Raw genomic sequence first — 114,100 nt, forward strand, 5'->3', positions numbered from 1 at the left:
CTTTGCATTTTGGATCTCGGAGTATCGAATTCCCTACTGATTTTCATAATGGAATGTCCTATGTATCTAACACCAACTATCCGACTACCATTTCGCATTCAGAGTTTGTTAATTCCTGTTGTGCGGTCATAATCACATTGGACACCTTTTGACAGAAGCTACTACTTAAGAAAAAAGTTGCTGCTTCCCCAGTTATAGTAAGTTACTCCTGTTTATCAGAAGTAATTGCAAGAAATATCAGTCATTTGTGCCATTACCTTCATCGACTTTATGTCTTTTTTGGTGTCTTCTCTCATTTCAGTGTATACCAACAAATTAACATGAGCGGAAATCATTCACATTGAAGAAATTCTTGATTTCATTACCATAACAAAAGAACAATTGTCAGTGAATAATTCTCAAGCGTACATGAAACTAACTTACTAGATTACAAAAATTACTGCAAAAAAATAGCAATTAATTGCAAAACTTGCTCTTTGATAATTTTACTTGCCTAGATGTTCTTTTTATCGTGTAGTCACAGCTACATACACTTAACAATCATATCCCATAAGTCATATTTATGATCATAATCATGGGCCTGGAAAGATTTAATAATCTTAAGCTGAACTTTTTAATAATTTTTAGAGACTATATATTTTTTACAGCAGTTTCACAATTTATTACACATATATGATACAAATATCAGTTGATCAAACAACCATCACAGTTATATTTATTACAACAAATGTGTTAAATGTTTAATTACAAACATTCTAAATTACACATTTGAAACATAAATAAGTCACCTGACTTAGTTTTCTCCTAATAAGGAAACACAGAGATGCACAGAACGTCCAACACACATGTAAATATTATAGACACAACATATCAAGTTTCCTCAAGAACAGCCATGTCATCAAAGAGACTGTCATATTCAGCGACAATTTGAATATCATCATCACTATCCACTTTTTGATCATTTTGTTTTTCTTCTTCTTCTTCTTTAATGTCTGGGAGTATCATCTGAGACCTCACCAGGACACAATTAAGTTTCATTTTTTGGTACCCCTGCAACGAAAGTAATGTAAGTATTATGCCAGATTCATTTAAAATACTAAACATGTCTCATCATATGTTTCATTCACTGCAACTGTACTTCAATCACATGAAGAATCTTATGGTTTAATGGTTAATTTACTGTCCATATAAAAGGGAGCTAGAACGTAAAATTTTTTTTTTCACATTTTCGGATTTTTACCTCATTATAAAATATGCAATTTTATGAATTAATAGAGGGAAACATTCCACGTGGGAAAAATATATCTAAAAACAAAGATGATGTGACTTACGAAAGCGCTGGCACGTCGATAGACACACAAACATACACACAAAATTCAAGCTTTCGCAACAAACTGTTGCCTCATCTGGAAAGAGGGAAGGAGAGGGAAAGACGAAAGGATGTGGGTTTTAGGGAGAGGGTAAGGTGTCATTCCAATCCCGGGAGCAGAAAGACTTACCTTAGGGGGAAAAAAGGACGGGTATACACTCGCACACACACACATATCCATCCACACATATACAGACACAAGCAGACATATTTAAGACAAAGAGTTTGGGCGGAGATGTCAGTCAAGGCGGAAGTGCAGAGGCAAAGATGTTGTTGAATGACAGGTGAGGTATGAGTGGCGGCAACTTGAAATTAGCGGAGATTGAGGCCTGGTGGATAACGAGAAGAGAGGTTATATTGAAGAGCAAGTTCCCATCTCCGGAGTTCGGATAGGTTGGTGTTAGTGGGAAGTATCCAGATAACCCGGACGGTGTAACACTGTGCCAAGATGTGCTGGCCGTGCACCAAGGCATGTTTAGCCACAGGGTGATCCTCATTACCAACAAACACTGTCTGCCTGTGTCCATTCATGCGAATGGACAGTTTGTTGCTGGTCATTCCCACATAGAATGCGTCACAGTGTAGGCAGGTCAGTTGGTAAATCACGTGGGTGCTTTCACACGTGGCTCTGCCTTTGATCATGTGCACCTTCCAGGTTACAGGACTGGAGTAGGTGGTGGTGGGAGGGTGCATGGGACAGGTTTTACACCGGGGGCGGTTACAAGGGTAGGAGCCAGAGGGTAGGGAAGGTGGTTTGGGGATTTCATAGGGATGAACTAAGAGGTTACGAAGGTTAGGTGGACGGCAGAAAGACACTCTTGGTGGAGTGGGGAGGATTTCATGAAGGATGGATCTCATTTCAGGGCAGGATTTGAGGAAGTCGTATCCCTGCTGGAGAGCCACATTCAGAGTCTGATCCAGTCCCGGAAAGTATCCTGTCACAAGTAGGGCACTTTTGTGTTTCTTCTGTGGGAGGTTCTGGGTTTGAGAGGATGAGGAAGTGGCTCTGATTATTTGCTTCTGTACCAGATCGGGAGGGTAGTTGCAGGATGCGAAAGCTGTTGTCAGGTTGTTGGTGTAATGGTTCAGGGATTCCGGACTGGAGCAGATTCGTTTGCCACGAAGACCTAGGCTGTAGGGAAGGGACCGTTTGATGTGGAATGGGTGGCAGCTGTCATAATGGAGGTACTGTTGCTTGTTGGTGGGTCTGATGTGGACGGACGTGTGAAGCTGGCCATTGGACAGGTGGAGGTCAACATCAAGGAAAGTGGCATGGGATTTGGAGTAGGACCAGGTGAATCTGATGGAACCAAAGGAGTTGAGGTTGGAGAGGAAAATCTGGAGTTCTTCTTCACTGTGAGTCCAGATCATGAAGATGTCATCAATAAATCTGTACCAAACTTTGGGTTGGCAGGCTTGGGTAACCAAGAAGGCTTCCTCTAAGCGACCCATGTGTGTGTGTGTGTGTGTGTGTGTGTGTGTGTGTGTGTATATATATATATATATATATATATATATATATATATATATATATATATACTGTCAAAAACAGTATCTTATTATTTCGTAGTATAAACATGCGTTGTATGTCAAAGTGCTAATGTTTTGCCAAGGAAAAGTGACAAAAAGATTGGTAAATCTCTCAAAAAGTAAAGTATGATGCCAATACGAAGTGTTTTCAAGAAACATGGGTTTCATGGTAATAGATTTTCGAATAAAGGGAAACACTGTGTTCAACATGTGGCATGTGAAGTTACAGGCAATGAAATACAGGCAAACTTGTCAGTATCTGGAGAAACATCCACTAGTGCTTCAAAGATTAAAATAAAACATTCTGATACACAGTTTTCTCAAAATGAAAGTGATGTAAATGTTAGGTTAGGTTATGTTCCGATAGATTTACACATCCTAACAAGAGTGTTAGCCAGATGTGTGTGTTGTAAAATATGGAGGGCCAGTAGTCTACATAAATACAGTGAGGTATCAAATGGACTAGCCAGGAAACTTATCATTAATTGTGCCAGTTGTAAATATACTTATTCATTTTGGAATTCTGTTAAGTATAAAGATAATTATTCTGAAGTAAATGTTAGGTGGTTTTATGGATTGAGAGCTATCAGTAAAGGACACACTGCAGCAGAAACAATGTTTGCTGTGATGAATATGTCACGCCCACCTTGCAGGATTTATTGGTGCTGCTGTGGAATCTGTCGCATGTGAGTCAATGAAGGGTGCTGCAAACCAAGCTGTTGAAATAAATGATGATGTGACTGACATACCAGTAGCTTTTGATGGCAGTGGCAGAAGTGCGGCTACAGTTCTAAGAATTCTGTTGCTACAGTGACCAGTGTGGATACTGGAAAGGTAATAGATTTCCAGATTTTAACCAAACATTGCTATAATTGTAAATCAGGGAATGAAGAAGGGCATATCTGTGACAGAAATTATGAAGGAACAAGTGGTGGTATGGAGGCCTCTGCAGCTACTGAAATTTTTACTCGATCTGTGAAGGAAGGGGGAAGTGTGTTACACTAAGTTCTTACATGATGGAGACTCAAAAGCATATAACAGTGTAGTAGTTGCTCAGCCTTATTGTGAGAAGATTATCACAAAACTGGAATGTGTTGGTCATGTCCAGAACAAGATGGGCACCAGGTTGAGGAAGATGAAACAAAGTTTGAGAAACAAGAAACTTTCTGATGGTAAACCCATAAGAGGCAGGCTGACAGACAAAATGATTGATGAACTACAGCAGTATTATGGGATGGCCATTAGAAATAATACTGAAGATTTGTTGAAAATGAAGCAGGCAGTATGGGCTACCTTCTTCCACAGACTGTCACCTGATGAAAAACCAGTAACCACCTTTGCCCTCCTGGACCTGATTAATGGTGCAATTACCGCAATGCCAAGCACTCAAACAGTTCATACAGCCATAAACATTCCATCCCAGCAGCAGTCATGGATATCATAAAACCTATTTACAGAGACCTGAGCAATCCTGAATTAATGAAGAAGTGTCTGCATGGTCAGACTCAAAATCCCAGTGAGTTGTTCAATAATCTTATACGGACTTTCTTATCAAAAAATTTTTGTTGTTGGAATGAAGACACTAAAGTGGGGGGTCAGTGATGCTGTTATTGCTTTTAATGACAGCAACACTGGTAGGGTGAAAGTGCTACAGCATACAGGAATTAATCCTGGAGCAAACTGCATCAGAGAACTTGAACGGATGGACAAAGTTCGCATTGATAAAGCAGAAAATGCAGCACAGTTGGCCACTAAGGAGCCCAGAAAGAAGAAAAGAATAAAAAAACTTGAAAAAAGATCAAGAGGATGACATAGAGTATTGTGCAGGGTGCTTCTGAGTGACTAAAAATAAAAAATTAAGCATATACTGAGTTACAGTCTTTTGAAACTTTAGAAGTCATTCCTGAAAATTTACATTTTCTGTTGCATTTTTCCCTAACTCTCAGAAACCACTTCGAGTAAAGTATTCAAATTTTCAGGGAGTAATAACATACATATCCTGAGTCTACTGAACTCAAAGAAGAACATGTTATGTATAATTAAAATTATTTAGGATAACGTACTGTAATATTGTGCTCTGCCCGTGACGTAATAACATACTGTTTTCCTTTCCTATTGAAATATCAAGAGTTAAAGATGTAATTTAACCACTGAGTCAATGAACTGCGCTGCAAGTCAGCGAATATGTACACCTAGGATAATGAGAGTGGCATAGCATTACCATCTGTATTTTGTTCTATATAAGTATGCGTGCTTGTCGTTTCTCTCTCTTCTTTAGTCGCGCACTTTTCCAACAGCATCTTACTCTATCAGACTCTTATTTTCTTCAAATGAATTGAAATTGTATTCCTGTTAGGAATTTGTTTAATTGTGCTATTATTACCGCCAATTGCGATTACTGATATGACTTTACTATGAATACTTTTTTCTTTCGCTACAGAGTCAGGCTAAGATTATTGTTATTTCAACGTATTTGGCCGGAGTACGACAAATATTCTTTGTTACGTTCAAAACTGTGAGATGTCAGATGTCAGTATAAAAAACTTCTTTCATTAAATAATAATTATTTAATTTGGCATTTCTGCTTTCATTTCATAGTAACGATCATCAATCCACAACTTATAAATGTTACAGATTTTGCTTTACTACATTTTTTCTTAAGTTGCCAACACAATACCCATGAAATTAAATTAAACTACGGTATTCTGAATTTTCTCGCGAGGCGAGAAGACAGTTAGTAATTTCCCTGAGATTATACAAACCCAAATTAAACGTTTTTCAGTACGCCACGAGTCTACTGACCTTCACTTCAGACAATAAAAATTGTAAAAAAGAGTAGAATTAACTAAGGAGTGAAGTGATTTTTTTTTATGTAGTTCTAATATAATGCGCATTTTCTGACAAAAAAATAATTTTCATTATGGAGACTAAGAAAGTGGTGTGTGTGTGCATGTGAAATATTTAGGTTCCTTTTACTTTTCATTTTGTAGATTTCCTTTTAATTAATTATTTATTTAATTATTATCAATTGTTATTATTATAGAACAAAACAAAGAACACAAAATTTTAAGTGTGTAATTAAAAAATTGTATTTCCAAAATCAGTGGCTGAAATGCAATTATTGTAGTTGGGTAGACTCAGAACATCTAGATTAATGTCCTGTAAAAGTTTCATGTCAATGGCTACAGTGGTTCCTCAAATACAGGGAAGCCAAGTCACTAAATTTAACACGGGATAGGTCATTCCAACTCTCCTTACTAATTTATTTTTGAAAAGAGGGGCACATGGGCATGGTCAGATAAACGTAACTGTTCTAATTTTTTTTTTCTGCCGTTGAGAAAGAGCTCTTGATTTCAAACACTAGACTGACACAGAGTATTTAAGATATTTCATACTCCTTTACAAATTCTTGTATACAATCACAGGCAACATAATTTCATGATAGCAATAATTACAAAGACTTGAATTTTCCACTTAATTTATAGTTCCAAAGTTATACTACACAATCAGTTATCAAGTATGCTATAATAATCTATAATTACAGCTTGAGGCTGTGGCCAATTGGCATCACAGCGGGGAAGTGGGGCCTTGGGCACGGGACATGGGGATCCAAGTAATCCAAGCATTCTATGGTCTAATGATAAATTCACAAAAATTATTACCTGAAAAGAAAGTATATATACCTGAAAACGCAGTATAAAATTTCTTTTTCATGAAACCTGATCAGAGGTGGTGAACATGGCCCAAACAAATCCTCAAATTGGCAAAAAATAGTTTTTCTTAAATAAGTAAAAACTATGACTTTGAGTGAAAAAAATGTTAAACAAGAAAGTTGTAGGCTTTAAAAAATTCTATCGATTGCTTTTTTGTAACTAACAGTTGTTTTCTTGTGTTTCAATATACATAAAAAGAAGTTAAAAATCTGGCTCACTATAACTTGTTAATATCCGTGTTCTCATACTACCTATTTGCTGTTAAGTAGCACGCGCGTGAGTGAGTGAGTGAAAAAGAGAGAGAGAGAGAGAGAGAGAGAGAGAGATGCATGTGCTCCTGATGATTGGCTAGATCTGCTCAGGGGATGGCCATACAATAACAGTTTCGGCTTATTTTCTTTGCAAAGAGTTGTGCTTTATCAATTGCAATTATTAAAAAATGACTTTGAAAACCTTGCACTTTTGTTGGGAATGTTATTATTAACTATACAAAATAACTTAAAAAAAAGAAATTGCTAACAACTAGATATAAAAAAGTCTAGTGAATGGCATTAACATTTTACAGCAATGCCCTTGATGGAGGTTAATGTTGAATACCTACATTTTCAAGAAAAAATACTAGGATATGTTTCACTGATTTTTAGCATTAATTGAGTAATAAAGTAAAGCATGTAAGTGTGGAATGTGTCAGCTGCAGCGGGCAGTGGTGTGGGGGCAACTAGCACATGCTTACTTAATCTTTCATGTCTTGGCTTCTGGACAATTTAGAAAAATTCTTTAGTACTTACTCTTTGGTAGCTTGAACAAGATAAACACGAATGTTACAGAAGCAAAAAATCTAAAGAAATATTTAATTTTTATTTAATTTACATTTTGTCTATTTTTATCATCATTTTAACGATTATGTATCTATATTTTTCATGTAATAAATTAAATGTTTTGCTTAATTAATGATACTTATGATATACTTGTTGCTGGTTTCTTTAGCACTTACTTCATTACTTCAGTATTTAATTACTTTTAGTAAAAAAATTAAATAAATGCAACATATCAGGATTAGTTTAAAATATTTTATTTATTTACACATATATTGCTTGTTACGTCTCCATATTGCTTGGACTAAAGTTTCTGAGGGGCCAATTAGAGGCCTCTCAGTTTCATCTCATGAGCAGGTTTCAGGCACTGCCTGTGTTTGATAAAGATCCCAAGCCTAATGCAATTTCTTACCCTATTTCAGTGGAAGCCTATCAGCCTACATGATCTATGTAGTCCCAGAAGGTGAGATTAGGGAGTTCTAACATTAGGTGCTTAAAAGGGCCTCTTAGGGATAGGCTGTCAAGGAGGAAAAAATCCAGAGTGCACTCTGAGTGCATACAGGGAGGAGACATCCCAGATGTAGAATAGGTGCTTCTGGATGCCTTGAAGCACACAGAGTGCAGCCAGCTGCAGGTGGTGGCTCTACATCTACATGATTACTCCACAATTCACACTTAAGTGCCTGGCAGAGGGTTCATCGAACCATTTTCATACTACTTCTCTACCATTCCACTCTTGAATGGCGTGTGGGAAAAAGGAACACCTACATCTTTCCGTTCGAGCTCTGATTTCTCTTATTTTATTATGATGACCATTTCTTCCTACATAGATGGGTGTCAACAAAATATTTACGCATTCGGATGAGAAAGTTGGTGATTGAAAACTCGTAAATAGATCTCGCCGCAAAGAAAACCGCCTTTGTTTCAGTGACTGCTACCCCAACTCGCATATCGTATCAGTGACACTCTCACGCCTATTGCGCGATAACACGAAATGAGCTGCCCTTCTCTGCACTTTTTTGATGTCCTCCGTTAATCCTCCCTGGTAAGGATCCCATACCGCACAGCAATATTCCAGCAGAGGACGGACAAATGTAATGTAGGCTGTCTCTTTAGTGGGTCTGTCGCATCTTCTAAGTGTTCTGCCAACAAAGCGCAGTCTTTGTTTCGCCTTTCCCACAATATCATCTATGTAGCCTTTCAAATTTAAGTTGCTTGTAATTGTAATTCCTAGGTATTTAGTCGAATTGACAGCCCTTAGATTTGTGCGATTTTTCGTATACCCAAAATTTATCGGATTTCTTTTAGTACCCATGTGGATGACCTCGCACTTTTCTTTGTTTAGTGCTAATTGCCACTTTTCACACCATACAGAAATTCTCTCTAGATCATTTTGTAATGTCGGTACCAATGATATGTGTTGGTTCTGAATGGAAGTGATTCTCTCTGGTTTTGGGCTGCTATTTGAAGGGTATAGAAGGTCAGTCTTGTTGGCGAGATGAAGGCAGAGCTCAACATCTGTAGTATTGTCGAAAGGATTAACTGCAGACCTTTGGTACTGAGCTGAGTGGAGGGTCTAAATGAGAGGCTCAAATGGTGCTGCAACTGTGTGGGCTGCAGATTCCTCGACTTGCGCCATACAGTGGTGGGTTTTCTGATTCCACTTAATACATCAGGGATCCACTAAACACATGGAGTGCCTACACGGGTAGCAGAGGCTATGTGGAAGGGACTGGGTGGCTTTCTTTTTAGGTCAGAGGGTCTTGGAAAACTATAGGAAGGGCAGTAGTCTAAAAGTATGAAGGGCAAACACATGGAGAGGGTAGACCTAACAACAACTGGTATTGCAGTTTAAACTGTCGTAGCAGTGTTGGGAAATAACACAGCTCCAAGCACTGGAGCTCAGATCATTATAGGTACTGAAAGCTGGCCAAAATGTTAACATAGGATCTAAGTTGTTAAAAAAGGACAGATTAAATACATACAGTTGACGATGGAGTGTTTATTGCTGTCACAAGTATTTTACCTTCTAGTGATTTTGAAGTAGACAATTCTGTGAGTCAGTATGGGTTCTGACAACCAGAATAACTGAGTATTAGTGACCAAAAGATAGTTGTACTGGGAGGGGCAAATCAAAGTGGCCCAGATGAGTGGATACCACTTTGGCAGCATTAATAGAGGAGGAAAAGACCTACAGTTACTTCCAACAGGATGGAGCAACTGCCCACACAGCCGGCCAAACCTGGAAACACATTTACACAATCTTCTCAGTTGTTAATTGAGGTCAGTCTGGTCACAGCCCTAGCTGGTCACCCAGGTCACCTGATCTGTCAGCATCCAATTACTTTGTGGGGGAGCCTTCAAGTGTAAGATGTGTCGCAACAATCCTTGTAGCCTCCAAGAACTGCCGCAGAACTTTTTGGATGAAATTGCAGCAATTCCAGCAACTTTGATTTGCTTTCAATAACTTGCTGACCAGGACCCAAAAGGGCTAACAGATGAATGGTGGTCAATTTCAACATATACTACAGTCAGGTTAATACTGTATTTCCTTCCTTCTGCTGTGCTTCTTTGTACCCTGGAACTCTGTTCTCCAGACCACTTTTATTTGCCCTAACCTATAGCATGACTGAACAATGTAACACCCAAATCCACCAAAAATAAATGCATAATATATCTATTAAAAAAAATAATAAAAATAAAAATTCGCTTAAGAGATAACTTCCATTCCTTCCAATCTGACAATGTAAGCATACTTCTACATCTACACAGATATTCCACAAGGCATTGTATGGTACATGGTGGAGGGTACCCTGTTCCATACTAGTTATTTCCTTTCCTGTTCCACTCACAAAAAGAGTGAGGCAAAAATGACAGTCTATATGCCTCTGTCTAAGTCCTAATTTCTCATATCTTATCTTTGTGGTCCTTATGAGCAATGTATGTTGGGGGCAGTAGAATCGTGTGGCAGTCAGCTCCAAATGCTGGTTCTCAAAATTTTCTCAATGGTGTTTCTCGAAAAGAGCTTCACCTTCCCACCAGGGATTCCCATTTGACTTCACAAAGCATCTCCATAATACTTATGTGCTGTTTGAGCCCACCAGTAACAAATTTAGCAGCCTGCCTCTGAATGGCGATTGAGAGATATATACCAAATAAATTAATAAGAGATGGCACTCATCCCGCATGATACATAATGCACCACAGCATTATGCTTACTACCTGAGCCCCCCATATTATTCTGTTACTCGCTCCTGTGAACGGGAACACGTTACGCAGATTTTGGTGTCACTCGCGTCCATCTAGAAAAGTTTTTACTGAGTTTAACAAAGGCGATGTTGGCCTGATATATTTGATGATGCCCTTTGGCTACACTGACTAAAGGATCCTTCTAAGAAATACCAAATGAAGATAACCTAAACATGCCTGAATAAGGCGAAACGTGTATTCAACGATGCCCTTTGGCTACACTGACTAAAGGGTCCTTCAAAGAAATACCAAATGAAGATGTATTTGTTCACTGTTTTCTATGTAGATAACCTGAAGATGCCTAAATTAGGCAAAACGCATAGTTGAAAAATAAATAACTAAAATTGCATACAAGACTGTATGCAACCAGTATTAAATATACTAGCATTCTGCAGTTGAAGTATCATCCAGATTCAATGACTTCTTTTTTACTTCTATTAGAAGGAACAAAGTAAACAATGGTTGCAGTTTTTTAATTAAACAGAGAAATTTGTAAATATTTAGGCACTGCTAATTCTACACTGTTGATAATGTTTAAACATAGGGAAAAAATTGTAGCAACATTTGAGTGAACCCTATATTTGAGCCAGAGAGAAAATGAATGAGAATGAGAGAGATCAATGCAAAGACTGCTTTGCTCATTTGATTCAAATAAGCTAACTCTCAGAATGTCCCCTTTATGTTGGAAGGAACTAATGAACTTTAACACGAATGTGTAATGAATTTTCTGAAAATACAGACGAGCTGGAGCATTTCATGAAAAGAAATGACAGAGTTAAAAACAATTTATTGACTCTGGCTATGAGTTATGTACATTCTACATTGCTTTCAATATTTGAACAATACAACGAGAAATATGTCTTCAACTCTGATCAGCCTGGCGTACTTTACCAAGGTGTACCCAGCAAGACTATAATTTGAGGAACAATCTTTCCCAGGGAAAAAACAACAAGGAAATAATTACAGTATCGGTACAATTAAGTTTGCAAACATAATGTTAAAAATAATGTAAGAACAATACAAGCTGAATATATGGTAGACAAAAAACAGTGGATGGTAGCAGCTATGATCACTGATTGATTAAAAATCACAATCCTCTCCAATACTTTGTGCAAAATCTGTCTTAAGTGAAAGTGAATGAAACCAAATGTACAATACAATAACTTGTAGTAATGGATTTCATCAGTTCTTAAAAATCACAGATGTGTAACAGCAAATAAAAGCTCCTCAAAAAAATTGAAATTGGTATCTGGGTACAAAGTAATCGAGCTATTTTCCTTCACGCTATGATCATAAGTTGTTTGTTCGAAACATGCGTTTTTGAGATATGATTCTTTGTGCTCACCCAGAAAAAAGCAAAAATTGAAGAATGTGTTGAGTTAAACCAAAAATATCACAGCAGCTACATGGTTAAACCATAAGCATACATGTGCTCTGCTTAATGATAAATTTTGGCACTATTTCTGTTATTGTTCAACACATTTTTTACGAGCCGCACTTCATATGCTCAGCACTGTTAAAGTGTTATTTTAGACTTGCTGAGAGAGAAACACAGATGTGAGAAAATGAGTTTACTTCCGCAATTGACGTTACAAGCTTATTACAAGTTGGTTCGGTGAATTTCTGGACACAGTGTAAAACGCAAATTTGAAAGAAAACTCAGGTGCTACAGTTTTGCTTCATGCCCTCTATCAATGCCGCACAGTGTGTGTGGTCCAAAGTATATACGTGCTTAGTGTATGTAGTTGTTGCAACTGTATCGTGTCAGATTTGAACACGGAAATCTCTAAAATGTGCTGTCGCAAAACTCTTGTTCTATTTCCATGTGACATCTCTGACATAGTACATCATCTGCACAAACAGTATATTTTCATCACTTCACAAAATGCTTTCACCTCTACCTGCACTCTGGTTGTTGAAGGGTCACTCCCCTCTCCACACATCCAGTAGGTGAACTCATTTTAGTGTGTTAGTGTGGTGTGATGGCTGCACTGGCTATTGGGTGACTTAACAAGTCGCCAGCCAATAAGAGTTCACTAGCCAGAAATGGGCAATGTTTCCTTGAATATGACGAGCACATTCTTTGAGACTCAGTGTTCAAACTTAAAAGGTTGTTGATTGACACTGGTGCTGAATACAGAACATTGGAAATATGTGCAAGAAGATGAGACTGAGATATACATGCACAAGGAAACGTAGTGGCTGGTCCCCTTCATCACATATTGGCTCGGTCTGGAACACTTGGCTTTGACTGTCTTGTTTTTCCATAACTGCTGCAACCTAGCGTTGTTGTATCATAATCGCGCAATGAAGCTAAATATGCAAATTGTGTTGGTAACACTGATCGTGGATTACGCCAGCATTTCCTCTCTCACATCTCCCCTCTCCACAACGGCATAAAATACCCCCTTAACTCTGCTGTCATCCGTGTTGCAATCCATTTGTCTTTTGTGCCACTTATAACTCATTCAGTCACATTAAATGTCAGTAGGACAGAAACGGTATGAAGTCAAGCAAGATGCCGAGTAAGAACTTAGTATTGAGATAAACCTTACTAGGAAGAATCATGGAATTTTTAGCATTATTTTTATGTGTTTTTCACAGAGGCTGAGAATTTATGGTGTAGAGCTGCGGAAAATGAAAAATCGGAGAACATAAAATTGAAGTTGCACTGCAAAACAGTTGTCTTGTTCACGTGCAAATCATATGAACAAGACAACTGTTTTACAACCATGAGTCAAGGCAGTAAATAAAATCTGAAATTGCAAGACTGAAAGCAATTACTCCAAAATTATTTACTCAAATTTAAAGAAAAAGAATATTTCACCAGCAGTTTATTAGATGCACTGCATATGTGACAGGCTGCCTGGAATGCGGTGATACCAAAGAAGATTGACACTGGCTTTCGTTATGGGGGTTCAAAGTATCAGATTCACTGGCATTTCGATGATCAGCAGACACTGACACTGAGCTGACTTTCATTGAAATGTCTGGGAAAGTTTTTACATCATTAAACCCTCCTACAGCCTCACAAGATGAATTTGTTGCAGTCCATAATGACGTGTGCACAGTGCTAATTATGACTGATGGAGGCTTTTGGAGTCCATACAGAGGTCAAAACCTAAAAAGCACATTGCAGTTCGTGTCCACACTACACCAAAATTATGAAACGTAATTAAAAGTACATGCAGATATTTAGATGTGCGTTTGAATGGGGAAATGAATATACAACAATTTGTTGTAAAGTTTAATGCAGAAAAAAGCTCAGCAAAGATCCCTCCCCCCACAAAAAAAACTGTATATGAGCTTTTAGTGTATTGTAAGTCACTACAATAGTAAATTTTAGCAAGAACTCAAATTGTTGTAATGCATTAAAATTTGATGAAACAAAAAATTCAATATTTCTTTTTTCGTGCATCATTTAACATGAAAAAATATTTAGGTCTCTTCTGTTTTGTGTTTAATATTTATCGCTAAAGCATAAAATACTGACAAACTGCTTGTTGCCTATACTTGTGGGTACAGGTGTCTGCCAAAAGTGACAAAAATAAAATAGAAATCTAAAAAAACGAAAAGGGTATTTCAAACAAGAGTATTACAGTTCACAAAATTAATGGAAAACGCTAAAAGGCAGATCATGATTTATTTCCCTGTACTTCTATTTCATTTCGACTGATGTTATGATTTTTCTCACTAATGACTACTTTTCTTCCTTGCACCAATTCCTTCAAGTAATTATCACCTCAAGTTAAATCAGCTATTAAGGGACACGAGAGAGGCAGAAATAAATGATGATAACTGACATTTTGATGAAAACAGACATACAATCTTATATTTAATTTTAATAAGGTCGTCATTTTTCAGACCTCAAATAGTAGACAGGAGTACACAACTTTATTTTCCTGGTCACTTCAGATTGGTGATGTACATAATAAGAGCTACCAACAGAACACGGCTGGCAACTCTCATTCCAGTAGGCAGTGAAGTCAGTGGACGAAGTCAATTGTTAACCTGCTTTGCGGCTGCAAATATAACAATTCATGTTCTATGGTATTCCAAGATATTTTACAGTAGGGAATTATTGTTGACATGCTAACTGCAGAAGTCAGAATGCAAAATGAAATGTAAACCCAAGCAATTTGTAAATGTGTTTGATTGTAAGATTCTAGGTATAGCATAGTCATAGAGTACATTAGTTTCGTAACTATGGTAAGGAAATTAGTGACATCTTCCTCATGATACTTCCCATACTTCCTGAAGTGGTATTCTGGCACCCACACAACCTAAACAATATCCTGGTCCATCCCTATATAATTCCCACTCCTGAGCCCTTGGCAAAGCGGTCGTATCCCTGTGGAAAACCCGGCTGCAAAACCTACATGATTAACCCACTCAGCATGTCTTACACTAGTCCTGTCACAGGCTTATCCTATTCCATCAGTGGGAGGGCCGTGTGAAAACAGCCATGTCATACATCAGCTCTACTGCAATTTCTGTACAAAATTTAATATGACAACCAACCAGATGTCCACCAAAATGAAAGGCACAGAGTTGACTAGCCAGAGATAGAACTTGCTGCTGCGCATAGCATGCTCAAGTTCAATGGCTGCTGCGCAAACTGTACCATCCATATCATTCCCCACAAAACCAGCTTTTCTGAACTATGCAGATGAGAGTTATCCTTGGAAGACATCCTTCATTCCCTTAATCTTCCTGGCCTCAATCTCCACTAACCCACTGCACTCTCAAAATTCACTCCTACACATCAATGCCATCATGCACTGCACAAACTTTGTTATTGTTTTGAAAGACCTTTGATGTGCAGCAACATGTACGTTGCATATGTTCGTATTATCAAGGTATAAATTCGGATTCCACCAAACACCGCATGTTACTTTCTGAAGCATTGAAATAAAGATTGCAATGCGCTTTTGTAAGCCAGTCATAGCTCCTGTCATGTGATCTCGCCAGCTGATGACAGCACACGACACGTGATGTAGTCAGCCAACAGCAACATCACTCTTAAGTAGTGCGAACACACAAATAAGAAAAGTTAATGGTTTAAATTAATATACATAGCGTTCACATATAATATTGGTCTCTAAGATTAATAAGCTGCAAGAGAAGCTAAGCTTGCACATATAATGTTGATCTTCTTTGCGCGTGTTACACTTTAAGACACATCACACAAATGTGCTGGTAAAATTTTTTTAATAATGACCTAAGTGTCTAATCTTTTGGGCTCGAAATTCTTCTAAACGGTCCTTCTCAAAGAGTTTATTTTTAAATGAGAGTCAAATGCTTTGTGGCTTAAGAAATTCATCGTACATTCTCGCACACAGTTCATCTTGAGTAAAAGGAAATTTGCTTCGAATGTAATGCTTTTCAAATCACCATTCGCAATATTTTCCCGCAACCTGTTAGAAATAGGTTCATTTCAGCAACTGAAAGAGAGCGCCAGGAAAAAGGCATCAGTGTGCTCGCGCAGCTACGATCACGTAGGAAGCCCTTAAGTTCGTATGTGTAAAACACTAGAAGATCTTATATTATGTCATAAAAGAAACAAGACATCAGAAGATGTCTTCAAGAGTATCGGAATTTCGTGCACCACACTAAAATGCATAATTCGGCTTAAAGTGCACATTCGTATGTCCAGATTCGGATGTAAATTTTCTTGGAGCACCAGTACCGTATTGCCTCATGTTCGGTTCTTTATTATGGCATAATGCCATAAGAGTACTTGAAATGCAGCGAACAGTCAAAACTAGGCATAGTGTGAAATTAAACACTTTATTTCAGATAAATTGACTGCCTCAGTGGAAAAGATTAATAAAAGCCATATCTCTTTAGCGAGCCTTCAAAAGTAACTTCATTGGTCTGCAAGGTAATTAATGCTTGACTGTCAGAAAGGTGGAAATAAAACATGAAACTAATAACATATTTTAGCCTTCCGTTAATTATTCGAACGTATTTTCATGCATTTGATAGCTCCTGGTCACAAAAATCAGTTTTGTTTTCATTTAAAGTGAGAGCAATAAATCAAGAGGAAACAATAAAATCACTGACCATATACACAGGTCATGTTGAGACAACAAACCCCTCCCCACCACAACTCAGACTGCTCTATGCATCAGGCCCGGATTAACTATATTTCAGAACCGGGGCAATATTAGATAGTGGTGCCCAGCCACACTTCTGTAACCAGAAGTGGGAGAGGGTACTACTCATACGCGACTCAACTACGCATGCGCGAGAGCCCACCCACAACTGCTCAAACGAATCTAATTTAAACAGTTGTCATGTCACGCTCATCGGAGGCAATTTGTTGTTACGAAGCATTGCATAGTCTTCATAAAGCCTTGGACATACTTTTCTGTTGGCAGACGCTTATATGAGCACTGTGTTTTGTTGTTGTGTGTGGTGCTTTTCCTTCGCAACTTAAGTTTTATTTTTATTTTTGCTCTCTTGTTCGTGTTTTGTTGCTGCAGTATTATTCTGCAGTAGCGGGATACAGTAATATCCTTTGTTAGAGTATTGGTTCTTACCAGTCAAAATCAGAAAAATTTAACTGAAAACTAAAACAATAAGAAATTCCTGTAAACAATTCCCGGGTTTTTCCTGGTTTTCTCCCAGATGAAAAAATTCCCGGGTTTTTCCCTGATCTCCCGGTTGTCCTGGATCTTATACACCCTGACAGAGCATAATTTAATCATCAATAACATTTGGTTTAAGAACTGTAAAAGAATATTGTAGATATATAACAGAGATGGGGAGCTGGAAGGTTTCAGACTGATTATATAATGGTAACACTAAGACTTTGAAACTACATTTCAAACTGTAAGACATTTCCAGGCATAGATGTGGGCTCTGACCATAAATCATTGCCTATGAAATGCAAACTAATACCAAAGAAATGGCAAAAAGGTAGAAAATTAGGGAGATGGGACCAAGATAAATGGAAAGACCTGATATTGTTGACAGTTTCAAAATGAGCTATAGGCAACAATTGACTCATGCAGGGGAAAGGAACACAACACAGGAAGAGTTGGGTAACCCTGAGAGATGAAACAGTGAAGGCAAAAAGATAAGGCTTTGTAGAAATTCTTGGATAACACAGGAGATACTAAATTAAATGCAGTTAAAGAAGCAGGCAAAAGGAAATAGATGTCTAAACAATGAGGCTGACAAAAATCGTAAAATGGCTAAGCAGCAACAGCTAGAGGCCAAATGCAAGCCTGCAGAAGCATGCATAACTACAAGAAAGATAGTCGCTGCTTGTAACAAAATTAAAGAGTCCTTTGGAGAAAAGAGAATTGATGCATGAATATCAAGATCTCAGACAGCAAGCCATTACTAACAATGTAGGAAAGATGAAAGATGGAATGATTATATAGAAGGGCTTTGTAAGCGGAACCTCATATAGAAAGAGAAGAGGCAACAGGTGAAGATGAGGCAGGAAATATGATACTACGAGAAGTGTGGTGTCACCGCCAGACACCACACTCGCTAGGTGGTAGTTTTAAATCGGCCGCGGTCCATTAGTACATGTCGGACCCGCGTGTCACCACTGTGTGATCGCAGACCGAGCGCCACCACAAGGCAGGTCTCGAGATACGGACTAGCACTCGCCCCAGTTGTACGGACGACTTTGCTAGCGACTACATGGACGAAGCATTGTTCATTAGCCGAGCCAATAGTTAGAATAGCCTTCAGCTAAGTCAATGGCTACGACCTAGCAAGGCGCCACTAGTAGTTTATTGCATGTATCTAAAGAGTCTCATTTGTATCGCCACAATCTCCAGATGTACCAAAAGGATGGATTAACGTTAAGTATTCCAGAAGCTACGTACTTTTCTTTATAGCATTCATTACGTATCCTGTTTCAGACCTCACGCCATTCTGCTTTAGCGTAGTGCGTGCCTTTCGGCTTCCTCTCATTGTGTCTAGGCTGTCTTGTCTAGACACAACATAAAGTATTTTGACAGAGCACTGAAAGAGAGAGGTTAAAATAAGGTCCCAGGAGTTAGTGACATTTTCTCAGAATTATCGAGAGCATTTAGAGAGCCAGACATGACAAAATTATTCCACCTGCTGCACAAATATATGAGATGGGCGAAATACTGCCAGATTTAAGGAAGAATATAATAATTTCAGTTCCAAAGAAGGATACACTGGCAGCTATGAATACTACAGAAGCATCAGTTTAATAAGTCATCGTTGCAAAATATTGACAAAACTGTTTACAGAAGAATGGAAAAACTAGTAGAAGCTGAGCTCAGGGAAGATCAGTGTGGGTTCCAAAGAAATGTAAGAGAACGAGGCAATACTGACCCTATGACTTACCTTAGAAGATAGGTTAAAGAAAGGTGCAGCAAATGTTCACAGTATTTGTAGCTTTTGACAGTGTTGACTGGACAACTCTCTTTGAAATCCTGTAGGTTGCAGGGATAAAATAGATAAAATACAGGGATCAAAATGTTATTTACAGTTCGCACAGAAATCAGACTGCAATTATGAGTAGAGGGGTATGAAAGGGAGGCAACAGCTGAGAACAGAGTGAGAAAGGCTTGTAGCCTATTGACGACGTTATTCAGTATGTCAATTAAGCATGATGTGAAGGAAACCACGGAGAACATTGGAAAAGCAAATGAAGATCAAGGGGAAGAAATAAAAGCTTTAAGTGCATTTCCAGCAGTGTGTTACCATGAAGGACCAGCAACTGAATTTATTTATTACTGATTCCATTTTCTGTCACAGTTGTGTATAAACTTTAATGGTGACATTTTCATACCATTACCTTCATCTACCTTTTGAGAAGCATAGATTGCTAATCTCCTTATACAGGAGAAATTGAGTCACAGACAGCCACAACAAAATGACTGCTATACATTTGAGCTCGCAATCAAAAAGCCTTCTTCTAAAGTAGAAAACACACACACACATTCAGACAAACACAACACCCAAACACATAACCACTCTCTCAGGCTGCTGACACCAGACTGTGCACAACAACTGCGGCTGATGGGAAAAACAATTTTGGATGGTGGGTGTAAGGAGTAGGCTGGGGAGGGGAGGGGATGGGGAAGGCGAGCAGGTTAGGGGTGGGGGAGGTGTAGGGCCGTTTGTGGGAGTGTGTAGAGATATGGTGAAACAAGGTAGTTCTGCTAGGTGCAATTGGGTGATTTGAGGGTTGGAAGGGGGGAGAGGGGAGAAGGGGTTGGTAAAGGACAGAAGTAGAGTAGGAAAAAGAAACTAGTATGTATGTCGGTGGAACAGAAAGTTGCGTGGTGCTGGAGTGGGAGCACGGCAGGGGGTAGGTGGGTGAAGGACAGGGACTAGCAAAGGCTGAGGCCATTCACCGCCAGGGTTTCGACTATCTCTCATCATTCCAGCTCTGCTCCAAAACTCTTGCCTCCTGGCTCGTATCCCGCAAACTCTAGATGCAAGACCTGTCCCATACATCCTCCCACCAACATCTACTCGAGTCTGTTCACAGGCATCAACACCCCATCAAAGGCAGGGCTACCTGGGAAAGCAGTCATGTGACCTACAAACTAAGTTGCAACCATTGTGCTGCTTTCTATGTGGGCACGACAAACAAGAAGTTGCTGTCCACACAAACGAACATCAACAAATAATGGCCAAGCAACAGCTGGATCAACCAGCTGCTGAACATGCTACCCAACACAGCATGCTTCACAGCCTGCGTCATCTGGATCCTTTCCACCAACACCAGCTTTTCTGAACTGCACAGGTGGGAACTCTCCATGCAATATATCCTAAATTCCCACGTTCACTAAGCCGTCCCCTTTCCCGATCTTAACATTTGCTGGTCCCTGTCGTCCATCCACTTATCCTCTCCTCTGATCCCACACCAGCACTACACAGCGTTTTATTGCACCAAAGCAGTCCCCAGTCTTTTTTCCTCCTCTGCACCTAACGGCCCTCTGCTGACCCTAACATGTCCCTGCAGGCTCCCACAAGCAATACTACTTCTTCCCTCATCCCTATCCTGCTGTCCCTCCCCCTACCCACTCCCACCACCTACATATTGCTTTCCCCATCAGGCAAAGTGGCACAGTTGCTGTATGCTATCGGCCTCTGCAGTGATGATGTGTGTGCGAGTTGTGCTTGGAAGGCCTTTTGGCCAGGAATTCATGTGTATAGCAACCTTTTGTTGTAGCTGTCTGCGATTCAATGTCTCCTGTATATGGAGAGCAGTGGTATATCCTTTTCATAATACTGATGTTATTCCATCCTGGACTTTCCATTGTTTGAAAACAGTATGTTAAAATACATTAATAGTTTCCAAGGACTCCGTATCCACAGATCACAATAGCATATACATCGGTTATGACACACCTGTGTCTCCATGACATGCCCATGTGGGCATGATGCAAACGCAGTTCGCATTCTGTTCTGGCAAAAAGCACTGAAGGCTGCTGATAACACAAGAATGACAGCAGACACTTAAGTTTGCAGTCCTATTAGTATTCTTTGCTTGTCGTATTTGTTACAGTACCACAATGCAGCAATGAATACTTGTGACACAATATATAATGTGCACAGTATTTGTGAAAATACCAAATACCAAAAAGAGACCAATCTAGGGTTACATAAAAGTGAAATATCATCACATAAGGCTTTGTATGTCAATTATTACCTTGTAAAATGCCAACATTTTTCCTATTTTGGACAGTGAGTGCAATTTTATATTTTTTAATTTTTTCTCTGTGCAACCGGCTTGTACTTCACATTCCACTTTCTTCTGAGTTTGAATGTATTGTTCCATAAAAGTGAAATATCATCACATAAGGCTTTGTATGTCAATTATTACCTTGTAAAATGCTAACATTTTTCCTATTTTGGACAGTGAGTGCAATTTTATATTTTTTAATTTTTTCTCTGTGCTACCAGCTTGTACTTCACATTCCACTTTCTTCTGAGTTTGAATGTATTGTTCCATCTTCGTTTGAAAAACTGAAGGCAGGTACACACATTCTGACGACAACAGCAGATGACAGAAAAGTGGTTGACCAACTGCAGTTTGGTAGAGGCACAACACAGCGAGAAAAAAATGAAAAATTATCCTTTCACTACATAATTCTGTAATGAGTACTGCAGTGCTGCAAACAAACACATTGCATATGTTGACAGCAATTACAAGCAGTACAAAACATTCCAAGTTCTGTCATTTTGTACAGAGGGGAGGGAGGGGGGGGGGGCAGTGGGATCAGGAAAAAGAGGGGATCAACAAAAAGAGAATAAAATACCATTGTCATCGACTTAATTTCCTGGTCACAAATACAACACAGACTAAGTAATAATCAAAGACGACATGATTTTTTGTTAAACTTCAGTTAATATAATACATGCAGCCTCCCTGAGAAATGTTAAGTATGGAGCTAGCCTAGTACTTGTGAAAAAGAATGGAACATCTATTTTCATCACTCTACTGTTGTATTTAAATGTTTCACTAGTAGCCTCTAGTTGTTTGGAATGAGATGACGTGTCATAAAAAGAATTCTCCAGTCACATGAATGACAGTAAAACTACTACTACTACAATTCGATTTTGTTAATTTCACTGTTGAAAAATCACTTTCACACAAATATATGGTCCTGAACAAACTGATGACTCGAGCAGATATTAAAAACCATTGCAGAAACTGTTCTGCTAAGATGTTCTTGTAAAACATTTCAATATTTCATGCAGTGCGAAACCTCTCCATGACTACAACACTATAATGAAAGTCAATGAGCTTCAACTAAGTTTCAGGAGGTGCACTTTGAATGTCCGCTGCAAAAGGAGTTGCTACGACAGCAAAATCAAATTCACATTGATTTGAACTACTTAATGTACTATCAAAGTTTTGTAACTAAGCCTGTGACACCGTAACAAATTCAACATGTCCGCTCAGTGTCTCCTTTTCAAAATTTATTTCATTTATACATTGTGCAACATTAGAAAAGTGCACAAATGACCTTTCTGAAAGTTGCTTTATCCACAATAGCAATTTTCTTTTAAAACTCTCACCTGATGCCACAAACATCAGTAATTAGTTTATTAAATACCCTGCAAAGTCGTAATTAAGGCATTCAGGCGCTTTGTAAGGTCATTTAGAAATGCAAGATCTAATACACACTAGGAAAATTGCCCCATTTTAATCCTCGTACCACTGAAAAAAAAATGAATGAAATAAGTATTAGTGTTAGTGGAGTTGAGAAACAACTGAAATCGTTGAAACTGAACAAAGCTCCAGGCTCTGATGGAATCCCTGTCAGATACTATACTGAATTTGCAGCTGAGTTGCCCCTTTTCTCAATATAACCTATACTAGATTCCTTGAACAAAAAACCCTGTCCAGTTCTTGGAAAAAGGCACAGGTCACACCCGTCTACAAGAAGGGCAGTAGAAGTGATCCACAAATCAACCATCCAATACTGTTGTCACTGAATCTTAGAACATATTCTGAGCTCAAACAGAATTAGGTATCTTGAACAGAATGACCTCATCAATGCCACCCAGCATGGTTTTCAAAAACATAAATCATTTGAAACCCAACTCACACTTTTCTCACATGACACTCTGAAAGCTTTGGATCAAGGGCAGCCAAGTAAATGCAGTGTTTCTTGATTTCCAAACAGCATTTGACTCGGTACCGCACCTATGTTTATTGTCAAAAGTACGACAATATGGGGTATCAAGTGAAATTTGTGGCTGGATTGAGGACTTTTTGGTAGGGCGGACACAGCATGTTATCTTCAATGGAGAGTCATTGTCAGATGTGGTAGTAACTTCAGGTGTGCCCAAGGGATGGGTGTTGGTACCTTTGCTGTTTATGTTGTACATTAATGACCTGGCAGACAATATTAATAGTAAAACCAGGCTTTTTGCAGATGACACAGTTACCTACAATGAAGTACTATCTGAGAGAAGCTGCATAAATATTCAGTCAGGTCTTGATAAGATTTCAACATGGTGCACAGATTGGTGACTTGCTCTAATTGTTCGGGAATATAAAACTGTGCACTTCAGAAAACGAAAAAATGTAGTATCCAATGTCTATAATGTCAATAAGTCACCGCTGAAATTGGCCAATTCGTACAAGTACCTGGCTGTAATGCTTTGTAGGGATATGAAATGGAATGATCACATACATTCAGTTGTGGGTAAAGGAGGTGGTAGACTTCGGTTTATTGGTAGAAAACTGCGGAGCTGCAATCAGTCTACTAAAGAGATTGCTTACAAATAACTCATAAGACCAGTTCTGGAATATTGCTGAGGTGTGTGTGACCTGTACTAGATTGGACTAACAGGGATATTGAAGGTGTACAGAGAAGATCAGAACGAATGGTCACATGTTTACTTAATCCATGGGAGAGTGTCACAGAGATAATGAAGGAACTGAAATTGCAGGCTCTTGAAGACAGACATAAACTATCCCCAGAAAGTCTATTAGCAAACTTTCACGAATTGGGTTTAAATGATTACTCTTTGGATATACTACAACCCCTCCCCTCCCCCCCCCCCCCCCATGTATTGTATTGCTCACACAGGGATCGTGAGGATAAGATCAGAATAATTACTGCACACCTAGAGGCTTCCCACAATCCAAACATGAATGGAACAGGAAGAAACCCTAATAAGTGGTACATACCCTCTGCCTTGCACCTCATGGTGGTTTGCAGAGTATAGATGTAGGAGTCACCAAACTCTTTCACTGGCATTCCTTTCATGTCTAGGAATGATGGTATCTCTTAACCCAAGTTGAAATACCTTCTATGATGACACCTCAACACAACCAGTGTACTTCACAAAAACATGCTACATTGTCATAATCACACCCCGGATCTGCCAGGAAGGATTTAAACTGTCAATGTCCCAAATCATGTGACCTCAGGTTATTATCTGTTTTCACATCATCATCCACAATGCCACTTATTTTGCCACATTTTGCCAGCACATTAACACAATGTGGGACATAGTGTATCACTGATATTTCCTGCTGGATGCCAGTTTCTTTTATCTTACTTGTTATCAAAGCAGCAATACCAGACTTTCGACCAATAGTTGCTGGAACTCCATCTCTTGCAGCCAGCAAAAGTTTTTCCCAAAAAGTTAATATTTGTCATGATGTTTCATAAGCAAGAAAATAAGTTATCGATTGTAGCTGTATCATGCATTGGCAAGAAGTTCCTTCATCAACTTGAATTCAGTGTCAACACCTCTCACAAACACAGCAAGCTGAGCAACATCTGGTACATACATGCATGCAACCAAAGCCATAAGCATAAAAAAAATCCATATCTTTCAGTTGCATTTTCAACTTGTTTGCCCTTTCTTTGATGCAGCTGTGAACTACCCTCTGTGAAAGAGGGACCGTTTTGAAAACTGCATGAGATCCTAGACACAAGATTGTTGTGGCAGCAACAAAATACTATTAACAAATTCCCCAGGGCTGAAAGGATGCACCGATTTGGCTATTTTAAGAGCTATGTGATAGCTCACTCACGCTGCACCATCACTGTGGGTGACACATTTCTCTTCCAGTACATAGAATAGAGGGCAAAGCCACATAATGCTTTATAAATAATAGTAACATTTTCAAGATATCACATAAATCTATATGAACTTTCTTTCTTCTTTCTCTTCTGTTTTAGCTCAAGAAGTCTGGCCTTTCTTTCTTCACTAACCAAAGTGATCACAAATTTCTCACAAAGTAGTTGAAAATATCACTTCACAATATCCTTCACGCCGATAAAACAGCATTACAAAACAAACAATGTGGCCCAGTTTGTGTTTTAATATAAAGTAATCTTTTCCCCACTGTGCACTGAAGTGTAGGGATTTAACCGATTTTTGTTTTCACGATCTTAATTCCTCCTCAGCTATTTTCCTTCACACTAACTTTGTCCTACAAAAAATGCCTAAGATACTTCGATACTGAAAACACTAATGACACAAAGTAAACAGGTCCGTCTTGTGTGTGTGTCAATAACGAATAAGCAACGTTAGCAGAGAGGTGGAGGGGCAACTGCTGGCTGACAGTGCCTGTGGGCACTCATGGATGTCTGTGCCCGAATTAGCGCATCTGTCCACCCCTGATATATGTAGTTTAACTTACTGTACTTTTAATTTTTACTAGCTTCCCCCCCCCCCCCCCCCAACACACACAGCTTTTCATCCATGTATGTGTTTGACACATGTATTGGACACACCTCCTCCTCCCCCCATTTGTACTCATCTCTTTCTCCCCCCCCTGTCCACCTCACCCTGCCACCTTTATCTGTCTATCCCATAGTCCCCACTCTCCCTTTGGCCATTTCCTACACTCCCCTCTCTCTGACCATATCTTCTCCCCCTCCCTCTGACCATGACTTCCTCCCCCTCTCTTCCCATTTCTGCTTCCTGCTCTCTCTTTTCCACCTGCCCAGAATTCCTCCACACTTACCACCTGCCTCATGCATCTCTCCTCCCTCCCCTCTCTCTGTCCACTTCCTCCTCCTGTTCGCTCTGTCCATCCCCTCCTCCATCCATCTCAACTTGTCTGCGGCCAACCTCATTGACACATGAAGCTCTTGCAATACAATTCAATAAAGCAGGTTCATACTACTCCCACAACATGCCTGTCATGCAGAGGAGGCTACACATCAGTGGCTTGAAAATCATTTATGCACCCCTCACATACAGGCCTCCATGTAAAGCTCATCGATAAAGCAGGTCAATGCTACTCCAAAACAACACATCTATCATGTAGGGCAGCCTACATGTTAGGATCCAGAAAACTGTTGCTTGCCACTGACATGTAGGCTGTCTGGCAGAGCAGGTTGATTTGGGAGGCCGATACTGCTCCCATACAACATACCTTTGTAGGGCAGCCTGCACTCCTCGGGCTGGAGAACCATGCTTTTGCCTGTATCTCTGCTCCTCTTAGACCTAGTCTGTTATAAACACCACAGGACTGACTGATACTTTTCAGGTCTGCTACACACACACACACACACACACACACACACACACACACACACACACACACACACACACACAGATATTTCAGATTAATATTGCAAGTCTTGATGTGGTCAATGGCTTGAAAATGAACACAATTATTCGAAACCAGGCATCATTAAAGATTATATGCAACTATAACAGAAAACTAAATACATATATAAACTTTAAGGTTTGTTGATGACACTGTAATTCTGTCATAGACAGAAAAGGGTTTGGAAGAGCAATGAACGGAATAGATAGTGGCTCTGAGCACTATGGGACTTAACTTCTAAGGTCATCAGTCCCCTAGAACTTAGAACTACTTAAACCTAACTAACCTAAGGACATCACACACATCCATGCCCGAGGCAGGATTTGAACATGCGACCATAGCGGTTGTGCGGTTCTAGACTGTAGCGCCTAGAACCGCTTGGTCACACCGGCCGGCAATAGATAGTGTCTTGAAAAGACAACAACAAAAGTAAATAAGAGTAATGGAATGTAATTAAATTAAATCAGCCACTGCTGAGGGAATTGGATTAGGAGATGAAACGTGAAAAGTAGCAGATGACCTTTTTTATTTGGGCAGCAGTATAACATGATGGCCGAAGTAGGGAAGATATAAAATGCAGACTGGCAATAGCAAGAAAAGCATTAATGAAAAGAGGAGACAACCTTGTAGGAATGCAGGTAGGAATAAACAAAGTTGTTGTTGCCCCGACTATATACCTCTTTGTTTCAAACTGTTGTAAAACAAAGCCAAGTATCTCTAAAAGTACTCAATAACTTCAAACACATTTCTTACCTTGTGCTTTATTTCTGCATTATTTTTAAAACTGTGATTAACCAGAGTCTTGAAATAAAAGGTACAAAATAAGCCTTCAAGCTTGCTTTTTTGCTGTAACTATTGATTTGTAAGACATATCACTTGCAAACTTTCCAGTAACATTTAAAACTAATTATCAAAGGCTGCTTTCTAGACATGCAAATGTCTAGGTGACTGGGATTCTTAAACCACAAGTTACAAACTGGTGGAAACAAATTATTGCCACAAATTCTTCAAGAAACTTGAAGGACTACAATTGTTGTTCAGCGCCCTGTATAATATTAGAATTTCCTGTCATAGATTTGTTTTCTGACAATATCACTTTGTTAAAACATAAGATAGAAAAGGAAGGAATCATAACACTAAAATGAATGGTAACATCTGGAAATAAATACCTGATAAAGAGGCTTAGCTTCGTCCAGGTGATGTATACGCAAGTATCTGTCTAAACTCACACTGACTACATACGGTTCAGTAGCACTGCAAGCAATGGATCTTATGCCCCCAACTGGCCCTTTATAAGACTTTGCAATATGACTTTTGCCACGGAAGTCAATCAGTTTCATCTGTCCCCTCCCGCTGCCAACAACCACACACCTGTAAGACATTTAAAAGCTCAGATATTGACAAAACTGTCTTTGTAAAACTAGTGAAGGAAGAAATATTAATAACAATTCAGATGTTAACAAAATAGTTGACATGAATTACTAAGGTATCTCAATGAATATATGAAGTTTTAATCACATTATTAATATAGAGATAATCACTTGCTAAATAATATGTTTGGCATGTCTCTACCTAAAGAGATATTTCCTTTCATCTTAAGGATATAGTGCAGAGTCTAAGAACTGGAACCATGAACTACAAACAACAACTAGTAAGTACAGACTTCATGTCCCCTTGTCCTCACAATAGGAGGGTCCCTCGCATAACAGGGTCTGAGTAACCTACCCCTCCATTGTAATCATCCCCAAATTCTTCCTATTTTCACTCTGAGGAGGATTCGTTTTCACATTTCAATGTGCTGTTTATTGGCAGTACTTAAATTTCGCCTCTTGAAGGGAAGTATTGGCCAGCCATTCTGTCTCCACCTAATTTTACAAATTAACAAGAAGGAAGCTCATTACAGACAATTATAATAATTGTTGATTCGCTTGCACATGAACCTATTTCTATTGCTTAACCAGAAAATGCTTTTTCTACTACACATTTCAAACTTGTTCTTTTATGTTTTAGGACATTTTCAGTCATTTCACATTAAAATTTCCAACTGTCTCACCCTATACCTTCCACCCCCCCCCCCTTTCCGTCTGACATTATAAACTCAGTAACAATGAAATGACAAGAGAGTAGAAGTTGTTGTTGTCATCTTCAGTACAATGACTAGTTTGATGCAGTTTGTAATAGATCTTTCAAGGGAAAAGAAAAATTCTATATGGAATAAATACACCTAGTAGCAGCAAATAATTAATTTATAATGTCTCAGATAATTTTATTTCTAAAACAAAGGACAAAAACTTACAATTCTCCTTCTTCTTCTTTTTCTCTGTCCATTACAATTTGGAGAGGAACCTCCTAGCATAATCTACCAGATGCTGTACAATTACTTAGCTGATAAAGTAAGTCATGAAAAATATTGGTGTTTTATTTAAAACGACAATATAACAAACCTAATTCCTTGTGTCATAAACAATTTGTATTTGAGTAGTAATATTTTGCAGCAATCAGCACGAAGATAACTGATGAACCATAATGGCCATTAACTATCATTTCATTATTAGTCTTGCATCATAACACACTATTTGCTCGAAAGTATCCGGACACCCCTAAAAACATATGTTTCGCATATTAGGTGCATTTTGCTACCACCTACTGTCAGGTACTCCATATCAGCAACCTCATTAGTCATTAGACATCTTGAGATAGCAGAATGGGACACTCTACAGAACTCACGGACTTCGAATGTGGTCAGGTGATTGGGTGTAACTTGAGTCATACATCTGTGTGCGAGATTTCCACACTCCTAAACATCCCTAAGTTCACTGTTTCTGATGTGATAGTGAAATGGAAGCGCAAAGGGACACGTACAGCACAAAAGCGTACAGGCCGACCTCGTCTGTTGACTGACAGAGACTGCTGACAGTTGAAGAGGGTCGTAAAGTGAAATAGGCAGACATCTATCCAGACCATGACACAGGAATTCCAAACTGCATCAGGATCCACTGCAAGTACTATGACAGTTAGGCGGGAGGTGAGAAAACTTGGATTTCATGGTTGAGCGGCTGCTCATAACCCACACATCACGCCGGTAAATGCCAAATGACACCTCGATTGGTATAAGGAGCGTAAACATTTGACGATTGAACAGTGGAAAAGCATTGTGTGGAGTGACGAATCACGGTACGCAATGTGGTGATCCAATGGCAGTGTGTGGCAAATGCCCAGTGAATGTCATCTGCCAGTGTGTGTAGTGTCAACAGTAAAATTCGGAAGCGGTGGTTTATGGTGTGGTCGTATTTTTCATGGAGGGGGCTTGCACCCCTTGTTATTTTGCATGGCACTATCAAAGCACAGGCCTACATTGATATTTTAAGCAACTTCTTGCTTCCTACCATTGAAAAGCAATTCGGGAATGGCGATTGCATCTTTCAACATGATCAAACATCTGTTCACAATACATGGCCTGTGGCAGAGTGGTTACATGACAATAACATCCCTGTAACTGACTGGCCTGCACAGAGTCCTGACCTGAATCCTATAGAACACCTTTGGGATGAATTGGAATGCCAACTTCATGCCAGGTCTCACCGATTGACATCGATACTTCTCCTCAGTGCACCACTCCATGAAGAATGGACTGCCAATCCCCAAGAAACCTTCCAGTACCTGACTGAACATATGCCTGTGAGAGTGGAAGTTGTCATCAAGGCTAAGGGTGGGCCAACACCATATTGAATTCCAGCATTACCAATGGAGAGTGCCATGAACTTGTAAGTCATTTTCAGCCAGGTGTCCGGATACTTTTGATCATATAGTGTATGTCCTTTCAGACCAGCAACTTGTATCTTTTAAATATCGAAGGCTGATGTTCCCTTGTCTGGCGACCATAGAAATTCTATTTGAGATATGTCATTTTATGAATAAGCCAACATTTAAGCTCTCCATGCTAGTCTATCCCGGACAAGTCTCTTCACGTCTGCATAACTATGGCAACCTACATCCACTTGAACTTCTTCACTGTAGTCACGCCTTGGTCTCCTCCTAAAATTTTTACCACTCACTCTTTCACAACCATTATCAAATTAACCATCCCACGATGCCTCAAGATCAGCCCTATCAACTGATTGTGGATTGTACTCAAGTTCAACAGTGCTTTTACTTTTCTATTATTAGATTCAGTGCCTATTCACCAATTATTTGATCTACTAATTTAAAATTGAGCATTCTTCTACAGCAAAAGTTCCTCTTTTCTTCTTGTCTGTAGTGTTTACCCTCCAAGTTTCACTTCGTAACACTTAAGATTTACATTAGATACTAATAAATTTCTATTTTTCAGAAAAGCTTTCCTTGTTACTGCAAACCTGATTTTACTTCCTCTTTATTTCTACCATCATTAATAATTTTACTCCTCAAACAGCAAAAATCCTCTACTTCTTTAATGTCTCATTTCCTAATCTAATCCCTTCATCATCATCTGATTTAATTAGAATACATTCCATTATTATTGTTTTGTTATTTTTTTTTTTTTTTTTTTTTAATCTTCATCTTGCAGCCTCTTTTCAAGACACTATTCACTCTGCTCAAGTGATTTTGCAAGTCCTTTGCTGTCCCTATCAGAATTACAATATCATCAGCAAAACTTTAATATTTTTCTCTATTCTCCCTAAACTATAATCTTTCCAGATTTCTTCTTGGTTTCTTTAGTCGCTTCTCAATGTACAGACTGAATAACATGGGGGATAAGCATCATCCCTCCCTCACTCCCTTCTCGACCACTGCCTCCCTTTCTTGTTCTTCAACCCTTATTGTTGCAGCCTGGTTTCTGTACAATTTCTATCACTGCCTCCAGATAGCCATAATGTAGGTACAACCACATCAAAGGTGTTACTGTATAGAGGTGAGACAAAGATGTGGATCCTGAAGAGGGGCAGCAACCTCGTCTGTATGACTGACACTGACCTGGCCTTGTAACATTACCCAACATGTCTATCCTAGATTGGTACTGCGAATGGCTGAAAGCAAGGGGAAACTACAACTGTCATATTTCCCAAGGATATGCGGCTCTACTGTATGGCTTAATGATGATGGCATCCTCAATGGTAAAATATTCCAGAGATATGATAGTAAACTTGGATAGCTGAGTGGGGACTACTCAAGAGGATGTTGACACTTGGTGAAATAAAACTGGTATTCTATGGGTCGGAATGTGGAATGTTAGATCCTTTAATTGGACACGTACATTAAAGAACCTAAAATGAAAATGGATAATTTGAGGTTAGATATAGCAGGAGTTAATAAAGTGGAGTGGCAGAAAGAACAGGATTTCTTATCAGGTCAGTGCAATCATGTCAGTCTGGTCCCTCCTCTCTATTCCCTGTCTTAGTTGCACCTACAATACGGCCGTATAACTACCCCATTGCAACAAGGTGCATGGTTCATAAGCAAACAGTGCAATGTAGAAGAAGTAATAGAAAATAAATGAAATAGCATGCAATGAAAGAGTATATGGTATCGTGAAACCATAACAAAGGTGTAAAAAAAAGATGGTACGATACAGAATATCGTAATGTTTGGTATCAACACTGGAACCAAAGAAACTGGCACACCTGCCTAGTATTGTGTAAGGCCCTTGCGAGCACAAAGAAGTGCTGCAACACAATGTGGCATGAACTCAACTAATGTCTGAAGTAGTGCTGGAGGGAATTGAAACCACAAATCCTGCAGGGCTGCCCATAAATTCATAAGAGTAGGGGGGGGGGGGGGGGGGGGTGGAGATCTCTGGGAAGTTTGGTGGCCAGCGGAAGGGTTTAAATTCAGAAGAGTATACCTGGAGCCACTCTGTAGCAATTCTGGATGTGTGGGGAGTCACATTGTCCTGTTGGAATTGCCCAAGTCCGTCCAAATGCACAGTGGACATGAATGGATGCAGGTATCCAACAGGATGTTTACATACATATCACCTGTCAGAGTCATATATAGACGTATCAGGGGTCCCATATCACTACAACGGCACATGCACCAAACCATTACAGAGTCTCAACCAGCTTGAACAGTTCCCTGCTGACATGCAGGGTCCATGGACTGGGTCCATGGATTCATAAGGTTGTCTCCACACCCGCACACGTACATCCGCTTGATACAATTTGAAATGAGACTCATCCAACCAGGCAATACGTTTATAGTCATTGACAGTCCAACGTTGGTGTTTACAGTTTCAGGTGAAGCATAAAGCTATGAGTCGTGCCGTCGTCAAGGGTACAAGAGTGGGCCTTCGGCTCCGAAAGCCCATATTGATGATGTTACATAGAACAGTTCGCACGCTGACACTTGCTGGTGGCCCAGCATTGAAATCTGCAGAAATTTGTCAGTCAGAGTTGGTCCTGTTCTTGCAGGATCTTTTTCTGGCCGCAGCAATGTTGGAGAGCTGACATTTACCAGATTCCTGATATTCATGGTACACTCCTTCATCACTACCTCAAAAATGCTGTGTCCCATCACTCATATGTCGGCTATAACTCCACGTTCAAACTCACTTAAATCATGATAACCTGCCATGCAGGAACAGTAACGGATCTAACAGCTGCACCAGACAGTTGTTGTCTTATACAGGCACTGCCGATCGCAGCACCATATTCTGCCTGTTTGATTACGCATGCCCATACCAGTTTCTTTGGCACGTCAATGTATACCTTGACAAGAGACATGGAAATTGTGGGATTGTATACTGCTGCCATACAATATACCTTCTTTTACTTTTTATGTTTGTGAAATGGCATTTTATTATTCGTGTTCTGTGACATGAATCTCATGCAGAAGATTCTGAATACAACAAAAAAATCTATAAATGTTTCATTAGTAGAGCAGTTCTGTAATCAGGGCTGATGCAAGCTGTACAACAATACCAATGTTTAAGTTGTATGTGGACTCATTAACATGAATTATGTTGCATCCTGATGGGTGTGTCCTACAGAGATGATATTTCATTGCCTGAAAGCATACGGTGTTCCACAGTGTACAAATGTGGATGAAGATTATGTAAAACAGAGTGTAAATTGATTGTTTAACATCAATGTGCTATGTCACACAAATGAGATATGGATCAAATGACTGTAGTATCTAAAATCTAAGAAAAATTCAGGTGTATAAGAAGTTACTGGCATGTTAAATAAAACGCTCAGACGGAGAATTACCACAACCAATAAGGTATTGCAGGGAAAATATGAGGTCTGTTTAAAACATTCCACAATATTCGTAAATTCACGCCAATGGTGTGTTGGAGCAAAATGCAGTTGATACCCCCGCACAGGCCTGTGTTCAATGTGTAACTGTCAGAAGTCTCATTGTTGTATGTCTGTTAGGTATTGTTCAGTGGTGCATTGAGTAGAACGTTGTGTCACATAGTTTGCGAACATCGAGTTTCAGAGTTAGAGAAGCAATGCGTCTGCCCTAAATTTAGTGTAAAACTCAAGGAAACCTTTACAGAAACACATCAAATGATGTAGGAAGCTTATGATGATGAGTGCTTAAGCCTACTCAGTTTCATGAATGGTTCACACGGTTTAAAACGGCTGGACGGAATTTAAAGATGACATTCGTTCAGGAGGCCCTTAGACATCTACCAATGACACTCGTGTCAGGAATGTCAACAAAATTTCCACGCCAATCGAAGACTGACTGTCCAAGAGATTGCAGAAGAATGTAACATTTCAATTGGATCATGTCATGAAACTTAATACAGCTTCTTGGAACACATCGTGTTGCTGCCAAGTTCACTCAACGGCTCATGAGTCAAGAAAAGAAAGACTTCTGCCTCGGAATCTGTGACAAGCTTTTGGATCATGCAAATGAGAGTGCGATGTTCCTTAAGAGAATCATAACTGGTGATGAGACGTGGGTCTACACTTATGATGCTGAAACCAAAGTTCACTCTTCACATCGGGTTAGGGAAGGTTGTCCAAGGCCAAGAAAAGCACATCAGGTCAGGTCAAATGCCGAAGCCGTCCTGGTGGTTTTCTTTGATTTTGAAGGATTAGTTCATCAATGATGCCACAGGGACAAACTGTTAATCTGTGGTACTATCAGGACACATTGTTATGTCTATGAGAAGGAAACAGCCTGAAATATGGCGAGACAGTTCATGGTTCTTGCATCGCAATAATACACCTGCACATTCATCATTGTTGGTGCGTGAATACTGCGCAAGAAATGAAATCATTGTGCTGCTTCATCCTCTTTACTCTCCAGACCTGGCCCCTGTAGACCATTTTTTATTTCCAGAGTTGAAAACCATGTTGAAAGGATGAAGATTTGCAACAACAGATGAGATAAAAGAAAATTTGTAAATGGTACTTTGCACAATCCAGCAAGAGGTGTACGAAGACTGCTTCCAAAAGTGGAAACGATGTTGGGAGCAGTGTATCAATTTTGACAGAGTATTTCAAAGGAGATATGTACAATAATTAAAAGGTTAAAAGGTAAGTGTAGAACAATTTTGTGGACAAAGTTTCAGAATTTTCTGAACAGACCTGGTACATACAATGCCATCTACTCTTACCTAGAGTATGCTCTTCCAGCTGTAGGAGCATGAGCTTATCAACATTAGACATGTATTCTTCGCTGAGATCCCAACAGTTGAATTATGAACTCAAAAGTGACAACACAACTGGTTCATTTACTACCATGTGATGGTCAGACTAAAGACAACACATGTAATTCAGAAACAAAAGAGGTACTGATCATCAGCTATGCACTAAACAACGTGTTGAGCACTTTAACTTGCAGCAACTGAACTGCTGTATATGAATAAAAAGGGGGTGGGACTAAGTAAGATAGATGGAGGATGGGAGGGAGGGGCTGAGAGGGTAGCAGGGACAGGGGCTGGAAAAGAGAGGAAAACAGTATGGGGAGAAAGACAGAAAGAAAGTAACAATGAAAAATACACTTTCTACTGATGCTGTGTCCTAACTAGTGTTTGTATGTATGTCTTCATCTAAAAAATTAAGTCTGAAAGCTAAGGTATCACACATCATCTCTTAATAGTGCTTTTCCACCACTCGACACCTCTTCCATGTGGCTGTCTTCATTCATAATATACTTTGTATACAATTTTGAATTTACTGTTATTCAAGTATCATGTCTCCTATCATTAAACTTAAAACACAATCACTGCAACAATAAGTAATGCTCTGTATATATTATTTAACTAGCTGGGGTACCCGGCTTCACTCGGGGAGTTGATATGAAATTGTGTGGTAATTGGAATAACGGGATAAACTTTAAAGTATAAGAGATATAGAGATTTTATTGAAAGCATATTCAAACTATTTACAATACTTGTTTATAAACAAAATTTTTTGTTTTGTTATCCGGGTTACGTATGTACAAATTTTTCAAATTTCCTACTAGAGAACAAGCTACGTTAGTTGACCGTGAGAGAAGTGAGAGATTATCCTTGTTCCATTACACAGTTTTGATGAGTTGATATTTCTGAGCAGTTTTATTGGAGGTTCAGTTCTAAGTCGAAGGCAGTATAATGGCATTCCTGGTACTTGCAAAGAGTTTAGAAATTCTGTAGGGAAGTTCACACTTTCTTCAACGTTTACCATCATGTCAATCAATCTGCATGTTCTCTCTTCACCGGGAATTTTCTTTTGAATATTTTTAGTTGCCAAAATTGCCCTTTCAAATAGTCAGTCCAGATTGGCATAGTTGTGAACAATGTTTGGATAAACTTGGTCGATGAGTTTGTTTTCAGGAGTGGCTATGTAGCAGAAATCACTGTTGAGTTTAATCAGGCCGGCCATCTGGTCAGTAAGATATGTGCCTTCATCTATTTGTAAAATTTGTTGAGCAAAATGTGCAGTTGTTTCGTCTGTTAATAGTTCAGCTCTCATATTTTTCATTAGTTGCAGTACTTGTACATGTGGCCAGAGATGTGTTTTAAGCACGAATTGGTGATAAGTGGAAATGTTTGTCGAAAATCTCCTGAGAGTATGAGTAGAGCTCCTCCCATAAATTCAGAATTTCCTCACAAGTCTTATAAAAATCTGTCCATGACTTCGACAGATTTTTTGTGCGCCATTGTGCATTTGTCCCAGGAGATAATTTTAGCTTGCTATAAAAGTTCACTCAATCCAGATGCTCGAGATGTTACATACCGGGAATTGTTCTTCAGCTATATTCCATGGCAGTTGTAGGGTGGAATGGACAGTTTGTCCTCCTTCCGTAAGTGTGGCTGCAATGCTGGATGATGCCAGTGCAACTGCGATATGCTGTTTACCGTGTATTTCCATCAGCAATAGATTTAAGATTTATTAAAACTTTTTTCCCATTACCGCCTGGTGCAACCAAGGAAATAATCCCGTCAGTGTTGTTGTCGATTCAGTCCATGATAATGTTGCAAATTTCATTTTTATTGTCTGAAGTAGTTCATTGATGTTGTAGCTTTTTTCTTTTGTAATTTTGAAGTGTAGCACACTTATTCACCTTTTTGTGGTGCTTGCATCCCAAAAGTTGTACTACATTCTGGTTGCTTAGTTATAAAACATTTATCTTCTAGGCAAATGAGTGTTTCATTGAAGATGCCGCCACTGAGTTCCATGGCCAGTTCAGCATGAGCTTGTTGGATTTGGTACAGTATGGCATCACTCATATTCTCTTTGAAGGAGTCCCACAGATGTTTTGGTTTTGATGGGTTACACGTAGTTCGAATTATGGTGAATAAGTTTCTCATTTGTTCTGCTGAGGCTATGAGTGAGGCTTCCTGTAGTGTTAATACCCAGTGGTGGTTGTTTTCCAGTAGTCCTAAGTGTTGGCATGCTTCTCTGTATGTCTGGCTTAGGTAACCATCGACAGTCTTGAGATCTGTGAAACTTGTTGGTTCCTGTATTTCATGTGGCAATGTCTGGAGGTAAAAAATTTTGCGTTGTTCAGATGTACAGTGTATACTTGGCTTATGTGTGCTGGCTATCAATATTACTGGATGACCTTCTACTGAAATTCCTTGTTTTTGTTGTTGAAAGATTCTTCTTGTTGTGTTCCATGTATAATAGTAGGGATGTTGACATTACTATAATGTTTTCGCGAATGGATCCATTTGGCACATTGGTAAAAAGCTTTTAATGTTGTGTTTTGGGGTTGTTCAATTGTAATTTTTCTGACAATGTCTTTTATGAAGTAAATTCTCCGTCCATTGTCCAAATTTACTGCTCGATGTTGCACAGCTGGTTCACATTCATATATGAGAAAACCGAAAATCGGCCAAGCTGCTTCATTACTGGTGATGTATCTTCCTATATGGTATGGTAAGAGGATCTCATCATTTCTATTTTGTTCTTCACTGTCTTTGGCCATTTGAAACACTGCTATGTCACTGCCTTTGTTCATATACAGAAATATTTGATGGATTTCACTGAACTGCAGATTCTATGTTTATCTGTGTTTGGTATGTTTTGGAAAGTGTTGTGTTATATGGTACTACCCAACGATAGCTATTTCCAGTTCATCACTGCCTTGTATTCATATTTTTGCTGTGAAGCCACTGTTTTCAGGTAATTATCTTCTGTATTTGGCATAGCCATTAACTCTGATTTTTGTCTCATCCAGGAGTAGTGTGGCATATTTTTTTGTACATTCGACATCACTCATACATTGTGAGATGGGGTTTTAATGGCCTGCATGGTCCATGAATCATGTTATTTACTACTATGTCATATAGTTCTGGATCTTCTCGTGAATTGGGAAATTCAGCTTGGATTATTTTGTAGATATCTGTGGGATGAATTCTGTGATGCAGCCATACAAGATGAGTGAGCCAGTCCTCGTTTGTGCCATTTGACTGTTTACATCCAGCATCTAACAGCTCCAAAGCTGTAGTATTTCATGGTGACATCAATAAATCTTATTTGTTTTTGTCGGAAAACTTGGGATATTATGCCATGTCAATGCATAGGGGCTTGTCTGTATCTTACACGTACTTTGATTTCTGCCCACAAAGAGTTGCATGTAAATGTTATGAAGAAGTCATGTCGTCCATATTTTCTTATGTATGTCATGGCATATTGAATGTATTTGTGCATGTCTTGGACTTCCTATGTATGATGAGAGTAAGATTACCATTGTTCCAATGTCATCAATCTTTCCGTCACTTACGATTGCACCTCGATGGTAGATGTATTCTTCCATGTGTAGTTTCTTGTGATCCAGTCTTGTCTAAAGTATCCATTCAACTTCTATTTTTGCATACATATCTTCCAGGAATTATTGGAATAAATGGCAAGTGTTGAGAATGTGATTGTATGTTTCATTGCCTCTGATCATTAAGCAGTAAGCATAGAACTCCTTGGAAGTGACTTTTTTGTTTGTTTCTACACCTGTTACAGGTTGGATTTATTTCATATTACAATGACATCCATCCTCTCCATGCAGAAATACTAATGGATATTGGAGGGCACCATACAAACCGCATGTCTCTGCAATGCGTTGTAGTCCTCTTTTTCATTGTACAATTATGTCATGGCTTGTGTTTTCATTGTCCACAATTATGGTGGTGACTTCGTCTATCTGAGGAGCATTAAATTAATGTTCATGTTCTCCGAGTGGTCTTTTGTTGGCTCAACTTATAACTTTATAGTCATCAGAAATCATTCGGGCTAGTGCTGTTTTGAAAATGTGAATCAGTTTATTGTATCTGTGTAAGATCCTCTGTAGATTTTGGTTTACTACTCTTATCAGTCCACTCATATTTGTGCATCGTTGATCAACTACCGTTTCTTCATTTCTGATGAAATATGCTTGCAGAAATTTATGGTCTTCGTTGGATAGGATAGTGGTAGTAATGATATCATGTTGTGATAGATTTGTTCTTGGACAGAAAAAATCATATTTATTAAGGTTGATCGAAGTGACACCAAAAGAACTCATTTGGAAGCAGATGTTGTAAGCTATTATATTCTGAAGCTAGTGTTTTGATTCTGCAGTTTCCCTGGTCATGTAATGTAAAACTTCCTGTGAAGGTGCTTCTAGTGGTGGTAATTGAATTTTTCCTTTCTTGCAACAGAGTCCTTGTGTTTCTCTACTGATTTTTTTTCGCATTTCAAAACTGGCAGATGTCATCCGTTTTTCCGATTACGATGTGTTTGTGTTTGTTACATTCTTTTGTCAGGCTGTAGTGGAATGCTTCATTTGTTAGGTTGTACTGTTTGCTTGTCCTCGTCTCTTGTAGGGTGATATTTTCATGACTGGCTTGAGTTCGCTATTGTTTATTGTAAGATTGTGTCACAATTCTTGGTTTTTCAAACCATTCATTTTGTCATTCTTTAGTTTCTCCGCTTCTCATGGTGGTCATTGTCACTTGTTGGGAATGTAAATGAGCATCCGTTTCATTTTTTTGCTAAATGTGCTTCACACTCTTCATCTGTCTCATTTTTCTCTGTTCTTTTAGTTACTGCCACTTTGCTTCAGAACTAGCAAGATCTCCTCCTCTTTTACATTTGTGTATTGTCTAAAATATAAATCAAATCAACTTTTTATTAATAAGTACACTAAGTACACTTTACACATTTTTCACACTTCATTTTCGATTTATATTCAGTCACTGTGTCACTTTGACTACTCACACTTCGTTGTTTGTTTTTATTCACTCACTGCACTACTTTTTTGGTTCCTTCCTTCATCACTGATAAGAAACTGATGTTGAACCCATGATGGGTCTTGCTCTATATACCACTACCAATGGGTGGTAGCACCACCAGCAGCAAATTCCAGAACATACCAAAACGGCTTTGAATGGTCCACACTGTTTCACACCATTCCAAAACATTTGAAAGTGTTCTGGAATGTTCCACAATGATCTGGGATGTTCCCAAACATTCTGGAATCTTCCCGAATGTTCCAGAGTATTCTTAAACACTCCAGATCATTTTGGAACATTCTGGAATGTTGTGGAATGCTGTCGAATGATCTAGAAATTTCTACAGGGTGAAACTTCCCAGCCCTTATATCTTCAAAAGCAAGACCTTCAGATAAAAATGGAAATCTTCTTCATGGATGGAGGATAGAGGGCTACCACACCATATAACTCCCCTGATCGTACCAGGACTAGTTTCTGAGTTTTCGCAGCACACAAACTGTACACTTATTTTTATAATATATATTGAGTACTGATTAGTATTGCTGACTTTAGGGAAATCATGGTTGAAATTAGGACTTATGACATCACTCTTTTCATTAACTGTTTTGATTTTTTTTGTTCTTAGCACATGTTCTATTCCAATACAATGTAGAGTTAAAAATGATAAAGACACCAACTAACAGTAACCTAAAGATTTCTATGTAGTAAAGTGACATATATTAAGTTGTTATTCTTCCTACCTGTCCTTCATGGTAGATGACATGCATGTAAGGCTGCACATTTCTCTCCCAATAGAGGACTTAGAGGGAAGACTTCCCAGTGGAATGTCAACACTGAGTACTGGTCGTTTTGCTGGCCCTTTTGTGTCATAAAGACGTACCTGCAAATCATATATAGTAATAGTGAATTTGATGAAGTGCAACACAAACAGAATTGCAGTTTTTAAAGAAGTATAACAAGAGCTTAATTGTTTACCTGTCCATATTTTGTACAAACAGCCACACTGCGGTCACCATCTGGTAGAAAAACAAGATCAGATGGCCAAATTGGAACTTGCAGCTCAAGCTCATTCTTTCTTACCTAAAAAGCAATAAGTATATTACACTGTAATTGTTAGGATTGCAAAAGGTGAATCTACTAAGAACAGACAGACAAAAGATAGTGTAGTGAGTTACAGTCCGAAATTGAGGAGTAAATGTAACAACTCACTGAACTGTAAAAGTGTTGCGTCACGTGCAAGGGTGACAGCTCCCACCCCTCCCCCTCAAATGCTCAACCACACAGTGGAGACTGAGACCAGGAAGATTACGGGAATGAAGGATATGTTGTATGGATAAATCCCAGCTAAGTAGTTCACAAAAGTTAGTGCTGAGGGGAAGTAGACAGATAACACAGGTTTTGAAGCAGCCATTGAAATCAAGCATGTTGAGCTCAAGGGCATGTTGTCTGCTCTTGGCCACAGTTTAGCATTGGCCATTTATTTGAGTGGATTGTTGGTTGGTGGCCATGCCCACAAAAATGCTATCCAGAAGTTGCAGCAGGGCTGATATATGTCATGGCCTCTTTAACAGTTGGCCTTGCTTCTGACACAATAGGATAAGCCTGTGATGGGTTAGAGTAGGATGTGCTGGGTGAGGGAACCAGGCAGGTCATGCAGCTTGGTCTCGACAGTGATATGAACCATGTGGCATGGGATCGGCATAGGATGGACCAGAATATTGTGTAGGTAGAGTGAGCATCAGATTATCATTTTAGGAGGGGCAGAGAGGTTTGTGCATATGAGTCCTTAATTTCTGGGCATGATAATAGATAGTCAAAGTGTTGGCAAAGGATATGGTTCAGTCGCTCTAATCTGGGATGAGTTTGGGTGATGTGGGAGGTGCTCCCCTTCTCTCCTGTTCACTTACCTTTATTCCTAAATTATTTACATTCTGCCAAAACTTTCCATAACCTATATTACAATGATAGACTGAGTATTAAATGGTAAGACTGACATAAGTCCCTACGTGTCCGCCCCGATAGCTGAGTGGTCAGCGTGACAGATTGCCGTACTAAGGGCCCGGGTTCGATTCGTGGCTGGGTCGGAGATTTTCTCTGTTCAGGGACTGGGTGTTGTGTTGTCTTCATCATCATTTAATCACCATCCAACGCACATGTCGCCCAATGTGGTGTCGAATGTAATAAGATCTGTACAAAGGCGGCCAATGACGCCAAATGCTCATTTCCATTTTCCAAGGTCATAAGTTCTTTAAGTAAAAAGACCAATGCAGAAGTCAACATACAACAGAGTCTGCAAAAGTAAGAAAGAAAAAAAAATGTCCACAGTGGCAACAATGTAGACCTGGAGCAAATGAAGTTTTCAGAAAAAATGCCTCGTTAAACAAGAACCATGAAGAGTCTGTATTACAAACTCAGTATATTACCAAACAGTGAGAAAGTTGTACCTTGTACTAATTAATGATGGCATGGAAACATTGCATCAAATGGTGTTCAAAAAGGAAATACCACTTTTGATGGATAACAATGGTAACTGTGGGCAAAAATTTGTGTCATTAAAATCATAATGAATAATTAATTTGGTAATGGAGGGAAGTGTGTGGGCTAAAAATTGTAGAGAGAGTCCAACGTTTGACTATAGTAAAGAGGTTCAAATTCATGTCAGCTGCAGTAGTTACGCAGAGATGAAGAGACTTACGCAAGACAGACTAGCATGGAGAGTTGCATGAAGCCAGTTTCAGAATAAGGACCACAACAATAACAATAATATTACTTTCAGAAGATTTGAGAGAGGAAACATGAGAGGGAGATTTATGATTTCACACCTGCTTAAACACAACTGTCAAAAGTCAGCAAAATAAAACAGAGATTCACACACTGATGTCTTCCTTACGTACATCAGTGATGAAAAAATAGTTATATTACTGGATGACCTTAAACCATTGCTTAAATTCATACGAAAGATGAAACATTTACTTTTTCATATTGTCCACTAAGAAAATATTGTACAGATTAAATAAAAGTGCAGGAACTAATTAGTAGGAAAGGTTATGGGTTTTACAGAAAAATTTTGTGGGAGAGATGAGCGTCAGAGGTTACCAAATCAGGTGAATAAGGTTGATCTTCCAACACTATGTTCAAAAGGCCTCACTTTTACTATGGGCAGATCCATTATTCTGGGAAGTGAACTTTTTTTTTTGTGGAAACTTCCTCTTTGGGACATTATTCTCTGTGGATTGTCTTGAAGAGAAGTACAGTCACATTACATTTTGTGAATGAAAGACCAAACTCCTTATAAACCTTTGGTAACTTCTCTTAAACTTTCCAATACAGAGAATCTGATGACAGCATGGTATTTCAGGCTATCAATATGAACAAAACTCACGCAACATGACTACCTTAATAAGCAGTATAAACAAATATACTCCACAGACTGTGGTGACACTTGACTTGCGTGATTGCATAACACATAGCAACATTTTTAAAAAAATTATTGGATATCAAAGTCATCTCTAGTCCATGCTGAGAACATTTCCTTTTGCCCTTATTATCAATTATGTTATAACAAACATAAGCTCAACAGCAACAGCTGATTGTCTCTCTCTCTCTCTCTCTCTCTCTCTCTCTCTCTCTCTCTTTTCTGTCTGTAGGGATGTCAAATGTGATCATTATTCATCACACTTTATTAAAAACTGAGAAATTCTTAGAAATGTTGTTGTTGTTGTCTTCAGTCCAGAGACTGGTTTGCTGCAGCTCTCCCTGCTACGCTAACCTGTGCAAGCTTCTTCATCTCCCAGTACCTACTGCTAACTACATCCTTCTCAATCTGTTTAGTGTATTCATCTCTTGGTCTCCCTCTACGATTTTTACCCTCCACACTGCCCTCCAATACTAAATTGGTGATCCCTTGATGCCTCAAAACATGTCCTACCAACCGATCCCTTCTTCTAGTCAAGTTGTGCCACAAACTTCTCTTCTCCCCAATCCTATTCAATACCTCCTCATTAGTTACGTGATCTACCCACCTTATCTTCAGCATTCTTCTGTAGCACCACATTTCGAAAGCTTCTATTCTCTTCTTGTCCAAACTAGTTATCGTCCATGTTTCATTTCCATACACGGCTACATTCCATACAAATACTTTCAGAAACGACTTTCTGACACTTAAATCTCTACTAGATATTAACAAATTTCTCTTCTTCAGAAACACTTTCCTTGCCATTGCCAGTCTACATTTTATATCCTCTCTACTTCGACCATCATCAGTTATTTTGCTCCAAAAATAGCAGAACTCATTTACTACTTTAAGGGTCTCATTTCCTAATCTAATTCTCTCAGCATCACCCAATTTAATTCGACTACATTCCATTATCCTCGTTTTGCTTTTGTTGATGTTCATCTTATATCTACATCTACATCTACATGATTACTCTGCAATTCACATTTAAGTGCTTGGCAGAGGGTTCATCGAACCACAATCATACTATCTCTCTACCATTCCATTCCCGAAAAGCGCGCGGGAAAAATGAACATCTAAACCTTTCTGTTCGAGCTCTGATTTCTCTTATTTTATTTTTAAGATCATTACTACCTGTGTAGGTTGGGCTCAACAAAATATTTTCACATTTGGAAGAGAAAGTTGGTGACTGAAATTTCGTAAATAGATCTCGCCGCGACGAAAAACGTCTTTGCTTTAATGACTTCCATCCCAACTCGCGTATCATATCTGCCACACTGTCTCCCCTATTACGTGATAATACAAAACGAGCTGCCCTTTTTTGCACCCTTTCGATGTCCTCCGTCAATCTCACCTGGTAAGGATCCCACACCGCGCAGCAATATTCTAACAGAGGACGAGCGAGTGTAGTGTAAGCTGTGTCTTTAGTGGACTCGTTGCATCTTATAAGTGTCCTGCCAATGAAACGCAACCTTTGGCTTGCCTTCCCCACAATATTATCTATGTGGTCTTTCCAACTGAAGTTGTTCGTAATTTTAACACCCAAGTACATAGTTGAATTGACAGCCTTGAGAGTTGTACTATTTATCGAGTAATTGAATTCCAACACATTTCTTTTGGAACTCATGTGGATCACCTCACACTTTTTGTTATTTAGCATCAACTGCCACCTGCCACACCATACAGCAATCTTTTCTAAATCGCTTTGCAACTGATACTGGTCTTCGGATGACCTTACTAGACGGTAAATTACAGCATCATCTGCGAACAACCTAAGAGAATTGCTCAGATTGTCACCCAGGTCATTTATATAGATCAGGAACAGCAGAGGTCCCAGGACGCTTCCCTGGGGAACACCTCATATCACTTCAGTTTTACTCGATGATTTGCCGTCTATTACTACGAACTGCGACCTTCCTGACAGGAAATCACGAATCCAGTCGCACAACTGAGACGATACCCCATAGGCCCGCAGCTTGATTAGAAGTCGCTTGTGAGGAACGGTGTCAAAAGCTTTCTAGAAATCTAGAAATACGGAATCAACTTGAGATCCCCTGTCGATAGCGGCCATTACTTCGTGCGAATAAAGAGCTAGCTGTGTTGCACAAGAACAATGTTTTCTGAAACCATGCTGATTACGTATCAATAGATCGTTCCCTTCGAGGTGATTCATAATGTTTGAATACAGTATATGCTCCAAAACCCTAATGCAAACCGACGTCAATGATATAGGTCTGTAGTTCGATGGATTACTCCTACTACCCTTCTTAAACACTGGTGCGACCTGCGCAATTTTCCAATCTGTATGTACAGATCTATCGGTGAGTGAGCGGTTGTATATGATTGCTAAGTAGGGAGCTATTGTATCAGCGTAATCTGAAAGGAACCAAATCGGTATACAATCTGGACCTGAAGACTTGCCCGTATCAAGCGATTTGAGTTACTTCGCAACCCCTAAGGTATCTACTTCTAAGAAACTCATGCTAGCAGCTGTTCGTGTTTCAAATTCTGGAATATTCCATTCATCTTCCCTGGTGAAGGAATTTCAGAAAAATGCGTTCAATAAATCCGCTTTAGTGGCACAGTCGTCGGTAACAGTACCATCGGCACTGCGCAGCGAAGGTATTGACTGCGTCTTGCCGCTTGTGTACTTTACATACGACCAGAATTTCTTCGGATTTTCTACAAAATTTCGAGACAATGTTTCGTTGTGGAACCTATTAAAGGCATCTCGCATTGAAGTCCGTGCCAAATTTCGCACGTCTGTAAATTTTAGCAAATCTTCAGGATTTCGCGTTCTTCTGAACTTCACATGCTTTTTCCATTGCCTCTGCAACAGCGTTCGGATCTGTTTTGTGTACCATGGGGGATCAGCTCCATCTCTTACCAATTTATGAGGTATGAATCTCTCAATTGCAGTTGCTACTACATCTTTAATTTTGAGCCACATCTCGTCTACATTTGCATAGTCAGCTCGGAAGGAATGGAGATTGTCTCTTAGGAAGGCTTCTCGTGACACTTTATCTGCTTTTTTAAATAAAATTATTTTGTGTTTGTTTCTGGTGGATTTGGAAGAAACGGTATTGAGCCTAGCTACAACGACCTTGTGTTCACTAATCCCTGTATCAGTCATGATGCTCTCTATTAGCTCTGGATTGTTTGTGGCTAAGAGGTCAAGTGTGTTTTCGCAACCATTTACAATTCGCATGGGTTCGTGGACTAACTGATCGAAATGATTTTCGGAGAAAGCATTTAGGACAATCTCGGAAGATGTTTTCTGCCTACCACCGGTTTTGAACAAGTATTTTTGCCAACATATCGAGGGAAGGTTGAAGTCCCCACCAACTATAACCGTATGAGTGGGGTATTTATTTGTTACTAGATTCAAATTTCCTCTGAACTGTTCAGCAACTGTATCATCGGAGTCTGGGGGTTCGGCTGTTAAGTATAACCTCCACCCATACCAATTCACACGGAATATCTACTTCGACTTCACTACAAGATAAACCACTACTGGCAGACACAAGCAACCCACCACCAATTCTGCCTAATCTATCTTTCCTGAACTCTGTCTGAGACTTCGGAAAAATTTCTGCAGAACTTATTTCAGGCTTTAGCCAGCTTTCTGTATCTATAATGATTTCAGCTTCTGTGCTTTCTATTAGCGCTTGAAGCTCAGGGACTTTCCCAGCACAACTACAACAATTTACAACTACAATTCTGACTGTTCCTTGATCCAAGCACGTCCTGTATTTGCCATGCACCCTTTGAGATTGCAGCCCACCCTTTACTTTCCCGAGGCCTTCTAACCCAAAAAACCGCCCAGTCCACGCCACACAGCCTCCGCTACCCGTGTAGCCGCCAGCTGAGTGTAGTGAACTCCTGACCTATTCAGCGGAACCCGAAACCCCACCACCCTATGGCGCAAGTCAAGGAATCTGCAGCCAACACGGTCGCAAAACCGTCAGCCTCTGATTCAGACCCTCCACCCGGCTCTGCACCAAAAGTCCGCAGTCAGTTCTGTCAACGATGCTGCAGATGGTGAGCTCTGCCTTCATCTCGTTAAGCAAGACCGGCAGTCTTCACCAAATCAGATAGCCGCTGGAATCCAGAGAGAATTTCCTCAGATCCAAAGTGACACACGACATTAATACCGACATGTGCCACCACCTGCAGCTGGCTGCACCCTGTGCTCTTCTGGAAGGACCCTTTCCACATCAGGAATGACTCCACCTGGAATGCACACAGAGTGCACACTGGATTTCTTCCCCTCCTTAGCCGACATATCCCTAAGGGGCCCCATTACGCACCTAACATTGGAGCTCCCAACTACCAATAAGCCCACCCTCTGTGATTGCCCGGACCTTGAAGGCTGAGAATCATCCTCTGAAACAGGGCAGGCAGCTGCATCTGGCTCAGCCAGAGATATTACCTGAAACCTGTTTGTCAGACGCACCAGGGAGGCTTTCTAATCAGCCTCCGGGGACGTCTTTCGCTGCCTGCCATGCCTTGGAATGACCTCCCAATCAACCACAGGCGAGGGCTCAGCCCCACTGCGGGCAGCAACTGGGGCAACCACAGCGGCAGACCGATCTGGGGACAGACGGGACGAGGTTGACATCCCCGTGATACCCAAGTCCGGCTCCCCACAGTGGTGCCCATTGGCAACAGCCTCAAGCTGTGCGACCGAAGTCAGTGCCGCCTGCAGCTGTGAGTGAAGGGATGCCAACTCAGCCCTCATCCGAACACAGCAATCACAGTCCCTGTCCATTCTAATCAACGTTGAACAACAGTTACTGAAACACGAGTCCATGCCTAGATAAAGCAAGGGAAACACGCAAAGAATGTATGAACTAACCTGTACAAATGCCTAATGACTGCACTACAATCTGCTTGAATTTACGATTACAGTAACTAAAACTCGAAATTACACTTCCTATACGAAACTCACACGCAATTTAAGTAAGAATCTACAACGTAAACACGGAAAAGAAGCTATATACGTATCTTTCTGCGCTTACTTGGAAATACAAGAGTTTTTTATTGCAGATTAAATCTTTATGAAGAGTTAATTCAATGTAAAACTTTGCAAACTTTTCAATGTTGCTGTTTTCTCCAAATGTGTTCTACATAATCTAAGGTTCTGAGTACTGAAATACTGAATTCTTGAATTGTCTCATTCTCTCTTTTCTGCTGCCATATTTAAATAATAATAATAATAATAATAATATCAGCAGAGACCATGTGCACCACTGCAGATTTTTGAAAGGCATACAGCTCTATAGATAGACCATCACTTATCCAGGAACTAGAAGAGAGGGGACTTGATTAGAAAATAGAGACATTATCAGGCAGACACTAACAAATGCCACATCCAAAATTTAATTTACGTTAGAGTTATCAGAGTCCTTCAAGGTTAGGACTACAGTGAGACAGGGTGATAGTATTTAACCATTACTGTTCAATATATTATTACATAAAGCTGTCAGGGAATGGGAAAAAGAACTGACGATACAGGGACTTTACAAATCAATCAGGCTAGGAAGGAAAACAAAGGACCTAGGTGTTGGCTGTCTGAGACTGGCTTATGATCTGGTAATACTCACAGATAACAGAGAAAGTAGAATAAAACAAATCCAGGTCCTGCAAGAGAAGACTGAAAAGGTCAGAATATAGATCACCTTCAGTAAAACAGAACACGTGTCAAACTAAAAAGATCATGACAAAATGTTGAGAGACCGGAAGAGTTCACAAATGATACAGGCAAATGGGATAGATAAAGAAGCGCACTAATAGAGAAATCAAATGATGACTAGAGCATTGTAGAAGAATGGCAACATTTACAATAAATCATGCTTAGAATGTAATGTAAAAGTGAGGCATTACAACACTTCATCAAGCCATTAACCTTACTGCATCAGAAATGCTGGTCATGGATTGGAAATATGCATTACAAAATATCAAGAAACTCGAAATAAGAATCAGTCAAAATACTACAGCCCAATAAGAGAGAACAAGGGTACAGACTGCAGAGAAGACAGGAGGCCGAGCAGGTATCTAACATACTATGTAACGTGAAGCAACATCAATTGAAATTTTACGGGCACATCGAAAGAATGCCAGACACCCAACAAACTAAACAGATCTTGGAGTACACAGAAAGCATTAAGAACATAAAGTGGATCACCGAAGTCAAAAATGTCCTGGTATAACACACTCAGAAATATGGAAGACAGACAAAGATTCAACCAGAAACTTCTCAAGTGGAAACTAAACCAAGAGAGCAAGAGATTCAAGACAGGAAAAACTTGATTGGAAGAAAAGAAGAAAATGCACAGTGCAAAGATGAAAGAAGAATGGTGCCTAAGAAAAACTCACATGAAGTAGATGCTTCATGCTGTTGTCTAGTGGCCTTGTAGGTGTGACTTTGCTGCACCTTAGTAAGTAGAAGGCTTTTGTATCTTCCTTCGCAAATCGTGTAGTACCACAGACAGACACTTACAAAAGTAAAGTGTCTGTCAGCAGTACTAGCTTGTATCTTAGCTTGCATCTACTCGAAACAGCTATGTACGTGCTAAGGTTATGCAATAACATGTGCATTTAAAAGCATATTGAGGCTCATGACTCAGCTCATATGCACTGATTGACAGTTATACTGTAGCTGAAATTTAGATCTGCAATTAAGTACAGACTGAATTGTGACTGACTGCTGAGTTCCTTCCTGTTCGAATTACATCACATTCGCTGTGCACAATGGTTACAATGGAATCCAACCTGATGACTCTAAAACAGTTTACTTGGGAAATCAAAATGTTGTGGCATTAATGACATCTTATCAGACATTTATTCAGTCTTGTCTTCATACCAGAAACCAGATATCATAACATCATTAGCATTTAGCCACTAGCAATACCAAACAAGCATTGCAACAACACTTTTTAAAAAGCAGATAGATAATTCAGAACTTTGCACAAGCATAAACAAATTCTTTACGTAAGAATTGAACCACTATAAAATTATTTTGTTAATGCCAGCAGAGAGCTTCACAAAACTACATAAAATATTCATCATCATCTTACATAGTTTCCAGCCGCTGGCTGGATCTGCTTGGAACCTAAGCCTTTCTGTTGCCTACCGTCTTCCCATCTACAGCCTAATCCAGTTTTCACCTTTCTTTTCCACACAGTCCTTCACTCCTTCTAGCTGTCTGTCTCTTGGTATTCCTCTTGATATTTTCCCTTTCCTTTTCATCTCTCTTATCTTCCTGGGTATCCTCTTCTGCTCCATTCACTTAATATCTCCAGGTCATCAAAGATTTGATTCCTCAATCCCCTCCTATGATGGTTCCTTCTTTACTAATTCCTTGATACTCTCATTCCTTAACCTATCCCTCTTTGTCTTTCCAATACTAGTTCTCAAGAATTTCATCTCATTAGCTTGTATTTTGCTTCACTCTCTCTTCTTTTCATCACCCAGGTCTCTGATGCACACATCAGGACTGGAAAATAGTATGTCCGACATATAACCTTTTTGCTGTTTTGAGGCTCATCCTTGATCCACATATACTCCTATAAAACGCGTCTGCTTGTCTGCAATGCTCATTTATTTCTCTGTCATTTCTTCCATTTTTTAAACTAAGCTTGCCATGTACTTGAAAGTCTCCACTTTTCTCAGTTGTTGGTTTGGTTTGTGGGGATTAAAGGGACCAGACTGCTACGGTCATCGGTCCCTTGTTCCAAAGCTTAAAAACTACCACACAGAGTAAAAACGGATAATAGAGACAACAGACAACACAGGACAAGAAAAACTCAGACAAAGAACAGACGTAACAAATTAAAATCACACGGAGTGTGGCCATGGTTGGCCGACCATAGAAGAAAAAAGAAAAGCCAACCACCAAGAACACATTAAAAACTCAGTTTAAAACCGTAGGCCAAAGGCCAGAATCAACACAAAACAATAAAATAAAACATAAACACTCATATTAAACGATAAAAACCCCCTGCCCGAATAAAATGTAAAACTAAGCCAGCCATAGCAGGGTCATCAGTTAAAAGGGCAGGGAGCATATCAGGCAGCGCAAATGTCTGCCTGACCACAGCTAAAAGGGGGCAAGCCAACAAAATGTGGGCCACTGTCAAAGCCGCCCCGCAGCGACACAGAGGAGGGTCCTCCCGACACAGTAAGTAACTGTGTATCAGCCAGGAGTGGCCAATGCGGAGCTGACAAAGGACGACTGAGTCCCTGCGGTTGGCTTGCATGGATGACCGCCACACAGTCGTTGTCTCCTTAATGGCACGGAGTTTATTTGGCGTGATCCGATCGCGCCATTCAGCGTCCCAAAGCTCGTAAACCGCTCAGGGAATCGCTACAGATCACGAAGGACTCACCTGAGCATGAGTGGATATACTCTAGGGTATGAAAGATGGCGACCAGCTCAGCAGTGTAAAAGCTGCAGCCAGCCGGCAATGAGCGTTGTTCTGAATGGTCCCCTAGAGTAAGCGCATAACCGACCCGACCAGCAACCATCGAGCCGTCAGTGTACGCAATGTCAGAGCCCTGATACATTGCAAGGAGAGAAAGAAAGCGGCGGCGGAAGGCCTCCGGAGGGACTGAGTCCTTTGGGCCCTGTGCCAATTCCATCTGAAGGCGAGGGCGAGGCACACACCACGGGGGTGTATGCAGAGGTGCCCGGAAAGGAGGCGGAAGAGGTAAAGCCCCAAGCCCGGAGAGAAGCTCTCGGACACGGACCGCGATCGTACATCCAGCCCTGGACCTGCGTTCTGGAAGAAGGAGGTGCGACTGTGGGAATAGTAGCCGATAGTTAGGATGCCCGGGCAAGCTGAAAACATGGGCAGCATAAGCGGCCAGCAAACGTTGGCGCCGTAACCGCAGTGGAGGGACACCTGCCTCCACTAGTATGCTGTCCACAGGGCTGGTACGGAAAGCACCAGTGGCAAGGCGTATCCCGCTGTGGAGGATTGGGTCCAGCACCCGCAACGCAGATGGGGATGCTGAGCCATAAGCCAGGCTCCCATAATCCAGACGGGACTGGATTAACGCCTGGTAGAGCCGTAACAGGGTAGATCGGTCGGCGCCCCAGCGGGTGTGGCTCAAGCATCTCAGAGCATTTAGATGGCGCCAACATGCCTGTTTAAGCTGCCGAATATGAGGCAGCTAAGTCAACTGGGCATCAAAAACTACACCCAAAAACCTGTGGGTCTCCACCACAGCAAGCAGTTCGTCGGCAAGATAAAGCTGCAGCTCAGGATGGACTGTTCGGCGCCGGCAGAAATGCATAACGCGGGTCTTGGCAGCCAAGAACTGAAAACCATGCGCTACAGCCCAAGACTGCACCTTGTGGATAGCGCAATGTAGCTGACGTTCAACAGCTGCAATGCCAGTAGAGCTGTAGTAAAGGCAGAAGTCGTCAGCATACAGGGAAGCGGAGACAGAATTTCCCACCGCTGCGGCGAAACCGTTTATTGCGATTAAAAACAGGCAGACACTGAAGACAGATCCCTGTGGTACCCCGTTCTCCTGGACTCGGGAGGAACTATGAGAGGCCGCGACTTGCACGCGGAAGGTACGATACGACAGAAAATTTCGAATAAAGATCGGCAGAGGGCCCCGAAGACCCCATTCATGAAGCGTAGAAAGTATGTGATGATGCCATGTCGTATCGTACGCCTTCCGCATGTCGAAAAAGACAGCGACCAGGTGCTGATGGCGGGCAAAGGCAGTACGGATGGCCAACTCCAGACTCACCAGATTGTCAGTGGCGGAGCGGCCTTTACGGAACCCACCCTGAGAGGGAGCCAGAAGGCCCCGAGACTCCAGTACCCAATTCAAGCGCCGGCTCACTATCCGTTCCGAGAAGCTTGCAAAGAATGTTGGTGAGGCTAATGGGGCGGTAGCTGTCCACCTCCAAAGGGCTCTTGCCCGGTTTCAAAATGGGGATGACAATGCTTTCCTGCCACTGCGACGGAAACTCACCCTCGACCCAGAGACGGTTGTAAAGGCCGAGGAGGCGTCGCTTGCAGTCCACTGAAAGGTGTTTCAGCATCTGACAGTGGATGCGATCTGGCCCAGGAGCGGTATCAGGGCAAGCGGCTAGGGCACTGCGAAATTCCCACTCACTGAATGGAGCATTGTAGGATTTAGAATGATGGGTGCAAAAAGAAAGGCTCCGACATTCCATCCGCTCTTTAATGGAGCGGAAGGCCAGTGGGTAATTGGAAGAAGCGGAACTAAGAGCAAAATGCTCTGCCAAGCTGTTGGCAATTTCGTCGGAGTCTGTACAAACTGCTCCATTCAGTGAGAGCGCAGGGACACTGACAGGGGTCCGATAGCCATAGAGGCGTCAGATCTTCACCCAGACCTGCGATGGAGAGACATGGAGGCCAATGGTGGACAACCGCTCCCAGCACTCCTGCTTGTCTTGGCGGATAAGGAGGCGGGCCATGCACGCAGCCGTTTGAAGGCGATAAGGTGGTCGATGGAGGGATGTCGCTTGTGACGCTGGAGCGCCCGCCAGCGATCTTTAATCGCTTCAGCGATCTTAGGCAACCACCAAGGCACAGTCCGCTGCCGAGGGGACCCAGAAGAATGGGGAATGGCAGATTCGGCGGCAATAACGATGCCAGTGGTGACCGATTGAACCACCGCATCAATGTCATCACTAGAGAGAGGTGCAATAGTGGCAGTGGAGGAAAATAAGTCCCAGCCAGCCTTATTCATAGCCCACCTGCAAGGGCGCAGAGAAGACTGACGCTGTGCCAGTGATAGAAAGATCGGAAAGTGGTCACTACCACACACGTCATCATGCACTCTCCATTGGACAGACAGTAAGAGGCTAGGGCTGCAGATCGAAAGGTCAATGGTGGAGTACGTGCCATGCACCACGCTGAAGTGTGTGAAGGAACCATCATTTAAAAGCCAAAGATCGAGCTGTGCCAATAAATGCTCAATGGTGGCGTCTCGACCTGTCGCTACTGACCCACCCCACAGAGGGTTATGGGCGTTGAAGTCGCCCAGTAACAAGAAAGGTGACGGCAATTGGGCTATCAGAGCAGCCAGGATATGCTGTGCGACAGCACCATCCGGTGGAAGGTAAAGACTGCAGACAGTAACAGCCTGTGGCGTCCACACCCGAACAGCGACAGCCTCTAAAGCTGTTTGTAGAGGTACAGACTCGCTGTGAAGAGAGTTAAGGACATAGATGCAGACGCCACCAGACACCCTTTCATAAGCTGCCCGGTTCTTATAATAACCCCGATAGCCACAGAGGGTGGGGGTTCGCATTGCTGGAAACTAAGTTTCCTGAATAGCAATGCAGAAGAAAGGGTGACAGCTGATAAGTTGTCGGAGCTCAGCTAGATGGTGGAAGAAACCGCTGCAGTTCCACTGGAAGATGGTATTATCCATGTCTGAGAAAGACGTGACAGGACTTGGAAGGCAGATTACGCCGCTGGGTCACCTGCTGCCTCCAATTGAGCATCAGTGCTAGAGCTATCCATGGCGTCTGAGGGACCGGCGAGATCGAGGTCCTCAGCAGACGCCAGAATCTCCACCTCGTCCACAGACGCAGAGCTTGTAGGAAGCGGTGGGACGGGTGCCACCGCAATGTTGTTGGTCTTGGGGACTTTCTTCTTTTTCTGCTTGTCGCGCTGTGCCTTCGGTGGATCAGGCTTCATGGGCTTCATTGGGTCAGTCTCAGGGACGGACGACGACCGTGAGGCCCTACGATCAGCGACCGGTGGTTGTTTGAGCCATTTGCGCATGTCCGCTTTTAAACCGGTCGGAACTTGCGAAGGGAGGTCCCCAAGGGACCCCTTCCTGGTGAGAGAAGCTGAAGAAGTCTTACGCTTCTCCGGCTGGGAAGGGGGAACTGATGTCCCCGATGGTTTGGGGGGTGTTGCTCCTGAAGTAGATGGAGCAGGAGCAACAGGGAGAGAAGTGCCCCCCACAACCAAGGGGGCCTGTGAATTCTGACAGAGCTGAGGTCGAATGGTAGGGGACGACACGGCAGAGGTTCGAACAGGTGTTGCGGCCGCGGCATAGGTGGATGTCATTGGCACAGGATGTAACCGCTCATATTTCCCCCTAGCCTCAGGGTAGGTCAGGTGGTCCAGGGTCTTATATTCCATTATCTTCCTTTCTTTCTGGAATATCCTACAGTCCGGCGAGCAGGGGGAATGGTGTTCTCCGCAGTTAACACAGATAGGAGGCGGGGCACATGGAGTTTTGGGATGCGAAGGACGTCCACAATCTCTACACGTGATGCTGGAAGTACAGCGGGATGACGTGTCTGAACTTCCAGCATTTAAAACACTGCATCGGAGGAGGGATATAGGGTTTCACATCACAGCGGTAAACCATCACCTTGACCTTTTCGGGTAAGACATCACCCTCAAAGGCCAAGATGAAGGCACCGGTGGCCACCTGATTATCCCTCGGACCCCGATGGACACGCGGACGAAGTGAACACCTCGTCGTTCTAGGTTGGCGCGTAGTTAATCGTCGGACTGTAGAAGAAGATCCCTGTGGAAGATAATACCCTGGACCATGTTTAAACCTTTATGGGGAGTGATGGCGACAGAAACATACCCCAACTCGTCACAAGTGAGCAACCTCTGTGACTGGGCAGAGGATGCTGTTTTGATGAGAACTGACCCAGAGCGCATTTTGGACAAGCCCTCCACCTCCCCGAACTTGTCCTCTAAATGCTCCACAAAAAACTGAGGCTTGGTTGGCATAAAAGATTCACCATCAACCCGCGTACAGACAAGGTACTGGGGTGAATAATCTCCACTGCTGTCTTGTGCCATGTGTTCCTCCCATGGAGTGGCCAGAGGGGGAAATGATCTCGGATCGTATTTCTTCCCATTGAGGTTAGACCTCGATCGCTATCGCTTAGAGACTGCTGGTGGAGGCCCACCAGCGAGAGATGATGTACCACGCTTCATTGCGGGTCATTCGCCCTGATGCCACCCACTCTGACCAGGGGCTCTCCCCACGTGTGCCACCCAGCCGCAGCATAGACCACCTGGCAGGATGGCCTTTGCTGGGAGTCCCGACGCCCCAGAGGGATAGGCATCTACTCCTCGGCATACGTGGGGAGGTAGCAGCTCAGGCATCAGCAGTGCGATCCCTGTGTAGTCACGGGGCTACCACCAAGAGGGTACATGACAACCCCACCACAACGGACTGGCTACCGTGCTGGATGTCGGGTGTCAAAATATCTATGTACATCACGAGGGCAAAGATGGAAGTGCACAATGGAGGGAATGTATGCTATCTGGAACACACTGCAGCCGATGTGGTCAGAAGTTCGATGGAAGTCCAACTCCATGACAATATCGGGTGTGCCAGGTCTTAGGGCAAGAAGATGGATATATAATACACCACGTAAGGCGTCCTTCCCCAAATGGTACGCACTAACAGAAAATTTTGAAAGGTGGTGGTCAAACCCCTTAGGGGACCATCACATTAAGGCCGAAACATTTGAGACTCCTTTTAGTCACCTCTTACGACAGGCAGGAATACCGCGGGCCTATTCTTACCCCCGAACCCGCAGGGGGGTTTCTCAGTTGTTCTCCACCAATTGTTATTCCAGTTGTGACTCTCCTTCTTCCTAGTTCTAATTATTATTTCACATTTACTTATGATAAATTTCATCTCATATCCTTCTATTTATTGCCATATGTACAACTGCTCCTATATTTCCTCCTTGTTTCCCCAGATCATCAACTCATCTGCAAACACCACCACTTTCATGTTCCCTTCACCTATTACTTGCACCACTCTGGTTATTATCTCATACATCACCACAATGACGAGCAATAGTGAAAGTGCACATTCCTGCCTAAAGTAATTCTTCTGTTCCACCCAATCTGATCTCTCTGGGAGCTAAATGATAAGGTTACCAGTGCCTCCCACTTTCAAACAGTTACTCTACCATCATAAATTTCTTGTATCCTTCATATAGTCTAATATAACGGCATAAATAAAAAATCTACTAGCCAAGCAGCAGCAAGAGGAAAAAAATGGAAATACACAGGCCTTCAGAGCCAGTGGCTCCTTTTTCTGGCAGAATGATTGAAGGCAAAGGAAGAGGGATGAAGGAAAAGGATTGGTGAGGTTTATGAAATGAGGAGAGTTACAGAAAAGTCGCCCAAAACCCCAGGGTTAGGGGAGACTTAACATTTGGGATAAGAATGAAAGACTCCATATAATCTGCTTTTCTACTCCTCTGTTCTCCAGGGACTTCCATACCTTGTTTCTACATAAACTACCATAAGCTTTTCCACTGTCCAGGAAGGCCATCAGTAGACCTTTTTATATTCATATTGGTGTTCTGGTAGCTGCCTTACAGCAAAAATAAAAGCTATTGTGAACATCCCTGTTTTGAACCCATGTTGTTGTTCTGCCATTCTTCCTATATTTTTGCCCGATTCCACGTTTCCAAAATTTTCTAAAATATCTTTGCACAATGGTTCATCAATGTAATTCCCCTACAGTTATTGCACTCTTTTCTATTACCTTTCTTGAAGATCAGGATAATTATTCCCCTTCTTCCACTTTTTTGGGATCCTCTTCTCTTCCCAATCAATTTTCATCACACAATAGAGCCTCTCCTGCTGTTATCATCTCCACACTCAGCTCATCAAAGTCTGGTACCTTCCCTCCTTTCATCTCCCTTATTTCATCTTCCACTTCTCTTCTTGTCACATCCTTTTCTAATAGCAGTTCCTCTCCCTTCCTCCTCAGCCCAGTCTCCTTTCATGTTCTAGAGTCCTTCAAAAATACTCCCTCCTCATCTTCAGTTCCTTCTCATTTTCTACTTCTGTCACCTTCACTCACCATTCAAACATTGTTGTATCATTCTGTCTCTTATTTTTAACCATCCCATACAGGACCTTTCTTGAACATTCACTGTCTTCCTCCACCATTCTAGTCCATTTTCCCACAATAGTCTTCTCTCCACTGCTCTTTCTTTCTTGTCTGGTATTCTTCTATTGTCTTTACTGCCCTATTCTGGAACCATACTCTAGAGGCTCTATTCTTCTACTGCACTATACCTTCATTTCTTCACTCCAGCTTGGTGTTTCCTTCCATTTCTTTTTGTTGCTTGTTCTCTCTCCAACTACTTCTGCCACATTTATTAATGTTCTCTTGAATCTACCCCATTCCACTTTCATGGTTTTTTGTTCATCAATTGGGATTTACTCTATTCCGCTTCCTTCATCTTTCAGCTTCCGTACACTTATATGGCTATGCTGGTTTTCTATTCCTTTCTTATCCTTAGCCCTTTTCAGGTTAATCAAACCAAAAACTGATTTCATTAGTGTTGAATCCATAGTATTCAGGATTGTGGGACTCATTGGTTACACCCCTGATGACATAACCCCTAGAGGTGGAGGCGGCAGTAAGAAGGAGTGACGTGTAAAGCAAAACTCTGGAAGATTTGGAACAATTTCTACAAAACATGGTGCACTCATGACTTCCTGTTTGCTTTAAATTAGATTGGTATAATTAAGTAACTGAGCAATCTCTGTAATTAGCCAGTATATAAATACGAGGATTGGAACTTTAATAGTGGCAACTATTTATTTACAGCTTGTAGAAAATAGATGTGTGTTTCAAAGTTTTACTGACCTTCAAAGTAGTCACCTCACTGTGTATAACTCATTGCCAGTGATGTGGAAGTCGTAGGATACTCTTAGCAGTGCCAGTTGTGTTCAGTTCAAGCGGCGCGGTCTATTGCCCGATGACTTTGTAGCAGTTCTGAAGTGAATACCATGAAGTGTTTCCTTCAGTTTAGAAATCGAATTGAACTCACGAGGTCTTAAGTCAGGGGAGTGCAGTAGTTGATATAGCACTTAGCAGCCCCATCAGTCAAACAAATCAGTAACAGCTTGCATCCACACACTGTCCCGTAAAATGATGTTCAGATCCTGCAGAAAATGTGACCACTTCTTTCTCTATGCTGTTCATTTTTGGAACACAACCTACGACAAGCTTAGACAGAAGTGATGACACTTTCTGCAGGACCTGACCATCATTTTGTAGGACAATGCTCAAGCATGTACAGTGCAAGCTGTTACTGATTTGTTTGACTGATGGGGCTGCTAAGTGCTATACCACCTACTGCACTGCCCTGACTTAAGCCCTCGTGAGTTCAACTCGATTTCTAAACTGAAGGAAACACTTCATGGCATTCGCTTCAGAACTGCTACAAATTTGTCGAGTAACAGACCATGGCACTCGAACTGTGACCACAACTGGCACTGCTAAGAGTATCCTACGACTTCCGCATCGCTGGCAATGGGTTATACACAATGCTGGTGACAACTTTGAAGGTCAGTAAAACTTTGAAACACGTATCTATTTTGTACGAGCTGTAAATAAGTAGTTGCCACTATTAAAATTACAACCCTTGTAATTGCAGAAGGTGAAAAGTTAGATCCAATGTCTGAAAACACTGAACTATGAGCCCTACGATTAGCAGTTTCACACTAGCTGGATAACAAGTAATTTTCATGTCTAGAAAATATCTTGCAAAGAGTAATGATTGCTCCCACACCTATCTGTTACCTTTATTGCACAAAGGCTTGATACGACTATAGCAATTTACTCTTGGAAGCTAGCTTCACACAACATGACTGCAAAGATTCTATTTACCCACTGCCTGCCAACAGCAGAATATCATTTGTGAGATGTTCGAGGAAAGCATACAAACCATCTTTGTTTTCTTGATGATAACACTTTAATATACAGTATTTTCCATGGGTTATCTCACTCTTCTGCAAATATATTTTTGACCATTATTTGTTTCAAAATAGTTTATTACTCAAAATATTTAAGGATATGCCTGAAAGAACAATAGCAAAATATGGAACTAAAACAGATGCTGTGTGGGAACAAAGTTTTAGGTTCCTATCCTTTAGCAGCCAAGGAAAAATTTTGGAATATAATAGAAAGGAATATTAGGGTCTAATGTACCATCGACAAGGAGGCCATTAGCAACAGAGCACAATGTTGGATTAGGGAAGGGCATGGAAGGATATCGTATCCTGACCAACATTACAATGAATTTTGGGCACAAGCTAAAAGTGCAGTCAGTTCTCTATGTGTATTGCTATAGCTCTAACTGGTTCTTGCCGAGTGTTACTTAAACTCTGTGTTCAAGTTGTTAATGCTTCCCTGGAATAAATCTACGTTCAGTCTACTGGCCATGTTGTACTTATACCAAATTACAACATGATTGGCGACAAGTGTGGTCCTGTCCTCCATGCGAATTTCTACTCTGGTTGGTACTCCTTTTATTCTCACACTGGCTGGTGGTGTTACAAAGGGCATTTTACTTCAACTTGTCAAAAAGCAAGAATCATTTGAGACAGTGTAGCACTATCAATTACAGGCACTGTAAAATCAAACCATTGCCAAGAATGTATCAATTTCTATGTCAATTCGCCCTTTTGCAGGATCATCCATCTTCTGTAACGTTTGAACAAACATGCGAACTTCTTTCAAAATGCTGCTGTAAGCACACCCATGTTATTGCATCCCGGGTTGAGTTTTACCACTGTAGGAACCAACAATGTCAATTCTATCGAGCATGGGTGGCTGAACTCCACGGCTTACATCGCCATCTTCATATTACGTCCGATGTACATAAAGAACCATATAGTGTGAAAACCCATCCCTTCCAAAGTTTTAGCAATTGCACAGTCATTTGAGATGTCACAAGCTGTGGGCAACCAAACTGAGTCATGGTGTGAGGTACCAGCAATTCAACCCTCTCCTCCACACCACGCTTCATATAGTTCGCAGGGGCAAAATATGGTCGCAGCGGCCCGCACAGGATCACAGCGTCAAGGCGGCTGGCCTCACTCCCAGCAACAGCTGCACTGATAAAGTAAACAGCAACATACACATTGCACACTCCTTTCCTCCCATTACTGTTTCATTAAGCATGCACACCCAGACTCTCCAAAACACTGTGCTACATGTCATAATCGAAACAAAAAAGATCACATTGCTTCTGTTTGTAATGCAAAAATTCAGCACACCAATCCTGATGCAGATATGGACTAAACATTGTATCAGCTATTTCTGCCACACCAAACAAGCTTTTCATTTATGTTATGGTTTTTCATTAAGTTCTGCATATGCAAGTGGGTGCAAGAACTGCGGTAACGTTGCCACAAACTTACATGGACTTGGGCTCCCCTTCACTTCTCCCTGTGTTACAAAAGTTAGTAAACAGCAATAAATAGAGTATTCCTATTCTCTGTATGCCTGCTTAGCTTAGTGGTAATGTGCTTGCCTCCCATGCAGCGGGCCCAGGTTCGATTCCCAGCCGGGTTGAAGATTTTTTCCGCTCGTGGACTGGGTGTTGTGTTGTCCTTATCATCATCATCTCATCCAGATCAACGCCCAAGTCGCCCAATGTGGCGTCACATGCAATAAGACTTGTAACACGGCGCCCGAACTTCCCCAGATGGGGCCTCCTGGCTAACAATGCCATACGATCATTCATTCATTCATTCATATTCTCTGCCAATTCTCTGCTCCACTGACATAAAAGTCAGTAGTCCAGTCACTTACATTTCTTGTTGTAGATAACACACATACGGAGAATCTTTTTGGATAACAACCTTTTAAATGTTTTGGTTTTACCATTTCAGATGATGTGAATTTAGTGTCTGAACAAGTGCCATATACACAGCTAGATGCACTATGGTGTGAATTTTTCCTCTTCGTTCCCTACTGGATTGGGGTGTCCCAACACTTTTCAAGTACTCATTACCATGAAATCTTCAGCTCAGTGTCACTTTTTCCGGGACTGTCTGGTTCCAATCGTACTCAGGGAACAAGTCGAAGATGAATCATGTTGCCTCACAGAATCCGGCACTGTTCAGCCTATTGCATCATGTGGATGGTCTACCCTCTTAGTTATAATAAAGAAACTGTCTCATCGGTTAAACCTCTGCAGTGATTTAAAAGTTTCTGTGAATGCACCATCTATAATGGATGCATACCTGATACGGCGCCCAGATGACCTCTTTGCAAAATCAGGTGGTCAATCTTTCTCAAAAATTGACTTATCGGATGCCTATTACAACACCCTTTAGATAGAGAGTCACAACATATGTTAGTTGTCAGTAGTACTTTTAGACTGTACCAATACCTGTGGTTGCCTTTTGGAGTCACCAGGACTCCCGCTATTTTTCAGTTTTTTTGGAACAACTTACAGCGTCTGTGCCGGGTTGTGCAAACTATTTAGATAACTTTGTATTTTCCAGCACCTTCACTGTGGAACATTTACAAAATATCTGTGCTCTTTTTTCTATCCTCCAAGTGGTTGGGTTGAACTGTAATTTAGAAAAATGTCAATTTTTTCAAGCTTCTATTGCTTATCTTGTGTTTGAAGTTTCTCACGACACTTTCGAACCCCTGCATCAACATGTTTCTACTATTGTGTCACTTCCATGCCCTATGCCAGTCAAACAACTTCAGGTATTGCTCAGCAAAGCTGCCTACTAGCAGAAATTTTTGCCTAGGGCAGTGACAAATGCTTAGCCGTAACATGCATTGCTGCACAAAGGGACTCAGTTTCGGTGGTCGCCAGCTTGTGAAACCACATTTTCCACCCTTTTCCAACCATGGGATCTTGCCATTGGTGGGGAGGCTTGTATGCCTCAGCAATACAGACAGCTGTACCATAGGTGCAACCACAATGGAGGGGTATCTGTTGAGATCCCAGACAAACGTGTGGTTCCTAAAGAGGGGCAGCATTTTCAGTAGTTGCAGGGGGCAACAGTCTGGATGGTTGACTGATTTGGTCTTGTAACATCAACCAAAACGGCCTTGCTGTGCTGGTACTGGGAATAGCTGAAAGCAGTGGGAAACTACGGCCATAATTTTTCCCAAGGACATGCAGCTCTACTGTATGGTCAAATGATGATGGCATACTCCTTGGTGAAATATTCTGGTGGTAAAATAGTCCTCTATTCGGATCTCCAGGCAGGGAATATTCAGGAGGACGTCGTTATCATGAGAAACAAAACTGGCGTTCTAAGGACTGGAGCATGGAATGTCAGGTCCCTTAATTGCACAGGGAGGTTAGAAAATTTTAAAAAACGAAAATGGATCAGTTAGAGCTAGATACAGTAAGAATCTGTGAAGTTCGGTGGCAGAAGGAACATGACTTCTGGTCAGGTGAATATAGAGCTATAAATACAAAATCAAAAAGGGGTAATGCAGGAGTAGGTTTAATAACGAATAAAAAATAGGAATGCAGATAAACTAAGATGAACAGCATAGCGAACACATTATTGTAGCCAAGACAGACATGACATCCGACACAATAGCAAAAGTTTATATGCCAACTAGCTCCACAGATGAGGAGGAAACTGAGGAAATGTATCATGATAACAGAAATTATTCAGATAATTAAAGCAGATGGAAATTTAACAGTCATGGGGACTGGAATTTGACAGTAGGAAAAGGTAGAGAAGGAATAGCAGTAGATGAATATGGACTGGGGGAAAGGAATGAAAGAAGAAGCTGCCTGGCAGAATTTTGCACAGAACATAATTTAATCATAACTAACACTTGGTTTAAGAATCATGAAAGAAGGTTGTATACATGGAAGAGAGCTGGAGACACCGTAAGGTTTCAGACTGATAGTATAATGGTTAGACAGAGATTTTGGAATCAGGTTTTAAATTGTAAGACATATCTAGGGGCAAATGTGGACTCTGACCACAATTTATTGGTTATGAACTGCAGATTAAAACTGAAGAAACTGCAAAGGGGTAGGAATTTAAGGAGATGGGACCTGGATAAACTGAAAGAGCCAGAGGTTGTAGAGAGCTTCAAAGGGAGCTTTAGAGAATGATTAACAAGAACAGGGGAAAGGAATACAGCAGAAGAAGAATGGGTAGCTTTGAAAGATGAAATACTGAAGGCAGCTGGGGATCAAGTAGCCAAAAAGGCAAGGACTACTAGAAATCCTTGGGTAACACACAAGGTACTGAATTTAATCAATGAAAGGAGAAAATATAAAAAATGCAATAAATGAAGCAGGTGTAACGAAATACAAACATCTAAAAAATGAGACCAACAGAAAGTGCAAAATGGCTAAGCAGAAATGGCTAGAGGACAAATGTAAGGATGTAAAAGCATACATCACTAGGGGGTAAGAAATATGCTGCCCTCAGGAAAATTAAAGATTTCTTTGGAGAAAAGAGAACTGTCTGTGTGAATATCAAGAGCTCAGATGGAAAACCAGTCCTAAGAAAACAAGGGAAAGCAAAAAGGTGGAAGGAGTGTACAGATGGTCTATACAAGAGAGATGCACTTGAGGCCAATATTATGGAAATCAAAGAGGATGTAGATGAAGATGAGAAGAGAATATGATACAGAGTGAAGAATTTGACAAAGCACTGAAAGATGTAAGTCGAAACAAGGCACCAGGAGTAGACAACATTACATTAGAGCTACTGATAGCCTTGGGAGAGCCAGCCATGACAAAACTCTTCCATCTGGTGAGCAAGATGTGTGAGACGTGCAAAATACCCTTAGACTACAAGGAGGATATAAGAATTCCAATTCCAAAGAAAGCATGAGGTGACTCATGTAAATGACCAAACTATCAGTTTAATGAGTCAAAGTTGCAAAATACCTGTATCATTTACAGAAGAATGGAAAAACTGGTAGAAGCTGATCTCGGGAAAGATCAGTTTGGATTAAGGAGAAATGTAGGAAAACGCAACGCAATACTGACCCAACGCATTCTCATAGATGATAGCTTCAAGAAGGCAAATCTATGTTTATAGCATTTGTGGACTTAGAGAAAGCTTTTGACAATATTGACTGGAATACTCTCTTTCAAATTCTAAAGGTGACAGGGATAAAACACTGGGACCAAAAGGCTATTTACAATTTGCACAGAAATCAGGGGGCAATTATAAGAGTTGGGGGCACAAAAGGAAAACAGTGGTTGAGGAGGGAGTGAGACAGGGTTGTAGTCTATCCCCGATGTTATTCAATCTGTATACAGAGCAAGCAGTAAAGGAAACAAAAGAAAAATTTGGAGTAGTAATTAAGGTCCAGGGAGAAGAAATAAAAACTATGAGTTTTGCTGATGACACTGTAATGTTGGCTGAGACAACAAAGGACGTGGAAGAGCAGTTGAACAGAATGGACAGTATCTTGAAAGGAGGATACAAGATGAACATCAACAAAAGCAAAACGAGGGTATTGGAATGTAGCCGAATTAAATCAGGTGATTCTGAGGGAATTAGATTAGGAAATGAGACACTTAAAGTAGTAAATGATATTTTGCTATTTGGGAAGCAAAATAACTGATGATGGTTGAAGTAGGGAGGATATAAAATGCAGACTGGCAATGGCAAGAAAAGCATTTCTGAAGACGAGAAATTTGCTAACATCAAGTACAGATTTACGCATCAGAAAGTCCTTTCTGAAAGTATTTGTATTGAGTGTAGCCATGTATGGAAGTGAAACATGGACCACATACAGTTCAGACAAGAAGAGAAGAGAGGCTTTTGAAATGTGGTGCTACAGAAGAATGCTGACGATTAGACGGGTAGAACACGTCACTAATGAAGAGGTACTGAACAGAATTGGGGAGAAGAGAAATTTGTGGCACAACCTGACTAGAAGAAGGGATTGGTTGGTAGGACACATTCTGAGGCATCAAGGGATCACCAATTTAGTACTGAAGGGAAGTGCAGGGGGTAAAAATTGTACGGGGATGCCAAGAGATGAATACAATAAGCAGATTCAGAAGGATGCAGGTTGCAGTAGTTACTTGGACATGAAGTGACTTGCACAAGATACAGTAGTTGGGAGAGCTGCATTAAATCAGTCTTTGGACTGAAGACTACCGCGGCCCGCCACCGCAACAACAACAACAACAACAACAGCAAGACCACATTGCAGTCTGTGCCCTGCTTAGTGATGTACCAACCAGGCCACCACCTGGTCCTTACAACTGACACCTCACAGTATGGGTTGGGGACAGTACTGGCTCATAGATATCCCAATGGCTCTGGGCAGCCTATTGCTTATGCCTCAAAAATGCCAACTCCTGACCAAACTAGGTGCTGTCACATAGAAAAGAAAGCTTTGGCCATTGTATATCCTGCGAAAAAATTCCATGTTTTTCTCTTTGGTACCAAACTTCAGCTGGTCACTGATCACAAACCACTGGTTTCATTATTCAGTCCTTCTACATCGTTACCAGATAAAGCGGCACATCGCATTCAACACTGGGCTCTTTTCCTTTCAAGTAACAACTACAACATTCATTTTCGCCCTATGAAATGCCAATGCTTTACCCCACCTGCCGGCTGGTCCAGATCTAGAATTTGATCCAGAGGAATTGCTTTGTTTCCACACTGATGTCACCACACAGCAGATGGTTGATGGTTTTCCTGTAACTAGCACATGGATTGCAAAGGCTGTAGCCTTGGAACCCATTTTGTGGAAGGTCATAACATCTGTACACCGTTGTTGGCCAGATTCATCACCTTATCATGCCTCCGACCCCCTCCATAATTATCACATCTTTTGAAATTGATTCCCTGTTGTGGATAGTGTTCTGCTTTTAGACACAGATCACATGGCTCCTCAGGTAGTGATCCCCTCAGTGCTTCGTTCGGAGGTTCTCCATTTATTACATGCAGAGCATTGGGGTTTATCAAACACAAAAGATTTGGCTCATCAAAAAGTGTTTTAGCCCAGCTTGGATGGTGACATTAACTGTCTGGTTGTCTCCAGTTCACAGTGTGTGATGCACCAAGCACGTCCGCAGACATCGTAGTCTCCTTGGGCGATGCCGTTGCATGCGTGGGAATATTTACATCTGGATTTCACTGGCCCCTTTCTCAGCACTTGTTTGTTGTTGGTTGTTTACACATATTCTCATTTTCAGTGTGTCATTCATTGTTTTTCCACATCCAAAACTGCCACCATCACAACCTTGCCCAAAATTTTTTCGCTCAAAAGCTTGCCCACAATGTTAATGTCCGATAATGGTCCACAATTTTCATTGCAAGAGTTTGCGGCATTTTGCTATTCCCGTGGTATCTATTATACCCTCGCATCATTCCATCCACAATCTAATGGTGAGGCGCAATGCCTAATGCAAACATTGAAAACTTAGATGAAAAAGTATGTTGCCAACTCTTTGTCTGATGTTGCCTTAGATTGGTTTCTCTTCTTATACCGTTTCACCAATTCACCAAGAAGAGCCCAGTGGAGCTACTCCATGGGCGCCAGCTGAGGACACTGCTACATCTTCTGTGTCATCCACCTGGACCTCAACATGTGCAGCTGCCATGCCTCTTCTGGCCAGGTGTGGCTGTCTGGGCATGCGATTTCAGATATCACCCTAAGTGGATTCCAGTTGTCACCGCCAGATGCCACAGGCGGCGTCTCTGCGACATCCGCACAGAAGACGGCTTTTGCTCGAGGCACCATGATCAGCTTCATCTTTGAATTGATGGCAGGGCACCTCCTGACATCACACCATCACCTCCGAGTCCATTCCATTGGGTGTCACATCACCTGCTGCTGCCAGCTCTCCACTGCTGCGTGGGCAAGGGCATCCATCCTCGGTGGCTGAATCAGCAGTTTCTCTATTGCTTCCAACAGCATTGTCACGGATTCTGTCACCTGTTGCTGAGCAACCACTGATAGAAGTATCATCAGCATTGTGAGCACCATCACCAGGACCAATGCCTGAGGTCGACATGGAAACAGCCCACATGTCGCCATATGGTTTGACATGGGAGCATCGGCGCAGAATGTTTCCACGTCCGAAGCACTTCAGACAGTACGCTCCCACTGCAGTAGGTCACCTTATCCAGAGCTCAGTGGACGATGAGGGCAGTATGGATGTCTCAAGAATCTGTTATCTCCCTAAGAGTAGAGGAATGCAGTGACACGTGCACATACTTTCAAAAGGCCATGCATGTGGCAGGGCTATGTCATCCGCAGAAGCTGGCTCAGACAGAGTGTGTGTGTGTGTGTGTGTGTGTGTGTGTGTGTGTGTGTGTGTGTGTGTGACCACCATTAGAGCCTGCCAAGGGCCACAGTCTATTTAATTCTACCTGAGCTATGCTTGACTCGGTTCTCTGTGTGTATTGCTACACATCTTTGTGTACATAATTGGTTCCTGCTGAATGTTACTTAAATATTGTGTTCAAATTGTTAACACTTCTGTGGAATAAAGTTGTGTTCAGTCTACTGGCTGTGTTGTACTTATACCTAATTACTACAAAAAAGAAACCTGATGAGACTGGGCCAATCAGTCTGGGGTCAGGAAACAGTGAATCGTTATGTTTGAACATAAAATACAAACCGCAAGGAAATGGACATGGGAAGACAGCATGACAGATAAACAAAGTCAGATGAGTAAGCTAAAAAGAGAAAACCTGAGAACCAGCAAGAGCAGAGCATTATGACAACAAGATGATAGTGAATACACCACTGAGTCCCGTGTTGGTGTGCAGTGGAATTTATAGATCGGTTACGAGATCTAATTGGTCAGTATAATGGTGTGTGGCTGTGTGGCAGATGACAATAGCACTGAAAATCTACTGCTCTGTCTAGCAGCCTAGGTCGAGTTCCAAGTTCTGTGGCAGGTTTTGAAAGTTGCTGGGCTGGATACCAGAACCTTTCAAAAGAACCATCCTGCCATCTCTATTACGCAATGGAGGAAAATCAAGAGAAACTTAACCCACATGGCCAATGGGGATTTGAACCACCATCTTCAAAATATGAGTACTGTGTTCTAACACAGCAACGTGATACAGAAGTTTAAACACTACCCTTCCCATGTGGTGTGCAGCGAGCATGAAGTAGTCGGGCAGCCAAGAGCTGCACCTGACACACATCAGCAGCAGCTTCGCTGACACCAACATGACATTAATGCCCACTGATGCTAATGTGTGCTGTCTCCTGAGTCAGCAGTTGCTGACCTTGGAACATGGTGCACAAAATAAATGAACTAATGCCTTTATTGCCTCTATGATTTTTCTTCAGACATTCACCTGGCTCCAAGTATCTGCTGCCCTGCTAATCAACTCACATCATCACAACGTGTAATGGGGCGAATAATCGCACCTGCTATCCCAGCCCCTGAGAGAAATACAACTTTCGCATGTTGGTTACGTTGTTTCCCTAAGGTATACAAACATTTTTAAGTGAGTGCATTTGTGTATACCTGGGCACACGAAAATGTTAGCTTAAGTACTGTACATACCTTTGACTATTTCAGAAACTTGACCTACATTTGGTGAAATGCATGTAGAGAAAGTAGTTCTTAATTCCTCATTTGTTTGTAGGCTGCATTTACTGAATTAGTATTTTGTATGGTATATTTTAAATATGGTATTTTGCTTTGTTTCTTGAGTGTGAACAGTAATCTCTCCAAAGATTTTGGGAACAATTTATCAGTTCAACTATCCTCCAGTTCTAGAAGAATGTTTTGCTTTTCTACTTTTTACCCTAAAAAATTACATTTTCTTCTGAGGGGAGATGAAGGATATGATTATTGTTGTTGTTGTGGTGATATTATGGTGCGGTCACACAACAGCAAGATCTTTAGTGCACACAACAGCAAGATCTTTAGTGCTCATACAAAAATGTATTGCCGATAAAATAGAATTCACAGAATCAAAAAACCTCAACTACAATTGAAAGTATAGTTTTCAATGCGATTGGGTCCACAGCTGTGATGAATTTTTTGAATGATTTCTTGAAGCCTTCAGATGCCATTTTCTTTATTTCCTGTACGATTTTCAAGTATTTTATGGATGAATTTTTGGTAATAGATTACGTCATATACATCACTGCTCCAATAACATCATGTAATGCTCATAAATTAGTTCGAGGTGTTTGTTTGAAACTGGCCGAAGGCTGAAATTGTACAATCGTACAGGAAATATAGAAAATAGCAGCTGAAGGCTTCAAGAAACCATTCAAAAAACAATTGAAAGTAATAAAAAGTCAGCAAAACATCTGTATACACACTGGTACATGTGCAACAACACACACATGCACAGAGGGAGAGAGCATAAGAAAGAAAGAGAGAGAAAGAGAGAGAAAGAGAGAGAGATTGAGATGAAAATTATGTAGTGTGTCAGGTCTAAATATTAGACTAAAGGAAAAAAGTGCTGGAAAGAATTAAAACAGTATGGCTGGCTGATCAATGGCATAAAAAGGATGAGCTACGGACTCTGCAACACACTAAAATCTCCAGCCCAAAACTTTAGGCTGGTATCCAGACACTTCACAAACTTTAAAATCATTGCCACACTTGTCTCAGCATCAGCTAAAATACAGGACAGATTCCAACCAAAATTTGCATCTGCCCTCTCATCCCAACAGGAAATGTATCCAGTTAAAATACGGCATACAGTATTTTCCATGCCACAGGCATCAGAGACTGGGGGAGGGGGGTCCTCTCTCCAGAGTAAAATACCACTCTTTAGGGGACAGTGCCCAATTAGGTGGTGGTTCAGGACTACTTTATCCCACTGGAGTGACCTACTTCAGGACTGCCATGGCCAAGTAGTCAGCTTCAACAACTACAGTTAATTGTCCACTGCAGCCACTCCCCCTCCCTCAACTGTACGGATCTCTGACTCACCAGTGCTTGCAGGGAATGACTCATTGTGTAATGTCATACTTCCTGCATGCCTCCTACATTATGTGATAAGTATCTGGAAACCCCCAAAATATAAGTTTTTGATATTAGGTGCATTGTGCTGCCACCTACTGCCAGGTACTCCATATCAGCAACCTCAGTAGTCATTAGACATCATGAGAGATCAGAATGGGGCGCCCCGCAGAACTCACGGACTTCAAATATGGTTAGGTGGTTGGGTGTCACTTGTGTCATATGTCTGTATGCGAGATTTCCACACTCCTAAACATCCCCTGGTCCAATGTTTCCAATGTGATAGTGAAGTGGAAATGTGAAGGGACACGTACAGCACAAAAGCGTACAGGCTGACCTCAGACTGACAGAGACCACCAACAGTTGAAATGGTCCTAATGTGTAATAGGCAGGCTTCTATTATCCAGACCATCACACAGAAATTCCAAACTGCATCAGGATCCACTGCAAGTACTATGACAGTTAGGTGGGAGTGAGAAAACTTGGATTTCATGGTTGAGCGCCTGCTCATAAGCCACACATCACACAGGTAAATGCCAAACAATGCTTCACTTGGTGTAAAGAGAGTAAACATTGGACGGTTCAACAGCAGAAAAACATTGTGTGGAGCAATGAATCACGGTATACAATGTGGCGATCCGATGGCTGGGTTTGGGTATGACAAATGACCGGTGAACATCATCTGCCAGTGTGTGTAGTGCCAACAGTAAAATTCCGAGGTGGTGGTGTTATGGTATGGTCGTGTTTCTCATGGAGGGGGCTTGCACCCCTTGTTGTTTTGCATGGCACTATCACAGTACATGCCTACATTGATGTTTTAAGCACCTTCTTGCTTCCCACTGTTGAAGAGCAATTCGGGGATGGCAATTGCATCTTTCAACATGATTGAGCACCTGCTCATAATGCATGGCCTGTGGCAGAGTGGTTACATGACAATAACATCCCAGTAATGGACTGGCCTGCACAGAGTCCTGACCTGAATCCTATAGAACACCTTTGGGATGTTTTGGAATGCCAACTTCGCACCAGGCCTCACCTACCGACATTGATACTGCTCCTCAGTGCAGCACTCCATGAATAATGGGCTGCCATTCCCCAAGAAACCTTCCAGCACCTGATTGAATGTATGCCTGCAAGAGTGGAAGCTGTCATCAAGGCTATGCATGGGCCAGCACCATATTGAATTCCAGCATTACTGATGGACGGCGCCACAAATTTGTAAGTCTTTTCAGCCAGGTGTCCGGATACTTTTGATCACATAATGTATGTGCCTTGGTACCCAGCAGAATGACACCTGCTTTTCCCACCACTGTAGGATGTACAGTTGATCATGGATCCACTGACCCATTTTGTCTGCTGGTTACATGGGCTGCAATGATAATACAGCACTAAGAAAACTGGAGCAGATGAGAAACTGTTTGCCCCATCTGCTCCATTACCTTCACTACCATTCTGAGCTCTGCGAAAAAGACAGTATAGTTATGGAAAAGCACATCCTGGAGATGCAGTCAGGGAATACTACTGAACAACCAAGGGAGTCCACTTGTTTGAGACATCAGGGTACACAGTTTTAAAACAATGACACCTATGTAAAAGTTAAAAAACATTTGGAGTGCAATCTTCCTTATAATTTGTCAAGTCTAAAATAATTCTGAGCCTCTGGAGGAGCCAATGGAGATCTGCTCCAACCATGGTGTAAAACCAGACACACCCATCTCTAACAGACAATCCTCCATAAAATTCCTACAGGGCCCCATTGCTTGGTGTCGAGTACGAAAGAGCCTTTCCACTGGTGTCCATGCAACAGTATGGTATGCAGCTGTGTATAGTGTGTATAGTCTTTTATAGGCCTGTCACAAAATGAGGAGTCATCGTATGATATGAGGCAGCCACCCACTTTTCTCAGCACAAAGGGTCAGTGTGCGGCTGATTCTAAAGGCCCCAGTGGCCAGTCGAATTCTTAGATGTAAGATATGAAGCTCAGTTTCCTTAATCATAGCACAGAAAAGCATATTCATTCATATCAACAATGTAAGAAGTAATTTGAAGTTCAACAATGCAAGAGTATACAGGAGGCAGCTAGCGCTGCACGTCAACTTCACTTCTGTTGGAGTTCACTTGAGCAAACTTAGGCAACTGATATCTTGATATGACATTATAATCACTCTCTGCAGTGTGCTCCTAGTAAATACTTGTAGTAAAATTGCTTTCTCTTAAGCAGTTGCTTAGTGGCATATGATATACAAATAGTGATGAAAAAGTATTAATAAGAAATCTTAGCTGATCACTGTGTTTTTGTTGTTAATTAACTGAGTCACAGATACTAAAAATCATCTTGCTGTGGCACTGTCTGAAAGTGGTCTACATATTGGGAACAAGAAGGGGATGTTACAATGTCCATACTATTGCTGGGTATGTAAATGATTTGTTTTAATTCTCTGTGAGATGCAGAACAGCCACCAGAATGCATTAGTTTTGTTACTGTTGTTACCAGCTGTGATACAGTGTACAAGTGTGGTGCCATCCGAAGTGTGAGGTCCTACAGTAAAGTTGATACCTCACTATGGAGCCACAAGCTAAACACAGTTATTGCCAGAATTTAATTAGTCAGATCAGTATACTAAAGTTTAAAGGTAAATGCCAAGTGTTATTAGACTATTATGCAGTGCAAGAACTAAACTGTTATCATTGTGTTCTGTTTTTATTTTAAATGTATACAATTACTCATATGTACATGGATTTCTTCTGATGTTAAGAATTCTGTAATAAAGAATTTTACTGAAACTGATCTAACATTCATTACATTATGTTGTAGCATTCACTCAACCTCCTCTAGAAGTAAAAAATTAAAACTGTCACCAAGACTTGCTACAGCACATAAAAATAAGGCTGTGAATAGCATTATAAATTGAGTGATCACTGTGAACGACACAGAGATGTCACGTATTTGTGGGAGACAGCACTATCAGCACGTGACAAGAGTATGAAAGGGGCCTCACTGTAACTCTTCTTTTGGCTGGCTAGTCGAATTTTGCAATATCAGATTTGTGGGGTGTTTGGATATGACTGTGGCCTGATGTTGGATTGCATAGGAGAGTGATGGCAAGTACACTTGTCAAGTTTCCGGCCAACTACATCTGAACCACCACAAGGGAGAATTGCCATACTGTGCACCAATCACAAGTAACCCCTTCAGAACTATGCCTGCCATCCAAGAGCAAGTAATGGGCTTTCTGCAGAATTCTGCGTCATCCAGTGCCAACGGTCAGAGACTAGCAGAAGGCAGATTACAGAATTTCCATCCCACACACAGCCTGCCATTAAAGGAACACGTACAGCTGTGTTTGGAGTGGTGTTCTGGCCACAAAGCATGGACTGCTAATGAATAGCATCACATTGTGTTCAGCAATGAATTGCAGTTCTGCGCTACACTGGATGACCATTTTTGGTGAGTACGGCTGCGAACTGGGGAGAGGTCCCATCCTTCCGATGTTACTCTTGGTATCACGGTGTGGTGAGCCATTGGGTATGACTTCGAGTCATGGCTGGTAGTGAAAGAGGGCACTCTTGACAACACAACAGTATGTCACAGACATCTTGCATCCTAACATGTTACATCCCATCCAATGATATTGTAGTGTTATTTTTAAACAAGACAATCCATGTCCAAACATTGCACATGTCTCTGTTAACTGTCTGCATTACATTGGGATTCTCCTGTGAACAAAAAGGTCCCCAGATCTGCCCATGATAGAATGTGTGAGATCAGTTCAGATGTCAACTCCAGCCCAATGCCGGTATCCATATCAATGAACAGTTACAACAACCAGCAGTGGACCAGCTAGTTTTAGGAGAGGATACCAGGCTTTATGACACCCTTCCAAATCAAATAATGTCACAAGCCCTTTCATTTTGTGAAGTTTCATTTTATATCCTCCTCTCCTCCTGTCTGCTTCAGGTTTTTGTCAGGTAGTGTAATTTAACTGTCCCTAAGAGCAAAGTCAACCTATTATTTTATTTTTTCTATTGTTTAAATTTTATTACGTTAACAAAATGCATTAGTCTGGATTTTAGTGTACTCAAGTTAGTCACACCTTTTGTTCTTGTTCAGTTTCTTTAAATTAGAGGCATAATAATTTTGAATACTTACATTTTTTGATATGAAAGTATACTGCTTTGTATTTAAATCAAGCAGTTTCAAATCTGCATGATTTTTGCTGCCAAATGCCACTATATTTTTATTTACTTTACTGTGTTTCATTTTCTGAATTGGGCGTCCAGAATTAAACACATCACCTTCTTTTTCCTTAAATCTCCATACTCTTATATGTCCTGATTCAACAGCAGTTAAGAGACATCTGAAAGAAATAAAGCATTAACATCTAAACAATTAAAACTCCCCATTAATGGATTCTTTCATCACAGGTTGATTGGATAATTTTATTTTTATGAATAAAAAACACAACTAGGTATGCCTTACAAAATTAATTTTTGTAATTAACCAGTTTTCAGCTTACCAGGCCAGACAACTTCTTTCAATTACAGAGACTAGGATGTTTGTATTGTTTACAAGTATAGTAAATATGTACATACCTATCATATTTGCTTAGACCACAAATCTGACCTTCCCCATATTCAACATTAACAGAACTTGTGAAAGCTTTGTAATCAGTGTCGTACGTCTTTACAGTCTTGTTCTTCAGCCCTATTAGAATGTCCACTTCATCGTCATCACCCCAGCTCAAATGTGTGATTCCATTATCTTTTTGCAGAGACCCAACTTTCTGCAAGTTTTTTGCAAATACTTTCCATTCACTTTCATCTCCATGGAACTGCAGTCCTAAAAAAATGACAGTGATGGGCAAAAGCATAAATAAGCCACTCCTGAAGAAATATTATATTATTATGACACTCCTGAGGGAACATTACACTGAAGTGTAAGCCTGATTGTGCAGGCAAGATTTTCGGCCATAAAAAGGGGGGAGAGGAAAAAAAACACACAGACAGACAGACAGAGAGAGAGAGAGAGAGAGGGGGGGGGGGGGGGAAGGGGAGGTAGGTTTGAGAGGGTAAGAGGGAAAGATTGTACTGAAGTTAGATGGAAACTAGTGAGTACATCTGATTTTAAAGTGTGCCTAAACTCCACCCACCATTAATATGCAGGTGAGTTATTACATGTCCTCATTTTTTACATTGTTTACACTTGGGGCTTCCACTACTATTACACTACTGGCCATTAAAATTGCTACACCAAGAAGAAATGCAGATGATAAACAGGTATTCATTGGACAAATATACTATACTAGAACTGACATGTGATTACGTTTTCACGCAGTTTGGGTGCACAGGTTCTGAGAAATCAGTACCCAGAACAACCACCTCTGGCCATAATAACGGCCTTGATACGCCTGGACATCGAGTCTAACAGAGCTTGGATGGCGTGTACAGGTACAGCTGCCCATGCAGCTTCAACGTGATACCACAGCTCATCAAGAATAGTGACTGGAGTATTGTGATGACCACCATTGACCAGACATTTTCAATTGGTGAGAGATCTGGAGAATGTGCTGGCCAGGCAGAAGTCAAACATTTTCTGTATCCAGAAAGGCTCGTACAGGACCTGCAACATGCGGTCGTGTATTATCCTACTGAAATGTAGGGTTTTGCAGGGATCGAATGAAGGGTAGAGCCACAGGTCTTAACACATCTGAAATGTAACGTCCATTGTTCAAGTGCCGTCAATGCGAACAAGAGGTGACCGTGACGTGTAACCAATGGCACCACATACCATCATGCCAGGTGATACGCCAGTATGGTGATGACAAATACATGCTTCCAATGTGCGTTCACTGCGATGTCACCAAACACAGATGCGACCATCATGATGCTGTAAACAGAACCTGCATTCATCTGAAAAAATGACGTTTTGCCATTTGTGCACCCAGGTTCGTCATTGAGTACACCATCGCACGCGCTCCTGTCTGTGATGCATAGTCAAAGGTAACCGCAGCCATGGTCTCTGAGCCGATAGTCCACGCTGCTGCAAACATCGTCGAACTGTTCGTGCAGATGTTTGTTGTCTTGCAAAAGTCCCCATCTGTTAACTCAGGTATCGAGACGTGGCTGCACGATCCATTACAGCCATGCGGATAAGATGCCTGTCACCTCGACTGCTAGTGATACGAGGCTGTTGGGATCCAGCACAGCATTCCGTATTACCCTTCTGAACCCACCGATTCCATATTCTGCTAACAGTCATTGGATCTCGACCAATGCGAGCAGCAATGTCGCTATACGATAAACCGCAAACGCGATAGGCTACAATCCGACCCTTATCAAAGTCAGAAACACGATGGTAAGCATTTCTCCTCCTTACATGAGGCATCACGTTTCACCAGGCAACACCGGTCAACTGCTATTTGTGTATGAGAAATCAGTTGGAAACTTTCCTCATGTCAGCAGGTTGTAGGTGTCGCCACCGGCGACAACCTTGTGTGGATGCTCTGAAAAGCTAATCATTTGCATATCACAGCATCTTCTTCCTGTCGGTTAAATTTCGTGTCTGTAGCACGTCATCTTCGTCGTGTAGCAATTTTAATGGCCAGTAGTGTATTATTATTATTATTATTATTATTATTATTATTATTATTATTATTATTATTAAGTGCAATATAAATGTAATACACACAGATATTATTACATACAACTGATGACACAACTGAATATATTCGTCCTATCTGCAGCCAAATTGTCTCATATTTTTTAACACTACAGTTGGTGTATGAATGCCAGAACAGACAGCAGCTCTTAATATCACTTGAGTTTGTTGGATATCAAACACACTGACTTGTCATTATTCATTTTTCTGTAAGGACAGACAAACATAAAAGTTTCATTTCCTGCAATGGATACCTAAAATCATGCTCTGTTTGCAACTGCAATGAACATCTACAAAACAATTTCAACAGTATGAGGTGTCGACAACTGTCACAAAATGAACAAAGATAACAACACGACTAATATTAAGTGTCAGTCTTACAAGACTTGAGTCTGGATTTGTGGCCACCACAAACTTGACCCCATCACACATGAAGATTCCACTGGAGTAAGAATCTGGAAATCAAGTATTACATGGCCAAGCCTCAATGAGCCCGGAATGTGTGGAAAGAGACAAGCAAGTCACCCATGAACATACCAAAACAGTTCAAGATGCTTATCATATTCTGCAGAGAAAGCATAATACCAGTAGCTCAGCAATAACAGCCCGAGAAGTGAAAATTCTAGGTATGTGAAGTAGAACAAATAAAGCAGTAGCATGCAAGATGACAAATCTGAATCAGAAGAGTGCTCATTATCATATGCTACAGGCCTAATTAACATACCAACAGACGCAACTTGTCATAGACGAACCATCCTGACTCACTAACGTCCAAATAACTTCAAGACTGCAGGCAGGTAACTCCCTTGACAACTGCTGGCATTTCAAAAGTGAACAATCCATAATATTTACAGCACATAATTAAAAGAGAAATTGCTGTGCATTGCAGCTTAAAACTTTAATATACATGGCTACTCTAACCAAGAACCATAAGATGGTATTTACGGAAAAGAAAACATACACACTGTGAAGAACTACTTCCATACATAAACAAAGATGACCATCAGATGTTACTTACATTGAAAATATTAATTACCAATGGTTGATCAAGTAGCATTATCTCTGTGCCTTTGTTCTTTGATCAGTGAGAGAGCAAGATGCAAGGCAGAATTCAACCAGAAACCTCCATCTTTATTTATAACGTCACTTGATAGTTCAATTTGTTCAGTCTTAAAATAACTAGCCCAGTAATTTGATATGCACACCACAATCTCCATGTCATTATACTCCATTGGATGACTGACACCAAGGCAACATTGCTCAATCTCAGATTTGCTCAACTATTGTAGGTGTATGTGACATTTATGCTCTCTACTCAAGTCCCGTGTGGTCTTGATGGTCTGACATGCCACAACTGCAGGTGACTTGGTAGACACCTGTCTTATACAAACCACACCATCCTTTATGTGCCATAGATGGCAGTTGAAAAACAAACTTCACAACATACTTTAATTGGATAGATAAAAAATCTATTCACCAAGTGGTGGCAGAACACACTGTTCAGCCTTTTACATCGGCGTGACTACCAACGAATTATCAATTGGATGAATGGGCATAGGCAGATGGTGTATACTGGCAACATGTGATATCCTGTTGCACAGCATGCTCTACAAAGTGACAGTCATGATCTCGGTGCCTGTTTCACCACATGCACCATCTGGATTCTTCCCCCAGACATCAGTTTCTAAGAACTCCGCAGGTGGAACTTGCACTACAACATGTCCTTGGTTCTCGCCACCCACCTGGCCTTAATTTAAATTAATTTCTTCCATCTCAGCTTTTCTTCACAGTAACTATTCTTACCTTCACTCCAATTTAGTTTTATACATCTTTCATTGTCTTACTCACCTATTTTTCACTGCCCCCTCCCACCTCTGCTACATACAGTGTACTTAGCTTTTCACTCTTTATTAACTCATGTATGACATTTAAGCAGTAATCTCTGTCTTGCATATTACCCTGTCTTTCACCTTTAAGCTCTCAGGTTTTCAAACCTTATTCGATGCAGTCCCCAACAATCGGTCTTTCCTTCTCATTCCGTCCAGTAAGTCTCCCCTGACCCGCTGTTCTGGGTGACTTTCCCTGAAATTTACCCCCTTTCATAGACTTCTCCAGTCTTTTTCCTTTGTCCCTCTTCCTTCCCATTCAATCCTTCTATGAGGTCATTTTAGCTTGACTGCATAGCATATCTTCCAAATCAAACAAAACGCTACATATATCTATTTCATAAGAAGATCAACATTCATGTGACACTTTCCCAAGACACAGTCTCTTTTCTTCCATACTAACTATTTAACCACTGACAAAATGTGGTCCAAATCTAAAGTTAGTGTTGATGTCAAATGAAAGTTTTATACCATTTAAATTAATAGAAGAAGGAGCAGATACCCCGTGTTATACCACATAGGTCACAACACTGCTGCAGAAACAATGAAAAAAGAATGCCAGATTTAAAGGAATCCAAAATTGGTGATTGTTTATAAATGCCAGAAACTTAGTGTGGACTTTAATGTGAGATGCTTTTAATAGCACCACAACAGAGTCAGTCTAGAAATTTGGTAGAAAATCCAAATAGGTTTGAGTCATACGTGAAGTGTAGCAGTAGCCAGATACTTTCAATATATTTACTGCATGACAGCCAAGGTAATGTTATTGACAACAGTGGACCACAGCAGAGTTACCAAAAATCTTTCACGCAATAAATATTACAGAATTCAAATCAAGAACACCAGCCAACATGAGTCACTTGGAAGTAGTGAAGTATCTTAAGTCACTTAATAAAGGAAAGTTTTCTGGTGCAGACTGTATACCAATTAGGTGTCTTTTCAAGTATTCTAACAAAATATCTCCTTTTTTAGCAATCATATACAACCACTTGCTCAATGAAAGATGCATACCTGAAGAACGAAATGCAGCACAGGTCACTCCACAGCAGAAGAAAGAAAATAACAGTTATCCGTTGAATTATACATCAAAATCACTGATACTGATTAGTATTAGCATTCTGGAAAATATACTGTGCCCCAACAGTATGAAATATCATGAAGAAAATGGTCTATTGACACATAACCAGCATGGATTAAAAAAAATGTGTAACACAGCTGGCTTTTTATCCACAGAAAATAATGAATGCTATCTAAAGGGGATTTCAAGCTGATTATCTATTTCTAGGTTTCCAGAAGGTTTCTGACACTGTTCCTCACAAATGGATTCTAATTGAATTGCGCACCTCAGCTGTGCAACTGGATTTGTGACTTCCTGACCAAAAAGTCACAGTTGGTAGCAATTGGAGGGGGGGGGGGGGGGGGGGGGACGCCTAGTGCAAATGAAATTTTATCTGGAGTTACCCAATTAAGCATTATATGTCCTCTGGTACATTAATTTCTATAAATAACTTAGGAGACAATCTGAGCAACTCTCTTAAGAGTTTTTGCAGCTGATGCTATTGTTTACAGTCTAATCAAATTATCAGAGGATTAAAATGAATTACAAAAGATTTAAACAAGATATCTGCAGCGGCAATTGACCCTGAATTATAAAAACTGTGAGATCCTTCACATGAGTACCAAAAAAAATTTTGTATAATAACTTACTATGTTCTAAGCAGACTTAAAAGCACCGACAAGATTACAATAAATAATTAAAGTTGCACAACTATCTAAAAAATAATTAAAATTACAAAACTTTTAAAAAACCAAATATTTTTACGTATTTTATCACTGAGATAACGTTTGCAACTACTTTTTAGTATTAACTTCCTTGTGCTGTACGTTTCCATTAATGACACTTTTTTACAAAATGTAAGTGATTATCACTACGAAGTTTCTCACAATGGAGTCCTTGCATAAAAAAGTTCTCAGTTCACTTTCTGAATCAAATTCAGATAAATTTCCAAGCTTTTGGTGATAGCATCTGTCATCATCATTATCATCATCATCATCATCATCATCATCATCATCAGGGACTAAAACTGACTATTGTAAACTGATTATGGTTTTGTTAATAATTTGTTATTTATAAACATATAAGTGTTTTAATATGAGCACTTTTTTAGGATATGACAGTCACTGGCTTGTGCATAAGTATTTAAATTTTTCATTAATCATTTGTTATTTATAAACATATAAGTGTTTTAATATGAGTACTTTTTTAGGATATGACGGTCACTGGCTTGTGCATAAGTATTTAAATTTTTCATATTTTTCAAAAAGTTTTATAGCTTTAATTATTTGCACTCTTGCTTGTGCTTCTAAGATATCAATTTTAAAGACTGCTCATAGGAAACACAAACAGAAATAGAGATTGTTGTTAATCACCCCACTTCACCTTTGGCCTTTCTCTTCCCCCACTTCCCGTACCCCCTTCTCTCCCATAATTAAGATATAAAGAGCACAAGGCAATACTTTAATTTCAGTTCTTTTTTCGGCATGTGTTGATATGATGTACATTCATTGACATATTTCAGACTACATGGTGTTCAAAATGCCGAAGTGTAACTGTTATAAATGATGATGATGCTTTCTAATGGATTAATCACATCAGTAATGGGAATATTACAAATTTTAAAGTGATTATGATGTAATAAATTATTATACTTACATATATTAAGGATGCATACTCCCATTTGGCAATATGTCAATTAAAAAAAAAAAAAAAAAAAAAGAAAAAAAAGCTGTTAAATTTTGTTTACAGAAATTGTTCTGTTATTGTCGTCTTCAGTCGAAGACTGATTTGTCACAACTCTCCCTGCTAGTGTATCCTGTGTAAGACCTCTGCATAACTATTGCAAGCTACATTAATTCGAACCTGCTTATGGTATTCAAGCCTTGGTCTCTCACTGCAATATTCCCCCAATCCCACTTCCAACGAATTGAAAATTCTTTGATATCTCAGTATATGTCCTATCAGCTGACATCTCCCTTTAATCACATTGTGCCATAAAGTTCTTTGTTCCCCAATTTGATTTTGTACATTCTTGTCATTTATTTGATTTACTCACCTAATCTCCAGTATAAAGATTTCAGTTATAAACAACTTTACAAACAGTTTTACTGGAAGTGTCACATATAAAATGTTGTGGGGAAGACAGAACAAAAAATGCATTTTATTAGCAGAACTGTGCAACAAATCCACTAATGAAACTGCTGCTTTTGGAGTAGAGTTGTGTGGTACACGATTCTTAACAGGTTGGAAAGACAGACAAAATCGAAAAATTTCGAAGAATGGCAGCAAGTTTTGATTTATCACAAAAATAGCAGAGCAATTGTCATGAATACTATAAGCGAGTTGGGGTGGCAATCATTAAAACATAGATTTTTTCACTGCACCTAGAGCTTTTCACAAAATTACGATCACCAGCTTTCTCCTCTGAACGCCAAACCATTTTGTAGATTCCTATCTGCATAGAAAGATATGGCCCTCACGACATAAGAGAATTTAGAGATTGCACAGAAATATTTAAATGTTAATTTTTTCCCATGTCCTTTTTTTTAAAAAAATACTGTATTAGCTCCTGACTTCAATCCTTAACCAAGCAGTAACAGAGCGGCATTGTTTGGATCATTACTTACACAATTCAATACCCTGCTTACAACATGCTAACATTCCACAATCTTTCACATACTACTGGAAAGAATATCAAAGAGACCAAAACACAACAAATACAAGTAAACAGTCGCAAACTTCTTATAAACACTGTTAGAAACAACTTTTAAGGACCCTGAACCTCAGTTAATACCACTAAAAGATTTTTTTACGATATGTATCTTATTTGTGTGCTGCAAAATGAAGATTTATATAATGATGCTGGTTCAAAGTAGTAGTCTTATCTGACAGGCAGATGTCTATATTGTACATTCCTTCCCACAAAGAATAATTCAAAGCAATCAAATACTAATTGGAAGTGCCTAGAAATGCTTCAGCTAATTATATTTTTATGGCAGTATACATATCTGTGCCACTTAAATTATATCCAAGTGCCTAACTTCAGTGTAGTTTCTCTATTTTTAGTGTTCCGTGGCTCAGTCGGTAAAAACGGAACCCTTATAGGATCGCTTTGTTGTCCACCTGTCCATCTGACTGTTAAAAACCCATTTTCTGAGGAACAGATAGATGTATCAAGATGAAATTTGTGTCGCTGAGATCTATGGTGCCTTTTCAGTGTAAAAAATTTGAAGCTTCAAAGTCACTGCAATCAAAAGATACCACATTTTATCACATATTTTAATACTCACAAACTTATAGGGCCTAGAACCACAAAATTTGGCTAGGAGCAAGGTTTCACAGTACAAGCAAAGAGAAAATTATGAAAACTGTTAATTTGTAATTACGTTTCATAAAAAAATATTTCTTAACTGTCATTTGTAATCCGATGTCAAACTTTAAATTAAAACAATCAGCAGGTCTGCATACTGGGTCGTAATGGTAAAGTCAAACATCAGGCAAGGAAGGACTTCATTGTTCATATGACATATTTTAGAATTTATCCATGATCAGAGATGGAGGAGCAATTACTACACACAGATATAGCATTTCACATAGAACTTTAAAGGCCAGTGCTCCATTATTTTCATTGTTTTCCGGAACAGAGGATACAGCTTATACTAAAATGTTTAAATTATCTACAATATATCAGCACAGGGACAGATTAGTAAGATCATATTAAAAACATACAAATAATTTCCATAAGGCTGTGAATGGCAAGTTTAAAATGTAATCTTAATAAATGTAGTGTTGATTTTTTTCTTCAAGGGAATGCTGAATATCTTCTGCCCACAATGCACACCCGCTTCTTGATGAGATCCTGCTGCCATAGTAGCCTTACCACAAAACAGAATTAAACACAATTACAGGTTTCCTAAACAAAACAAATTATTATTTCAAGTTTTTTACAAATGCAACCCAAACAATGCACCAGCTGAACATTTAAAGGCAAAACCATTACATGCATATGTTCATCAAAATATTAAAATGTATTCCATACTGGTACATTAAAACAGAAATTTAAGTCAACTTTGTGCCTAGCAACATTTACAGTGGAGAAAAAAGCGCTTGTGAGCATCAATGCATCTCAGTACAGTACTGGTGCCATTTGCACCCATTACTATACTGCCCGCGTCCACATTCGTTAATGCAGCACTAACATTATTTTTAAACTCCTACAAGAGCATACTGAGAAATGACAGTCTGTTGGAGATCCTCTATGCCTAGGAATCATGTACTTTGCTGTCTGCACCTGCAAAGAAGCAGTGTCCCAACAGTTACTGCCAGGTACAGTTATTTGAGTCAGCACTTTCTTAGGGTGCCTGAGATGGACAGCAGCCATGCTGTGGCATCAAGTGGTGGCCTTTGTGAAATTGGTGGCTGGGGCACTCGCAGTTGTGAAATTATGTATTCACAGAGACTACTAATGGCATTTGTTTTGACTTACAAATCTCAACCACTACAGTAATTGGCCATATCGCAAATTATGGTAAGAGATATTGTGAAGACATTACACCTTCAATTTCATTGAAGCACTGAGCTCCAACTAAATGCAGAACTCCTCCCCTTTGAGTTTTATTTATCATCAATATGTCTAGCTAAGTGGACCAAGTAGTTAGTGTAAAAAACAGGCCATGTGCAGATCAAGGAACTTTTCTTTCACTGTATGCACATTTTGCATGTTGGCAAAGTGTCAAACTCACACAGATAAGGGAAGGATTGTTTTATGTGGTCATTGAAACATGAGAAAACAAGCAGTTTGGTTTTAGTATCAATACTTTAAAGTTTGCAGTTTGGTTCCAAGTTTGTTGCTCTCTTCCATTCCTTAGAATACGTACAGCAGCCCAAAGTTCTATAAGGATACCTTGGTGAGTAAATTAATTATATGACCAATCTGTTTATATTTTTCATTATCATTCCATCACTTAGCATCCACCTATTTTATTTTCGCACCAATTGCTTCTGTTTTTTCCTTCGTTTATTTCTGATTTTCGTTGGTATCTGGTAATATTTCGTTTTTTATTTTTAATTTTGTCTGCCATCTCCAGGCTGTTTGCCAACAACTCATTATTTAGCTGTAATCTTTAATGTTACTATCAATAACCCTTGAATACTTCTCTTCTATGCCTCCTGATTCATCCTGATTTTGCATCTTGAGTGTCTTTTTCTTCCTTTCATAGTTATACATACTTGTAGAATTTCTACAGTCTGGTATACCTCTTATGGCATACTGTCAATAAATCATTTGTTCAGGTCACCTGAACATTCAGTACTTGGTGTTGGTTTTGATCCTTAACATAATAATGATGTGGCATGTAACATCTTTTATGATGTGGCAGATCCAAAATGTAACATGTAACAGGACGGCATTTTGAAGCAAATGTGTTGCTTGTGGTGGAACTCTCATACTGTTGAATTTCAATGTGAGGAAAGTGTGTGTGTTACTTGTAAAAGTTCATTTTATGAAAAGGAAAGTTGCTACTCACCATGTAGCAGAGATGCTGAGTTGCAGGTAGGCAATTGTTGTGCCTACCTGCAACTCAGCATCTCCACTATATGGTGAGTAGCAACTTTCCTTTTCAGAATGTTGTTACAGTCCATCCTAGATTTTCCATTGTTTGATTTAAAAGTTCACTTTGTGGGGTATGACACCTTGCATGAGACTTTAAAACATAGACATCATATGTGGAGCCAGGTGATGGTCAATACACCATGTATGATCAGTTTTCTGTGAAATTAAAGTGTTTTGGCAGACTAAATTGCAAAAAGCAATGGAAGTGATGAAGATTTCTTCATCACAGATATGGTGACATGAGGACAACATGTGGAGACACATACAAGGTGATTCACGAAGATACGCAAATATTTTAATATGTTATTCTAAAAGTAAAACCAAAGAAAAAAATTCATACTAACATAGATCTGCAAATGTTTAGTTACGGAGTTACAGCTAATAAAAGATTTTGCCTGAAATTTAACAACTTTGCTAATATGAAGCCACCGCAAAACTGTACGAGGTTAAAGTAAAGCACGATGTCCATTTATTTTGTTGTTATTGGTCTGGTGAATCTAATAAAACATGTCCCAGACGTGTATCTGCAGTAGTTTTCAAGAACATCCAGAGAAACAAAGACGTAATTTCGTAAAATTTTTAATTTATTGACCACTTGGCCCAATTTGGTTTTTTTTAATTCTAGACAATTGCACAAAGTTTTCAACAGGTATACACATACAGCTAAGACAATAGAATATTACAAGGGAACTCTGGACTGCCGTGGAATCAGTAAGAAGGAACAGTATTTACCCAAGGCTGAACCAGCTCATCAATGTCCAGCCAGCTGGGCCGTAAGTGACGCAAAGTCTGCCTCTGTCAGTGCCATCGCTGTAACTCAATCACATTAAGGTTGCAAACCATTAACCGCCACCTGTCTGCCCAGCCTGGATGGCCAACACTCCACCAGCCACCTGCTCCTGCTCTCCAGTTCAAATTTGTTCAAATGTGTGTGAAATCTTATGGGACTTAACTCCTAAGGTCATCAGTGCCCTGCTCTCCAGTTGTGAGTCCACATATCAACCTCGGCCAACACCATCGCCATCCCCCTCGGACATCGTGGCCTGCTTTAAAGGCAGATGATGATGCTGCTGGCTGCCTTAGCTCTGCACTGCAGCCACATGAAGACTCGTGCAGTATCTGCATCACTGTCACTGAGACAGCACACCAGGCTGATACTCCACTCGGTAAGTAGCTCACCTCTCTGTGCCACTGGTCTTACTACTCCTGCCGCTCAGCACGGAATATTACATGAAGATGGAAATGCGCTTGAGGGACTGTACAAGCCGGACTGAATCATTAAAGACTTGTTCATGTTCATGGATGACTCAAGTTGAATGATTGGATAAAAGACTGCATGTGTCCACCAGTGGGCTGTCTGCCACTTTCTCAAACATCTCCCATGTCTCTGAAACCATCTATGGCCACAGGAAGACTTGCGCCCATCCTGACAAGTAAGAACTGCTCATGTTAACTTCAGTTTACTTGTTGAAGCTATCCCTGCCCTGGTACATTTTGTTGTCCAATATGGACAATTCTGTATTCTACCATCTATATTTGATGTCAAAACTGAGATGGTTTGGAGTCTGATGAACCAACAACAAACAAGAAAATATGCAGCATACTGATGGCAGAAGACTACAAGCAGTGATTCAATAGGGACAGCAAGATATGTAAGCAGCAACACGAACCTTTTTACTTTCCCTCATGGGGTTCCCTACATTCTCTGGTTTGACATTTCCTTACCTTTTTATGTGATTTCAGGGCTAGATAATGCTTTGGAGTTCAGTAAGGAACTGAGGGTCGAATCATTAAATCCAGCTACATGCACCCAGTGCAATTTACCTGGACACTCTGCCCTATGCATATCCCATAGTATGTTGGGTTTGCCATAAAATATGGCACTACACCAACCAGTGAAGACAGTGTGCCTGGCTCAGGCATGGAAAACCTTGGGTACCCGTAAACTTCGGTAATTTCATATGGATAAGCGAGAGGAGGCATAAGGATTTTTGCTGTAAATAAGGAATTGTATAAAGTAGAGGTTTTAGGATGAGAAAGGACAATAAGAGTATATCAGTAATTAGAGATAGGCATAACATAGGATTTAAGATCATGGCGAAGGTAGGAATGTCAGAAAATGTAATCTGGGGAGTGTGACACCCAGAACAAATAGTTAACAGGTACTTCCGAGGTTGTTAAGATAGGTCTAAGCCCTGGTAAAATGTCAATTAGTTAGAACTGGAATAAAGAGTCACAATGGTATTGTTAGATTAGGTTTTATTGTCTTCACATCACGCATCACAATAGTATTGTTAGATTAGGTTTTATTGTCTTCACATCATGCGGCATTGTTTGAAAACAGCCAAAGTGCTAAAGTATCACATGGATGCTAGATGCATCATAAGCTGTAATGTCGTCAATTAAATCACTGCAGGTGCCTCAAGAAGCAATGCTCATAATAGTGGTAGATCCACAAGCAATAGCTGACACAGATAAAGGAATGACATAGTGCGAAAATCTATCAGAAGTTGGAAGAGAGGTGACAGTAAAGAAATTAAGGAGATTTTTTAGTGTATGACACATGTGGGGCTGTTATAGAGCCTTTGATCAGGGAAGAATTAAGTACAGCACAGGTGCGTCTGATACAGTGCCTGTGGCTGGGAAAATGTTGGGGTTTTTGCACAGCACAGGTGAAACTGCTGCAGCTCCTAGGGCTGGGTCAGTGGTATCAGTGAGTTCTTGAAGCAGGGCCACTGGATAAATCTCTCAGAGCAAAAGGAATTAATTAAGGAATCAATAAAGGGTGAAAAGCGGAAGAAAGTTCAGACAGATTCCCAAGTCATGATGTCTTGAAATTGTGACCAAAGCTAAGTTACCACAGATCTCTTACTGTTGTCAAGTAAAATATTCTGGATAGCTAAGGTATAAGAATATGGAGCAAAAGAACAGTGCACAAACCACAGAGTTCATACAGGCTAGTATCACTACACAATATGGCAGTACACAAACCATTCTGTTTGCATAGGTCAGTCCTGTTCCCCCTCAGTTAAGGTAAAATGTAGTCCACAGCACATGTATTCTCCTTTTTAATGTATTATGATAAGCTGTTTAGTTCTTGGATACTAGTGTAAACTTGTAGATATATTTCATTATTTGCTAGATCATGGTGTTAAAGTAACCGGGTAGTATGCATATAGATTAATGAAAAGAGAATTGTGAGGTCAAGGGATGCCTTTTGTTTTAATGCTAGTGCCGGATAGCATGTCATATTGTTTGTATACATGTGGGGAACATCTTAGTGTAGTATTGGAGAATTATATTTGATTTAGTTAGAGGAACATGATGAAAGTAACTGAGAATATGGGAGATGTGAATCTTCGTGGGGAAAATATAAGGTCGACTAGCTGACAGGATGCTATTCCTAGTCCATGCTGTGAAATAACACTGCTGCTATCAGGACCGAAAGTAAAAAGTGTGCAAATGAGGACATATGGACTCAGTGAATGTGAGAAAATGCAGATAACTGCTAGTGAAGTCCGTCAAATAATGTACAGTGTGATACCATGATTGCAGGAGCAAATATGAATTCAAATAAACTAGTGTTTTTCTGTCAGTAAAATTCGGGGGTGAATTTTTTTTCCACAGGAGAGAGGAAATTGTAACAGGGAAAAAAATTTAGGAGACCTTGAAGCAGAAGTCAGAGCCCATAACTGCATTGAGGTCACAGCAAGACAGCAGATGCTGGTCACTGAGATGTGTGGTCAGCTCCAGTGTCATAAGACTGCAAACACCAGAACCAGGCAATAGCCCAATGTCATGTAATCAATGAAGCCAGACCGGCCTACTGCCATCCTGTTATAGTGGGGTTAACAGATTTTTGGCTTTGGTTCATATGTGACAAGAGGTGTGTCATATTTTTCATTTGCCACAACTCAAAATTCCACAATTCCTACTTGTGTGACATTAATTACAAAGTCTCTTCCTGTTTGTCATGTATGACGTCACATGCCATATGAACTTTACATCTTGGGACAACAGGATGGCAAACATCCCCTATGGAGCTCGTGCAGGGCACTAAAATCCCTTATTTAATGTTTCCACTATGTTACCTTATTCCTGTAAATCATCTGTCAAAATTACATCAACGTTAAGCATATATATCACTGATCAATAAACTCAAGTATGATTTGTTTTATAAACCTAATGTATTTATTGGAATCATGCTACCATACATAAAACCACTTGCTTATTATTAAACAATGCATTTAAGTCAGAATGAGGGAGTGTTGTTTAAACTGTGGACAAAGTGTATCATCAAAGTAACTTGAATAGTACACTATATGTATTAATAAACAACATTCTGAAGTTTGAAAAGTTATAACAAGCAGTGACACTTCATGTTAACTGTAGCTTTCAACCAACTGCAATTACACATAGACAATAGACATCAATCATCAACAGCCGACACTCAATATTAGTTATTCTTGGAGAAATGTGAACAAACTATTTTTTCCAGTGTGTATAGTTGAGCATAAGACACTTTGTGCTCAGTGCATTAGACCTCTGTGAAATGATGTTATATGGTTGCTGACTGGCAACGAGATCATATGCATAGCCTATATGTAAAATGTGTTCATGTGTTAATAAAACATAAGTGTTATTTTGTTCCTAAACATTTTTTCCACATCACTTTGCTGCACTAAAAAAAGAATCTAACATGTTATGGGCCCAGCTCTGAATTAAAGTGAGTTAATAAATTTCACGGTGACATGTTTTTGCACTAAAGTGTGCAGAAGTTCATATAAAGTTCCATTGACTGCACAGTGAATAAAAGTGACTGTTAATATGAGTACAACACAAACACCGCAAATAGAGTGGCTCATAGATCGTGAGAATTATGCAACTTGGAAATTTGCTGTTGAGGCGTATTTGCAATTGGATGACCTTTGGGATGTCGTAATTGGTACACTGAAACCTAGTTTTTCTGCTAAGAAATGGAATGCGAAATCAAAACTAATCCTTTTGATTGAGCCAGTAAATTATGTTCACATAGAAAAGACTATGTCAGCAAAGGAGGACTGGAACAAACTGAAAAATGCATTTGAAGATGGAAGTTTAACCAGTAAAGTAGGATTACTTTGTGAGCTGATAACTACAAGATTAAAGAAGTACAAAAATGCGGATGGATATGTGAATAAAATAATTTCAATCTCACATCATCTGAGGAACACTGGTTGTGGAACCGCGAAGAATGATTTGGCACTTCATTGTTAGCTGGACTACCAGAGAAATATTCACCAATGATTATGGGTTTGGAAAGTTCGGGAATACCCATTACAGCAGACAGTGTGAAGGTAAAGATTCAGCAGATGTGAAAAATGAGCCAGTTTCTTATGATCTAAAGATAGAAAGAGTGTCAACTTTACACTCTAAATACAAGAAGAAGAAACCAATACAATGCTTCAGATGGCAGAAGATTGGAACTTTTCCTTCACAGTGTAACAAAAGGTTGAGTATTAATGAAAAGAAGCATTTTAATTCTAATAGTCCTGAGAGGAAAACTACCCATACAAGTAAGGCACTTTCTGCTTTTTATTCTTTCAGTGAAGCAAGCGACAATCATGTAGAATGATTTCTAAATTCAGGAGCATCTGTGCATATTATTAAAACTCCATCAGTTTTGTATGGTACAATTCAAGGATTGACATTAGAATTTCCACAGTTGAGGGGACTAAGTTAAAGTGTGAACTCGCAGGAAAAGCTGACTTTAATTTGCTACTGAATGGGGAAAAACAAATTGTTACTGCTCATGATGTACATTATGTGAAGAATATTGCAACTGACTTGGTGTCAGTAAGCAAAATAGTAAAGAAGGGTAACAAGGTTATCTTCGATATAGCAGGCGCCAAAATAATTGACTCATGTGACGATATTGTAGCTACTGTAACTAATGTAAACTGTACTTACACATTAAATACAGTTCAAGATATAGCTGAAACTGGAAATCACCCTGTTTACGCTGTATAATGTTTCTTGTGGCATAGGAGATTTGGACATCTGAATAGACAAAGTATGGCATTATTGGAGAATATGGCAACTGAAATGGCAAACTGTGGAAAGAATAACGTACAATGTGAGGCATGTTTGCAAGGGAAGCAGGGTAGTCAAATCAGATCTACTCAAGTCTTGCAACTCATTCATACAGATCTCTGTGGACATACGGAGAATAAATCCTTAGGAGGTAATACTATTTCCTGACATTCACAGACGATTGTTCTAGATACATTCATGTTTACTTTGTAAGCACTAAGGATCAAGTGAGTGATGTATTTGCTGTTTATTGCAAAATGGTCAAAAGAAAGATGGGAAGGAAAAATTAAAATTATTAAATCAGACAACGGATCAGAATATATAAACAGATAGTTTAAGGTACAGTTGAATGATATTTGTATCAGGCATGAGACTACCATTCACTACAGTCCCTCTCAGAATGGAGTTGCAGAATGTGCAAATAGAATTATTGCAGAAAAGGTAAGAATTATGCTAAGAGATGCTGAGCTACCTATGTGTTTCTGGGCAGAGGCATATTAACAGCAGAGTACTTAATTAACAGATCATCTACCAAAGCTGTGACAAACCAGACACCTTATGAAGTATGGAGTTGGAAAAAATTGGACCTAAGGCACTTGAAAATCTTTCGATGTGAAGCCAAGATTCAAATTACAAAACCATTCAGAGGTAAACGGGGTGCAAAATCGCAGAAAGATATTTTTGTTGGATACTGTGAGAATTCCAAAGGATACAGATTTCATAATCCTGTGAATATGAAGATAATAAGCAGTAGAGATGTAGTATTTTTAGAGGATTCTGAACATTAAATAAAGGAAAACAGTCAAAATAATACAGAAATTCAACCAAATATAAGGTGTGATAATGCTTAAAAAGAGATGAAAACTGAAACAGAGGAAGATAAGGATGAAGAGCAAACTGATATGCTACCTGAGAGTGAAACTGAGGATGAAGATTCAATAGTGGAAGTCAGTTTAAGGTGTTTTACACACCAAAATGACATCCAGAGTATGAAACGTATGCTGCCGAAACTTTCAGGCAAGTGCCAATGCTCGAAGTTGGAAAGAGGCAATGGAAAAGGAATTACAGTCATTTTTGGATAATGATACATATGAATAGGTTGACATGCCTGAAAATAAAAAGCCACTAAGAACAGGATGGGAACTGAATATCAAAAATCCTGAGAGTGCAACACAAAAATTCGAGGCCAGATTGATAGTTACAAGATATTATCAGAGAGAAGGAATACATTATCATGAGACTTTCTCACAGTCGTGAAATATTCACCATTAACAAACGTTTTAGCTCTTGCAGTAAGAGAAAATCTATTAATTCATCAAATGGATGTGTAAACAGCCCATATGAATGGAAAGCTGGAAGAGGAAATACATGTGATCCCACCTGATGAAGTTAAAAGACCTTATCAAGGGAAAAAGGAAGTTTGGTGTTTGAAAACGGCATGTACAGATTAAAGCAGAGTGGCCACTGCTGGAATAAATGTTTCTATAAAACTTTGGTAAAACTGGGCCTGCCACAGTCATAATCAGATCAAAGTATAAATTATAAAAGATGCAAGGAAGATATTACAAGCATGGCCATATGGGCATAAAATTGACCCTTCAAAAATGGTTACAGTCAGAATTTAATATGCATGACTTAGATGAAATTAGACAATACTTAGGCATCAAGATTCTAAGAAGTACCAACATGGAAGAATTATGGATTGATCAATCTCTGTATACAAGAAAACTGACCGAGTTAGGTACAACAGTGGTTAGCACAATCAACTCGTATTCGCGAGGATGACGGTTCTAACCCGCATCCAGCCATCCTGATTCAAGCTTTCCATGATTTGCCTAAATTGCTTACGGCAAATGGTTCCTTTGAAAGGGCACAGCCGACTCCCTTCCCCATCTATATCTGCATCCATACTCCACAAGCCACCTGACAGTGCGTGGCGGAGGGTACCTTGAATACCTTTATCAATTCTCCCTTCTATTCCAGTCTCGTATTGTTCGTGGAAAGAATGATTGACGGTATGCCGCTGTGTGGGCTCTAATCTCTCTGATTTTATCCTCATAGTCTCTTCGTGAGATATACGTAGGAGGGAGCAATATACTGCTGGACTCCTTGGTGAAGGTATGTTCTCGTAACTTTAACAAAAGCCCGTACCAAACTATTGAGCGTCTCTCTTGCAGAGTCTTCGACTGGAGTTTATCTATCATCTTTCGGGATTACTACATGAACCTGTAATGAAGCGCGCTGCTCTCCGTTGGATCTTCTCTATCTCTTCTATCAACCCTATCTGGTACAAATCCCACACCGGTGAGCAGTATACAAGCAGTGGGCGAACAAGTGAACTGTAACCTACTTCCTTTGTTTTCGGACTGCATTTCCTTAGGATTCTTCCAATGAATCTCAGCCTGGCATCTGCTTTACCGAAGATTAATTTCATATGGTCATTCCATTTTAAATCACTCCTAATGCCTACTCCCAGATAATTTATGGAATTAACTGCTTCCAGTTGCTGACCTGCTATAGTGTAGCTAAGTGATATAAAGGATCTTTCTTTCTATGTATTCACAGCACATTACACTTGTCTACATTGAGATTCAATTGCCAATCCCTGCACCATGCATCAATTCGTTGCAGATCCTCCTGCATGTCAGTACAATTTTCCATTGTTACAACCTCTCCATATACTACAGCATCATCTGCAAATAGTCTCAGTGAACTTCCGATGTTATCCACACAGTCATTTATGTTGTTGTGGTTTTCAGTCCTGAGACTGGTTTGATGCATCTCTCCATGCTACTCTATCCTGTGCAAGCTTCTTCATCTCCCAGTACCTACTGCAACCTACATCCTTCTGAATCTGCTTGGTGTATTCATCTCTTGGTCTCCCTCTACGATTTTTACCCTCTACACTGCCCTCCAGTACTAAATTGGTTTATATATATTGTTAATAGTAACAGTCCTGCGACACTCCCTGTGGTACACCTGAAATCACTCTTACTTCAGAAGACTTCTCTCCATTGAGAATGACATGCTGCTTTCTGTTATCTAGGAACTCTTCAATCCAATCACACAATTTGTCTGATAGTCCATATTCTCTTCTTTTGTTCATTAAACACCTGTGGGGAACTGTATCAAATGCCTTGTGGAAGTCAGGAAACATGGCATCTACCTGGGAACCCGCATCTGTGTCTTGTGGACGATTAGCACGAGCTGGGTTTCACACGATCATCTTTTTCGAAACCCATGCTGATTCCTACAGAGTAGATTTCTAGTCTCCAGAAAGTCATTATACTCTAACATAATACTTGTTCCAAAATTCTACAACTGATCGACGTTAGAGATATAGGTCTATAGTTCTGCACATCTGTTTGTTGTCCCTTCTTGAAAACGGCAATGACCTGTGCCCTTTTCCAATATTTTGGAATGCTACGCTCTTCTAGAGACCTACGATACACCGCTGCAAGAAGGGGAGCAACTTCCTTTGCTTATTCTGTGTAAAAATACCCCATCAGGCCAAGCGCCATTTCCTCTTCAGAGCAATTGGGCTGATGACCCCATAGTCTGGTTCTCTCCCCCATATCAACCAACCAACTAGAAAAATCTTACAAAAGTTTGGTGTGGGACATTGTAAGCCTCAATGGTAAAGAGTGCTAAACTGTTAATAACTGATGGGGGAAGAAATGTAAAGAAAGTGTACTCTATCTGGAAGCTGTAGGAAGTCTACTGTACTTAGCACACAATTCCAGACCAAACATTCCATTTGCCACAAATGCTGTAAGCAAGTTTTGCAATGTTACAAGAAAAAAACACTGGTTGGCACTCAATGGGATATTCAGAATTTAAGGGCAACTAATGATTACTAGCTAAAATATTCTAAAAAAGGGACACACAAATTTAGAAGGGTACAGTGATGCAGACTGGAGAAGTAACCTGGAAAGCAGACACTATCACTGGAAACTGCTTTAAATAACGCGAGCCTTGATATTCAGGTAATGCAAGAGACAGAGAAAAGCTGCTTTGAACGTTGTGGAAGCTGAATATATGGCTTTATTGTCCACTAGCCAAGAAGCTCTGTGGATCAGAATACTGATGGGTGAAATAAATCTCTTACATATATAAACCCAACTGTGATATTTTGCGATAATGTGGAGGCTGTTAAGCTTGCCAACAATAATGTCACCAGTGTGAGAACCTACCATACTGACCTAAACCGACATTTTACCAGAGATCATCTGGAGCAGGAAAATATAACCATCAATTATCTGTGCACAGAAGAAATGTTATCAGATCTCCTGAACAGGACTCTCAATAAAGATAAGTTTCAGAAGATGGTGAACCATTACGATCTAATCTGTGATGTGTAGTGTTCCCTATCTGAGAAACATCTGTTTAAGCGAGAGTGTTGGAGAAATGTGAACAAAGTATTTTTCTAGTGTGTATAGCTGTGCATAGGACATTTGGTGTTGAGTGTATTAGACCTCTGTGAAATGATATTCTATGGTTGTTGATTGGCAATGATACTGTGTGCATAGCCAGTATGTAAAATGAGTTCATGTGTTAATTAAATATAAGTTTTACTTTGTGCCTAAACAATTTTTCAAATTTTCCACATCATTTCATTGGACAAAACAAAGAATCCAACAGTTGAAACTTCCTGGCAGATTAAAACTCTGTGCCGGACCGAGACTCAAACTCGGGACCTTTGCCTTTCGCGGGCAAGTGCTCTACTAACTGAGCTACCCAAGCACGACTCACGCACCGTCCTCCCGGCTTTACTTCTGCCAGTATCTCGTCTCCTACGTTCCAGTACCTCAGTTGGTAGAGCACTTGCCCGCAAAAGGCAAAGGTCCCGAGTTTGAGTCTCGATCCGGCACACAGTTTTAATCTGCCAGGAAGTTTCATATAAGCACACACTCCGCTGCAGAGTGAAAATCTCATTTTGAATCCAACAGTTGTCTGTAGTACAAATACGGTTACAATTCAAGTATGTATTAACACAAAATACTAGTAAATAACCAGCTTGTAGCCATATTAACATACGAAAGTGTAAGTTGAATGTAAACTGAGTCATTACACACCATCACATTTAATTGCACAAATGATCCATGGAACATCAAAGTAACCCTGGGAGGGGAGGCATGTGGATCGAGTTAAAATGGAGATAACAGGCAGAAATGGCCAATACAGATTACATCTGCAAAACAATGAACATAAGTAGTGAACAATGAACATACGTAATAACCGAAATTTACATTGCTAAGTTTAGAGGGCCATACTCGGGTAAACTGTATAAGGACTGGTTGACAAAGGGGTCTCTATAAGGCCTGGTTGACAAAGGACTCTCTAGAAATAGATTAAGGATATACGAGATTTTGTTGTAATATCATTAACATAGTGTGGCAGACCACGTGGCCTATATAGCTCAGTAATGGTAAAAAACTTTGTCAGTAAGATGTTGTAACAGGTCATAGATTTAGACAATTAGGCTAGAACGGAAACATCCTTTTATTCAACACAAACACATCATTAGATTTGTAGTGCCGAAGTCACCATATTATGAGTCATTGAATTTAATTGGTCTTATTTCTCACTATTACACGTGTGTCCGTGTCGCATGAAATCGCCAGCAGGAGGGGGATACCTGATGCTTATGGGGGGAAAAAAGGTCCACATACAGTTAATGAGGGGAGAATCTTCACAACCTGTTGTCACTCAACTAATGTCATGAAAGATGAACCACATGGAACTGGAAAGGTAGCTAGTTATCACTATTTTAGCTAGTTATCACTATTTTATAAAACATATTTATCGGAAAAACAATTTCTAAGCCGCAGTCACCGGCATTTAGTGGCTGTTGAAAATTCTGCATGACTTTTAAGCAAAGGGTAGACTTACCTTTAAAAGTTCCTAAAAGACAACCGGCAAATATATTCGAATCTCGCTTGTAAGACATGGTGGACAACCTCTCGACTACATCTGTAACAACACACAGTTACACACGCACTATAACACACCGTCAAACAATAAACACACACTAGAGCACGTGTTCAAATCAAAATATTTACATTCTGTCTTACAAGCAAGAGCAAAGATAACAAGACGTTATTCTACTTGAACTAATTTCTGAGCATAGATGTTAGCAGAACAATAGTAATCGTCACAATATGCTGCATAGTTTGACTAAAGGCGAGACATCTTTACGTATATGGCCTGAAAAGCGTCATTATGTTATTGTCATGGGAAAAATATTTAGTTTCTTCGTTACTTTTTCAAACTCAGATATTAGATTTTATTTTCAGCCAGCTCGTTCTCCGTACCAGAGTTAACGGAACGGAAAGCGTCGCCGTCAAAAAGAGGTACGTGCACACCAGACAGAACGTCAATACCTCATTTCTCTTAATTTAACCTAGCACCGAAAGGTAATGTTGTGGTTGTCATTAAATGGAATGACATGTCTGTATTTGTATATACGTCAGGAGAGGTACTGTTGCTGCGTTCCTTTCCGAGTTATACTTCGGCTTTCTCGAAGGCATCAATAAATGTCTGTGTTGTCAAGGTATCGTCGTGACTCCGGCAGCCGTACTAGAAGAAGAATTAAGTCAGAAGCTCTTTATATTTCGGAACCTTTTACGTATCGTATCTTGATATCGTATTCCTGTAGGAATAGCATCCAGTGCATCAACCTACTGTGTAGTAAACGTCTACTCATCAGAAAGGATAAAGCTTGACGATCTGTATCAATATGGATTTCTGATCGCCATACTAGTGTTTGAAATCTTTGAATACTCCACACAATCGCCAATAGTTCTTTTTCGGTAGCTGTGTAATTTAGTTCGTGCTTATTTAGGCTATGGCTAGCAAAAGCTGCATTACTCGGATCCAATTCTCCTTGGAAAACTTCGGCAGCAATACCGTAATCAGCTACATCTGTCGACAATTTAAACGTTTCGCCCACAACTGGATGATGTAATATGGGTGCCTCAACAAGCGCTCTTTTAACGTTTTCAAATGCATCATTTGCTCCTTGAGCCCAAGTCCATGGTACTCCCTTTTTTAATAAACGTAAAATTCTCGGGTCATTTAACTCCTGCCCTCGTATGTACCGTCGATAGTATCCGGCCATACCTATAAATCCTTTTAATTGTCTTACATTTCTGGGGTGCAGACGTTCTTTGTTAGCTTTTATGCGTTCAGGGTCTGGTCTAATTCCCTCTACCGCCACAATATGTCTTAAGTTCTTGGCACACAGAAAACGATTTTGACAGCTTCACCATAATACCTTGCTCTTTAAATTTTTTCAGAGTCTTGCACAAAGTTAGACAATGTTCCTCCCAAGTAGCTGATATTATTAGGATATCGTCTACATATATTATGAAATCCTGTCTGCCTCCTTAGCTGGATGGTAACGTGCTCGCCTCCCATGCAAGCGGGCCTGGGTTCGATTCCTGGCCGAGTTGGAGATTTTCTCCGCTCAGGAACCAGGTGTTGTGTTGTCCTCATCATCAGTTCATCCTCATCACCGGCGAGCAAGTCGCCCAAAGTGGCGTCGAATGAAATAAGACTTGCACTTGGCGGCCAAACTTCCCTGAATAGGGGCCTCCCGACCACCGATACCATACGATCATTTCATTTTGCATTATCAAATCCTTCAAAAAGTCTCTCCCTAGTGCTTCGTCTAACGCACATATAAATAAGGACACAGAGATATTAAGTCCAAATGGCAATACACTGAAATGATATGATTTTCCATCAAACAAAAAGGTTGCATAATTTTTTGATTCTAGGTGTAATTTTATCTGCCAATATGCCTTGGTCAAATCCATCATGCTAAAGAATTTTACCTTTTCAAATTTGGATAACAATTCGTCGATATTAATTGGCCAGTCCCTTTCCATCTCTATATCTATATGTCGATTCAATGTACAACCGCCTAAGACAAATCGTACCCTGCCTGTAGCTTTCTTCACCACTACCAGAGGATTATTCATTACACTGGAACTACGTTCTATAATATTACTGTCAATCATTTTGTTAATCTCATCCTGAACTGTTCCCTTAAAACTCACTGGTATTGGATACAATTTGCAAAAGAATGCAGTGTCATCTTTGATTCTGAACTTACAAATATAGTCGCTGATGTTGCCTGAACAATCGGAAAATACCACTTCATACTCCATTAAAATTTTATACAAATCTCGTCTTTGTTAATCGGTTAATAGTAGGGATTAATTAACTTTGTCTTGTATAGCAGTTCGATGGGTTCCTTGATCAACATTATCGATTTTTAGTGATAATTGTGCTGTAGCTGTTAATCGCAGACACTGGCGCTCTGTTGTTTGTTCTTCAAAAAATGGTTCAAATGGCTCTGAGCACTATGGGACTTAACTGCTGAGGTCATCAGTTCCCTAGAACTTAGAGCTACTTAAACCTAATTAACCTAAGGACATCACACACATCCATGCGCGAGGTAGGACTCGAATCTGCGACCGCAGCAGTCGCGCGGCTCCAGACTGTAGCGCCTAGAACCGCTCGGCCACTTCGGCCGGCGTTTGTTCTTCAAAGTAACTATTTGTCACAAAAGGTGTCCAGCATCTACTGCCCCCTTTACCAAAACAAAGATGATGTTCTTCAAAGTTTAAATTCTAACAAACTATCTAAACGAAACAGTATGTCTCCATTAATATTGTCTACTATCAACAGCCTTTGACGAAATAACATATTTCCAATATTGCAGTTCACCTGAGTTTCATATTTTACAAGTTTACTTTTTGTTCCCGTTATCCCAATTATGTATACTCCAGTCACTGGTAATAACAGTAAGTGCTGTTTATTCTGTATCGAGTTAAAAAATGCGTTTGATTTGAGTGATGCCTCACTTCCAGAATCTATAAATATGTTAAACTCGGAATTTTCCCCTGTCTCTGCTATTATGGGTTATGGGTTATTAGTAGCTAAGCTTGGTTTTTCAAGCAACAACCATCCCTTTGTGGGAATTTTGTGCATAAAGTTAACATACTTATATGGAATACAGCCTCCTAATGTGTTTCCACGACCTGGGCCCCAACCCTGGATCCAGGTAGAACAACGTTTTCCTCATTAGTGCTAATTATGGGTTGGTTACCATAATGAAGTACTACATTCCTATTTTGTGTGTTTTGGTTACTCGGTACAAATTCCTGAGAAGTTACTGGATCTGAATTTTGATAATTACCATTACAACTTTTCTTATTACACTGGGATACTTCTGTTAAGTTTGCCTCATGCCTTTTAAAATTGTTCCCGCTATTCATTTTATAGTTCGAACTTTCACTCTGGTGTAAAATTTCGTTGAGGTCCTTATTTATTGCATCAAGTGCATCAGTATAAGACAACAACTCTTCTACCTTTTTCCAACCACTACATAAGATATCTTTTCTCACACAGATGGGCAATCGTCTAGCTAAAAAATGTACCAAACCCTCTTCTTCCATTGGCTTATCTAAATATTTTGCTCGTGTTAAATGCCAATCGAAATATTTCCACTACTACCCCAAGTATTATTGTAATACTTTGGGTCCCAGAGATCTGATATCAACTTTTCTTGGGCACTCGCAGACCAGTATTTCTCTTTAAACTTCTTTTGAAAGTCCTCCCAAGAGTAAAAATTCGCAATATTTACTGTACCCCATCCTGAGACTTCCCCTAGAAGGTACCCCACAGCAAATTCGATCTTCTTAGAATCTTTCCAATTTTTTGGTAATGCTTCGTTAAACCTTTTTAGGAAATGAGTTGGATGTACATCTCCATCCAGCTTAAATTTATGGAATTGTCTGGATAACCCTGAATTGGCTCCCCATTGTAAATCAGTTACAGCTTCACTAGTTAATACAACGTCAAGTGAAGATACCCTTTTTTCTACTTTATCCTGGATAAGCTTAATCTCTTTCCACAGGTCGACCATACCCTTCCTGTTAGCATTATGTTCAGAAGAAGGAATATGCGATACATTCCCGGATGTTATTCTCTCGGTAACTTTTCGGTCTACAAGTTCCCCAAATTGTTCCTCCAAACTAATTACATTTATAATATCAGAGTTAACTACTTTCTCTTTGAAATTTCTTTCTACATCATGTACCTGTGTATTGACACCTCTAATTTGCGATTGAATGGCTGGCATTAACTCATTCTGCTTATCTACACTCTCTTGCAAAGTATAAAACCCATGCCTTACATTATTATACTTAACACTATACACTTTTTCAAAGGATCCTAACTTTTCAATAAGTTCCGATTCTACACTATTACATTTGTTCTCATTGTTAAGTTCTGACCTTTTTGACAAATCCTGAAAGGTATCATTCTGTTTCTGACTAAGATCGGTAAACACATGTATGATATATGTGAGTCGTCAAAGAGTTTGTCAACTCATTCTTTAGATCTACTTTTAAAATCTCTACTTTAGTACTTATAGTGTCGAACTCAGTTTTCAAAGCGCCCATGCCTTTGTGCAGATTACTAAATTCTTCACTTTGAGAGTCGACCTTGGCACTTAACAAACCTAAATTTAGCGTTTGAATATTTAGAGTTTCCCTCTGAGCAATTAAATCTTCACTCTGTGTATTTAACTGAGATTTTACTAAGCCTAGTTCTTTACTTAGAGTTGCACTTTGAACTTTGATTAAATTTACCAACTCAGCCCAGTCAGGCACTTCTTTGCTAATTTTCATGGCCATAGCTGGGTCTTCAGTTTCCCCAACCTGTTGTATTTTGCATAGTCTTGTATGCTTTAGCTCTTGTAAGCACTTAAAACTACCTTTAAATATGATAACTACACAAATAAATTTCACTCAACAGTATCTTGTGCCACTTCGTACCAAAGTAATGACATTTTGTTTCACGCTCATGTGGCATAGAATTCTTGTTGCGTAGGTGAGCGGATGTGGAGGCAGGTCAGCACTGGTGAACAGCAGCTGGTGCCGGTGGCGTCAGATGTACATCAGTTTCTGCGTCTGCATCCCCGCGACATATGTGAGAGCTGTATATTCCCCGCACTGGATCTTCTTGGTTTAAGGGTTCTATGCGTATTTCTTCTTAGGCAAATACGTCGAAATCTTCTTTGCTGTTTTATTGTTGTGAATTTTTCATATCTTCACTATTTTACATTCAAATTTTGCTCCATTAGATACTTGAACATATTCCAATGTCCCTGAGTAAATCCCTTGTAGTACTATGTTTGGTTGCTATGGCAAAACACAACAGCTTCTTTTCCCTGTTTTGACTGAAAATTCCTGATCTTTCGGTCCTTTCACACAGGTCGCCCCGTTCTAACGTTTTGACGACTTAAAGTGTGAGTGTGGGTCTGGGTTATACTGGTTTATTTCCACATACCACTTTCCATTTCTTTACAAGATGACTTACTTGGGGTTTGCAGCCACTCTTCTTTCTGAGTAGCTGGTTGCTAGAAACTATCTTCACTTCTCCATCGAATAACGCTAGGTACAGGAACTTTCAAGCCTCTTCCTACTAGTGAAATAAGTGGCCAGACATACTTTACATTTCGTCAGTCAACGATGTATTTGACTTTCAAGCACAATTAAAATTCTCACTTTCAACATAATATGTATCTTCAGCAAGTCTCTAGTACAATCATATGTTAGAAACAAATTGATTTATATTGGAAAGAAAGTCTGCTTGGACAGCATCACTTTCAGGAAAGGAGACTGAAAAAACGTCTTGCATCTAACAAGGCTGAGTCAAGAATCTATATGAGTACTTTTTCAACTGTTCTTGTTTCAGTGACACAAAGCTGCATATGGATTCCATGGTTCTTCCACACACACTCACTAACACATCTATGGATTGCCCAACAGGTACATGTCGATGCCGTTCGACCGCCGCACCTACTTTCTTCCCACGACTGATTTTAAACCTGCACACACAAACATGTGACGTGCAGTAGGTAGAATTTTACCATCCCACACTCACATGTGCAATATCATGTGTTCGAGATTGTAGAAGGCTGAGTGGTTCTAATATTTACTCAGAAATTCTCGAATCACTACAACTTCTTTGCCCAAATACTCACAGGTAGGGCAGGAGTAAATTATATATTGGTGTTGGTCAAATGCTGGTCAAAGTATCTTAAGCCTTATCTGAGTTAACAAGCAAATACCAGTACAGTAATGCATTGTTCACAAGAAATAGACCCTGAGGTAAAGGATTAACAATACAGATATCATTAAAAGATTTAAGACCCAGGAGAGTTTGGGCACTTTGCAAATTCGATGGATTGACAACCACCAGCTGTTCAAGTTAGATTGTTTCCATATTTCTATCTTAGTTTCCTCAGGGACACTTTCTGTCTTCTTTGACTGCTTATTATTAACACTATACTTCCACTAGCAGTTCTCCAGAATTTAGAACTATATATATATATATATATATATATATATATATATATATATATATATATATATATATATATATATATATATATATACGACCACCACACCTGTACATGTAGCGTCTAGTATTTATACAATAAACGTTGCATTAGTACGTTTACGAAATAGCCATGACCTTAGTTAATAAACTTAGCTACAAATTGACATCTGAAAATTAGAAGATGTATGATGTATATGTAGCACACGAAAAGCCAAGAATAAAAACGATTTTAGCTCTATTATCGTGTCATAGTAATAAAAGTGAAGGAAGTTATGGCACTATCATCTTGTTTACACAGGGCTCACAAAACCGGATTTCGTAAATCGATTTGCCAATACCGCTTCTGGATGGTCATGTAAACACTTCAAAATTGATTCTGGAAATCCGCTTCTGGTTGCTGGTTGTCCAACTCCGCAATCGATTTTTCGCTCCCATGTAAACGCATCCACTTTTGACATGTGTTTTGACTGTCAGGTTTCGTCGTGTTTTTACAAATTTTTGGCTAATATAGGTGGAGTGGCTTTTTGTACAATGAAGGTTAAGTAGCAATATTATACTATATCTGTTTGCATCTTGTCTGACTGATGATAAATAGCAGTTGTGCTGACTAAATCACAAACAGTAACAGCTGTTTCCCAGGCGCCATATTTAATTGAGCTAGTAAATCCGCTTCAGACCGTAACATGTAAACACGACAGCGAGAAACGGTTTCCTAATTTTGGTTTTCGTCTTTCGGAATATATGTAACATGTAAACATAATGTAAGACACTTACAGAGAAATGCTTTAACTTTCAAGGTCTTTTCAAAAGCTACAAATATAGTAAGCTAAATATACTGGAATTCATAATATGAAGTTATTGATTTTCTACATTTTTTAAACATAAAGAAAGAAGTAAATAATAGTTGGGTTTCTATTTGAATTTATTTTTTAGGAGAGGTTTATCGTGGGAGTGATATCACCTCTGTCGAGTATTGACCGATGAATAGACTGAATGGCTCTGTAGGTAGTGGAAAGTGGCGTGATAATCATGACGATAAATAATCACATGCACTCCCATCACTTATTATCAATACAAATTCTCGCTGAGCATACACAATGCGTGTAGTGTAGAGTGCGTACTACAGAGTACTGATCTGGCAAAGATACAATTGTTCTTGTTGTGGTCATGGATCCATGGTTGTGGTAGGGCAGCGATATTATTGGGGGGTAGTGCCCATCATGGAGGTAAGATTATTCTTACCTCCATGGGCACCATGGAGGTAAGAATCCATGATAGTGCCCATGGAGGACGTGCGTCTCGCGGGCCACGAGGAATCGCTTCATGATGTCATCAGTAAGGCTGAAAGGTGTGATAGCGCTGCCTGGTAACTAGACCTGTAAACAACTCTGTTGACGTAAGTGACGTCACACGTTGGCCACAGCGTTTATACAGACTTGCCATCAGCTATTGTTTTGGAACGTCAAATCAATCCAAATTGTTTGAATGAAGCTTCCATTAACAGAATTAAATGTAGAAAGAAGGTTTGAATGCGAATAATCTGGATTATGGTGACATAATAATCCGCAGCGTAGTCAAAGTTACACATTAGAGTCTTACGTGATTGATTGAAGCCAACTGATAACAAATTATTGGTCGAAAGGCAGAGTGATTTATAGCATAACACATATTACGCATTGAGGACAATGTGTATGAATGTTTTTAACGCATTAACTGCAGCTTACCAATGTAGGCTAACTACCACTGAGACGTTTGCAGCACGAATTTGTCTTTGAACCCATACCAGCAGTAGCAAATGCGGAAAAAGAAATCAAATATGGTAAAGGATACGTAGTGGAACGCCCATTGCATCTTTCCAGTTTGTCTACGATATCTGTAAGTAATATGCGTCAAAACACGTCGGATGATTGTTCATTTTTTAATATATGTTTTTTGGGGATGACCCAGTAGTTTTATTTTTTTATTATGAGAAATGCATTAAATGTGGGAAAGTGCATTTAAATACGCCGCAAACAAATATTACGCAAAGCCACACGTCTGTTATCACAACCGTTATTTCTCATTCGCTGTGTTCCACAACTGTCGACGAAATTATCGCTTTTCAACTTAATGTAGACCTCAGACTATGCTAGTTATTACTCCAGCCAAGGTTTCTAGGGAAGGGGGTGAAATCCAGTATAGTGCTCTAGCCCAGATATGTGCTCTTGCCCAGTGTGCGTTGCCGATATGCTTAAATTTTGATCGCTGTTTTTCTGTAAACAAACAGCTATATGCCAATCACATCTCCCTGTATGTAGTTTCTCAAAAATCCAGTTTATGTGATCTTAAGATAAAAAGAGCTCAATGAGGGAATATTAATAGATCTAAGCAGTAAGCCTACTGACATTCCAAATTGTAAGACTGCTATAGATGCAAGTCACTGATCGTCAGAGTGTATCAGTGGGACAAAACATTTGAAGTAAATCACAAAGCTTAGGTTAGTTCAACTATTACTTCTTAATGTAGTAGGCAGTCAATTTTATTCCATATTTTGATGTACATACATACTACACAAGCAACCAAATGGTACCTGGTGGAGGGTACCTTGTACCACTACAAATCATTTTCTTTCCTGTTCCACTCGCAAACAGAGAGAGGGAAGAAAGGCTATCTACCATCCGAGCCCAGATTTCTCATGCCTTCTAAATTTTCTCAATAGCGTAGTACAAAAAAAAACATTATTTTCCCTCCAGGGATTCTCACATGTGTTGCCAAGCATCTTCATTATACTCGCACATATTTTGAAACTACTGGTAACCTATATAGCATCCACACTCTGAGTTGCTTCAATGTGTTGCTTAAATCTGACCTGGATCTCAAACACTGGAGCAGTACTCATGAATGTGTCACATAATTGTTCTATATGGGTGGTGTAAGTGATCTTCCCCCTCATTTCCAGTCACAAACTATATTCATCTTCCCAGAGGAAGGAAGTAACAACCCTGAAAGCTAGAAAGGTTGTGTTTTTTTAAATTCAAGTGCTGTTTTTCTCTCATACTTTGTACAAGTCATTTCATAATTTTACGATGAGTACTGTCAGCTGTACATATAATGGTAACATTAAAATCCTGTTAATTTGAACCTTAGTGTTAACATTAACTAGCAATTGCATTCGTGAGTCGAAACATTATGTTTAATTATAATTATAGAAGGAGAAGCTATTAAAATATTTTTTTTACTTTGTATTTTTTTATTACCTTAGGATTTTCAGTTTTCTGCCTGATGTCTAGCAGCAACCTGTTAAAGACTTTCGATCAGAATGTGATATTCCATTCTGAATCGTAGGCAGGGATGTATAGTCTACATGGACATTGTTTTTACTTCCAGTATTTTGCAAGTTCATTTCACTGAACAGAGTAAAATTACCCCTATTATGAACAACAAATACTATTAGGGAGTAAATATGTTGACATATAAGTGAAAGACTCCGAAGGGCCCTGAAAAGACTCGCTGCGCTATCAATTTTACACAATAAATTTACTCACATGGATAAAAAGTTTTGTTAACTTGCCACATCAGATTTGAATAAAATCGCAAGCTTTTCATAGCAGCCTCCATCACCGTCACCAGTGATGGTACTGGTGTGGTGTACTGTAGCAGCACATTAAAAGCGAAACTTCCTGGCAGATTATCTGTGTGCTCGACCGAGACTCGAACTCGGGACCTTTGCCTTTCGCGAGCAAGTGCTCTACCATCTGAGTTACGGAAGCATGACTCACGCTCGGTACTCACAGCTTTACTTCTGCCAGTATCTCGTCTCCTACCTTCCAAACTTTACAGAAGCTCTCCTGCGAACCTTGCAGAACTAGCACTCCTGAAAGAAAGGATATAGCGGAGACATGGCTTAGCCACAGCCTGGGGGATGTTTCTCATTCTGGAAACATTAAAAGTCTTTCAATTGAATTGATTCTGCATTATTTCTCTTCCTCATGTCCTTGGCATTAATGCTACCAAGTTGTGTTCTTGTACAGTAATTAGTTTCCATGTTATAAAATGTTAAATATAGAAAGTTTAACTGTAACCAAGCAGTAGTTTTCTTTGATGACAATATCAGTTCCAGTGCACAACTGAATTTCAAAATCTGTCTTGTGGGGTGAAAATCCATTACTGCTACTATCTTGTGCTGACAATGAGATGACTTTCTTAGAAATACTGAATTATTTCATTTGTAATACAGTTTCATAGTTTTTGTAGTTGCTCATGACCTTTACACTTGCATGCAATGGATGTAGCATCAGCATACAGAACTATCCTTGAATTTGGGGAGCAATATTTTGTCATTTACATAAATTGACAAAAGAAAGTATCCCAGTACTAAGTCCTGGGTACCCTGTATTACATATCAGTAATGTTAGATCAGTGTGTGCCACTCGCCATTCTTAAGAGTGAAAACTGATTTGTGTTAGATAAGGTTTTATTAAACTGTGAACAATTATCAGCATTATTACCCAGCCGTTTTCCCAGAGTATTTACTATCTCTCTCTACAAGCAATTGATAGAGATTAGCTTTCCCATCTATAGCTTATTGCAGAAAGTTCAGTAACACCTTCAACACGTAAGGAATTGAGCACCAACTATTGGCACTTTTTGCAACATCACCATAAGGTTTGATATCCCTACTGAAAGACGAGCAGTAATTTTTTGTTAATTGGTGCATAATAAGGTTCTTTTTTGGTATACCAGTGCTCAGTAATAACTGAAACATCTGGTTTATTAAAACATACTATTATGTCCAAATCATTGTGCTTACTTCCTAGGCTCGTAAAGTTTTGGAGGATGATCTTTGTTCGCAGGTTGCATTGTCACCACATGTTCTCTCTCTCTCTCTCTTTTTTTTGTAACCATAAATATCCTCATTAAGTAAATCAGATGCACTTGTCAAACTGGGAAGAGGACACAAAAAGAGGTCACACATGTACAAAATAATAATAAAAGGAAAGATTCCAAACGAGTTTCTTACAGCAAAATGTAAAACTTAATTGTTTTTGGATATATTACTTACTTATATCCTTCATCCAAAAACTTAAGAAGGCTGTTAGTTTAGTGTCTTCAAGGCATAATGCTGTTTCATTGAGCATCGCAACAATCAAGCCCAAGATAGTAGTGTACTATGATACTACCTATGAAGAAATTGATGCACTGGATGTGAAGTGCACTGTTTAGTCTACCCAGCAGGTTTTCCAGAAGATGGCCCTGCACTATTCTATAGCATCATGAATACTTGTGTGGTATATACATTAGTGATATATTCATCACTGACAGAAAATTTAATAATCACATTTTTGCTTCAAGTTTCTGAAATGGCAGTTGATGAGATCATATCTGAAGAGACAGCTATCAACCCACACTTTCAGCATGAAGTAGGACTACAATTACCAGAATTCTGAAATGTGGATCTAGTAAACCTAGAGTTGCTCTAGGAAAATAAGTAAGATGTGACACGTGTCCCAGATCAAAGACGAGAAAATGAAAGGTTGCTGTATTAGTTATAGCACATAAATATGCAGTGACTAAGAAGTGTGAAATGACTGTGTTCAAAGCTATGTAGACTTGTTTAATTCCTGGTTTAAGTCATTCACATTATTTCATTGCTATTTTTCCTGCTGCCATCCATTAATACCAGAATGTCAACAACTACTTTGTTACTTTAAAATCTTCAACATGTTCACTGTGGCTGACACAAAGGTCAATAAGAGCTACTAGCCACGAGCTTTAAAGTGTCAGCTGCAGTGAATGTGCAAAACAAGAAAATTTTTGCAATTTAATTTAAAGTCCTATTCAGCTTCCTTTTTCAGGCGTGTTTATTTTTAAATATTAAAACTGATGAGAGTTTCATTACAAGACCCCTAATTTTGAAATCTGGATGACATCATCCCAGCACTGCAACAAAATATGCACCATACACAACAGGTTCAATGCAATCTCTCCTCTCCACAAATTTGCACCTCAGATGTGTTATATGTCATATATATGTTATGCATCATATAATACTACAGTTAATTTTCTATATATCTGAGCAAAACGAGTTATTGTGTGTCCAAGTTTATCTCATCTAGGCATTGCATCTTTCCCCTAACTTCAGTGTGCTTTACAATAAAATTTATATGAAAAGTTTTCTGTGTAAATTACCTATTGTACACCTACAGCTAATGCTTGTGTAACCCATTGTGCCATTCAGGTGGGTTTACTGGTGTGTCAATATAATTGTCAGGTTTGGTTTGAAAGGGTTTCTTGAAATATATTCCCACATAAATTTTTAAGTATCTATTCTTGGTTGCAAAATATATTACACACTGTCAGTGCCATTTCAATGCAAAGATTTTAAATCATGCTGGGGAATATACCAATAACACAGTTCCAGCATACCTCAGAAATTTAATTTTAGTTGCTTCAATCAATGACAATTATGGACCAAGTCTTGCACTGCCCTGTTTTGTGTATTAACTCGTTGGCTGGCATGAAGGTGCCGGTGGTCACAGCAGGTTGCTCTGCTGGGGCCAGCACTGATCTCATGGTAACAACCAGGTATCAGCAATTTTACACTTTAATCTTACCGAGGAAAAATATTTACTTATATTTGATATCCCTTACCATTTCAAGACGATTTTTCGGTTTGCGGTATTTTTATTTAAATGACTACAAAGTTATTCATGAATTCAGTTTTAGATACACATTTAACTGTGCAAAGGATAATTCCTGAAACAGTAATTAGCATTCTAGCTGTATCTTTTTAGCCAGGGCTGTACAGATGCATATACTTCACACTAGTTCCTAAACGACTGCTTAACACATTGACTACCATGCTGCTGGCAGCAGAGCAGCACACTTAATGCTGTATTCCAGACCTAATCATGTCAGGGCCAAGAAATGCAGAAGATAATCTCTCAGGGAGTACTATAATCTAATAATGTAAACTTATAACTAAAAAGGCCATTTCCAATTATGTCTACCAAGCAAATTATGCTTTGAGTCAGTGATTTCTTTTGCCATAACTGATTAGTGAACATGCATGCCAGAGTATGGTGAATATTTATACTTTGCCTGTGAGAAGCAGCTATGCACATAGTCCAATTTATGTTGAAATTATCACCTGGGTATTTTAGTTAAATTTGGTCTACTATAAGCAACATGATAAAGGAATCAAAAGAAAGACACACACAGAATTAATTTCTTTATCAACAATGCTCGGATTTCCACATCACCACAGAGGTGGATGCGTTACTCGTTTTTTTACATGGCGAGTTTCCCCACTAGGCCTATAAACCATGAAACAGACAAAAAAGCTACTTCTCGTTGTCTTCTCTTCCTTGGACTTTCACTTCAGAAACTCTGAAACATCCATTACAAAAACACATTACACCACTCACAAATCTGAATTCAGTCACTGCAATTCATATCTATTTTACTGCCAAAAATACTGACTATGATCAATGATTAATTGTGAACATTCAAAAGTTTTCAAATGTGCAGGTTACTGTTAGAATACATTTACTACACAATTTATGACCAGGAAAAAGTTACGATGATTGCAACTTAAATACCGAAGCCATTTGTTATGAGAATACGCTGTTACCACAAGTAATCCACATAGATGCATTGAAAGAAACTTTACTGAGTAACATAATGCATCAGAATACTATAGGCACAAAGAATGAAATTTCTGTAGATTTACCATACATTTTACTTTTCTTGCGCATGATAAGATTACTAACGGAAGTTACTTACCGTCCATTGTCTGGAATATAAACTATCCTTTCTCCTCTGTAAACACGTGCTTTTGCAGCAAGTATTATCAATTTTTTTCCGTGATTGAAAAGCTTTAACGCACACAAATCCCGCCATCATACACAAATCCACAAGACATCAGCATGCCATGTTCAAAGAATATCCGCGTTTCGAAAACTACCAGTGATATTGGCTTGCATGAGAGACAACGTCATGCCATGATATGACGTCATGATTCCTCGGGGCCCGCGAGACGCTTCTATACAGCAAGTAGTGTAGCATCTATGAACCAAAGAAACTTTTTTTTCAAATGGAGAAAAGTTTGACCCTATGGAGTAGTGATGGGCTAAACTGCGATTTTCCGATATCAGTGATTTCTGTGAATGCTACTTTTCAGTATCTGTTATTCTTAACTGTGATTTGTCGCAGTTAAGAGTCGCAGTTAAGGAACCTAAGTCGCGTATCCCTCCGCCACTGCTACTTCTGCTACTTCCGCGATTTCTGCGACTTTTGCTACTTCTGCGACTTCTGCGATTTCTGCTACTTCTGCGATTTCTGTGACTTCTGCTACTTCTGCGATTTCTGTGACTCCTGCGATTTCTGCGACGTACCACCGTATGAAAAAGTTACATCTGTCCACACAGAAAATTGCATCTCAACAAACCTGTCATTGGTAAGTATGTTTTACGTTTATTCTTCCGTTGGCTTTAATTTTGTATTAAAGAAACAACTGTGAAAATATTAATAGTGTAATTAATATGTAAGTAGCCGCACAGTACCGTAATAGTTCGTGTTTAGAAAATGAATTCTAACATATTGTTATGTTCATAGGTACCTGAACTACATTTCAGTCACTCAGTAAAGTGATGATTCAAAATATCATTGTCAACAGATCTGAAGAAATTGCCAGTCTTTAGACCGTTTTCGTCAGACGACAGGTTAGTTTCTAAGCGTTTTGATGGACTTAATTACTTCAGTGAGATCGTTCTTGCGAATGTGATATAGCAAATATTAGCAAATGTGGTATAGCAAATATTAGCAATCTACTCTGTCAATTATATTGCTAGTAATTAGTGACAGCAAAAATTGTTTAATAATCCTTGTGT

The 114,100-nt window shown here is 40.0% G+C and overlaps 1 protein-coding gene across 2 annotated transcripts; it reads right to left on the reverse strand.

Moving 5' to 3' along the window:
* Positions 1-607: 607 nt before the first annotated feature.
* On the reverse strand, positions 608-98,932 carry LOC124545589 (WD repeat-containing protein 74). Of its 2 annotated transcripts, XM_047124547.1 has the most exons (8): positions 98,873-98,932; positions 98,703-98,783; positions 76,120-76,366; positions 75,677-75,884; positions 41,321-41,425; positions 41,086-41,225; positions 27,891-28,092; positions 608-1,050 (listed from the first exon to the last, which is right to left on the reverse strand). In XM_047124547.1, the coding sequence occupies exons 2-8, from the start codon at positions 98,758-98,760 to the stop codon at positions 871-873; spliced, it is 1,140 nt and encodes a 379-aa protein (XP_046980503.1). In that variant the 5' UTR covers positions 98,761-98,783; positions 98,873-98,932; the 3' UTR covers positions 608-870. The 2 variants fall into 2 exon arrangements, with proteins under 2 accessions (XP_046980503.1, XP_046980495.1); XM_047124539.1 differs by having other exon boundaries at positions 98,703-98,900.
* Positions 98,933-114,100: the final 15,168 nt, after the last annotated feature.

This window comes from Schistocerca americana, chromosome 1, assembly GCF_021461395.2.
Source record: "Schistocerca americana isolate TAMUIC-IGC-003095 chromosome 1, iqSchAmer2.1, whole genome shotgun sequence".
In the NCBI taxonomy this organism is placed as follows: Eukaryota; Metazoa; Arthropoda; class Insecta; order Orthoptera; family Acrididae; genus Schistocerca; species Schistocerca americana.

Coding starts and splice junctions, on each gene's coding strand:
- LOC124545589 (XM_047124547.1), bottom strand. CDS start 98,760: ATGTCTTACAAGCGAGATTCGAATATATTTGCCGGTTGTCTTTTAGGA. Junction 76,367..98,702: donor TCTTTTAGGAACTTTTAAAG/GTAAGTCTACCC, acceptor TCATTTTTTTAG/GACTGCAGTTCCATGGAGAT. Junction 28,093..41,085: donor TCATCTACCATGAAGGACAG/GTAGGAAGAATA, acceptor AATGTCTTACAG/GTGTGTGGTTGTTGGCAGCG.